Source organism: Chrysemys picta, chromosome 8 (assembly GCF_011386835.1).
Source record: "Chrysemys picta bellii isolate R12L10 chromosome 8, ASM1138683v2, whole genome shotgun sequence".
Taxonomy (NCBI): Eukaryota; Metazoa; Chordata; order Testudines; family Emydidae; genus Chrysemys; species Chrysemys picta.
In genome coordinates, this window is record NC_088798.1 from 40862659 (window position 1) to 41006837 (window position 144179).

A 144179-nucleotide genomic window follows, 5' to 3' on the forward strand; every position below is an offset into this window, starting at 1 on the left:
GCGTATGTTTAGTTTGGTAAAGAGGAGATTAAGGGTGGATATGATAGCAGTCTTCAGATACTTGAAAAGCTGTCATTAAAAATATGGAGAAAAGTTGTTTTCTTTTGCCACAGAGGGCAGGACAAGAGGCAATGGGTTCAAACTACAGCACAGCAGCTTTAGATAAAATCCCAGGAAAAACTTCCTAACTGTAAGAACAGTAGGACAATGGAACAGACGCCTCGGGAGGTTGTGGTAGCTTCTTCACTGGAGGCTTTCAAAAGGAGGCTGGATGGCCATCTGTCTTGGATGGTTTAGACACAAGAAATCCTGCATCTTGGCAGGGGGTTAGATGATCCTTACGGTCTCTCCTTACCCTACAGTTGTATGAGTTTTGTGTCTTGGTAATCCCTGCCAGAATTTATTTGTGCAAGAAAATCTATTTTTTAGTTCTCTGGAAAAGCATTAAAAAGCCTCCAACCCACACCTATACACAGAGACTTTGCTTTGTGGTTGGGATCATGTCAGGTGAGGAGACTGCAAATGTACACCCTCATACCTGTTTCTCCTGGACACACTACAGCAGATCCATCTATGAACAAAAATGGGCTAGATCTAATTTGCAAAAGGTGCCTGTCTCCCTCTCTAAGGCTGAATTTCTCCACATTAACTCAAGATTAATCCCCAAGAAGTGATATTTTCACTGATCAGTAATGGCTAGATTTTCAAAATGCTGCTTTTGCACACAAAATGTGACAGGAATGACATTTTAAAATATGTGCAGATAAGCTAATTTGTTCATCACTCCCCACAAAGAGGTGGAGGGTGGATGGGGTTATGCATGTAACCCACCCAAAATAATTTTCATTGATAAAATTGCAGGTGCAATTTTCACCACAAGCAAGCAATTTTAAAGAAGTAAAACCTCAACTAGGAAACATTAGAAGTATATGAATTGCAGAAGAAGGCTTCTATTCATTACTTTCATTAAGGTACAAGCCATTTGGGATTAGAAAAATGATCCATAAAATAAATAAGATTCAATATCCCATAGATCAAATAAAGAGATAGGAATACAGTACTTTACTCTGTTCTGAACACCACCGAGGAAACAGTAATAGATGAACATAAGACCAAACCATCATTTTGGATCACTGATGTAACATTCAAGAAAGTTAGATACAGATGTCCTATACATCTGCCATATATTCAGTCCCAATAAGGCTGCTTTGCCACTCTCCTTTGGCACAGAGAAGGCTTAAAAATAGTTGAAATGGCCAGCTGGAGACATCCTAGCATAAGGAAAACACGTTATGGCATAGAGCGGAATTCACAGACCCCAGTGTAGAGGGCACAATGGAGGGGTGTCAGGGAGGAGAGAAGATGAGGCCAGAACTTGCTGCACTGTGGAAATCTCACACATTCTTGGGTGCCTTTGAAGGTGTTCATAAATGAAGCAGCACCAAGGCTCTCTATAATTATACCAGCGGCCAAACTGACCCCCAGGGATTGAGGCATCATAGATGGGTCTTGCGCTGAGCACAGCTTGGCCAGCCCTGAGCCTCAGTGTCTTTATCTGTGATGGTTTAATGGCATCATTTGTAACCTTTTTAGCAACAGATTTATTGAATACCACATTAATAAATGTTACTCTTAGAGACAATCTTTGAAATTGCTTTACTTTAAACATACAGCTGTAATAGAAAGCCATGTCTAATACCAATACCATCTGGAAATATGGTATTGAGGTCTACAGAACTAACGGGCTAAGCCTCAAAATGATAACTCATGTCAAGAGATGAAAAGCATTCCATTGCTTAAAAATGAAAAGAAGGTATAATTTAGAATGCCATGCTTTGGCTGTCTAAGCAGGACTTCTATAGTCAGTCATTCCAAAATAAGCTGGAACCTATTTGAAAGCAGACAAACTGAAAACATGTTCTTCCATAATACAAAAAGGGGTTTACAATATCTCATATCTACATTATTTTAATTTGTATTTATTTTTTACATATCCAGAACATACTGAGCTACCCTTCAGTGAATTCACAATATATGGCTGCTTGCAGTCATAAATGAATAAAATATCATGGATTAAATGGGTTTGGGATCTATTAAAGTAAGTGTGTGTGTGTGTGTGTGTGTGTGTGTGTGTGTGTGTGTGTGTGTGTGGCCTGGTCTACACTAGGCGTTTATGTCGAAGTTAGCGCCGTTAAATCGAATTAACCCTGCACCCGTCCACACTGCGATGCTATTTAGTTCGACATAGAGGTCTCTTTAATTCGACTTCTGTACTCCTCCCCGACGAGGGGAGTAGCGCTAAATTCGACATGGCCATGTCGAATTAGGCTAGGTGTGGATGGAAATCGACGCTAATAGCTCCGGGAGCTATCCCACAGTGCACCACTCTGTTGACGCTCTGGACAGCAGTGCGAGCTCGGATGCTCTGACCAGCCACACAGGAAAAGCCCCGGGAAAATTTGAATTTGAATTCCTTTTCCTGTCTGGCCAGTTTGAATCTCATTTCCTGTCTGGACATCGTGGCGAGCACAGCAGCACTGGCAACGATGCAGAGCTCTCCAGCAGTGATGGCCATGCAGTCTGTGAATAGAAAGAGAGCCCCAGCATGGACTGATCGTGAAGTCTTGGATCTCATCGCTGTGTGGGGCGATGAGTCCGTGCTTTCCGAGCTGCGATCCAAAAGAAGGAATGCAAAGATCTACGAGAAGATCTCTAAAGACATGGCAGAGAGAGGATACAGCCGGGATGCAACGCAGTGCCGCGTGAAAATCAAGGAGCTGAGACAAGGCTACCAGAAGACCAAAGAGGCAAACGGACGCTCCGGATCCCATCCCCAGACATCCCGTTTCTACGAGGCACTGCATTCCATCCTCGGTGCTGCCGCCACCACTACCCCACCAGTGACCGTGGACTCTGAGGATGGGATACTGTCCACGGCCGGTTCCTCAGACATGTTAGGGGACGGGGAAGATGAGGAAGGAGATGAGGAGGGCGAGGCAGTTGGCAGCTCTCACAACGCTGATTTCCCCGACAGCCAGGATCTCTTCATCACCCTTACAGAGATCCCCTACGAAGCGTCCCCAGCCATTACCCCGGACACAGAATCTGGTGAAGGATCAGCCAGTAAGTGTTGTAAACATCTAAACATTTATTTTTAACAAAACAGGAATATTAACAATTAAAAGAATGGGTTGTTCATGATTAGTGTGCCCTAGGCGCTTAACGGTTTAGTAAGGGGCAGTGCAAGTTTTGAAAAGAAATCTAGCAATGTCCGGTTTTCAGTGATTGTCCTGCACAAGCCGCTCTACTGTGTATTCCCTGCTACTGCAGCTACAGTAAAATGCGGTCTATATGTGCGGGGATAGAGCAGTAATCCTCCTGGGACATCTCGATGAAGCTCTCCTGGAGGTAACTTGAAAGCCGTTGCATGAGGTTCTTGGGGAGAGCGGCCTTATTGGGTCCTCCGAAGTACGACACGTTGCCGCGCCACGAGATTATCAGGTACTCGGGGATCATTGCTCTGCACAGCAGGGCGGCATACGGCCCTGGTCTTTGGAGGCTTTCCCGGAGCATTCTCTCTTTGTCGCTCTCGGAGATCCTCATCAGGGTGATGTCGGCCATGGTGACCTGCTTTTAATTAGGTAGGGGAATGTTAGTGTTGGGACTGCTTTCCCGTTCCTTTACAGAACTGTCACCGCTGGTTTGCAGCCACGCGGTGGAGGCGGGAGAGGGGCAGCCGAAAGGGATCGTTCCCGGGGACAGCCGCGAGGGGGTGGGACAGGGGCAGAGTTCCCGCTTGCCGGATTGCTGGCAGCAGGGACTGACATTGATTTAAATGTGAAATGAGGCCAGTGGTAATATAAAAGTTTTAAACTGCCACAAGTGTACGGCTTACCATGTCTGCCTGCAACAGAAATTCCGTTGTGCTGCCTCGCTTCTCAAATGTGCTGTTCAAGACCCCAGGCACAGAATGCGAAGGCCGAGAATTCGACCTTGTGCTGAGTGCGCATGTGAAAGGTGCTGTGCATGGTCTTGTTCACAGAGAAAGACTATGTTCTTTGTTCACAACTACATTTATCTTTCAGAGGAATTCACTCCCTTTTTCCCATTTCCACAGCCCCGTCTGCGACTGTCTCACAACCTAGCCTGGAATCACACTCCCAGAGGCTAGCGCGGATTAGGCGTAGGAAGAAGAGGACACGGGAGGACATGTTCTCTGAGCTTATGGCCTCTTCCCAAGCCCAGGCAGCACAGCAGACCCAGTGGCGGGAGAACTTGACCCGAATGCACCAAGCCAACATGGATCGGGAGGAGAGGTGGCGGCAGGAAGACCAGCAGGCGACTCTAACGCTGCTTGGACTACTGAGGGAGCAAACGGACACACTCCGGCGCCTTGTGGATGTTCTGCAGGAACGGAGGCAGGAGGACAGAGCCCCGCTGCAGTCCATCTCTAACCGCCCTCCCCCGCCACCAAGTCCCATACCCACCTCACCCAAAGTGCAAAGAAGGAGAGGCGGCAGAGTCCCTGCTAACTCTCACTCCACCCCTGCAGAGAGCTCTAGTAGCAGAAGGCTCTCATTTCCCAAAATTTGAAAAGTTCTTTCCTTCCCGCCTGACACAAGCCCACGTCCAAGTTTCACCTCCCAATGCCATGTGTAGTTGATAATAAAAAATTCGTTTCTGTTAACTACTGTTTCAATCATGTTCTTTTGGAGGAGGAGGGGAAAGGGGGTTGGAAATTGGACAGGACAGTCTCCTTTGGCAGGGTACATAGTCGGGGGCAGGCACAGCAGCAGGGCACATACACAGTGCAGTGATGCAGTGACTAGTTGCCCCGGTTAGTCTGGGAGGTTGTTTTGATGTAATGTTGGGGGGGGTGGGTTGCTCTGTGACTTTGTGGCGGGGGAGGGCAGTTACAGATCTTAAGCGCCGGTCCTTAGACAGGATCACAGAGCCACACAGCATGGGATCTGTAACCGTCCTCCCCCTGCCACAAAGTCAAATAGACCTCCCATACACACAGTCCCGATCAGGAGGGGTGACAGGCTCCGTTGAAACAAGCATCCCACCGCAGCGGAGCCTGTCAATCCTTGAGTTTAGAAGCTGCATTCGCATCACAACACTAGACCCGCCCCGCACCACAGTCTGCGTCCCAGTTTTAAAAAATTCCCGCTAAAACAGTATTAAAGAAAACGGTGTGCTTTAACAAAGTAGAACTATTTTTATTTCGACACGTGTGTTGGAGGGGGGGTGAAGGGGGTATGTAACTGGATAGGATAGTCAACATTACCTGGGTAAAGAAACGGGGGCAGGTTTAGCTTCTCAGTACACAAACTATAAAATCACAGGTTACCCTGCTCACTCAGGAACTTTGCTTTCAAAGCCTCCCGGATGCACAGCGCTTCCCGCTGGTCTCTTCTAATCGCCCGGCTGTCTGGCTGTGAGTAATCACCAGCCAGGCTATTTTCCTCAACCTCCCACCCCGCCATAAAGGTCTCCCCCTTGCTCTCACAGAGATTGTGGAGCACACAGCAAGCTGCTATAACAATGGGGATATTGGTTTCGCTGAGATCACAGCGAGTCAGTAAGCTTCTCCATCTCCCCTTGAGACGGCCAAAAGCACACTCCACCACCATTCTGCACTTGCTCAGCCGGTAGTTGAAGAGTTCTTTTTCAGTGTCCAGGGCGCCAGTATAGGGCTTCATGAGCCAGGGCATTAGCGGGTAGGCTGGGTCCCCGAGGATGACTATAGGCATCTCCACATCCCCAACAGTTATTTTGTGGTCCGGGAAGTAAATACCTTGTTGCAGCCGTCTAAACAGACCAGAGTTCCTGAAAACACGAGCGTCATGAACCTTGCCCGGCCATCCCACGTAGATGTTGGTAAAACGTCCCCTGTGGTCCACCAGTGCTTGCAGCACCATGGAAAAGTATCCCTTTCGGTTAATGTACTGGGTGGCCTGGTGGTCCGGTGCCAGGATAGGGATGTGAGTTCCATCTATGGCCCCACCGCAGTTTGGGAATCCCATCGCTGCGAAGCCATCTATGATCGCCTCCACGTTTCCCAGGGTCACTACCTTTGGCAGCAGTACATCAACGATTGCCTTCGCTACTTGCATCACAACAACCCCCACGGTAGATTTGCCCACCCCAAACTGGTTCGCGACTGACCGGTAGCTGTCTGGCGTTGCAAGCTTCCACAGGGCTATGGCCACTCGCTTCTGTACACTCAGTGCAGCTCGCAACCGGGTGTCACTGCGCTTCAGGGCAGGGGACAGCAACTCACAAAGTTCCAGGAAAGTTCCCTTCCGCATGCGAAAGTTTCGCAGCCACTGGGATTCATCCCAGACCTGCAGTACTATGCGGTCCCACCACTCAGTGCTTGTTTCCCGTGCCCAGAATCGCCGTTCCACGGCATCAACATGACCCATTGCCACTGTGATGTCCTCGGCGCTGGGTCGCCTGCTTTCTGACAGGTCTGTGCTACTCTCAGACTTCAGGACATCACCGCGGTGCCGTAGCCTCCTTGCCTGACTTTTCTGCATCTGCCTCAGGGAAACCTTTATGATAAGCTGCGAGACGTTGAGAGCGGCCACAACTGCAGCGATGGTCGCAGCGGGCTCCATGCTCGGAGTACAGTGGCGTCCGCGCTGTCAATGACTGGAAAAGCGCGCGAACTGTTTTCCCGCCGGCGCTTTCAGGGAGGGAGGGCGGGAGTGATGGACGGATGACGACAGTTTCCCAAAAGCACCCTCGACTCATTTTGTTACCCAGAAGGCATTGCCGGCTACACCCAGAATTCCAATGGGCAGAGGGGACTGCGGGAACTGTGGGATAGCTGACCACAGTGCACCGCTTCGAATGTCGACGCTATCACCGTTAGTGTGGACGCACAAAGTCGAATTACTGTCCTTAGTGTGGACACACACGTTCGACTTTGCAATATCGATTACAAAAATTCGATGCAAGTAAAATCGAACTACTCTCGTAGTGTAGACAAGGCCTGTGTGTGTGTGTGTGTGTGTAAAAATATAATATCCAAATAATTGGCTAGGCACTTTTATAAATATAAATAAATATAAATATGCACTGGTATAAACCCAGATTGATAAAACTTTTTACAACTATCACAATACTAGCCATTTTTGAATGTGTATTTGTTTACAAGCATTGTTCCACCCAAAATATTTCACTCGTGATGTCTTGAAAAGCTAGGCCTGTTTGTATAATGTGTTTGCATTATAGAAATCTGCCAATGAGAAAGCGAAAGCTCAATGAGGGAGCCACTGAAGGCTCAACTTGAAGATTATTCTGACTATAATTCAGTTCTTCCCTGACTCTAATACAAAGCCCCATAAGACAGAGAAAGCAAAACTAGATTTTGGATATACACATTTTATAACCCTGACCCATCTGACGAGGGGCCAGGAGCAAAGCACTTCTGTAATCACACCTTTATCACAATGTATACATTTCCATATGAGGTGTAGTTACTCCTATGCCAAATGTATGGTTATCACTTAGATGATGAGAGTGATCCTTCCTTGCCTTATAATCGATGGAAAAGTTTTAGAGTTGCCATATGTCAATCATTAATTGTTACTACTATCCTTACAGTATTTCAAATACTTTTGTAATATTTAGTACAAAGATAATTAACATTTACAAACAAGTCTCATTTCTACCTCCTCTCCCCTCCAGCCACTCTCCCATCCTAGGCCTCTCATTCAATCCCCACCCAGCCCCCAGCCAGTCTAAGGCTACATCTACACTACCCGCCTGAATCGGCGGGTAGAAATCGATCTCTCGGGGATCGAATTATCGCGTCTCGTCGGGACGCAACATTCGATCCCCTGAAACAATGTTAATTATCACTTCTTTGTTTTCAGTTACAAAATGACTATTTTTCAGTACACCTCTACCCTGATATAACGCGACCCAATATAACACAAATTCTGATATAACGCGGTAAAGCAATGCTCTGGGGGGGCGGGGCTGCGCACTCCGGTGGATCAAAGCAAGTTCGATATAACGCGGTTTCACCTATAACGCGGTAAGATTTTTTGGCTCCTGAGGACATTGTTATATCGAGGTAGAGGTGTATATTGTGAATACATTTTAGTATATATAATTTCCAGTATAAAATAATGCATATAAAAAGACGGTACCCATGAATTGTATCTCCAGGGCTCCTTATATAGACCAATCCTCCATATCGAATATAACTATGAACTGGAAGTTAGTATCCATTCCTTTACTTCCTCAGAGTCAAAATTTAGCAGTTTTAGTTACCAGTTTCCAAATAGCTACATTTCTTGCAAGGCTACTTTGCAGTTCTTTATATTACCGTAAGCAGCTTTGTATTCATTGGATAATTCTAGCAAACGAAAATATATATTCATGTTACTCCAATTGATACAGCAACATATTTTCTATTATGATAAAATAAAGCTAATGTCTCACTACTTCAGCTATAGTAAATACTCTTAAAATTGGTTGTCTTGATTACAGCAAAACAAATTTCCTTCAACCAGATGCATCACTACATATTGAAAAAGAATCACATTTGGCTTGTATTTCAGATGCATGCTTGCTGTATACATCCTCATTCATTATACAGTCTTGCCTTCTATTTAATTATGCATTTTATTTTTCAAATTCTCAAAATTATGGAGAACACTATGATGCTTTATTGTATTTTCAACAGACATAGACTGTATTTACATAAGGACTACAGCCAACTTCGGATTTTTTTCCTAACAACAATAGAGGGATAAAGGTCAATGATGCTTCATTCTTTTACTCTGTTATTTCGAAAATCTTTTTTTTTAATCCACAGGTTTTTCTGAATAATAGTTTAAAAAGACTCTTTAAATATTAAACATACCAAAATATCAGTGGATTAACTGAGACCCAGTTTGATAATCATAATGCACAAAGTTTTCTCTGAGTGTGCTTAGCACCAGCTTTCGGGAGGATCCCATGCATTTTAAAATAGACTTAGTTTCATTATCACAGATTTTTTTTCCCCCTCTTGGAATCATTTAGTCACCAAAATATATATGTTAATTTCCCAGATAGTCAACCCCCTGGTGGGATAATCTTCTACCAATCCATATGTGGAAGGCAATTTTTTAGATCAACAAATCCTACCGTTATTTGATTTGATCTAAGAACAACAATTGAAACAACAGAAAACCACAAATATAATTCTTAAATACATTCTAGTTAAGGTTAATGAAAAATAGCTAAAAAATGAAAATAATTTTATGACCAATAGGTGAATCCATTCTCAAATTAAATAAATCCATAATTTTATTCCTCATATAGTGTACTATACTTGCTCACAGATATTGGTTAGTTTTATATATGAAAGGGAGTGAATTTTTATAACAACGTATGTTGTTCACTATCTGATTGCTACAGTACAAAACTGAAGCCAGTACAAATATCCAAAGATATACTAATGGAAAGGCTCTGAATCTCACTATGTAAATAAAGGAATGTTAATATTGAAACTATAATGATTCATCTGCCATGAAAACTGTCTTATGAAAATACAGCTGCTAATGCATTTGATCAAACTACCTTTACAATTAAAGCAAACACTATCCCTTAGTTTTTAGCATTTAGCTAGCATTTAAGGGAATTAAGCTAGAGATATTAATAATCCATTGTAACATATTAAAACTACAAGGAAAAGGGCTACATTCAAATATAGCCTGGTTCCTAGTGGACTCTAAGGTCCACATGACTGCATCTCTTACTGAATTTACTGCATGTATTCCTTCTTCGGAACAAAATGAAGGAGAATAAGAAGTTTTCTCCCTTTTAGCTATATGTTTATCCATAAACAGAATACCCATGAAAGTGATCTTTGCATGTAATGTCAGTATGATTGCATACACACAAACACATATGAAAAGATTTCAATATTGGGCATTGTCAGGGCAATACTGCAGAATCATCATCTAGACCTAGAACATCCTCTCCCATGGAAATACCTGCAAAGGGATGCAATTTGAGGGAGGAAAATTAATGAGGATTTCTTGGTGGAGTTCTGCTAAATCATCCCAAGTGGGGGAGGAGGTGTTCTACTCCCGTCCCCTCCGCAAGACTAGAAATGAATTGTACTCTCATCCTCAGAAACTATGGACCTCAGAAGATCTCTAGAGGAGACCAGGGCTAGCTGCATGGAGTTCCTGTCCCCTATCTCTCCACACCCAGCTCCCTGTAAAGTAAAGCTGTCCTCTGACTGTAGCTGCCCTCTGTATTCTCTTTAAAAGGGGTCCGCCAGTGTGCAGAGGGTCTGAGGATATGATATTTTATTATGATACGACAGCTAGGATGTGTATTTTATGATGAAATTAGACAGAGTTCTTGGGGATGATGCCCTATCCTGCTCCCACTACAAGTCTGCAAATTTTCCAGCTTCAGCAGAGACCCAACAGCAGAGTCCTGGAGGTCGAAAGGAAGGAAGGGGATTGCAGCAATCATGAAAGGGAAAAGATCTGCGCATACTGCAGCCTCCCTCTGTACGGATCTTGGGGGCAAAATCTGACACAAGGTTTTGTCCTTTATGGACAGTAAAGAGAGAGCTGTGCAGATATTGCAAATGAAAAGGAATCTGTTAAAATTCATCTATATTTTAAAATTAATGTACAGCAATCCATTTGTAGTGACTTTCTGCAAACATTCATGGAGTCATGAATATTACTAGCATGGATGTTCACAGAAAGGGAATTTCAAAGTTGCATGCAGATAAATTAATGGAAATATGAATATAAATGTGTACATACAAGGATTAACCAACCACTGGTATCCAACATGGCACAGACAGTAAACATCACAAAACTGTGGGGAATCAAGCTACCGAGTTAAAAATGTTCTCTCTCTCTCTGTCTCTCTGTCTCTCTCTCACATACACACACAGTATCTATACACTGATACTTTCAGTTTGCAAACAAAATAAATCTACTAACTGTGTTCTTGGATATCACAGGAGCAGACAAAATGGCTAAAATAATCGGATAAATTATCTGCTGAAATCATACACTTAGCTCTAAGTAACAACATTCATGTCAATAGCTATGTATTTCAGAGTAATGTGGGTAACAGGTGTTTGCTGCCTCAGAGAAAGCAATGAAACTTTTTAATATTAGACCACGATTCCACAAGTTCACTTTACACACATGTAAGTGCAGAATGAGATCTATGTTTATCTTTTAACTGAGGTTTAGAAAATTTTAACCTAAGTGTTTTCTATATAATAGATATCAGGGCCGGCTCTAGGTTTTTTGCCGCCCCACCCACCCACCCACACCCCCTGCCGCCCCAGCTCTGGGCTGCCTCATTCCCCCCCACACACACACACCTCCTGCCGCCCCAGCCCTGGGCTCTCTCCCCTCCTCCCCCACCTGCACCCTCCTTCTGCCACAGCCCTGGGTCACTGGTAACTCGCTTCCATGGCAGGTCATTCAGCATGAATTTTAGATGTACACAGAACACAGACAGGATTGGTTCCCATATGGTTACAGAACTGCAGTAAAGTGGAACAATTTTCAGCTTCTGTGATTGGAGGATATCTGGATGCATATTATAAGACTGTCCTACATAAATGAGGAAAAGCTGAGTGCCTTTATTATTCTTTTCTTCCACTCTTTCTTTCCATGGGGAATTTGCCAATGCAATATCACTGTCTTCCTTTTAAACAAACAAACAAACAAACAAAAAGGCAATGGCTGTTGAAAATAGCAATTCCAGTCCTAAAAACCACTGGGAAGCATTTCTTGCTCAATTTTATCCTACTTTTTCTACAGCAAGTTACAGTGGATCAGTATATTTGATTTGGGAGAAATGAAGTAACAGCTGCCCAAACTGAGCTTGAGCACTCCTGAATTTTGAGGTGTTCAAATCTGGAAGGCAGGTGCTGGGGGGGAGGGGATGGGGGCTGTGGCTCTGCGGGGGAACACGGCAGCATGTATGCAGCAGTGTGTCTGGCGCTGAGCGGAGCCAGACATGCTGGTCTGAGTGGCACAGTAAGGGGGCTTGGGGGTTGGATGGGGTGGAGGTTGGGGGGGCAGTCTGGGGCAGGGAGAAGGGGGGTTAGATGGGTCAGGGGTTGCGGGGGCAGTCAGGGGAGAGGCAGCAGTTGGATAGGCAAGGGAGTCCTGGGGATTTGTCAGGGGACAGGTAGGGGGTGCGGTCCTAGGGGGGGGGGGAATTGGGGCAGTCTCAGGAGGGGGCAGTTGGGGACAAGGACCAGTGGGGCTTAGATAGGGGGTGGGGTCCTGGGAGGCAGTTAGGGGCAGGGGTCCCGGGATGGGGTGATCAGGGGACAGGGTGCAGGGGGGGTTGGATGGGTTGGGGTTTCTGTGGGGGGCAGTCGGAGGGGGTGGATGGTGGCAGGGTGGGACTACCCTCCCTCCCTGTGGAGTGTCCTGTTTATTGAACTTTAAAATATGGTAACCCTACCCTTCCCAATGCAGCTCTCCATTCATAGCAAGCTGCAGCATGAGGTCTCAGCTTCCTCGCTCCCTCCCCCTCTTTCCTGTTGGTAGTGGCCAAGGGAATGCTGGGAAATGTAGTTCTTTCCCTGCTCCAGGGCTGGCTCTATAGGCAGGGAGCTAACCAAGGAACTACAGCTCCCAGGGCCCCCTGTTGGTTCTCAGCTCCCATGCTGGATCCCTGCCGCCCCTGCAAATGGGCTGCCCCAAGCACGTACTTGCTTTGCTGGTGCCTAGAGCCGCCCCTAGGGTGACCATATGTCCCGATTTTATAGGGACAGTCCCGATTTTTGGGTCTTTTTCTTATATAGGCACCTATTACCCCCCACCCCTGTCCCGATTTTTCACACTTGCTGTCTGGTCACCCTAGCCGCCCCTGACAGATTTATTGGTACATGGTCATCTTTATTCCCTGAGAAAAACACCTGGCTAATGAAAGTAATTTGCTTTTAGTTCATTGCCTCTCTCATCTCCTAGGTTATACCATAAGCTTGGTATAAGAAAAGTGGTGTATATCCTAATGATAGCCAAATGTAGGTATGTGGACCCACACTCAGCTACTGTAAATTAACTACTGCAGTTTAAACCAGCTGAAATTCTGGTCCATGAAGTTTGCAGATGGGATTTCTAAAATGCTTTGCATTGGCTCCTATGAAAGCAGAATTAGGCCAATGGCATGTTCTTTGAAAACTCTAGTCCTAAATGTTTAGAAAAAATAATGTTGTGTTACCACCAAGCAACTGACATATCTGAGTTGCTTACAAATCTAAGCTATTGTATTTTATGTTTAATACAAAAAAAGACCCTACAAAGGAAATTAATTTAAGCACTAAACCTGTAAGTGGCTTGCAGGGTGGAATATTAGGCCATATCGCATGCAGTATGATAGGCACTATCACAAGCAACATGACTGTAGGTGTGTGAACTTAGGTAATCTTCTGGGAGGTGACAGACAAAGACATACCTCTTTGCAAGAAACCGTTTTGGTTTCTTGTTTATTTGCTGCCTGATTAATACCATTTTCATCACCTTTGTGAAAGGTAAGAGTGACTTCTATTGGTCAGCCAAGTTCTATGAGGAGTACATGTTGTTGATATTTTAACATTTCAATTGAAGATTGATGGGAGTGCATATTTCCAGGCCCTGTTGGTAGAAATATGTTCTATGGGAGGGAGGGAAAAGCAAAGAAAAACCTGAGCTACTCTATGACATTTTGATTAGTGTGGTATTCCTATCTTGCACACTCAGGGGTTTGGGCTAATGTCTCAAACTAAATTTAACTTCTAACAAAAAGATCTAAGAATGTATTTTTACAGCAAAATTCAATTCTGTACTTCTAATCAGGTGTCAGATAACTACAAATTGCCTTGGCAATTTATTGAAAGCAGAATGGTGCAAATGCAGAATATTTCACTTCAGAATTTGGCTCTGGCAAACCTCTGTTCCAAGTTTATTTCATGCCATCCCACCAGTCTGTACTGTTTCCTCATTACCTAGCCTTTACAGTTTACCAAGATAATAAATAAATAAATATTTTCTCAGAAGCATCAGGCCTCCTAAAGGAACAACATATGAGACCATTTATTTCACAATCAACTATCCATGTTGTGGAAGGTATATTTCAATATTTTATATCAGTTAAACACAAACAAATGTGTAGCTGAAGAAATATACTTTCCTCACCTACAACAGTTTTTTTTATTAACATGCACATTTGTCATGAAAATAGATTGCTTGCTTTTAAAATTTCATCTGCTCTTTATCTGAAATCATAATCCTCTGACTGTGACATCACAATCGGTTACCGTGGAGATGATTATGGTGCTGAAAATAGAGGATTATTACTCCAGGTGAGGAATAAATTGCAGGAGTGGATGAACTACAGTAAGAAACAAAGATCCTGTTATTTGTGAAAAGCCTTTAGCAATAACAAATGAGTAGAAAATAGGACTGTAGTTGATACACAAGCAGAATTGTTTAAGTAGAATGTTTCCCACAAGGCATCTGCTGTTCTTTCAAACACAAAAGTATATTTAAATTGAACTAAAATTGGGGGGAGGGGGGAGGAAATCAGCAGGAAGAGAACATTCAAAGTTAGGACAAACTCTCACTCCCTAATTCATTTTGTTGGTTGTTCCAATATATTACAACATATGTGTCATGTGATTATTCTCTAAAACACTGATTCAGGAAAGCACCAAAGTACGGTCCTTAACTCTAAATTAAAGTTAAGCATGTACTTAAGTGCATTCCTGAATTAGGGACTGAATTGTGACTTCTACAAAAGTAAGATACAGCGAGATGGGGTTTCTGTTAAATTATCCAGCTATTTAAAATATCACTTCTCTCTCTGTATTCAGAAGACCATATATTTAAAATTATGCTGCTTTAATGGAAATCCTAAAATGAATAATTTTGTATATTGCTCTGGAAAAGCTAGGTTCTCTGAATCCCCATGCAATCACACAGTATAGACAATACAACAGTCTCTACTGTTATCGGGGAGTGGAGGAGTAGATCAGCTCTTCTCCCATACTGACTCACTATGATGTGATCCATTCGAACGATGCACCAACCTGAGGAGGTTCTAAAGGCCACTGCCTTGCCCTTTCAGCTCCGAGTGGATGGTTACCCATATGCTCAGAGGTACCTGAATTTCCCTAAGGGCAGTTCAACAGATCAACACATAAAACAACTGCATTCATATAATGTACCTTTCTTCCCTGGGGAGATGGAGTGATTGATTGATTGACTGATTAATTACATTTATTGAACCAGAATACCCACACTCGGCAATGTCACATCTCATTTCTAATCTGGTTGTTGTCACAGCAGGGTTATGTACTAGACATGTTGTTTAAGATCCATATTTTTGTTGCAGATATAAACATGTACAAACTAGAGGAAGATAAAGAATAGTAGCAGAACACAAAGCTACAACAAGGAGGGATATATGTCAGCTGACCAGGATGAGGGCAGGGTAGCCGCTCTCATATTTTTTCCCTAAAATACTTGTGGGCTGAAGTATGAAGCCCTGTGTTCAGACCCTGAAGCCCCATGGACAGGGGACGGGGCTTGGGGATGGAGCCCAAAGCCGTGCGACTGGCGCCTGGGCCCTACTGCCACACAGCTGGAGCCCAGGGCTGGAGCCTGAAGCCCTATGGCTAGAGCCTGCCGCCCCGCCGCCCCAGGGCTGAAGCCCAAAGCCTGAGCCCCACGACCCCTGGGAAGGTGGGGAACTCAGTGGCGGCCTGCTCCTCCAGCGTTGTGCCCCAGATGTCTCCAAAGGGGGGTAGGGTCCAACCCCTACTGGCAGCCCCCGCAGCCAACACCAAGGCAGTGCATTCAGGAGCAACAGGGAGGGGCCACTACTTTTCCACGCCTTCTTCTCCTCCCCCCCATCACAGCCCAGGAGGCTGTGGCTGCAAGAAAAGCCTCTAGTGGCTGCATTTCAGAAACGCTGGACTAGGGTCAGAGCCAATAGTTGAAAGCTAGAGCCAAGGGTCAAGCCAGAGGTTAGGAGCTCGATGTCAGAGCCAAGGGTTAAGCCAGAGTCCACTGTCAGATACCAGAAGGGCAGGTCAAACTGGAGGTCAGGAACTGAAGGAAGCAGGGTTCAAGGCCAGGGCAGCAGGGACAAGGTAACACAGGATCAGGCACAGTGGTGGGTATGGACATTGAGCAGCCAGTGAGCTGCTGCTGCTAGTGGCTTAAGATCCAGCCTGCTGGCCCCTCCAGTCAACCAGGTGGCATGGCCAATCAGGCAGCATGGCCAATCAGACGGCCTGCTGAAGGCCAGCTGTTCTGATGAGGCTTCCTGGAGACTAGCTCTGCTGCAGGTCTGACTCCTGACACTGTAGGTTAGTCAGCAGCAGCAATTCTATTTTATCGTCACATTATAAGATTGATCATTCTTATTGAAGTGAGTTGTGCCACAGAAGGGAATCACTTACTGGAAGTGTTATAGCACAAAGGCAGATTGAAACATAGGTTTCCCCAAGTTTTGCAGAGTAATGGTGGATGTGTGCTTTGCACAACATTAGAACTAAATAAAAGGTTAATTAAAGGCTACTTATTGTGGCTGACTTGCCTTAGGTGCCTAACTCCAGGAGAGGGTTTGCAGCTAAGGATCCCAAGTAGGGGAGGTGCTTATCTCTGGTGCATTAGCCAGGTGTACCAGCTCAGCCACAGCACTTAACCTCCTCTCTCTCTCCACTCCTCTCCTCAGCATTTCCTATTGGCTAGCTTAGGCAGCTCTCTGCTCAGCTTGGCTAGCTTCTGAGGACCCATTCCTGAGGCATCTGACTCTCCTCAAGTACTGTATGGGGAGCCTGTGTGCCTAGTTTGGGGCTGAGGATTCCACTAGGCAGCAGGCTACCTAGTGGTTTGGCTTTTCAATGCTGAGCAGAAAAATGCCTAACTACCTTTGAGGGCTTAAATCTTAAGGCTTCATTTGCTATATATGTCTCAATCCTACAAGTTAAAATGATGGAGGGCACTTTAGCCTTCAGTGCTGACTTGATACAAACACTGAGTGTTATTTTTGTGCTTTCACTAAGTTTTCTTGTTTAACACACACTCTTCTCTTTTTCTAGTCTCCTCTACTTCCCTTTGGACTTCTTCCAATGCATGGTCTTGTCCAGCCTGGTGAACAGTGCAAATTTTCTCACTAGCCTAATAAGAAGAAAATTAGATAGAAATAATACACTTGGCAATCCATAAACCACCACAGACTTCCTGCAAGAGGAAGTGTAAAGAAAAGAAAAATGAAAGAAGAGATACAAAGAAATTGGGAGAGGGGAGATCTATGCATTGCTTGTGTTAGCCAGAATGGAACCCTCTGCTGAAGACCTGGCAAAGTTTCACAGGTTAGGTTTGGTTTGTAAATACTGGCATTTTGCAATCTCTTGCTCTCTCGCAGCACATTCAATTAACATACCATAATAGTGTACTTTAAAAACACCATATTTCACCTACTGTGCTGCCTGAGCAGCTGAATGAATAACCACTAGAGATGTAATGACCTTGTTCTATCTGCACTGAAATGACTTAAATATTTGTGGCTGATATTGTGTGTGTCCAAAATTTTAGGGCAAACTGTTGCAGTCCCAGTGCATAGGACTTATTCACCCAGCATGCATTTATTTTTCTTCAATTACACTTTTTTTTTCAGGGGCAAACTCTGAAATGTCTGATTCATTTATGTACCAGCAAATATCCCCACTTCACAAGCTTTCAAATTACTGAACAATTTTGACACAATTGACGTTTTGTAGTACACACACAAAATTGGTAAATTATAAATGACGTTACCCTTACCTGGGCCTACTGAGTTTTCCATTTGGGATTCATTCCGTTTTCCTGTCTTTGGTAAACTGAAAAAACTATGCATAATCGAAGCACCAGAGGCTCTTTATTATGCTTATTATCAGTATTATTACTAGTAGTAGTACCGTAATGCCTAGAAGTCCTAGTTATGGACCAGGACTCCATTGTGCTAGGTACTGTATAAACACAGAACAAAAAAAATGGTCCCTACCCCAAAGATCTTACAATCAAGCATAAGACAAGAGACAATGGATGACTACAGACAGATGGGGGAGTACAAGGGAACCATGAGACAATATTGGTCAGCATGGCGGACAGAGGTCTTGGTACCCTAGTGGCCTACCCACTTCTATCTTATTAACCAGGAAGGTGTTAATTCCTTCCAAGATCCCTGGGTAGGGCAATTCTGAAGCTGCACAGTGGAGGATCCTGTGAATAAAAATCATACACATTCAAGTTTCTGAGATTGGCAAAGTACAGTAATGGGATTTTTAAAATTTCATTTTCATCTTCAAAGTTTCTCATCCTTCTCTCCATAACTTGAGCAGAACACTTGAATATCGTCTAATAGAGCAGTACTCATTTTTATTATTTAGATTTAAATGAAGAGCCTACAAATAGCTTATATTATTATTATCATTATCATTATTATACTTATACTGCAGTAGCAGCTCAAAGCCTCAATCAATAATTGAGGACCCATTGTGCTAGGTGCTATACACACACACAATTAAAGGATGGTCTTTGCCCCAAAGAGCTTAAAAATCTAAGTATGAGATGAAAGGCCACAGGTATACAGAACAACCAAAAGGGGAAGCAAGAGGAAACAGTGAGATGATTGTGATAGGTGGTTGAACATTAAAATATGCAACTTTAAAACTAAAATCTATATTCATATTTACTCCACATATTTACTCACACATTGTCTGTTGTGATCAGACTAATCATAACCACCTAAATCCCTCAAGTTCAACTCCACCACCAAAGTTTGAGAAAATAAAGAAATTAACAGTATCTGGCAACTTAATCTAGGTTCTGAAGGACCAAAGAGAAAAGAGTTCTTCAACCAAGGATTCCTCACAGAAAATGCCCTGCTGGTAGCTCCCCATCTGTCTGTGCCAGAGGACTGAACTCTAGTGTTCTGTGCCTTTGTCGATCACAACTGAAGAGATTTCACATATGGAGATAGGCCGGCACTCATGTAACCATGTTCCAAACCTTAAGTCTTGTCTGCATGGAATAGCAAAGCACAGTACAAGGGTGTGATTTCTAAAGTACAGTAGCTGGTCCATGTAGACAGGGGAGGCACCAACTAAAAGTTTGCTAGTGCACTTTAACACAGTACTGTTTTCAACAGAAGGGTAAGTACTATGTTAAAGCACTCCAGGGAACTTTTAGTTTGCATCAGCAAGGCCTACTTGGACTAGTTAGTGCTCAACATGTTAGTGCACCTTAAAATCACATTTCCATAGTGCACTTTGCTGCGCCACATAGGCAAGCCCTTAAACTCCACCTGGAAACAGGCAACTACTGAAGTAAACAGGACCACTATTAAGTTCTCTCCACATGAAAGTTTGCTTAATAAATGTACTGAAGAGGAAAAGTGCTAAGACGCACAGCCAAGCATCTGGAAGCAGCCAAATGTCTAACAAAATCCCTAAACTGTGAAATTATTACAAATGGAGGTATCATTCACTCAGTCAAGGAAAACCAAATACCCTTCACTAGCTCTCCAGTTACTTCCTCATGTATACCAACAATGTCTCAGTCTGGGTTGAGACTCAACTAATTGTCATACAGGCCCCAATCTCATGCACACAACAGGTGTTATTTGTTTCACATCATCACTTGCAGGATCAGATATGGATTTATGAGTCTTTTCTGAAAGAGATCCAAATGCTCCTGCACCTCAGGGACCCAAACCTGAATGCTCTCATGTTTTGAGGTGGTCTGGTTTGGTGTTTGGATTCAGCTAATTTCAGAGACAGAGAGAGCTCTAATCCACCTTCATAATTACTCCATGTAGTATTTGTCTGTTGCGATCAGACTAATCATAACCACCTTCAATCCCTCAAGTTCAGCTCCTCCACCAAATTTAATCTAGGCTCTGGAGGATGAAAGAAAAGAGTTCTACAACTAAATCTGGGGGGTTGGTTCTGGCCAGCCTTGAATAAAATATGGTGAGCATAATAATTAGCAGATGTATCATTCAATATTACAAATGTTATGATTATCAAATGTTCCTGGGGATTGTCAGACAGCCAAGTCTCCAGTACATAGCAAATTAATCAGACTATCAAGGAAGAAAACCAACCTACAATTGCTTCACCAGCAGAGTGTAGAACTCTGCAAGCAGCAAGAACATACCGGATCTGAGCGCTTTCCTCTCTCTCTCTCTCTCTCTCTCTCTCTCTCTCTCACTCACTCTCTTTTAAAACAGAACAAAACAAAATAAAATCCACTTTATTTAACATGGACTCCAAGTACTACTAAGAGCAAAGAGTCCCCCTACAGAATGGATGTTTTTACTAATTGTATTTAACACTTTATAAATAAGCCAAGGGGCAATTGAATCATCCTGTGAAATTACAGTGGTTAGGATGTATTCCCAACTGGAGTTTGGGAAAGTGCTTTTCTTGTATTGCCTCGGGCTCCAGTAGGAGCATCCCATCCTTGGTATAAAACAGAATTTGTCAACGCCATGCAATGCACTTGATGCCCCTCAAGAAACAAAATCACCTACATCTGCAGAGAAACCTCCCCAGTGTAGAATATACTTGCTTCTTTGTTTTCACTGAAGTATTTAAATGAGAGTAAGACTTCGTTAAAGATGAACTGATCCATGTGAAAGTACATAACACATCCTAAAACAAAGTCAGAAGCGAGGGTGTCAAATAGGCTAGCAAATTATATATAGGTAGATGAGTACAGATCTAACAGTTCACCTCTATAATCACAAACATACGATATATCAAACATTTGATCATACAGGAGCCTCCCCAAAGAAGAGAATATTAATAGAAATAAACTGAAAAAAATCATATAAACAAGAAAGCCAAGTATTTTCTCCATCAGACAGCCAACGCCACTAAGACAAAACCTCCCCACAGGCAGTAAGCTACAGCAATAATGAATGTGCTTCTATGCTTCATGTGTTGCAGGGGAGAGAAAGTAGGTAATAAAGTGAAAGATGAGATACAAGATATCAGGCTACCGAAGAAGACAGTAACTGGCAGGGAATTGGTGATTTCAAACCAAAATGTCAAGGAGAGGTTTCCTGATTTTCTTCAATTTATTTGAGGGCCACCAAAAACACTGATTGGAAGGCAAAGTGATTCAGTGGATAGGACACTGGACTGTAAGTCAAAAGACTACTGTGGTCCATTCCTGACCTATTGTGTGACCTGGGGTATGTCACTTCACCTCTCTTTGCTTCTGTTGTCTGTCCCACCCTTTGTCTTGTTTATTTAGATTGCAAATTTTGACTGGCAGGGACTATTTACTACAATGCATTTGTACAATTCCTAGCAAAACAGGGCTCTGATCTCAGTTGAGGACTCTAGGCATCACCGTAATCCAAAATGTAAACAACGAGAGTAGTGGCATATGGTGAAACTAGACATCAGACCAAGAGTTCCAGATCACTCAAATAATTATAGTTCACAGCATTATTAGGTCACAACTTTTCATCTCACCCATATATTATAACTTAAGAATGTGGAGTTAACATTTTAAGGGGTGCAAGAGATATTTTCAGGTTTCAGGTTTCAAATGCTAAAGACTTGCTTGCAACCACCATGAAAAAAAGGGAGCAAAGTAGGGATTTAGAATGGAATTTTTCAGACAGTGATAGGTTTATGCTTATCCGACCTATGTGGTGGCCTTTTACAGCTCTACACTTCAAGAATCCTCACTCCAGTCACACCCACACACAGGACCCCATAGTCATGGGGTTCCAGTGATCAGCCATGGCAGAAATTAAGTTTACCAAATGAATTTCTCTACTTGGGAAGAGTCTCGTTGGGTTTGAACTGAAGTCCATGTTGGTGAAGGCCATCAGAAGCCAAAGAGGTGAAAGGGGAGTTTCCACTGTATGGGGAGAGTAGGTGGAAATAGGCCGGAGGTGAGGCTTTCATGAATCCGTAGGGATAGAAGGACCTAGTAATGGGAGTGAAGGGATTTGGATGGGATCCCACACTTTACTATGCATAGGGGCTGTGCAAAGCCTAGGATTAGACCTGCTTTCCAAACTTTGTTCGTGGCAGTTAGGTTGCTACTCACTCTTACAAGAAACCAAGACATCATCAGCTTTTTTTTTATTAGCAATTGCCTCAAATGCTGTTGAAATACAGTGGGTGAAATTTTGGCACCAATGAAGTCAGTGCGAGTTTTGCCATTGACTTCAAAAAGGCCAGGATTTCACCCAATGTTAGATATAATTTTAACTCATGGCAGTACAGCTATGCAATTTCCTCCTGGGATAGCATTTTATGAGAAAGTTTGGGGATTTAAAACAAACCTTTTTGTAATATAATTTAGCATGTTGAGCCCTGTGAAATGTTACTTATGCAAAACCTTTTTCATGATTTTATGAAACTATAGAAAGCGGTGAGAGAGAAACCACTTTGCTAACTCAATTCCACTCCCTTGCTTGAAGGAGTAGCAATTAGAACTGGATGAAATTTTTCAGTCAAAACTTTTTTCAGGAAAAAATGCAACATACATTTGGGAACACAACTCAACAAATTTGTGTTGGTTTTGCCAAATTGTTAATTAAAAAAAACCCACAAAAAATCAAAGCATTTCATTTTGACATGTTTTAAACAAAACTTTTTGATTTTTTGGTTTGAAATGATATTTTTCTTTCAAAAATTCCTTTAATTTTATTTTTTTAATTGAAAATGTTTAAAAATGGTAAAAACAAAATATTTTGTTAGACTGAAAATAATTGTTGTTATATTTTACTTTTTGATTCATTGAACATTTTGAAAAATTTTTATTTCCATCTGACCTGAACCCACTTTTTTTTTTGGACTTTTCGGAATTGCCAATGAATGAAAAATCTGTTATTCACCCACCTCTAGTGACAGTGCATGTATACAGGATGGTTGCTCACAAATGTCAGCATACAGCTCTGCTTTCAGAACTAGATTGACTAAAGTGAACTCCAGAAGTCGAAGAAGACTATATCAGGCTGCAGAGACAGAATACCCTTTTTGCCCTAGGCGGACATATCAGGGGCTTTCCAGTGTCTAACTTTTAAAGCTAATCAATACTCTTTATGGTGTCAAGTATCAGAGGGGTAGCCGTGTTAGTCTGAATCTGTAAAAAGCAACAGAGGGTCCTGTGGCACCTTTAAGACTAACAGAAGTATTGGGAGCATAAGCTTTCGTGGGTAAGAACATCACTTCTTCAGATGCAAGTAATGGAAATCTCCAGAGGCAGGTATAAATCAGTATGGCAGGTATAAATCTTTATGGTGTACACCTTCACACCTGTCATGTTGAGTGGATTCATTATGTGATACACAGACTCAGTACTAAATTCACAGTGATGTGGAAAACCACCTCATCTATATTAGATAATAGCCTCTCCATGCTTCATGTACTGGTTGGGAATTACACCGGGGATAGAGGTGGAATTAAATTAATTATATTGCTTATGAATCTTTCCCTCTTGCCAATATGCTACTGATCATTTGTTTGATTGTAGGAAATTATATTCTATAATAGTCATAAAAGCCCTGTCTACATTGTGTAGAAAAATGGAGAGCTTTCATAAACATGGATCTTTCATTTTTCACCTTCAAAATTTGGGGTTGGGTAGGATACTGCAATAGAATGCTGCAAAATAGACAATAACTATAACTTTAGAGGAATGTTGAGATGTTACTTTCACTTTTGTGCTTCACTGTAGCAGAGCCCTTCTTGAAATGACCCAGAAAGATGTTTTTTCTCCTTCCCCCACCCGATACAGACAGATGGATATACCAGGGAACATTGAGATTTTAAAAACAAATTATGCACCTCACCTAACTTGCTCCATTTTGATTTTGTGGAGAAATCCAAGGTGCGCACAAATGCCCATGAACCAACCCTCAGGCCAGCCTGGTGTGAAGCATGCAGTCACATTTCCCTGACACAAGCTAACAATGATATAAGGAAAACATTGTATAATGGAAAGAGAAAATGTTGCTTTTATTTAGGGGATGAGGACAGTGGAAGTCTGTTCTTCAGAGCCTTGTTTCAGAAATAGGTCTTTTCTCAATCCGTGATATTTTAGATCCCAAACAAATGATACCTGGTAATACCTGAGGGCCCAACTGTGTAATACACTTCTATTCTGGTCACACAGTCTCTGTAAATTAATTAGAATTTGATTTCAAAGCTTACAATGTTTTGATTCTTACTGAAAAGACTTCCTAGTATTTTCGGGTTTCACATCTACTATCTGTAGTTTAAAATAGAGATTTCTTGAATGCCTCAAGATTGAAATGAGCGAGCGGGAGAGAGAGAGATGTATGGTTTGTGGGAGGGTGTTGGTTTGTACTGTAGGGGAATATGGTGTGGTGGCATGTGGGATGAGAATGCAAATATGTATTGTTACATGTTGTGAAGTTAGCCAATGTGTGGATGGGTTGGTTTGTAATGTTTCTTTGCTAGATTTTTAGTGTTTACACAGATGAGAAATGCACTTGTGAAGTCTTAATAGCTGATACATGTAAACATTTACAAGTGGAGGAGAACAGGGGGCTTGGCGGGGTGCATGAGGTGTGGATAGTAACGTCTGGGAATCTGCCTGAGGAGCAAAGGTGCTAGTCTGGACAGTGAGAATGGGAAGCCAAGGAGTCAAGTAACTCTCTTAACCAAGATACCCAGTTAGCCCCTCATGGCCATTCCCCTGTTTTGCCTCCAGCCCACTGGCTCTCTCAGTTTCCAGTTACCTGTTAAGTATCACCAAAGGAAATGCTGACTTGCAAGATTAATCATTCTGGGATTGCTGTCTGGTTGACAATAGGATGTATACTAGCCACTGAAAGTACCTCTCCTATTTTCATCAACCATCTTCAGAGACTAGCTCTACTGGGGGAGCACCTTCCATGGGTGGCAGACGTTCTATGAGCTGCTAGAGTGCATCCCCAGTCCAAGGAACCTTACCTGGGGTCTCTGGACTGGAGATCCCCCTGGTGAACCTTAATGCTGGAAAGGAGATATAAGTAGATAGGGGAGAGAGTGCGGTAGAGTGAGAAGCTGGCTGATTTATCCATGGAGCGTAAGCAGTATGGCTGAGGTGCCAGTTAAGGCAGTGAAGTGCTCATGCATCAGCACTTCATCCCCTGTGCTATAAGGTAGTTGTTTTATTTTCCATCTGTTTCCCCCAGTGTGAACGAAAGCACTTATGATGAAGAATGCTCAATGTTATTATTTTAATGTAAAATATATATGATAGAGCTGGTCAAAAATAGGAAAAAGCAGTGAATATTTGCTGAAATTGGAAATACATGAAAATGTATTGAAAAGTCTAGACTGGAAAATTTTTTGACCTGCTCTAATATAGACAGTGAGGCTGGGATTTTCAATAGTACTGCATTGGCCAAACCCTCAGTGGTAAAGCTCTCGCTGATTTCACTGTGAGCAGAGTTAAGCCAATGCTGGGCTAGCACTCCAGTATTTTCACATCCAGGAAGTTCTGCTGCTGAGCTAGTTCCTGACAATGGAAGCAGGAACGGTGATTTTGGTGTGGTGGCTGCTTCTCACTAGGGGAAAGAAGCTACTGTATTTACATTTTAGAGTCGTCATTTTGGCCCTTAGAGCCACTGTGAGGAGAGAAATGAAATTCTGGAATCCATAAGCAGCTTTTATGCCCTCTTCAGGCTCTTGTTGTTTGTTTTTGATTAGTGGTGGGAGGGGAGGTAGGTCCTTTTCTGTCTCTGTGGTTGTAAAGTGGGGAAGAAGATTTTTCAATTGCTTTAGCTTGCTATTTATGCCTGGGTACAATTCAAGGTCTTCATTTTGGTTTGCAAAGCTATCTATAGGTCTCATCCCGGCTATCTGAGTTGGTTTTGCATCCTCTGTGCAGCACCAACAGATGAAGTCATAGCTGGGCAGTCCCCAGATTTAAATGATATGGGACTGTAGCTTAGAAACCCTCAATGGAGGGCCTTTGATTCTGGCATACACTTCTCCTATTAGTTTGATGCAGACAAAGTTTGTAAGTCTTCAGGACCCAGTGCAAGACCTATCACTTTTTCAAAAGCATTGGTAGAGGGGAGGGAGCTAGAAAATTCTATTGGAGAGGAATATATTTTTATTATTTAACATAATTAGAAATATATATTTTTATTACAGTAGCTCCTAAAAGGTCCTTATCAGAAACCAAGGCACTGCACACTCATACAATTAAAAGAAAATCCTCTGCCAGAAAGACCTTATAGTCTATATACGGGATCGGCAACCTTTGGCATGCGGCTCGCCAGGGTAAACAACGTGGTGAGCTGGGCCAGTTTGTTTACCTGCTGCGTCTACAGGTTCAGCCAATCGCGGCTCCCACTGGCCGCGCTTCGCCATCCCAGGCCAATGGGGACTGTGGGAAGCGGCAGCCAGCACATCCCTCGGCCCACGCCGCTTCCCGCAGCCCCCTTTGGCCTGGAGCAGCGAACCGCAGCCAGTGGGAGCTGTGATCGGCCGAACCTGCGGACGCGGCAGGTAAATAAACCAGCCCGGCCCGCCAAGGTGCTTACCCTGGCAGGCCGCACGACAAAGGTTGCCGATCCCTGGTCTATATAATCTTGGTTTTTAAGTTTAAAAAGCATTTTTGCTATATTGAGATTTTTTTTTAAATGCACCAAGACCCTTTGGTATAGACATATTGTATAGATCCCCAAAACAAATTGCTCTGCCTCAATATAAGGAACTAAACAATATGCTATTTTATGAGGCACTGACAAAAATCAGAATATTGTATGTCATTTGAATACTACAGCCATGCTCCTTGGCTTCTAAAACTTAAAAAAAATACAACTGATGTTCAAATAGAACACTACTAACCTTCTGAAGTTGTCATTGTGAGACACAGACATATTTTCACATTACAACATAGCCCTCCCATTACCGAATCTAAACGCCTTTCCAATTAGACATTCAAACATTTATTTTCAATTAAATCAAATACAGTTTAGGATGATTTTTGTTTTCCAGACAGACTGAAAATAACCCCATTATATTGTTTTTGGAGGTTAGAGTGGAACTAGATACTCTCTGCCAACTGCTCACAAGAGAGCAGCAATTACTACCTATAGGGCTTTTTGTTCTCACCAACCGAAAATATCCGCTTCTGATGCAGCAGAGATAAACTACTGCTGGGAGTCTATTTAAGTCTGATTTAAAAAAGATAGAGGAAAAAAACTGGGAAAGCATGGCAGATTGCACTTTTATGGTACTTATAAGATGATCTTATCCTCACTGCAATATAGCCATTATATGGATTATGTTTGAAGTGGGGCAGCAAGGTCTGTTTCAGAACTGCATTATCTAAAGTACCATAAAGCATTTTTTTCTTTTAACATTGGTGGCAGAAACTGTTGAAACTATTTCTTATCTATGGACTCACCTACCTAATATGCCTGGCATTTATCTATATCTACTAAAAATGCTAAAGAGATTGTTACTGAGTTTATTATATAATACTTTATTATATAGTCAGCATTTTTAATTATAAGCCTGCAGTTTAACATAGATCCATGAGACAGACATGGCAGCATTCAAGCAGATGTTTAATTACCTAGCCATGCAAAAAGCCTTTGTGTCTGGGGTAGGGGACATGGATTAAGATGCAAACAAGTATATGCTATATATTAAAGGAATCATTAAAATACAAATCAGAACCACAATCCATGGGGGCCTATTGTATTAGCAGAAATATAAATAGATTTAATACATGTTTGGAATGAAAAGAAAAAAATATTTTAAATAATGGCTGGTACATTAGCATTACATTGATTTTTCACGTGCTGATATTTTAAAACCAAATTCTTAATGGCATCTAATAATATTGTAGTTCCCAAAGCCTGAAACATGTTAACTTCCTATGGCTTTATATTTACAAAATGTAAGACAATGCACCAAAATGCTTCAATTTTTTGCAGTCACAATACAAGGTTAGGTTAACAGGTTGACCTGGTGATACTGACTACAACTACAGGCTGCAATGCTGGAAATACAGGGACAGGAATGGTAGTGAAGCCCAGATAGTCACAGGGCTACAACCATATCTCCAAAACTGAAGGAACAATTTTCAGAATGCAAGTTTCTGAGCCCACACTTCCTGTATCCAAGTTTTGGCATGCAGCCTACAGGGCTACTTCTGGGAAAGTGGGCCTGGATCCAGTGCTTTCTGGGCCAGCAGCATTCTGGCTCTTTGTTGAATTGACCTTTTTACTCTGCTGGTGGGTTACAGAGAATATAATAGCCAGTCAGCACTACATGATGGAGATGAGGAAAACAGGAAGTGTTACAATTGCATTTCCACGGAATGAGAGAGGAGCTATTTCGATTGAAGCAGACATGGGAACAAAGGCATAAAGAGCCCTGTTTAGCTGGCAGTTGAGAAGGGTACACTAGCCCCACACAGAAGAAATAAATATGACCAAAGTGACACAATGTAAAATTCTCAAGTGATTTTTATGAGGGAGGAAAAACAAACAAATAAAAACAAAAACAGCTAAAACAGACAGGACTAAAGAACTCTGGGAATTAATGTTTCTCCCTTGTAATACTGCTTGAAATTGGGCAGTGGCCAAAACTCATTACTATCAGATGACAGTAGAGAGGCCTACGTGAAATGTGATGGCATAGTAGACATGGCATAGAGATAAGAAAACACCATGGCAATAGATATCCTTGTAGGAAGTCTCAGGAGACAAAGCAAAAACAAAAGGACAGAGAAGGAATTGCCTTTTCGCTCTAAGATTGGAGTTGCTGCACCAAGGGGATAGTTTGGAAGAACTACCTGCATTCAATGTCTATGCCATACCCATTCTGTGAATAAATAAAGGACGTCACTTTCCAGAACAGTCAATCTGATACCCTTCAAGAGCTCTGAAACATTTGTCAATAATTGCTGAAGCAGGTATTTTACGGTAACGTGAAGATGAAAAGGGGAGGAGATGAGCAATCAGAAAAGTTGATTAGATGGGATCAGGCTGAGGTTATAAAGCAATAAGATGAATCTTAAATGTTACTTTCATAATCTACTGCACTTAGTCCATATGGTTGTAATATTTTCACCTAATGAACCCAGGCATTTTTGCACTCCTGTAGTCTGTTTATAGTGTTTATTTTCTTGCTGGTCGTAAAGGAAAATATACATCCCTTTCAACCTTTTATAATTGTTTCAGGCTAATTAAGCCCTGAAAACCCAGATACAAGACTAGAATGTGGAATGTTTAATTTGCATATCCAAATTTCCAATTATGTGTATAGCAATATGCAAATTAGATTGTTTCTCATTGTCAGGGAACTGGATGGCAACAGAACTGCCTCCTTCTCCTTGTAAAATAACTTCCCCTATAAATAAAGATTTTGATTAGATTCAGTACTTGTCTTTTGTCAATCAGATGCCTGGAATCTCAGAATCCATGATACATCTGAAAAAAGTAAATAAACTTGAGACTCAAACATTGATGTTTTCTGGGCTCCAGGAGAATAAGAGCTAAAACAGAGACTCTTCCATTATTTGGATAAGTATAGAAATCTTCTCCAGGCATTATCACTCAAAGCAATAGAATTTGAAAAAAGGAGAAAACAACTTTACCCCAGATGAATAAGTACTCAATCTCCATGTTAGAAGTATAAAGGATTACCTAAAAGGAGCAAGTCTGAAGCCCCTATATAATGCCTCTCTCTAATTAGCACATCTGGTGGGCTAATTTCTTTGCAGCCTGTACATCCTAGCAGGCTTTGGGATACACGTCAATTATGCTAGACCTACCCCTATAACTCCAGCTATAATTGCTGGAGCCATAGCTAAAACACATGGCTTAAGAGAAATGTGAAGTGTGGGTAGGCATTCCAGTGGACCAAGAAAGATGCTCAAGAGAAGAGTTGGGAGAGAAGTCATCAGTGAGGAGGGAGTTGTGGTGGTAGAGATGCCGTGTACAATGGTTTTACTCTGGGACAGTTTCAGTGGGACTCAAGGTATAAAACAGCCTACATTAAAATCCCTGTTCTCAGAGACACATATTAAAGCTGGCCCTGCAGCAGAAACTCTCTTGTGATCTACAATGTTTTTCTTGCAGACACACTTGCCAATATTTTAGTTTTGAAACCAGGGACAACTGTATTCAGTGCTAAACTTCATGCATCAGAGAGAAGCTTACAGAGGGTACATGAGAAACTGGAGAATGTGTTAATTTGCCTTCAGATTTAAACAAAATGTTGTTTCCTAAGAATAAACTAAGGAAAGAGGGAAATACCACTTGACAAACAAATTTACTGCACATTAGATATAGTTGCTGGCATTCTTTATACAGTACTTTGTTCCTAAAAGAATATAGGATTGAATTCAGGGCCCAGAAATGCCTGCATATGAACATTACAGGAGATTTATTTATGGCACACCTGAACTCCACAGCTATTGCAGGCTAATCACATCCTAAAAAGGAAAAACATCCTATGAAATAGCTACATAGCGTAGGTCTACACCAGACGTAGGCAAACTACGGCCCGCGGGCCACATCGGGCCCACGGGACCGTCCTGCCCGGCCCTTGAGCTCCCGGCTGGGGAGGCTAGTCCCCCGCTGTCCCCTCTCCCCCGCAGCCATGCTGCTGCCCGGGCCGTGCTCTGGGCCACCGCTCCCGCTGGGCAGCGCAGCTGGCTCTGGCCGGGTGTCACGGCTGCGAGCTCCTGCTGCTGGCAAGGGGGTGGAGAGCGGGAGGGGGTTGGGAGTGGGAGTCCCGGGGGGCCTGTCAGGGGGCAGGGATGTGGATAGGGGTCGGGAGGGCAGTCAGGGGACAAGGAGCAGGGAGAGTTGAATAAGGGGGTAGGATCCTGGGGGGCAGTTAGGGGCGGGGGGTCCCCGGAGGGGGTGGTCAGGGGACAAGAAGCAGAGGACAGTTGGATAGGGGGTGGGAGTCCCAGGGGGGCTGTCAGGGGGCACGGGTGTGGATAGGGGGGGCAGTCAGGGGAGAGGGAGCAGGGGGGGTTGGATGGGTTGGAGGTTCTGAGGGGGGCAGTGAGGGGGTGGATAGGGAGCAGGAGGCAGGCTGTTTGGGGAGGCACAGCCTTCCCTACCTGGCCCTCCATACAGTTGCGCAACCCTGATGTGGCTCTCGGGCCAAAAAGTTTGTCCACCTCTGGTCTACACTGTAGCTGGAAGACAGTCTCCCAGCCTGGGTCAAGAGACTCATGATAGCGCAGTTTGAGCACTAAAAATAGGAGTGTGGACATGGCATCTCAAGCTAAGGGTTCAGCTTTAGCCAAATCACCCACGCTTCTATTTTAAGTTAGTTAACTCGAGGCCTGCTAGGGTATGCCAACCTGGGCTGGGGGTCTTGCTTCCAGCTATATTACAGATATACCCAGAGAGCTTATGAGACACCCATCTTCCCTTCCTCATGGACTGGGTATGGTACCAGTTCCTTGAGGATGATAGCAATGGAGGCAGTGAGCCTATGGCATTCCTTCCTCACTGACCCAGCAGAGAGAGGGAGTGCTGTATTAGTTTCTTCTCCCTCTATCTGCCTCTTTTCCAATCCCTTTAGGCAGATCTTGATACCGGATGAAATCCTGACCCTGTTGAAGTCAATGGGAATTTTGCTATTGACTTCAGTGGGGCAAATTTCAGCCACTATTTAAACACAGACATATATAAGATGGGTTCACAACTAGTTGAAAGACTATACACCGAAGTGCTTGCAACCCCTTCCAGCTTGGTATCATCCACAAACGTTATGAGCATACTCTCCACTCCACTATCTAAGTCATTAATGAAAATATTGAATAGTGCAGGACTCAGAACTGGGTGACCACCCACCTTCCAAATTACTTAATTTGTGAGAAACATTTAGCCTTGAGCTCCTTCCTGTATTTCACAGCAATGCTTCCTTACACAAGAAAGTATGTAAAATCAGTTACTTTGCTTGCAGGATTGAATTCAAAAGGTGAAACTAGAAGATTTGGGCTGCACAATATGAATAAGGAAGTAAAATATGTGCCTTTGTCTCCACTGAGGCTTTGACAGTTTACTCATTGCTAGGGTTACCATACGTCCGGTTTTTCCCAGACATGTCCGGCTTTTTGGTAATCAAACCCCCGTCCGGCCAAAAAGCCAAACATGTCCGGGAAAATACCGGCCGGGCACTTCCCCTCCCGCGGCTGCTCTGCTCCTCCCCTGACTCTTCGGCTCTGTTTAAGAGCCAAACTGCCCGAGCGCTACCGGCTTCGGGCAGCCCCCTTGCATCCGGACCCCAGCCGCCGGCCGGGCACTTCCCCTCCCGGGCTCCAGCTGCTCTGCTCCGGTGGCGCAGGGTCCGGAGGCGAGGGGGCTGCCCGAAGCCGGAGCGCTCGGGCAGCTCGGCTCTTAAACAGAGCCGAAGAGTCAGGGGAGGAGCACAGCAGCCGGAGCCTGGGAGGGGAAGTGCCCAGCCGGGGGCGCAGTGTCCGGAGGCACGGGGGCTGCCTGAAGCCCGAGTGCTACCGGCTTCACGGTTTGCCGGGTAGCCTCCAGACCCTGCGCCCCCGGCTGGGCGCTTCCCCTCCCGGACTCCAGCTGCGCTGGGGAAGCGCCGGCCAGGGGCGCAGGGTCTGGGGGCTGCCCGGCAAACCGTGAAGCCGGTAGCGCTTGGGCAGCCCTTTTCGCGTGGCTGGGAGGGAGGAGGGGGAGTTAGGGCGGGGACTTTGGGGAAGGGGTGGAGTTGGGGTGGGAAAGGGGCGGGGCCAGGGCCCCGTGGAGTGTCCTCTTTTTTATTTTTTAAATATGGTAACCCTACTCATTGCAAAAAAGCAGCCATTCTTTACAACCCAGTATAAAGGAGGCTTTTCCAGCCCTGCTTCTTAAATCTCTCTCAGGAACAAAGACAGGCCTGAAATTAATTTCTTTTCTGCCAGGCTACAAACGCAATCACCAGATAAACAGAGACCATCTCAAATTGGGGTTCTACGTATCCATTTACATCTCTTGCGACCAGTTGAGTCTCCTCCCTGTTCAAATCCACAGAAGTCTCTTCCTCACTGGTATATAAAAATCCCAACTTGGCTGCCTGATGAACTCTGGCTACCTCCCCTCCCAGACTCTTAACTCACTCCTGACTGATCCCTGAATCCTGATGATAAGCACAGGAGAGAGAGCCATTTAGACGTGATGCCTCTGCAATGGCCTCAGACCCACTGTTAACCTTTCAAAACTTAAATGTGTAGTATTTCCCATCACAGTGCTCCTACAAGCATTCACAATCAACTATACACGCACAAAAACACACTCTCCACCAGGGTGACAGACAGGTTGCAATGTTGTGCAGGCTGTGGCAGAGGTAACCAACATATCCATAACAAACGGTGTTTCCTAAACAGTATTAAAGCAAAGTTATATTTGAAAATTGAAACAAAAACGTTGGAAAAACTCAACAAGCTACAAGTCAAGCCCAATGTTAGCTAAACACATTGTAACCCACATAAACAACAAGAAAGGGCCACGTCCTGGTATCTGGCTAAAGCACATGCACCATAGTTCAGGAAGAGTGTGGGGAGAAGGGGTGCAGAAAAGATAGCATAAAGCTCACCATTGTACTGCCCCCATCCTGGTGCTCTTGTGCATGAAGCCAGTCCCCCAGTGTAAATTAGAGCAGCCCAAGGGACCAAAGCTGCAGCTGGAGATTAGTAGAGTTAAGGACTTTCATAGTCTCTGACAGCAGGGAGGGAGCAAGGGTCCAGATGTGAATTCTGTTAATTCAATCTTTCACAGAACTAAAGATCAATGGGGATGATGCTACAACTTAAAAAAAAAAAATTCCAATGCATGCAGTTTTTCTTCTGCAAACTTTTCTTGCTCAATTCGCATGCTGAATATTGTAGTCCTGAGGACCTGAAAGTGAAACTGATTGCAACCAACAGTGAAACTGACTCTTGATTTTCCTTACCCAAGCTAAAACATGAAAAAGGTAGCCAGCATAAACAGTGAACAGCGAGCTGGATTTTTTTAAATTCTGTCACTTTTAAAAATCAAAGATGACAAGGTATAGAAAAGATTATTCTTTCAGGGACAAAATGTAATTTTTAAAGTTAACATTGTCCTTTTATTGCTGAACAAATAATTATCTTCATTATTTTCCTACTGTATTTTGGACAAAAGCTAATTTTTATCGGTGAATTATAAAACCCTGGGGAAAGGGTTTACAATGGGAGCACTGACATCTCCTTAAAGGCAGAGGTGCCAGCTGAGGCAACTGTAATAGAGAAGATATTTCAAAGATAAGAATCAAAGTGTTTTATCAAGGTTGTTCATCCTATTATAAGCTCTACTTCTACAAATCTTTTAATGTAGAAAGTCACCTGCTGGACAAGAGGCTGTTAGTATTAATCTGTAATAAAGCATTTTTCAGTTACAGTTTGTGCCTGAACTATCAATGGGATGTCCTGTGTGGATTTTTCTTTTAATGAATTTTAGCTTAAAATGTTCTAAGTTCTAAAATATTCTAGAACTTGTGAAAAGTTCAAACCTTTCATTCCGACACACAAAATTACACTTCCTGTTAGCAGTAAAGATCAGAGTCTGTTTTCAGTTGCACTGGTACAAATTCAAGATAACACCATTGAAATACTGTAGCTAACCTTGGATTTACATTGTTGTAACTGAGCTCAGAATGTGGCCCAAAGTCATCACATGTTGTGCTGGGATGATACCAGACCTTGGAGGTATTAAGCTTGGGTTAAATGCTCCAGCCACCTGAGAAGTAGCAGTAACTCAGTACAAAACACACTTTTGAACGTGTTATTGCAATTCTGAACTCTCCCTTTGCAAATATTTTCAAATGGGGAAGAAAAATATATTACATGTTTTTTCAATGCATTGCCAAACTCATAAAATAAATCAAAGAGGTAAGTCAAATGAGTTAAATACATTAAAAATAAAACTGCCTTCCAACCCCAACTCCCTTTGTAGTTCAGGGGATACCTACTATATTTTCATTAAAGTTAACCACTAACGTTAAAATGTCACTGGATTTCTTTTAACAAAGAGCTTGGGTAGACTGGCTAAAACACAGACTAAAATACCGCAGGTCTCTTGTTTCGTTGAGTCCTAGAATGGTGACTGCAATATTATTATGTATTACTATATTATGTATTTTTAAAATAAAAGTAAAGTACCCTAACACATATTGTTATTACACATTATATGAACAGCATCCTTCTGACTATGTTTGGCTGAGCTCCCTTATCTTCACACTATTGGACAGTGATACTAAAGAAATATTTCTGTGTGTGTGTGTGTGTTATAAAATAATGCTTTCACCCACTTACTATGACTGATGCATAGTTTGATTTAGTTGGGCATGCCTTCCATTATGATGAGATAAGTATTCAAAATATGTTAGCTATAAGATTTAAGATATAGATGAGACTGAAAAGGTCTAGAGAAGGGCTTCGGTGGCAATTCAGCGGTAGGTCCCTCGGTCCCTCTCGGAGCGAAGGACCCGCCACCGAATTGCTGCCGAAGAATGAAGCAGCGCGGTAGAACTGCCGCCGATCGCGGCTTTATCTTTCCCCCCCCCACTTCGCTGCTTGGGGTGGCAAAAAAGCTGGAGCCGGCCCTGTAGAGGTGAGAGCCTGAGCTGCAGTAAGTAGCCTGTGAGGGATTCAGATGGGCAGAATGTTTGATTGAGCACAAATGGGATTTCCAGAGAAGAAACTTAGTCCTTTTAGCTTTTTGGGAGCTGTGTACAGCTGGTTGGGAATTTTCTGTTGATTTGGTTTTCCATCAAAAATATTTTAAAGTTTCTGCATAATTAAAATTTTCCAGGAACATTTTGATTTTGCTGAATTTTCAGTTTTCCATTGGGAAAATGAAATATTTCATTTCAGGTTGTTTAAACCTGGGTCTAACCATTTCAATTTGTTGAACTGAACTGAAACATTTTGCTTAGAGTCAGTTTAACATTAAGCTGCTTATTCTCATGGGAGCTGTAATTTAGATACTTCAAGTACCCAATCTCCCCTATGAGTTGGGTTCCTGGCTAGACTACATCAGCCAGGAAACACTCCAATATCCCCTCTGACAGAGCCATGTGATACATCATATTGTCATATATATTTCCTGGGACAATATGGTCTCTTCCTATATGTCCCAGTGGTCACCCCATATAGATCTTGTATAGCTTCCTGCTAAGAACTTAAAGCCCAGAGCAGATTAGCTCTGTGGCTTTTGGCAACTAGTGGGCAGAACAGTGACAGGACACTATAGGCTCAATTGACAGCTGGATTTTGGAGCCAGAGCACCCAACAGATTTCACACCCAAAGCTGGAGTCAAATTTTCAAAACTCTAGCACTGCCCACCCTCACCTATCCTTGTTAACACCCCAGTTTCCAGAGCACTTAAATTCCTGCCCAAAGCACCCCTTCCAAATTCCCCAATTCCCCTGATTCTATATATTCTATGTAGCATCTGATCCCTTCCAAGGACACAGTAACATATAATAAAGTAAGTTTTAATTAAGATCTCTCTTTGGCACAGAACTAGCCAGGGAACAGCTGCTCTATTCAGTGCTCTACAGGCCCATTGCGATAAAAGGGACATGCCAGCCATGCTAAATTTGTGTCAAGCTGGAAAGAACAACTTTTAGGAAAGGACTAATTACCTAATTGTTATTGAGGTTAGTGAGGTTAACACAGGGCCGGCTCTAACTTTTTTGCTGCCCCAAACAGCAAAAAAAAGTGCCGCCCCGCCGAGGCCCCCCCCCCGCCGAGTGCCGCGCCGCACCGCGCTGCTGGAACCCACCCCCTTGAGCGCCGCGCACCACGCCGCCCCCACGCCGAGCGCCGCGCCGCCAGAACCCCCCCCCCCTGAGCACCGCGCCCCGCGCCGCCCCCCTCCCCCGCCGAGCGCCGCGCCGCCGGAGCACGCCCCCCCTGCCCGCGGAATGCCGTGCCGCGCTGGCCCCCCGCCACCCCAAGATTGGCCGCCCCTTACCAGGTGCCGCCCCAAGCATGTGGTTGCCTGGTGCCTGGAGCCGGCCCTGGGCTAACATTTTATAACCCCAAAAAACTATTACATCTAACTTCTTGTGAAACTGCAAGGTACCATTCATCACCACACTGAATCAAAATACGTGTGAGATATGTCTGACTATGCAAACTATTGGACATTTTGAAAAATACACATTGCTTCAGTGCTCCACAGGACTTACTTTTTATCTTTCTCTTCTCTTGCTGCTTCATTTCTTGACTTTCCCCTATCTTTCCTCCCCTTTGCCCCATTTTCTGGGTCTGTTTTCTATTTTTCATCTTGACAAGGAAAATAGGCTTCTGGGCCAAGAGGCTTTCTATTACTCCACCGTAGCAATGGATTTAACACAGTGAGCTGGGTGTCTGTGTGGAATTTAAGGTGAAAGGGTGGTGCATAAACTAATACCATACCACTGTTTGTGAATTAAAAAACTTTACAATTATTGATAGCTGACTGGCATTGCTGATAAAGGGCAAAGGGCATCCATGGACCACAAGAGCTAAATGGGCATGTAATTTCTAGATATGATTGAAAAACAAAAGCACCTCCCCCAGATTTTCAAAATTGCTCAACACCCAGGATCTCCCATATGTACCCCTCCCCTGCCAATGCCCCAAAAATGCATTCTCTACAAAAGCACAAATATGGAATGGAGGGGGATTGAGTTATAAAATATTAAACATAATTAATTCTGGTGACCCCCTCACCTTTATATCACTGGGGGGAAGGGAGGAAGCAAAGGAAATGTAAGGTTCAATCTCTATTGTTTTATGATACACTCAGTAGTGCATGTTTCAGAGTAGCAGCCGTGTTAGTCTGTATCCGCAAAAAGAAGAACAGGAGTACTTGTGGCACCTTAGAGACTAACAAATTTATTAGAGCATAAGCTTTCGTGGACTACAGCCCGAAGAAGTGGGCTGTAGTCCACGAAAGCTTATGCTCTAATAAATTTGTTAGTCTCTAAGGTGCCACAAGTACTCCTGTTCTTCTTTTTACAGTAGTGCATAGCAGTTGAAATTAACAAACAGCCAGAGTTAAGCACAGGCATTTATTCCACCTCAAAAGCAATTAGGAGGATGTATGCTAAGAAGTTAAGTGAGATTGTTTCTTTTTCAACAAACTATAACATGGGGGGGGAAATATGTGGCCTTCTATCTAGGACTGAAAGACAGTCAGATAACAGTGAGGTGAAAGGGGTACAAGAGCCTAAACAGCTGAAAAGAAAGTGCATCCTTCCAGGGTGTTTTTGAACATCTAGCTACCTTCCCATTGAAAGTCAGGGGTTATTTGTTAAAGATGATGCTTGTATACTTTTATAAGGCGTGACTATATTCCAAGAGTCAAATTATCAAAAAACGGCCTCTAAATTTGAATCTGTAGTTTTGTCCATACAATCATTTGTGTCTGCAACAAAGATCATCTGCTTGAACAAACTGACTATGTGCACAAAAATTATGCTTTTTGTGGGCACATATATTTATCGATAAATCTGCACCTGCAAAGTAGGCTCTCATTGTGTGCTTCACATAAAGCACATGAGTACTCCAGCTGACCTAAAGAGTGCTTGCAAGTGCTTGCAGAATCAGAGTCTGAGAGGCCACACTACAGACCCTTCCCTTTGAAAATCTGGGTCCAGTTATCAAATGCCTATTTGTATTTGTGAGAATATAGTGTTGGACAGAAGTATTTATCTTGCTTTTATTAGAAATTTGTTCCATATAGGATTGTAAATGTTAGAGCTCGTGAAATAATGGAAAATCTTTTCCATAATAGTTAACCCAAGTAAGAAAACCAAATCTGACTTGGCCTGTTCATGAACTCTTATTATTTGTTCTGTGTGAATATTGGCATGACCAAAATTTAGCTCATACAAAACTTTGCAAATATTGAATGTTGGGAAAGTAGCAAAGATTTCTTCAATCAAGAAACAAAATTCATTCAGGCAAAAAGGGGAAAAAGTTCTAGAAGTTAGATCATCTAGTCAGGGAACAGTAGCAATAACATGTGGCTTATGTGACCAATCACAGAGTTCAAATAGCAAATTCTGACTATCAATAAACATACTATGCACAGTTTGCAAAAATTCCATCACACTATGTGCTTGTAAAAACTATAAAAACAGTTTCAAGTTAACCAGAAAGTATGTAAATATCCTGAAAACAGAAAGGCAGGAGGAGGTTGAATAAATTGTTTGACCAACCTTAGTCAAGACAAGACGATTGTTTTTACTCATTTATTGGCAAATGAGGCTAAAGTTGCTAGATAATTTATTAAAAATATAGTAGCTTGTATTATGAAAAGAAGAGAAAGGGGAGAAAACACAAGGTGGTAGTTGCCAGAGGATCTTTCCACACAGTCAAAACTTTGGGGCCAAATTTTGGGGCAGATTATATTTCATGTGACCCCATTCAAGCTGGCTCTGGATTGAGTAGAGGTCTGTTGTTATAGAGAAAGATTAAAGCTAATCTACTATGCTCACATTCAGCAACAACTGTAGGTAACTGTACCTTACATTATTCTTTGGGGAGGATGGGGGTGTATCTGCTACTGCTTCAGGTAACCTCCAATATACAGTAAAATACTTGGGACAACGAGTCATATCATGTATATACGCATATATGGTGTGTATCGCACATGTACAGATGCTCCTTTTGCAGAAAAACATCCCACTGCATCTGATTCTAAGCCTGTGTCAATCTAGGAATCTTTGGGTTCTAGTAAGGGAATCCAGCTGGAAGAAAATTCACTGTATTATTAATAATAATGAATTCTCTTCTCCTTCTCCTCATTATACTGCTTCTTCTCTAGTTTTGTCGGTTTGTTCTCCATGCCCTAGTTTTTTTCCCCTTTCTTATAATTTTACATTAATTTAAAATAAGCTTTCCTGAGACTTGTGAGCTTTCTGAGATTGGGAAGGTTTTATTTAAATATGTGCGCTTGTCTGGCATTTCTCTCCAAGCTCCTACAGCTCTACTTAAGAGTTAAAAACTGTAATAAAATTGAAATATGTTAATATAAAAATGAAGAATGGGATTTGTCTTACCATATTAAGAAGATTAAGCAATGGCTAGATAGTCCTGGACCATCTAGGATTTAACTTCTACTTGTCAAAGCTGCTTCCTCATCTCTATAAAGACACTAGATTATAGCCCTTTTCCAAGGTCAGGGTACTCTGTCACTGCAAGTGAAAAGCATGAAAGAGATTTATTAGGCAGCAATACACATCTATGCATTTTATGTTTCTTCAGTATAAACACCTAGGAGAAGCTTGAAGCAGTGTTCAGAGGAATTCAAATGAATTATAAATGATGATAAAGTCTAACTTGATTCAAAAGCGATGGGGTTGCTTCATTTAACATTTTCAGTAATGTGGGCTGCCATTTTTTACATAGCCTATTTTATGTTTGAGTATGTACCATACACCATCTATTAGCTGGATTTGTCAAAAAAAACAGTATGCTCCAAAAGTCGCTCTAGAGTTGGGAAAAAATCATGAGCATATTTTATTTTATAATGTGCTTTAAAATTGTAATCACTTTGTGGAAAGGGGATCAAATTGGAGGAAAAGCACAGCAATGAGTCTTATAACCAGCATGCATATAAATATACACCTCCAAATAGATAAAGCCAAATGAAAGAAGAAATAGCAAAGCATTGGAATCCTTTGTAAGCAGTACTTGATGGCTAGACACCATGTTGATGGATATATTAAGATTGCATAGATAGATAATACTGTACGTTAGTTAAAGTACAGGAAAGATACTCCCTAACCAGGGAAATGTTGAGATAAAGATTACTTCAGACTAGCACAACAGCAAAAATCAACATCAGTATTATCATTCATACTATTTGTCCTTGGACCTCTCAAAGGCAAAAACAACATAATCAGTATCCATTGCCTGTGCTGTGCAATATTTCACCTTTGGAAAGAAAAATTATTGAAACTTTCTTTTAATTTCTTTCAGCTTTTAAACATGCAGATGAAACAGAAATGATGTTTGAAATGTCAATATTGATTAGTCTATTTTAGTCCACTGACTACAGGGAAAGCAGAAAACATTTTTTAATTTAAAACTAACCATACAGATTCCAATCAATATAATAGATAAAGAAATTAATTGGTAAGCATATGCTAGCAAAGCACTACCAACTGTTAGCATAAATTAAATATTTGATAATCTTATGTGTTGGATTTATTTACTGCTGATTCACAAAAGAGTGCAGGTTGGTATCAATCAGGTTATGTTCACTTTCACTACTAATGTTAAAAGAGAGCTTAGAACAGGGGTCAGCAACCTTTCAGAAGCAGTGTGCTGAATCTTCATTTATTCACCCTAATTTAAGGTTTCGCGTGCCAATAATACATTTTAACATTTGTAGAAGGTCTCTTTCTATAAGTCTATAGTATATAACTAAACTATTGTTGTATATAAAGTAAATAAGGTTTCTAACATGTTTAAGAAGCTTCATTTAAAATTAAATTAAAATGCTTCCCCCTGGACTGGTTATTGCACCATGGAGAGATGAGAAGTTAATGTGGTGTTTAGGACCCTCAGAAGGGGCCCACACTCCCAGGTACAAATTCCTGTCCTGTCCTGTCATTGGGTTTTGGAACATATGTCCCTTGCCTAGCGAGTGCTACTTAGTTGAGTGCGAGTCCCTCCGTCATAAAATGCCAAGTATAGTTCTACTGTCCTTGATTCACATAACCAGGATAACACCACTTTATTACTCCTGCCCCAATAACAAAGACACTGGGGATCCCACAGCAACCAAAGGGACCATTTGGGCAAGCCGTCCCATCGTGCAAGGCAGGGTGGGTGTGCCCATGCAAACGAGATCAGCTCCTGAAGTCCTTTTCCACAGCTCACCACCAGATGTCAGGGTAGAGCCCATTCTGACGCTGCTTACAATAAGACCATAGGATTATTTTCAAATGATACCCAATAGCCACAATTTCATTATGAAAATAGTGATTTTATACAACTACGGATTAAATTGTAGCTTTACAAAGTTGTGTAAAGGGCAGTGTCTTTTTGTATTATGCCAGGATCAGCCCAGGAAGCAGAGGGTGACTCAGGGTATGTCTGCACTACAGCTGTTACAGCATCACAGCTACAGTGCTGTAGCTGTGGTGCAGTAGTGTAGACACTTCTTACAGCTACAGACAGGGTTTTTCCATCAGTGCAGTTAAATACTCTGTCTGAGAGGTGGTAGGTAGGTCAATGGAAGAATGATTCCATTAACCTAGCCACGTCTATACTTGGGGTTAGCTAACTATAGCTTTCATGGCACAAAATCTTTCATAGTCCTGAGTGATGTAAGCAGATTGCTCTAATTTTTAAGTATAAATCAGAGTCACGATCTGCCTTCAGGTTTTCCTCTGTTCAGAGATGGTGGGGACTGTATCATACTCTAGCCTGTACCTGATGCATCTGATCTCCTCTGGCATGCTGGCATTGTGATAGCAGGGCATAGAGCATTCTCCTCTCTTTCTTGCCCACGCACAGTGGGGTGGGGAAGAACATACTGTTCTCTCCTCCATGCTGCTACCTGCAAACACTTATCTCAGTGTAAGTATGTGATTAGCTTCATTGACATCAACAGAGCTACTCCAGTGTGTAAAGAGAAGCACATACACAACAGTGATAGGATCAGGGTCAAAGGTTTATAGGCTGCCTGCTCTTCACTGTGCAAGTTTTCTGTACTTTCTGTGTGTTTGCTATTTCTCTCTCCTGCTGTTGTGTGTTTTCTGTACTGTGTTTGCTTTTACCCATCATCCTTCACTCAAGATCAGTCTTTGACCCCAACTCAGAACATCACCACGGTATATGTCAGTTTGGATGATGTGTTTAACATACCATAAAGATCCTTGGAATTGGACTCCCGCAAAAAATGTCATCCACACCCTTGTGTTTAGGCTGACACAGGTTATTTAAATGGTAATAGCTTCAAATGCCCGCGTATGGTATTTATACTATAAGTACTGTCTTCCTAGCAGATTCAAAAACCAACAGCAGTGGCTATCTCAGGGAAAGACAAGGGATGGGAATCTTAAATATGTTCAAGCTAGGTTAACAAAACACCTTAAAGTTTGATGCTTGGCTGCACATTATCAGAACTGCAGAAAAGGCTGGCAAGCTTATAAGAGCAAACTCTTGTGTACTTCTTGCTTCATACAAAGAATGTATGGGAACTTTAACAGATAGTGGTGGCCAGGAGCAGCTCCAGGCACCAGCGCAGGCACCAGGTCGCTGTGAGGTACGCCGAAGCCACGGGACCGGCAGATCGCCGGCAGAAACGCCGCCGAATCCGCATGACTGCGGACCGCCCACAGGCATGCCGCCGAAGGCTGCCTGACTGCCGTGCGTGGGGCGGCAAAAAACAGAGCCGCCCCTGGTGGTGGCCTGGACTTCCAGTTTACTTCTCATCTGAATGATGATCTCATCTGAATAATATAGTGACCCCGTTAGACCGCGCTTAGATTGTACGGCCAGAATGTGGCCATGCCATCCGTCATGCTAAAGCACGGCTTCATCAGCAGTGACTCAGAGGAAAATCTTCCCTTGCTGAATGACCAACATCACTGCTTAGTTTATGGGACCTTATGGGATCACAGCACAAGGAGGTATCGCTACAGGCCATCTATGTACAGCATCACTAAATCAGACGGAGGCACATAGCAAGCACATAAACTAAAATAAACTACATAATATGCTCAAACTCTAAAAACCAAAGTGTTTTAAAAAAATTACCTGCCTCATCAGTCATCCAGATTTATCACTCTGGAATAACATCTTATTCTTAAATGATCAGCCTGTGGCTGTGTGAAAGCTGTATATGTCAAAGCAGAATGGCCACCTCCCACTGTTTATTACTGGCATTTCATTGTACTTTTTCCTGTTTCATGGTTGATGCCTCTTTTTGCTTGGCACCCTGTTTATTGGCTGATGTTGATGCAGCTGACTCCCTTCCTAGTGAGTGAATTTATTATGAAAGATGTCTCCAGCCTGTAACATCCTTGGATATGGATAGCTTGAGACTATCCCACATATTAGCAGTGATGTCCTGTAGCACTACTATGTTACTAAGTATGCCACTCCTGCTTTAAAAACCTTTTAGATTAGGTTAAAAAGAGAGGTTACAAATCAAATAAACTTTTACAGACTTTGGGCCAGCTCCTTCACTGGTATAAATCAGCATAGCTCTATTTCAAGATGAGGATCTTGTCCTTAATGTTTTGCCTTATGCTCAGGATATGATTATACCGCTCAGTAACAGTAATAAAGGCTAGATAGAAGACTGATATGTAATCATAGTAAATGAATCCCCAGATATCATCCTCTACCCATGGACCAGTAGATCTGAAAATCTAAGGAAAAGTTTCTAATCCATAGACCTTATTGGGTGGGATTTTCAAAAGCACCTCAATAATGAGGAAACAGCGATGTGGGGGTGGGGACACCTGGAGTCCTCCCCTTTTCCAGCAGTAGAAAGTGGGAAGGGTTTTGTTTTATTTTGAGTCTCTCTTTTGTTTATTAATAGATCTGCCCTTGAGGAAAGGGATGTGCAATTGAACTCAAGCATTTGGGGGTTATTTAGACAGCCTCTGCTGGTGAATACTGTGGACCTAAATGGGCATCTAAAGAAAATATTGCTGCAGAGTGTCAGATACTCAATAGGGATATTAATGAAATCAGAGGCTTTTCTTAAACCCTATAGACACAATGTGCAGTCTTTCAAAAATGTCAAGATCAGAGTACAGTACTGCTTATATCTACAGTGTGTGTGTGTGTGTGTGTGTGTGTGTGTGTGTGTGTGTGTGTTAGTTAAAGAAAGCCCAAAATAACACAACAGTCAAATGTAGAGGTAACTTGAAGAATAATAGTGATAATAATCATAATGATAGTGGCAAATCACAACATAAAATACTGTAGGTCACCAGAGGATTTTATTTCCAGTACAAAAAGTGTTTATTGTATATGTTCTTTTTGTTTAGGTGTATACATTTAATTTTTGAAGATAATCCTTGGATTATCCATAATGATTCAAGTAAAGAGTGCCAGCATAGCTACAAAGTTTACCAAATTTGCAGTAAAGTATGTGTCAAAGTCCTTGTTATATGTAGCGGAGACTTAACCTTGCAAAAATGGTACCAGGTGTCATTCTGTTTAAAGGAATAAATTGTGTCATTACTGTTAATAAGTGCATTTTTTCAGAGTCCCATACTGATGCAAGAAGAATAGGCCAATACTTCTAATCTCATTCATGTCATAGAAGAATATATAGACGGAGCATGAAAAGCATGCTGAATCTATCGTTACTTGCTCAATTGAGCCACCCTATGAACCTATGCAATGTGCTAAAATAGGATTTTGCTGAAAGTTTTCTCCAAGCATAGACAGTGCTGATTATATAAAGCTAAGAGGTTTTTCATTATTCAAATGTGATTAATAAGACAAACGAGGAGAGCTGTAGGATATTAAACCTGGCATGAAATCCAGAAGTGAGCTGGCCCTCTGGCCCTATATTTATTGCTTCATGCAAGACATTCAGGTTTGATTCCCTGGCTTGGTGTCTAGATCTGCAGGAAAGCTGCAAAGCAAATGTTGCACAGGTAGCACGCTCAGCCTCTGAGAAAGGGAGACGTGTGCATTGAGCTGCAGTGACTACTGGGACTGAACTAGGAGTGTTAGAAGCAACACATCCAAAGGAAATCCCATTAGGTTTCCTGGGCTCCCCAACTAGATAATGACGGTGATGGAGGATGGGGCACAGAGGATTTACCACTAGGACTCAACTACACAACTGTGGAAGAAGTCAGACAATGGAAGATAAAATCATCATCATAATCCACAGAAGCCACAAGTTGTTTATCACTTTCAGGCACTGGTGAAGAAACACACCCACACTCACACTGCTTACTCCTGTTGTCTTTTTAGGTTCACACTGGCAGGAGTCAGTATGAAGGACTGGGAAAACAGCCATGGAGGCAAGGACAGGTTTTTATTTTGAGGGGTGAGAAGAGGCAGATTGTAGATGAGATCTGGCCTGAAAGCAGGGACCAGGAGCAGAGCAGTGGAGGCTGGCAACGCATGTACAAGTAGGCAATTTTTTGAAACAAACATATGTTCACAGCCACTTTATAGTGGCAGGTATAGATTATGCTGTTTCTGTTTCAAAACTGACTAGGCACTACTTGTCCTGAGGAGCTTGCAAGTTGGGAGCACCTCCCACCTAGAGTGGGAGAATTATGGAGAACAGGGAATATTTTAATGTTAAAATCCGTTTGCTAGATTAATAAGAAGAATGGAATTCTGCTGCTTATTAAGAGTATGTGTTCATCAAGACCTGGGGTGAGATTCTGCTGCCAGAAGAGGAGAGGGTAACAGATTAGTTGGTTTATTTTAAAATCAGTACAGAGGTGAAGATCTGCTTTTAAGGCTGAATAGTCCCAGTACTGCCAATCCTAAGAGTTCACAAATCCCAACTCAGGCTTTTTAACAGTCTCATGATTTTTAAACCACAGATTTTGATTTCTTGATCTTCAGGTTTCTGAGCCTCCGGGGTCATGTTTTCAAGCTTCACTCCACAACCAGGAGAGTTAGAAACTTATTTTTATTTAAAAAAACACTGAAAGCTGAGATTCTCTCCTAATCATTCCCTGCCCCCCCAAAGTTAAAGACTTAGTTTAAACACCACATATTGAGAGACTCATGCTCAATTAGCAAGAGTTGGCAACACTGTAGACAAGGAATAGGCATGGGAGAGAATAGGGAGGGCAGACAAGGAGCATTATTCTTGTCCCTATGCAAGAGCCAAGGTTAGGTCATGCAAGGGCTGTTTCTTCTCTGTATTCCAGAGGGCGCACATAGCCCCAAAAATAGTGTGGAGGAGGCAGGGCTATAGACTACTCCCAGCTCACCCACCCACAGATTAGTCCAGGAACACTCTGAGGGAGGGGGGAGTACACAGCAGGAAGCCTGGGGCAGGACTGCAGCTCCACACCCTCTGCTACACAAGGCTGTGTCTATCTGGCACAAATTAGCCCTTTGTAAGTAAAGGGCAAAGGAAGCATACACAGAAGATGTACCACTTTAAACATATCTTCTATTTTTGAGCCTGAGAAGAACTATACTTGGCTGGGTGAATTTTGACAAGTTCTTCCAATCCTAATACAATTGTAGACGATTTTTAATATACAATTACCATATTTGCAAATAACAAACAAGAAAACAGACACAGAACACAAACCAGGAAAGCATACTAAGTGGGAATGGATGATGAAATTTACATTTACACAGTACTTTCAATGTAAGTTTAATTTTTTTCCCCCACTTAGCACCATAAATATAAGTGTTTTGGAACCTCATTGCAGAAAGCATTATGTGCTCATTTAAGGAGTTTCATTTGCATTTAATTTGCCTTCAGTCACTGTATAGGATATTAAGTTTGGAGGCCTGTAAGCATTTCTTGTGAAATAATACTAAGAACCAAACATGAGAAATCTCCATATTTATTGCAACAGTTTTCACTCAACAGTATCTATTTTTTATTACAGGCTCCAGAGTGGAAGCCCTTACTTAGCACAAAATAATTTAATCTGTTTAAAGATATACGATCTGTTGTTCGTAATTTCGTTTGAAACCAGTTTTAATGAAGAAGATACTAGTAACCTTGTTTATTCTGGGAGATGTATAAATTATATCAATATTGCATGCACAGCAAGTTAGAGCTTTCTTTAGTGTCCGGGGCCTTTCAAATTCCCTGATTGTGTGAAAGCCGTGAAGTGCTCCCCGGGCTTGATCCAATGCATATTGAAATCATACGCCCATCTTTTGGAGCAGGCCCTAACTGTAAGTGGCACTTTACATACATCTATGAGGCAGGGAGCTCTATTCATCCCTTGTGTGACTCCACTGATTTCAGTGAAGTCACATCAGGGATTGACTTGATCAATTGTCCCTGCCCGGAGGAGTTTACTGTTTTAACAGACAAGTATGCTATATATGCTACCAGATTATACACAAAATGCCAAGATGAAATCATCAGCACAGAGATCAGTACCAGAAAGATTTGCAAAGAAGCAGGAGAGGGAGGACAACTGATAAAAAAGAAGTAGGAGACTATTCCAAGCACAAATGCAGAGATGGACCTGGCCATTAGGGAAGGCTAAGAACCCAACCCTATGCCAGAATGGCACTCGGCACAGATGCAGGATTCTGCGTGAGTAGATCTGTATACAGGGTCAGTGCCTAAAGGGGAAGTTGAGAAAGAGCACTGGGAAGAGCATAGAGGGCAATGACAATTACTACAAATCTCACTGTTCTCAAAAAAAAGGTGAGATTGACTTATTTGAGTTAACTTTCTTAAAAATACTAGAAATGGCAAAACAAATGCAAACCAAACCAAAAAAAAAAATAAAGGGGGGAGGGGAAGGGAGATGTAAGGCTTGTCTACGCTTCAAATGCTATAGTGGCACAGGTGGACAGACTGTGCTGCTGAAGTGCTTCAGTGTAGACACTACCTATGCCAATGTGAGGGGTTCTCTCACTGGTGTAGGTAATTCACTTCCCTGAGAGTCAGTAGCTAGATCAATGGAAGAATTCTTTCATTAACATAGTGCTGTCTACACTAGGGGTTCGGTTGGCTTAACCACATTGCTCAGGGGCTGAATTTTTCATACCTCTGAGCAACATAGCTGGGTCGATCTAATTTTCTAGTGTAGACCAGCCTTTAGTCTATTTGTTGTTTTTTTTTATTAAGTTAAAACCTTGTAAATTGCTCAGCTACCATGGTGATGAGCAAGTTATAAATAAAAACCTTGCTAGATTAGAATAGCTAGAGCAGGAGTAGGAGGAAAGGAGAATAAAAATGTAAGCAGAGGCAGAGCTGTGGGGAGCCTGGCCCTTGAACATGAGGATGTGAAACCCAAATGCAAAGCATCATAAAACAGGAATCCAGAGACAGGATCTGAGGAAGAAAGAGAAGAGGAATGTGTTCAGAATGGCAGCAAAAGAAGATAATAATAGCAGGATCATTTTGGATAGACTAAAGTGAGCAGACTAAAAGTGAGCAGATAAAGAGGAAAGGGCCAATTTTAGCATAGAACTTCTGATTGGGTATTTTTCCCCCAATGATCATTGTGACAGTTTGTTTGACCAATCCTGCTGTCTCTGATTCCTAGTCTCATTGCTGCATTATTTTGTGTGTCTTTGTGAAAAGTTCTATTTCACATAATCACAATACAATGAGCAAGCTCTCGCATCCAGTTTAGATGGGGGCAAGCACTTTTCTCTAGAATTGGGCAGGAAATGATTTTCCCATCATGTGAAAAATGTTGAATTTCAAAAAATTATCCTGTCCTGAATTGGAACAAAGAGTCGAAATCTCGAAAATTTTTGCAAATCAAAAATCTGAATTTTTGTTTTGGTTCAAGTCAACTGAAATGTGTTTTGATTTAGATCCTTTTATAGTAAAATGGTGGGTTTTCTTACTCCAATTAGCTTAATATTCATTTAAGATTTTCTTTTGGGAGATTATTGTAGCTAATTTTATTTTATGAAATTCTGAATGTTCCTAGGGAATCAAACAACTCTGTGGCTGCTTCGCCATGTTTTCAGTTGCAAGAACTCTGTCAGGGAAAGGAACAGAGCCAGTATCCATATTGGCTTATTTCTGGAACATTGGCTACGGGAGTCATGTTCAGTTAAGTGTTCTGTGGGCTGAGACACTTAGCCAATTAACAAGAAAGAATTAGTTTATTGCATTTAGGCTTCCAAGGAGGATGGCTAACAGTTGGCTGATTCCAATGGCTCACTTAATTCAGTTTTTAGGGTCAAAACCAGATACAAGTTCAGTGTACTCAGGAACTGCTGGGAGGTAGCAGAAGATAGTTTTGTTCACAAATCCTTTGGCATGTGCGAGCTGGCTGAGGATGCATTACAAGGAGATGCTAAATGACTAGCCATCTGGTATAGGTGAATAGGAGGATGTACAGCAGCAATTTATGATGGGCCTAATGGACAATTTATAGGCATACAGTATTCCAAGACTTAAACCTCTTTACACAAAAGGCGGGTGACTCCAAATACTAATAATTTTTTAACAGGGGAAAATTCATTATTTCTGAAATATTGGTGTGGGCTGGAAACACAGCTTACCATGAGATCAGTTTTTAATGGGATGACTTTTCTTAGAGGCAGAGTGGGACTGGACAGATTGCATTTACAAATTAAGGTCCTGATCCTACAATTGACTTCAGTGGAGCTCCTTACAGATGCAGAGATTCACTCTTGCAGAGTCAGCTTAGCATCCAAGCCTTACATTATTTTCAGGAACTGATTCAAGATGGGATTTAGGCAAAGCAACTAAGAGAACTGACCTGATGCTCTCACCAGTGGTCATGTATGCCAGTCATGGGCATGTTTATTATGAATTCCTCAGAACATTTTTTTCTTTTTCCATTAAAATCAGATTCCTGTGAGGGAAAAAAAAGGGTTATTTAGCTGAGAGGAGCAGACAAAATTAAAAGAGAAACTAAAACTCACAGGTTGTGGGAGATTCTTTTTCTTCCAGTAATGATAAATTGAGCACACTTTTAGGAATCATTCATTCTTCATGAAAAGAGTGCAGAATAGTGCAGCAGAGATAGTGGGAAGTTGCTCACTAGAAAGCGGTTTCATTTTTCTATTGGAGTTGGCAGTTGTACAATTGGTCTGTATAACCGATTAGGATAGCGGAGTAGAGGCTGGACAGGAGTCTATGGCAGGGGTAGCTGGACCTTTTGATCACTACATGAGATGGCTGCTCATGCTTGCACCAGAGAGGGGAGGGCACTGCTGGGATCTGGTATTCCTTTGTGTTTAGTGGAGAGAGAAAGGGGAGGGCAGGCAGGCCCTATTCACCCTTGTCTCCTCCTTCTCCTCCTCCACAGGAAAGATAATGGGGGCTGTAAGTGCTCTGTGTGACAGATATTGCAATCACATGCAGTATCTTTGGAGATCATATTTTAATAAGTCACCATGGGCCAAAGATTGTATGCAACTGGGGAGGGGTGAGGGTTACGATTACCATAGCTCCATCACAAACTGAAAACTGTGGGGGGTGATTAAGGCAAATCCCTCAGGCTGTAAACACCTTCAGAGTGGTACCACCCCTGGGGACATTTGCCTATACTGGTTCAAACTGGGTTTTCCAGGGACCAACAGAGAAAGAATAGGCTTTTTATATAAAAAGGCTGTGTCTAAAGTAACTCAAAGCCTTCTTTTGATTGAGCAAAAGGGCCTCCAACCTTTATGGAAAGGTTGGAAAGACTTTGGCTTACTTGGGCCCCATAGGATTGACGGGTGACTTCTGGTAAGCTTTTATCATGTGTTTTGGAATGTTTATGTTTTTTTATAAGTTTTCTCTGTAATGCTTTTACACTAAGAATAAATGTACTTTGCTTTGTGAAGGCTGGTTGATAACTGACATACATTGTTGCAGGCCCTGGATAAAGGTTAACCACAGATGCTGGATCTCAGTCAGACCTGCTGGGGAAATCACAGTGAGGTGCAGACGGACTGCAAGCCTAAACCACTGGTCTGGACAGAGAGACACACAGGTCTCTGTCCAGAGAGGTGACAGCTAGGAAGTCTGAAATCTTAAAGTGTGTTCCCATGATGAAGAGCAGAAGGGTGGGGCAGTCAAAGGTTCAGTTAACCTCTGAAACTGCCTGAAAAATCAGACCCTCAATGTCTCAAGGTTGGCACCAAAAATTAAGGCACATGAAATTAATAGAGTCTGAAATTTTGGCTCTATGCCTCTTGACTGCACTAGACAGTTGACCACCTTCCATAATATGATCATAATGGATTAAACCAGAATTTGCTTCACCTACATAAGTTTCTAGTAAATGCAGGTTCCTCCACTGGCCTGAATACATGGTTGTCCTCCAAACCAGCCATTCAGGGTTGTGCAGAAAGCCTCTCTGAAGTGCACAGAAAAAAACACCACCTACTCCCCACTGGCTCTCCCTGTGCACTTCCTAGGGGGAAACTGTGCTGCTATACTGTGAACAACAGCAAACAATTGCTGCAAGCTCTGATATGAGGGAGCTCTGGTCGGAGTAATCAGGCCTCATGATCATTGTATTGCTGTTGCAAGGTAATCACAGAATTAATAAAAGCACAATCTGTGCAAACTACAAAACTGGAACTAAAAATAACACCGCAATTTTTGACCCAGACCCAACACATGGCTTTCCATGGAAAAGCTGAAAGTGATACCAAGATTCCTAACTTGACTCACTACCTCTGGCTGAATCCCTTCTGGGCAGGCTCATAAAAAAAGGGGAAGTGGCCTCAAAGCGTCACCTTCTACACATCAATCTCACTTGCACTTTCTTGGGGGCTAAGAACAAGCTAACTAATACATCCAGTTGGCAATATCAAATATTCCTACAGAGAAGGAGGACTTTTTGTATACTCTAGTGAGTAAGAGATATAGATCTGTGCTTACTATATAGTACATTACAATAGGGGATGATACTCTGTCCTAGCCAGATACTGATGTATTATATAGTACACAACGTATTATATATTCATTCTAGCTTCTGAGGGTTGGATTTCTAGAGTAAGATATACTGCAATAGCAAATGCTGACCACAGTGTGTGTTCCCGTGTATTGATGGATCAGTTATATTGAGAGCACTGATACACAAACTCCTATTTGCTGTCCCATTTGCTTGAATTCAATGGCTTTTCCTGGTTCCTTTGCATCCTAAAATTTCCAGTGTTGTATCTCTTATGCCAAAAAGAAAGTTTGATTAAAATATTATAGTATAAAGATTTGATTTCCACGGCCTCACTTTCCACTCCGTTACTCCAGTTTTACAACAACGTAACTCCACAGAAATCAAAGGTGTTACACTGGCATAACAAAGAGAACTCTGTTGATTTCAGTGGAATTACACTGGCATAAAAGAGTGAAGAATGAAACCCCAGAAATAAATTCTGTTGAAATCAACTGAATTAAACATGGTGTGATGTAACACAGAATCAGGCTCCCAATTTCTATGAATTCTTGAGAAAGCAAAGTGGTGATGAAAAATATGAATGTATTATACTGATTTCCGCATTACATCCCCTGTTTTATCAGACTATCCTAAAATATATTTAGGATTATTGGTACTATTTTTTTCCTGTTAAAGACCACATGCTACTAGGCAACCATTTTTTGCTGGTGTCTTGTCTGATTGCTTAAGACAGGCTTCTTTGTGTATATAACATATGATTAATAATTTTGTTTTGCAGTTCTTTCCTAATTTAACTAGTTTTTTAAAATTTCATTGTTCTCCTCTTTATGCATCAGGATCTGCTACTAAAACACACAGTGTGCATCCTCCTTTCTGCCATCCATTATAATACATCCTTTGGTAGGAATGTTTCAGGGTGAGCCTCAGGATCTAAGTCCTGGCTACTCTTGTGCTCTAAAGAAAATCAACTGTGTGATGCAGCTCACTGAACCATGCATTGCTTGAAGACACTGGTCAGGGCCCATCAAATCCTAGTTTATCATTATAGCCATTCTTCCAAATGCCACTAGAGTTTCTGAACACTCCTTAGCATAGTATATTAATTTATCAATAAAATAGCCATCATTTTCACATTGGGGGGAGGGATAGCTCAGTGATTTGAGCATTTGGACTGCTAAACCCATGGTTGTGAATTCAATCCTTGAGGGAGCCGTTTGGGGCAAATCTGTTTGGGGATTGGTCCTGCTTTGAGCAGGGGGCTGGACTAGATGACCTCCTGAGGTCCCTTCTAACCCTGATATTCTATGATCCTGCATATTCTTGGAACAGACACACATCCTTTCATTCTCTGTGAATGAAATCCACATTATGGAAACTCCTTTACTGTTGCTTTGCACTTGAGGTTTATTTATAACAATGGCACTGCGCTATCTTTTGAAAAGTAAATTAGCCCCTGCAGATGTTGATATTAAACAGCAGCTACTCAGGATAATAAATCAAATGTTCAGTAACACTTTTGATTGCTAGGTAGGCGAAATGTATTTGTAGCAGTAAATTACACTAATTGATCTTTATACCAAAGGCATCATTTGGGCAGCTTTATTCCAGTCTGATCTAATAAAGAGCACTGACAATAGCACTCAGCTGAAAACTGGCCTGTGAATCTCTCTGAATAAATATGAGATTTAACTTTCTGAATTGGAATGTAATGTCTGGATAATAAAAAGAAACTGTATTAATGCTAATACAAGATATCTAAGTCCCAAAGAGTTAATACCTACAAAGCTGAGGCTTTGTCTCTGCTGGGGATTTGCCCTGATTTCAACTATTGGAAGCGAGCACTGGGGTAGCTGTACCACTGCAAAATCCAAGTATGTGCAGACAGAACCACTCTGATTTCCTCTGGGGTAACTTACACCTGTCTCAAGCAGGAGTACATTATAGCAGTGTAAAATCACAGCCTAATGTGCTTTTGTCTTTCAAAAGTAAGGACTCGCACTGTGCCTCTACACCTGATGGCTGAAATCCCAAATGCAGACAATTTAGGCTGTGGTATAAACAATGAAAAATGGAAATGTGGGGAAGAGATTTTCAAGCGTTTATTACCCACAGCTGGGAGGCAGATTTTCCAGTGAGCTCTGTGTCCAGCGTACTGAACTCTTTTAAAAATTTGGTCACTCATTTTAGTACATGAATGGGAGACAATCCCTTTTGAAACACTGACCTTGGTTTTGAATCGGGCAAATAAAGTCAATTGAAAAGAGATGTATTACAGCACCTAAGGGGCTTCCCATCTATTTAACTGGGAAAGCCTTAGGTTCCATCACCACTGGTATAAGAGAAATTTACTTTTCCTGGATAGTAATGGCTCTTTTAAAATCATGAAGAGTAAATATATTTGGCAATCTAAAAACACTTTGGTACTGCATGCACAGTCAATGGTTTTATATGAAAAATAGCTACTGCACTTACATAGTTGATAACCGCCAAAGTTAAATATTTTAGAGGTTCTGTATCTCAGATGACAGGCTAGCATGCAGAATACTGACATAACTTTAATAATAACCATCCGAGTGGATACAGTTGTAAATATGATTTAAATATGAATCCTATAAATATTACAATCCTGATCTTGTGAGGTGTCTTCAGTGCATTTTACTATATACATTGAAAAAAAGGCATAACAAAGGGAATGGAAATAGCAAAATTGTCTCATGGTGTCTGTCGTTCCTTTATATATCTTGAGATGAACACAATAGGTCAGATCCTGAAGTTCAGCCAAGCTACACTGAACACAGGACTCAAGGAGTAGAGGAAAGATGGGTTAAATCCACCTTCGTGCTCCCCTGCTGTTGATGGTAGCTAGGGCTTGGGTTGAGAGTGGTGCAAAGGGTCCAGAGAAGGGACCAAGGGCTTGGCCTATTATTTCCAGCAAGGATTGGTACCCATATAACTGCTTTGTTTAAGGACAAAAAGCACTCCCCAGAGAGATATGGTCTTTGAGCCTTAAAATCCCAGCTGTCCTGCAGGAACTTACTGCTGTTCACCAGAGCTCATCCTTGTGGCAGGAAATCTCTTGCAATGATATTAAGGCTCCAGGACTTAGAAATACTGAGGAGGAACTATGCTGGATTAGCCTTCAAAGAACAAGCTGACCGAAAAGCTAAATGAAGATTTATGGGCCAGATTCTCAGCTGGTATAAATTGACATAGCTCCTAATTCTGGCCCTCTCTTTCCATCACATGGCATTTCAAGAAAATACAGTATTTGATTTGAATATCTGCAAGAGTAGCATTAGCTTATGAATCTGTCATAACCTCAGAAGTACAAGTTCATATTGGTCTGAAGGGCCTCACATTGCCCTGGGGTGATGTTCTGTCCAGGCCTTAGGGCAGAAAGATGTTTCAGTCATGAAAGCTTCTTTGGGTTACTACAACCATTTCATGACAAAAAGCCAAGTTTCTGGTTTAATACTGAATAAGAAATTTTTACACAACGGTACTCATTGACCTTGTTACATCTGAAAGGTCCTTTCTGTATATTAAGCTAAAATTGCTTAAGACCATACAAGACCATCACCCACTCACATCCCAGAATGTTGTCATCAAGCATGGCGTACCAGGAAACTATATTTAAAGAAATTTCAACATATTTTGCATGCAGCAGCAGAAACAGTATGCATTTCAATCCTAGGGTTCAAAATGTTATCAGTTCCCCATCATTTGTGTATGACACAGTTTAGGGAGAAGTTTGCACTTACCAATTTTTTCCCCAAAACAGTTAATTACACAGGAGACTATTTACCATATCAAAGCCATTCTGATTGTTATGGCAATCAACTATATTTAATTAAATTAGCATAGATGTATATATTTTTATAAAAAAGCTACAAATAACATTCCAGCATTTCTCAAATCCACATCCTACCCAGAGCCTCACTTCCCAAATACTCATTTCACATACCCTGGTGTCTAGCTATTTTTTTTTAATTCAGCCCAAGATGTAGGATCTTCAGGACCCAGGATCTGTGCATATTCACACAGAATACTACTATGGAAAGGTATGAGACTGCCAGGCCAAAAGCCAAAATTGTGTTTAAATTGGTAGTATTTACAGTTATTCATCAAGAGTGAAATTTGCCTGGGATGCCCAAGGTGGTTCACATCAATGAAGTGATGCATGAGTGTGCTTTAGTTGCAGTTGATGCTGCCCATGTGTCCCTACGTATTGTAGAATGGGTCTGTGTAGGGCTGTGTGGAAGGTCACCAGGGCCAGAGAAGGAGCCAAGCAACCCACATTTAGCCTCAATCCTGCAAAAACATAAGCTGCTTAATTTTATGCACCATGAGCAGTCCTATTGAAGGACCCACAGATAAGCATATGCGTAAGTCATTACAGAATTGGGGCCTGTGGCAGAGCTAGTGCTCCCAACAGCCAATAAAAGCCCCCAAAACCATCATCACTCACAGCCTTTCATAGAGGATGATTATGGCCATTGTTTCAGTATAGAGACTGGGAAAATTGCTTTAGGACAGATGTAGGATGACATGTTTTTTACCTGAAATAATTTTGCATCCAAGTGGTTACACGGCCTTAACTTAGACCATCTAAAATGGACCGCTGCAATAGCAGTTAGAATCTAGTTTACATATTAATTTAATCTCATGAATGGTCATGGTATGGAAACTTGAAACAAAAAAGTGGGGTGTTGATACACATTGGTGATATAATAATGTCTTTTGGGAGCTGGCAGTTGTATAAAATTAAAAACATCAAATCTGTTTTATTGGTGCCTATTTAGGAAACTCTAATTTATTCTGTTGGACTCAGGTCTGAAAGGATTGATCCACAAATCCTCTGAATTTAATTATTAGAGTATAACAGAGCAAAAAATGAAATTACCACCCTTAAAAAGCCATCAGTTAATTCCTGTGCACCTATCGACCTATTGTACTTAGCAACATGGGCCAATAAGGACTCATCTTACTGATGTGCTGCTATTTATGATTCTTAACACTGTGTCATGTTTAGGGCTTAGTTTCTGATTGTCTATGGACTCATTCCAGACCATCTAGAATATTGTCTCACCATCAACATCCATGAGTACTGTCTACAACTACATTCTTCTGGAGCAATGGAATTGCCAAACAAAAGATTGACACTAGTGAGAGTTCAAAACAGAGTGTTCCACTAATAAATCTACTTAAATGCAGTGTCTTGGATTTTAAAATAGTATTTTAATTGGGATATTTTTGGTCATACTGTGGCTCTCATGAAAAAAAAAATCAGTTATAAGTTAATGTGCTAATTTATGAATTTAGAAAACCTGGAGCATTGTAGGAGGTATTTTAATCAATTTCCTGTCAAACGGCTTTGTAACAAATATCACAAGATAGGTAGTAAAGTTATAGTGATATTTGCCTGAGATGTGCTGGGAAGCATCCAGCATGCAAATAATATGTACAGGACAATGGCAGTCTGGCACATTAGGTTAAATACACTATTTATATGGCTATTTTAATGCTCTAACTAATGATTTCCAAACTGGATAAGATCCTATACCTGTATGGTTTACAATCCGCAAGAGCCACTCAGCTTGCTTCCTCAAACACAATTGTTTCCCTTTGCTGTAAGAAATTAATTTTTTGTGGGATCAATCCAAATGGTACTATGGTGGAAGATGTTTTTTTTTGTCTCCTAATTTTATCTTGTATTCCTGTTAACATAAACATTAACATAAAAAAATGAATGCATGTGGACATTTGTGTAGTATATAACACAATCACTTTACCCATCATGGAACTGCAAACCTCTCTAAGATAGAATAAAGCATTCATTTACTTTGCCCACAGTTCCTCACAACTATTTACATCCGGAAACAAAAAATAGCTTATCCGGCTGAAGAGATTTACGTAGCTAAAGTAAAGGAAATTAACTGAGCAGGAACTGGGCTAAAATACTAGAGCTTTGATTGTGTGACATTGCAAGAGGAATTTTAATGTCAGGTGGTTATGTGTGGACCTTGGTTTAATGGTTGAGGTTTGAGCACAGGCTAAGTCTGTAGAACACAGAAGTGATACTGATTGGCAAAAGGAAGAGCTTTGAAGACATGATAAGGACAATGCCTGCTGCTTCGTTGAGGGTATCTTCTCATCTATAGTCAAAGTGGTTCAATCTCAGCTTCTTTTTGAAGTCTTACTGTGCCTGTGCATCCAAAGAGCAGCCATTGCTAGGAATGTCTCTTTGAATCTGCAGTTGGAGAGAAGACAGAAGCAAGAGCAGAGAAAATGCTGCAAAACTTTTTCCAGCAGCATTTGCTTAAATGTTTATAGAAGTTTATTTCAATTGTGTTTGCCCAGTTGAGTATTCACTGTTCTCAAATATTCTTTCATAGAAGTTTCTAGACAGGACAGTTCACTGGAACACTGTGTTGAGGAAATACTAGACAATTATCATGGCTGTTTTCATTCTGCCCATGGTAATATTGTTAAATCTGGAGAAGGACCTCATGACACGTCATTTTAGTTTTGCTGCAAACAACATTTTCCTTATTAGTCAGATCTGAACATTGGCAGGTACGTGGGGACTATTGATGGAATGTCACCAGCCGAGTACTGACAGGGACACCTTAGAGGTGTGAGAAGTTAAATATACTGAAGACGTTAAGTATCCATTTCTTTTGGATGAATAGTCAGTACAACCTCTGTAAAGTCCCCTGTGTCAGATTCAGAGTAGTTAATAAAAGAAATGTGAATACTGTTTGGCACAGCCCATTAGTTCAACAAAGCAGCTGCTCTAGATTTCCATGATGTATCACATCAGCCACCTACTCCCACAAATACCAAAATCAATCCAATCATGTCCAAAATTTAAAGGATTTTGTGCAGCATTCCAAACCCCTTATAGCTAAAGCTGGCTGAAATCCAAATATATCCTTTTATAGCAAAATAAATCTTAATTAGCTTAAAAGCAGATCACATTCTTGGTGTTACGGGGCCAAGATTTTCCTCAGTGAATAGTCATTTTGAGTGCTTCAGTGTTCAATTTCCCATACTTTGAAGTGCCCTGATATCCAGACTGCATATATTCAGGACTTTCTGAAAATCAGTCCCCTTCAACGGTACCTCAGACTAAGAACCCAAAAACTGAGGCATCCAAAGTTACTAGTAACTTTCAAATCTCTGGTCCATAGGTTCTATTCTTCTATCCTATCATCAGAAAATATTGTGGTGTAGAGCGGGTCAGCTTATGCATGTTAACTAGGCCGGGTATTTAATCAAAAATTGATTTATTTTCTTGTAAATGACCATTTGGAATCGCCTTACATTAAAGAAAATAGTATCACTAATGGTATTTCATGCATTGTCATGTTAGTTGTATCAACTCATTTAACCCATATTAAGAAGAAAATGCTGCTACTTCCAACAGATAGAAACAGCTTGTCCCTGATTGTAGTTGTTGGGCTGGTTCATCTGCTTCTGATGCCAATTTAACAAGTGATTCTCAGATCAGGTTTTGCCAATAAAAATAATTTTGAACATAAAAGATAAAAGCTTATTTCCCTGGTTGTCAAGCCAATATCTTCTTTTCCCACCCTCCCCATGTACAACTGAACTTTAAACATCATCTTAAAAAAAATCACTTAATTAAATAATGTATAGGTGTTTTAGGTGTTCTGCTCTTCTTGAATTTGATGAAAAAGCGTGTACCAGTTGACAAGCTCTTGAACTTAAAAGGGAATACATCTTTGATGTCAAGTGTGTCTAAAGGAGTCTTGAGTAAGAGTTATATGAAAATGGCCTCACCACCACTCAATCTATTCCCAACAGTTACCTGCCAGTCTAAGTGCCTCTGTACCATTATAAAAATCTGTCAAGCATTCAAAATCAATTACACACAGGATGTCAAGTGCTGTCATGCCAGCTGTCCCTTCAGTCCACAGGGGCTCTTACTACCCATTTCCAGTTAAAAATACATTCAACTACATTGTTGTTTTTCTCAACAATGGTTCACTGTATTATGCTAATCTTCCTCATTTCCATGTACTTTAATATATTAGTGTATGAAAATAACTGTATGGTTGTGCCTGAGAATTAAATGATATATATCAAAAATTACAAGAGATTAACACAGAACTATTCCAATATTTGCATACTTATAAGGATAAGAGTGAAGTACTATTTCAGAACATATTGTACCGGATGGTCCAAACATACTCCTAAAGTTACTTTTGAAGGGATTACATAGAAAAGGTCAACTACTTAAAACACTTCCATTTTGTTGTACTTTTTTAGGATTGTTCTAGATTTCTTTAGAAAATAGGTCTGTAAATCAGACTAAATAATCAATGTTACATAAAAACGATGGAAAGTACTCCAAATAGTCCTTCCTGACTGCTCTTTACACACTGGCACAGGGACAGTACACTTCCATTCATTTGCCCTGACATGCAGGAGGACTGCTTAAGACTCAGTTTACCACAAAAAGAATGGCTATATTTGCCTAAGGTAGATTTCTGGCCACACCATTCAATTATGCTGAGTCATATACTGTTTCTCATGCAACATTACCATTTCTGTACCCAGCAATTTAGAGGGACAAATTGCTGAGATAGGTTTTGGTTGCAGTACATGTAATTAAATTTAATCAATTATTTGAGAAAAATAATCTAAACAATGAAATATTATACCACTACACATCACTTCCATATTATTTTTTGAGTTAGGTTTCTTTTTATTACCATAGGAATTAAGACAAGGACTTCAATGGGAAAAAGATCTGATCCTATAATGGGGATAACTCCTTAATAAACAGCAAGCTGTCGCCCCAGAGAAGTTCCCATAGGTAGCTTTGATCTCACGTGCAGCGCAATCTTAATACCTTGCCAATGTCATTATTCAACTACAGTAGTTCTTAATTTATGGCCTGATCCTGAGATGGATCCTACATAAATATCTCCAACTGATGTTAAAGATGATGTGCAAAGAGGAAAATTGATTTCTAATGCATAAAGAAAATCTAAAAGCATAAAAGTTTGAAAAAAAAAATAGTCTCCGGGGTATTTTTTTTCCTACTTGTTCTATACTATCTTAGAAATATCAAGAATATAAAATGTTGTTATTAAAACTGGTCAGAACATTTGACAAAATTTCATTTTTACAGAAACATATCAGTTTTGATGGCATTTTTGTGGGGAAGGTTTTTGAGGTCCAGGGTTCTCTGGTCACTTCTGACAAGAGACAGAGACACAGAGACACACAGAGAGAGAAATCAAATACTATTCAACATACATTGATTATGTATGAAATAGTATAAGAGTTAACCATAACACTAAATAACACAATGACACAGTGGAACCCCAGAGTTACGAACTGACTGGTCAACTACACACCTCCTTTGGAACCAGAAGTATGCAACCAATCTGCAGCAGAGACAATAAAGAAAGAAAGCAAATACAGTACTGTACTGTATTAAACATAAAGTACTAAAAATAAAGGGAAAGTTAAAAAAAGATTTGACAAGGTAAGGAAACTGTTTCTGTCCTTGTTTCATTTAAAATAAGATGGTATAGTAAAGTTTCAAAACTGTATTAATTCAATGTTCAGTTGTAAACTTTTGAAAGAACAACCATAACATTTTGTTCAAAGTTACAAACATTTCTGAGTTACGAACAACCACCATTCCCAAGGTGTTCATAACTCTGAGGTTCTACTGTAAATGGATGATAAAATGAACTAATTGGGCTACACTAAGGTTTTTGATCTGGAAACAGTAATTTCTACACAGGTCTGTTTTGCCAAAATGTTCAAAAACATTTGATTTCACTCCAATGTGGAACAAAACCCAATTTTGAATCATTGAAAGATGTTTTGAAATAGAATTGTCATTCTCTAGATAGGTTTTCCATGATTTTAAAAGAGGATTTATTGGCGGTCTCAGAGATACATAGACGGTTAGTGGTACTAAATATTCGTCTTTCTAAATTGATATCTTTGTCTACTCAATCCTGCTCTCAATGAAGATAATGGCAAACATCCTTTTGATTTCAGTCAAAGCCGAATTGACTCCCCCAACACAGAACATAGCAATGCAAATCTTTGCATAGTATGGAATATGTCCTGTGTCAATCATATATTTTCTTTTAGTGTTCCATCAAATTCAGGATTGCTATGAAGAAAAATATTGAAATATCTATTGCATGTTCTAAAAGACCCTAATCTTACCACATGGCTGTTTTTATTGTTTCTGGTATAGTTCACTCTCTCACCGGCAGTCTTTTGTAGCTAAGCTAATCTTGTATCTTGCCTAATGTAATGAGAAAGCAAATGTTAGGTTTTTAGAACTGTCTGGATCTGCAGTAGATAACAAGCACTATGATTACATCCTGTCTCTGATATGCATAGCATTACAACAAAATAAAGCATATTTAGATCTTTTACTCCCATTTGAAAATGGTAGGCTTATTAGAAATAGTGATAACTGTGTTTAACTTGTGTTTGGATTTGTGTGTGCATGTGTGTGCACATAAAAACACACACTAGGCTATTTCTCCCTTACTGCACATGCAGAACTAATATCGACATAAGAAGGAAATCCACAAACAGGTTCATGACTTTGTGTGGAAATACATTTTAAATAAAGGAATTGAATAAAAAATAAGGTTGACAATTCAGTCATTAAATCATATAATAAGGTCAACATTATACAATGTTAATACATTTGTTGTTAAACAAGAGAATGGTAATGCATTGGTATTTCATCACTATATCCATTTGCTTGTTTGTTACATTCTTTTTCTCAGTCCAGTTTAGGTCTTCTAGGCCCTGATCCTTCAACGAGCTCCACATATGCCATTCCCCTCACCAATACAGAGCCCCACTGAAATCAGTGTATTGCCCCAGGGATTCATGGGTCTGCCCAAATCAAACTCATTGCAAGTTTGGGGCCTGTGAGCGTAAACCTATCAGAGAAGGGATAGTTTCTCCATACAGCACCCTATATTACAGGGCCTCATTCCTGCCTGGGTCTTTGGGTGCCACCATAATATCAATTTTTATTAATAATAGAGCTATATGGCAGTGAGGGAATATTTGAATTATCCAAAGTTTTCACCATGTAGCTGGAATCAGTTCCATGCCTCTACAATACAGCTTCTAGATCATACATGATTGTCTAAGACTACAAAATACTCCAAATCTGGGTTTGACTGGTTTCCATAGCCACATAAAAATTGGTACAAAACAATTGTGGAAACATTATTGTAGACAGTAGTGTCTTGACCAGTTTGTGTATAATATGGAAGAATTTCTAAAGGACAAAGAGGAAGGATACGGTCCTCAGATTATAATCAACAGACTGCGGACTTAAACTGCGTAATGGAGATCTGTATTTGTCTCCATCCATTAAAAATATGAAACTTGAAAGGCATGACGTTAGTCTATTTGAAAGGAGTGGGTATTTTGATAGCTTTAGAAAGTTTTGCATGCTTAGGAAGCCACTCCCAATCCTGCCCATCCAAAGAGTATCGTCATTGCACTGCAGGTTCAACAGCAGCAGCATATACACATACACACAAAAATGTTACTCAAAGAGGCTGTCCCTTCAATGACCCTAACTGGAAATTTAGAAAATGTCACCATCTATCAGAATCAGAATCACAATATAAACCAGAGTCTCTGAAAAAGAAGGTCAACAAACAGAATATAGTGCACAAAAATCCCCACAAAATGCAAAGGATGCAGTAGAAATACATATATCTTATTGTATCTTTTATCTGCATGTATGTATATAAGCACCAGAATAAAGGGATACAATAATGTCCGTTTTCAAGGTCAGGATAAAGAAAACACAATTCCTTAATTAAATAACACTGTCCTTTACCTAGCAGCCAGTGGGCTTATTCTAAAGCCAGCTACTGGTCATGGAAAATAAAACAAAAGACCAGATCCTCAGCTGTGGTAAATTAGTGTTGCTCCATGGGCTTCAAGGGATCTCTGCTGATTTATACCAGCTAAGAATTTGGCCCCATATCCTTCCAAAGAATCTAAGAGAAACTTGTGTATATATATGTGACAGGACTCTACTTGATACAATGGCAGATTAGAACAAGTGTCTGGATCAAAAGTTTCTGTTTAAGTGTAAGGCCTCTGTTTCTGGAGCAGATTCCACATGTTGAATGTGTAGTCAATAATTGATGTAGATGGTCAGGGCTGTTACACTATTTAATAGTATTATCACATTATATGATCACACCACATATTCAGGGCCACTGTTGGTATTATAATAGGAAAATATAGAGACACGGTTGGGCATACTGCTTTCTCATTAAAGATGAATATGCAACTCTTCACACATTATACATCTGCCTTCTCTAATTTATACCCAGATGATAAAGCTGTAGAGTGAGCACTCAGGACAATTCCTTGAAACAGCTTTGTAACAGTAGACTTCCCTCTCTCTTTCACTGTAACAGCTATGGGTAGTGCTCTCAAAAGATGTCAAGTTGACTTGTCGCTGAAACAAACCAAAGCAAAGGTTTGACAGCTGTTTACAGTTGTTTGCGGTCTTGCTGTTGCCTTTTGGGTCCATGTCCTAACCTGTTCTCTCCCTTGTGCTATAAATATGTCAGAATGAGTACTGGGATCTCTATGTAAGAGCATCTTGCTGCTGTCTGTCTACCACCAACTTTCACATCTGGTGAAACTCTCCCCTCCATCCTGTGCTGATGCAAATCTCAGCCTATAAGCCTTCAGTATGTGTGTTTCTAATTATAATGTAATCATCAACCATATGTTCATACAGCAGATGGAGATGTATGGGGGGAGTCTTACAGCAGGACAGCATAGTGAATGAAGAATAGCTTAACAGATATGGTGTTATATCAGAGAGTGAGGTGAGAAGCCAGGTTTAAGGCAAATTTAAGGCAAGTTTTAAGACAGAAGATCTGAAGTTAATTGAGGCAGAAGAGGAACTGAGCCAAGGAGAACCTAAAGGAGTCTAGAAGTTTCCCCTTCTCCCTCTAGAAAAAATTCTTTGTAAAGTAAAAAGATAATATTTATATGGATTACCACAGACTTCCTCATATCATCAGGATCAAAAAAATGGAGAAAGGAGATGTGCAAAAAAGAAAAATTGAGAGAACTAAAAAAATTTAGTCATGGAAAAATCAAATTACAGTTGGACAATTATTCCCCATTTGTGGATTTGTAATTGTATGAAATAACTGAGGGAAGAAACATAAAAAAACACATGAAATTTCTGAATTTGTTTATGAAAAATGTAGCCAGCTTTGTCACATCTATACAGGCAGATTAAAAGATGACAGCATGTGTAGAGTGGGAACATCTTTCTGTGTTTCTACTCTTGGAATCCAAAAAAATCGAAAAGACTATCAAATTATGTGACCGTTCTGATGGCTGAACTAATGGGGATAGTGTTGTAACTAACCTAGGTAAGAGAAGTGCAACCAGCGGCAGCTGTAATTTTATCTCATTTCGTGTCAGGCATTATAATAATCAGAACAGGGAATTCAGAAAACAGAAATGACATAATAAATGTAATAATGTTTATAGCTATGGAAATAATGCAAGCAAGTATCAGTAACAATAGCATGGATTCCAGCACAAATCTGTACCTGGAAATGAGATGGCTGACAAAGAAGCAAAACCAAGCTCTAAAAAATGAGGAGGTGAATATTAAGATACCCTTAAGTAGAAAAGAATTTAAAAGTGTGGTAATGAAGGAGCTTGTGAATAGCAAGGTATAGCAAGAACTATGGAATAAGGAAACAAAAGGACAGAGATTTTATGATGTATGTTCAAAAATCAAAGATAATACTATACTCTCCAGTCATGATAGAAAAAAAGTGAAGTACCGGTAGTCATTTTCAGAGTGTTAACAGATCATTGTGCCTTAAATGATAAGTTAAACTTATTAAAAAGACAAAGATGGGCTGTGTAATGTGTGCAAAACCAAAGAAACTGTTCATCCTGTTCTATGGCATTGTGGGCAACATTCAATGGAAAGAAAGTCTCTTTAAGAAACATTGAATCAGTTTGGAATCAAAGGATTTTCCCTAAAGGGATTAGTAAGAATGTCACGAAAATGGAATAGTGCAAAAACAGCCTTGCTGCATTTCCTTACGGATTCTAGACTGAGGGTAAGTCTACACTTAAAATAATAGTGACACAGCTGTGCCGCAGCAGCGCTTCAGTGTAGACACTACCTATACCAACCGAAGGGTTTCTCCCCTCAGCATAAGTAATCCCCCTCCCTGAGAGATGGTAGCTAGGTCAATGGAAGAATTCTTCCATCAATCTCGCAATGTCTACACAGGGGACTTAGGTCAGCTTAACTATACTGCTCACGGATATGGATTTTCCACACCCCTGGCTTATGTAGTTAAACTGACCTAATTTTCCAGTGTAGACCAGACCTGAAAGGATATATAAACTTGGCTAAAGATGAATGAAGAAAGTGGCTGTCATAGCCTCGTATGATGAGGCTGCTGAGCCAAAAAACAAAGACAAAGAAGGGGGCTGCAGGGTGTCTGAAGTCACTCTCTGGGAAGAGAGAGGTAGTGAGGAGGAAGCCCTAGGATCTTAGCCATATTAGGAGAGGCTGGGAAGAAAAGCTGTGCTGCAGGGGAAGGGAACACTGCTAGGGAGCAGGCCCAGAGAGAAGCACAGAACTGGGTGAGGACTTTGAAAGAGGAGTTAAGCCTTAAAAGAGGGTAAGGGTGTGAAAGCTGGATTTTGGAAGAAGGCCTAGATTAAAGGAGAAAGGAACAATAGGTCTTGCAGGAAGAATCTTTTACCCTGAGACTGTCCCTGAAGGGAGAAGGCAGCTGTGGAGGAGATTCCTAAAACAGGTCTAAGAAAAGAGAGGCTCTAGGGAAGAAGCCTTGATGGTCAGTGGGTCAGGGGAATCTCGAGCTCCAGGGAGAAGGCCCAGGGAGGAAGTCTTCTGTGATAGTGAGGAGGAATCCTGAAGAGCCTGGGAGTAGAGGGAAGCATGTGCAGATTCTGGGAAAAACAGAAGAATTTTTGTTCCTTTGAGTTGAGACATTATTACCCCAGAAAGAGTGGACTAAATTATGACCTGGCTGAGGGCTGAGTCACAGGAAGAAAAACCACCCTGGCACCAGAGTGAGCAGGGGGTACCAGATGGCGGGAGAGAGAACCACTATGCCATGTCCCTCCACAAAGAGGCACTCCTGCAGTGAGTGAACTCCTTCACAGCCACATTTGAAAATTTGGTTTTCCTGAAGAAAGCTCTCAACTATAAAAGCTGAACTAAATGTTCATAGCTTGATAGACTGTACCTGCTAAAGGAACATTTTATTCTTCAAACTTCAGAATTTATTATGGAGTCTGTAGACTCCATAATATTTAATCTTTTAACATACAATGATGATTCAGACTTGATAAAATTGAAATGTTTGTTTTTGGAAAGAAAGTGACTGCAAGCTATTAAGCTAGAGCATCTAGACTGCTAATTCCCTACTACCAGCTGTAGTTGTAGGCTTGTGACAGAATTGTGACTGATCCATCTCTTCTGAGACCATTCACCAGTTTTGTCAGTGTTCAGTAACATGTAACATTATTCCCCAGATAATATGGATTTGTTGCTTAGCAACAGATTCTACTTGTGGATCTCATAGTCCTTAGCTAATTTAGATATAAGTCCAAAAAAACAAAAGTGAAGTTATTGGTATTACTTGACACTGAAACAATATTGAGAAAGGAAAAGAGGAACAATTTCTAAATTCAAATTAAACCCTGGTTGGTACATGAGAAATGAAATTGAAATATGGAAGTTTGAAGTACAACATGCTAGATAAAACTTCTGACAGTACATCATTTCAGAAGAGGGACAACACAAACAACAGATGCCACCAGTGAGAGAGTGGCAACAAGACAATGTTAGAAAAACTGAAATGCAATTTTCTTGAAGGGTATAATGTCCAAATTCATTCCCCAAAAAGCAGTGCAATACATTCAGCTTCGATTAGAGACAGGCACAAACTGCAAAATTCAGATTTACGTTCTACTAGGGATGGAAGATCTTGTAATTAACTCAATAGCTTGGGGCTCACAAAATCTAGGTTCAGTTCCCAGCTCTACCACAACCTTCCATTTTTGGTAAGTCACTTTACCTCAGTTCCCCACCTATAAAACTAGAATACTTCTTTTTTATTCCCACTCTTTCTCAGTTCAGCATATAAGCTCTTGAATGCCAGGTTTGTCTCTTACATGTTGGTTGACTACCACAATGGGTCCATCTGGAGCTACTGTAATATAGATAATAAACCTGGCATAGATTGAAGCTAGGGTTATGATTTAGGATCCTCTTAAAGTAAGATTTTAATAAGACCCAGTTATGGTATGTTGCATAAATATTAGGGCTCTATGAAGCTTTCATAATTAAAAGACCAACTGCTGCCGGTACTCCAGTTCTGTAACAAGAAGAATGTAAACATTAACTCCTTTCTTTCTGACTGTTAGCTCATTCTCGGGCTGAGTGATACTTCAGACTGCTCCACGTGGAGTCCCTGGGGATTCTGTGCCATCTACTATGTTTCTCCAAGTGAACGAATGAGGTCAGAACCATATGGAGCATGGCCGACAGCTGCTGCACAGCAATTCCTTTCCTGGTCAGTAGGCAGGTCACCCATACCCAGGAGAATTTCTTACCGCTTATTAGGAACACAGTGGGCATTCTGGTCTTTCCGTGCCAGTCAAAAAGTGAATCACTGGGCTACCTCTCATGGACGTTTGAGGGGAAGGAAAGGGCACCAGTGACTTCCCCCTCAAGACATTGCTGGGTAAAGGGGCAGGTGTGATCTTTGATTCGGGGTGCCAGGGAAGCTGGCCTGTGTTCTTCTGGTTTTGTTGTAGTTTTGCTTTGAAGTTTCACTTTTGAATGCACCTGAAAGTCAAAGCAAAATTCAGGAGTAGGGTTATTCCTACACACTGTCCCAGTTAAGCAGTGATGTGAATCTGTATTTTGGTTGAGATTTAACACTAATAATGTCAAGTATTAGAAGGGGTTTTTTTATTCAACAATCATGCTACTCATACTGAAAACATGTGTACTATAGAGTAGCCTTTTTACATGGAGACATATTGGGCTGTGTCTGTTACTATTTTTTATTGAAAACAATACATGGACACAGTCCTGTGTGAAGGGAAGAACATAAGATTCCTACTCTATGAGGCTTGTCATATTATCGGCGCCAGATAATACAATTCAGATATAAAATATACATGTTGATCCACTATATTAACAGTCTAATTTTCAAGAAAATACTAAGGTCTATCTGGTCAGTTGTTGCTTTTAGGAGGGAGCTGAATATAGGACTTGGTCCTACTTTCATAAAAGTTAATGGCAAAGTTCCCACTGATTTTAATAGTGCAGGATCAGGACCACAAGGAGGTTGACTGGCAGGGTACAAGAAGACGCCAGAGAGGAAGAGGTTACATTTATCAAAGTGACTGATGACTAAGGAATTGTTAAGTATTTCAGCTGCCAGCAAATACACCGTATGTACTACAAGCTAATTGAATATCAATTTAATTATTATGAATATATATTGTTATGGCTATATTTTCTAACTGATTAAAACATTTATTCATGTACACATATGATCACTGGGACTGATCCAAAGTTTGCTGAAATCATTGGGAGTCTTACCACTGATTTCAGTGGACCGTGGATCAGTCCCACAACATCTTGTTGAAGATTCAGGGCTAGATCCTGAGCTGTGCCAAAGAGCACTCAGGACAGCTTAAGGTGGAAGGATGTGAAGCTGACTTTAAGCCACTGTTGAATGACCTGGAACCATCCAGGTGTTGATCCACTACCTGGCATAGTTTGAAGGTTGCTCAGACTTTAGCTGATTGCCAATGACTCCAAGGGAGCCTCAGCCACACCCATTTCCTCCAGCCATCTTTGCATGCCAGTGGCCAATGCAAAGGTGTGATGTAGGAGTGATTATGTTGTTTCTATGTCACCAGAAGATTCCCTGCACAGGCAGAATCCTGAATTGGCCAGGTACACTGGCTTCAGCACTCCAGGGTGCTCCATCTTATGGGAGACTTAGAGCCATTGAATTGGAAGTATTTACCTGGTTTCTCTAAAAGTACTTTCATGGGTACTGCCAACAAGTAAACAATAAATAAATAAATTGTATGGTAAAAAGCCCAATACTTTGATAAGCCCTTCAAAGTCAAAACAAGGTAATATTTGGATCTTCTGCAATGGTCACAATTAAGCAGTCAACATTAGCTAAACAGTTCCACCATGAGTCCTGAGAGAAACAGTTATTTCCTGTTCTAAATATAATGAAATGTTGTAGTACTATTTATTATTTGTATTATGGTAGCACCTAAAGGGCCCTACCAAGACCAGTGCCCCATTGTTCTATGCACTACATGGACACACGCTGTGACAGTTCTCTGGGCATCCAGGAGTGTGAGTCTTCTTGTTACCCCCTGCCTCCAGTGAGGAGGAGTCTTTCCTGTGGAAGATGGGTGTCCATTCCCTACCACCACCAGCCTTTCAGCCACTCAAGCACTCTCTTCTGGGTTCTGACAGCCTGAACTTTCCCAAGTCCCTCTGAATCTTTTCCCTGTAATATCCAGTCCCTGATACTGGCTATGCACAGAATTTCCAGATTCTCTGTACCCAAAGGTGCACTGTACCCCAATTTACCAGTTTTTCCTTAAGCCCCCACTCCTGTAAACCACTCAGCACTTGTGAGCAGTTATTATAAAACAAAAGTAGGTTTATTGAAGAAAGAATGAAGATATAACTAGAAATGAGAGAAAGTGATGGAAACAAGGGGTTACAACACAAATCGTAAAACATGAACCTGGGCCAATAGTTACCTTGCCTATATAATAAAGTAAGTCCTCCCACCCCTGCCCAAAGTTCAGTCTGTTGCAGACACAGGCACCGACTCTTTCTGAGGGCTGCAGCACCACGGAGAAAAAGCTCCCCTCCTTTCCCCCCCACACTACCACCCACCAGTGGCCCCCGCCGATCAACTCCTCCCCCTCCCTCCCAGTGCCTCCTGAATGCTTCAGAACAGCTGTTTCGCAGCATGCAGGAGGCACTGGAGGGGAAAAGGGGAGGAGTAGGGCTGGGGCGCACTAGGAGGAAAGTGGTGGCAAGAGGCAGGGAAGAGGCAGGGTGGAGGTGGAGAAAGGGCCATGGAAAATTAGAAGCCAGCACCCGTGGTTGCAGAGCTGGCTGGTTTCACAGGAACCAGGATCCACAGGTCCATGAAAGCCTCCGCTCCTTGGGGTTTCCTCACTGAATGGAATCCAGAGTGCCTTTCCCTACACTCTGTCATACTGAAACAATCTTTTGTCTTTATTCATAGCCAGGACATCTCCTGCCTGCTAATGTTCCTTTTCACCTGCAAGTGATTTAGATCAGTGCTTCTCAAAGTCGGGCCGCCGCTTATTCAGGGAAAGCCCCTGGTGGTCCGGGCCGGTTTGTTTACCTGCCATGTCCACAGGTTCGGCCAATCGCGGCTCCCACTATCCGCGGTTCGCCACTCCAGGCCGATGCCGGCTGCGGGAACCGGCCCGAGCCAGTGGGAGCCGCGATCAGCCAAACCTGTGGATGTGGCAGGTAAACAAACCGGCCCGGACCTCTAGGGGCTGTCCCTAAACAAGCAGCAGACCGGCTTTGAGAAACACTAATTTAGATTGTTTGCAATTTTCTTTGATGGTTTTCCATTGACTGTTTTGGGGATATGGCAAGGGTAGATAATAGAACCATTCAGTACCTTGCCAGCTGACTAGGGTGGGGTTACTATTCCCTCTTCCTTGAATAGCCATCACCTAGACACATTATCCCTGGTGACTAATTTTTACTCCATGTCCAAAAGCACGCTTTCAATTTAAATACATTATTCCCTAAATATTGCCCGTACATACATCTCACAATGATTGTGATTCTTTCTGTAGATTACTAGCTTTCTGTATATGCTTATATTTATTTTTTATAGATAAATATCCTGTAAAACATGTTTGGTGTAGTGAGTTTGCCAAGTGTGAGGTGGGAGTTGTTTGCAAATAGCGAACCTGTTGGCAAGGAGTCGCTGTGTCACACATAAAAAAACAATCCATTCTTTAAGTGCTTACAATCTAAACAGACATAAGGTGGAAGTGGAAACCAGGACCCAGAGTGACTTGCCCTAGGCCAGAGGGATCAGTGGCATAGCAAAGAATAGAGCTCATGTCCCAGTCCAGTACCATGTCCAATGGACTCTGTCAGATATCATAGTGTACTAACTGGATTTTTTTAATGGTATTTCTATTTGGAAGACGCTTAGGGATTGGAAATTATGTCCAGTGTATTTAATGGACATTCTTAAGGAAGAAATACATGGCAAACAATACATGTAGCACTGGTCTACATTACAAGTTTAGATCGAATTTAGCAGCATTAGATCGATTTAACTCTGCACCCGTCCACACGACGAAGCCATTTTTGTCGAATTAAAGGGGTCTTAAAATTGATTTCTGTACTCCTCCCCAACGAGGGGATTAACGCTGAAATTGGCATCGCCTGGTCGAATTTGGGGGTAGTGTGGATGCAATTTGACGGTATTGACCTCTGGGAGCTATCCCAGGGTGCTCCATTGTGACCGCTCTGGACAGCACTCTCAACTCAGATGCATTGGCCACGTAGACAGGAAAATCCCGTGAACTTTTGAATTTTATTTCCTGTTTAGCCAGCGTGGCAAGCTGATCAACACAGGTGACCATGCAGCGCTCATCAGCAGAGGTGACCATGGAGTCCCAGAATTGCAAAAGAGCTCCAGCCTGGACCAAATGGGAGGTACTGGATTTCATCGCTATATGGGGAGACGAATCCGTGCTATCAGAACTCCGATCCAAAAGACGAAATGCCAAAATATTTGAAAAAATCTCCAAGGGCATGAAGAGCAGAGGCTATAACAGGGACCTGTAGCAGTGCCGCATGAAACTTAAGGAGCTCAGGCAAGCCTACCAAAAAATCAAAGAGGCAAACGGCCGCTCCTGGTCAGAGCCCCAGACATGCCGCTTCTATCATGAGCTGCATGCAATTCTAGGGGATGCCCCTACAACTACCCCACCCCTGTATGTGGACTCCTGCAAGGGAGTCTCACACAACAGGGATGAGGATTTTGGGGACGAGGAAGATGATGAGGAGGAGGAGGTGAAGATAGCACACAGCACGCAAGCAGAGAAACCATTCTCCCCGACAGCCAGGAACTGTTTATCACCCCGGAGACATTACACTCCCAACCCGGGCTCCCGGACCTCGAAGGTGGAGAAGGCCCCTCTGGTGAGTGTACCTTTGTAAATATAATACATGGTTTAAAAGCAAGACTTGGGATGTTTTCAAGGCCAGTAAAGCTACTGGAATGCAGTCAAGCAACATCCGTTCTTTATCTCTCTGTGTTATCCTCAGAAGAGTGATATAATTCATGGTCACCTGATTGGAATAAGGGAATTTTATTAAGGGGACATTCAGAGGTGGCCATTCCTGCTGGGCTATGTGCCTGTGGCTGAAAAATAATCATCCCCACTGTTAGCCACACGGTGGGGGAAGCGATCATCCCAGAGAATTGGGTGGAGGGGGAGTTAGTTGGGTTTGTGCTGCACGTTAACCTGAAAACCTTAGCCCCTCCTTTTAAATGGCCAACCCAATTCTCCCTTTTTTCCTCCCGCAGCTACAAATATTTCAACGCTACCACTATCATCTCCGTCCCAGAGGCTGGCGCAGATAAGAAGGCGAAAAAATGCACCCGCGATGAAATGTTCTCTGAGCTCATGCAGTCCTCCTGCACTGAAAGAGCCCAGCAGAATGTGTGGAGGCAAACAATGTCAGAGTCCAGGAAAGAGATGAGAGATGGTGGGATCAAGAGGAGAGGTGGCGGGAGCAAGAGGAGCGGTGGTGGCAGCGTGATGAGAAGAGGCAGGAGGCAATGCTGAGGTTACTGGAGGATCAAACTGATATGCTCCGGCGTATGGTTGAAGTGCAGGAAAGGCAGGAGGATCACGGACTGCCGCTGCAGCCCCTGTGTAACCAACTGCCCTCCTACCCAAGTTCCATAGCCTCCTCACCCAGATGCCCAAGAACGCGGGGAGGGGCGGTGGTTCCGGGCATCCAACCACTCCACCCCAGAGGACTGCCCAAGCAAGGAGAAGGCTGGCATTCAATACGTTTTAAAGTGCAATGTAGCCTTGTCCTTCCCTCCTCCCCTCCTCCACCACCGCACCCGGTACTTCCTTCCTTCACCACCCTTCCCGGCTACCTTGGCAGTTATCCCCCTATTTCTGTGACTAATAAAGAATGCATGAATTTGAAAAAACAATGACTTTATTTCCTTTGCAAGCGGTGATCGAAGGGGGGAGGAGAGGTCGGTTGGCTTACAGGGAAGTAGAGGGAACCAAGGGGGTGGGTTTTCATCAAGAAGAAACAAACAGAACTTTCACACCGTAGCCTGGCCAGTCATGAAACTGGTTTTCAAAGCTTCTCTGATGCGCAGCACGCCCTGCTGTGCTCTTCTAACCGCCCTGGTGTCGGGCTGCATGTATTCAGCGGCCAGCCGATTTGCCTCAACCTCCCACCCCGCCATAAACGTCTCCCCCTTACTCTCAGAGATATTGTGGAGCATACAGCAAGCAGTAATAATGATGGGAATATTGGTTTAACTGAGGTCTAACCGAGTCAGTAAACTGCGCCAGCGCGCTTTTAAATGTCCAAATGCACATTCTACCACCATTCTGCACTTGCTCAGCCTATAGTTGAACAGCTCCTGACTACTGTCTGGGGTGCCTGTGTATGGCTTCATGAGACATGTCATTAAGGGATAGGCTGGGTCCCCAAGGATAATTATAGGCATTTCAACATCCCCAACGGTTATTTTCTGGTCTGGAAAGTAAGTCCCTTGCTGCAACCATTTGGACAGACCAGAGTTCCTGAAGATGTGAGCGTTATGTACCTTTCCCAGCCATCCCACGTTGAAAAGTACCCCTTTCGGTTTATGTTCTGGCTGCCTTGGTGCTCCAGTCTCAAGATAGGGATATGCATTCCGTCTATTGGCCACCACAGTTAGGGAACCCCATTGGAGCAAAGCCATCCACTATGACCTGCACATTTTCCAGAGTCACTACCCTTGATAGCAGCAGCTTAGTGATTGTGTTGGCTACTTGGATCACAGCTACTCCCACAGTAGATTTGCCCACTCCAAATTGATTCCCGACTGACCGGTAGCTGTCTGGCATTGCAAGCTTCCAGAGGGCTATCACCACTCACTTGTGAACTGTGAGGGCTGCTCTCATCTTGGTATTCTTGCGCTTCAGGGCAGGGGAAAGCAAGTCACAAAATTCCATGAAAGTTTCGCAGCCACTGGGAATCATCCCAGACCTGCAACGGTATGCGGTCCCACCAGTCTGTGCTTGTTTCCCGGGCCCAGAATTGGCGTTCCATGGCATGAAACTGCCCCATTACCACCATGATGTCCAAATTGCCAGGGCCCATGCTTTGAGAGAAGTCTGTGTCCATCTCCTCATCACTCTCGTCACCGCGCTGCCGTCACCTCCTCGCCTGCTTTTTTCAGGTTCTGGTGCTGCATATACTGCAGGATAATACGTGAGGTGTTTACAGTGCTCATAACTGCCGTGGTGATCTGAACGGGCTCCATACTTGCTGTGGTATGGCATCTGCAGGAGAGCAGGAAAGCAGAGTGGCAGCGGAAGCGTGACGATGGTTTGCAGCCCTACTTCACCATCTGCTGCCAGAGCAGGAGAGTAGCGTGGCAGCAGAAGGGTCATTCGGTCATTCGATGGCGATGGTTTGCAGCCCTATTGTACCTTCAGCTGCCAGAGCAGGAGAGCAGAGTGGCAGCGGAAGCGTGATGATGGTTTTAAGCCCTATTGTACTGTCTGCTGCCAGCAACACCCAGGACACAACAGCGGCGGCTGAGCTGAGCAGGCTGCACGCTTGCCGTGGTGTGGCGTCTGCGCAGAAAAAAGGTGCGAAACGATTGTCTGCCGTTGCTTTCACAGAGGGAGGGGCGACTGACGACATGTACCCAAAACCACTCACGACAATGTTTTTGCCCCATCAGGCAGTGGGAGCTCAATCCAGAATTCCAATGGGTGGCGGCGACTGTAGGATCTGTGGGATAGCTACCCACAGTGCAATGCTCCAAAAGTCGACGCTAGCCTCAGTACTGTGGACGCACTCCGCAGACTTAATGCGACTTAATACGCTTAGTGGGGACACACACAATCGACTATAAAATCGCTTCCTAAAAAATCGACTTCTATAAATTCGACCTAATTTCGTAGTGTAGACATAGCCTTAGAAGATGAGAGATGCAGAATTCAAAGTTTTTAACATGATAGAGGAAAACAGAAGATATTTAAAACATGAGCCAGAAAAATCTCTCATTTTGAGTTATGACACTTTGAGAATCTCTGACAGCAAAATGATAGTGATAATTTTAAAAATACACAACTATTCTAATATGTAACTAAAAAAGATATTGTCAACAATACAAGTCAAATCTGCAAAAAGTTAGGGAAATCTGAAGTTAGCTTGTTTCATTTTTAGAGTAAAAAGAAATGACTTTCAGGAACCTGACTTTGTTTGATTTGTGCTTCCGAAGCACTTTGCATATATGAAGCAAAACTGACTGAAATCTCAAAGAAAGGGTCACTCTCCCCCCGATAATAAGTATTTCATAAAAAACCCCAGAAAGTTTTCATCACTGAAACTATTCACTGTCATGACCACTGAATGGAAAGTACCAGAAGCAAATAGAAAAGGATATGTATTATCCACTCTAGTTTTAATGTGCTATCCATAAGTATCTGGTGAATAGCATAGTATTTGAAAATCTTTTCTAGTCAATGTCTGCACTTCTCTCTGTAAAACTAGACAAAGAGAAGAGGCTTAGAAAGGGTGTAGATAAAGCCACTCAAGTTTATTGATTTTTTTCAATGCATTCAATGCAGTTGGGATTGCATAGCACAGATTAATAAAATGGAGCATGCAAGAGAGTGGGAAAAAGACGTAGCTAAATCATACTTTCAGATGCCAGGATTTGGCTTTTAATATACTAAAGATAAAGAAGGGAAGCAGGTAAGGAAAAGAAAACATCAGCTGAGTTCAACATAGCAAAAAGAAAACATTAATTAAAAGCTCTCAGATTAATCCATGATACAACTATATTTTTTAAAAATATTTCTTTGGTTGACAGCAGAATTGCTAATCTCACATGCCTTTGTTCTACCAACCCAGTGGATCAAAAGACAGCCAAAAAAAGAGGATAATAGTTTTAGTTTGTGGAAAGGAAGACTGTATTACTCTTGACTGGAGACAATTGAAACAAACAGTTCTTAAACTGCTAGTATCTTTCATGGAAATCAAGGAGTACTTCAAATGCAAAAATCAACAAAATAGGTGGACAATTGGGAACATTGTGGCAGTACTATCCACATTTGGAAGGAAATTACTTTAAAAATGTTCATTCATTTGGCAGTGGCTTTAGTTTCAGTGGGCCTCTCAGCCCTGTTTTCAGAATGTCCTCATCCCAGGACTTGTCTACATTTAAAACGCTGCAGCTGAACCACTGCTTCTGCTCCACTGTAACGCTTTGGTGAAGACGCTACATATGCCAATGGGAGGGTTCTCCCATCAGCATAGGTAAACCACCTCCCCTTGAGGCAGTAGCTATGTCAACAGGAGAATTTTCTTATCGGCCTACTATCGCCTACAATGGGGGGTTAGGTCAGTTTAACAGTGTTGTTCAGAGATCTGGATTTTTCACATCCCTGAATGGCATAGTTATGCTGAGCTAAGTTTCTAATGTAGACCAGGACCTGGTCTCCACATTTGCAACCAGTTTCTCAACATGCACATTTAAATTTGAGGGAAGGGAGAACAAAGAATGGTGGATGCAAATTTAGAGGCTGATCTTGGAAATTTGGCCTTTTGTGTTGATGGAAATGCAGTTATGTAATTGAGATATTATTAAAGTAGGTTTTACTATATTTTCTAGAATGTAAGCCTATTTGAAAAGCCTATTTCATCAGCAAAGATAACCATCCCATTGTAATAAATGCATGAATATCTTCTGTCTACAGCCTAAATGAATGAAAGAGTAGCAGTAAAATATGTAAAGTCCCATCCTACACAATCCATTGACTTTGTACATCAACATATAGAGATAATTAATATTATATTATATGGAATGTTTTTACTATATTAGTTTCTATTGATAATTGCTAAAGACTCCAGAATGCAGATACACAGAAGTGGGTAGTGGAGGCAACACAGACCAATCCCAATCCTTTTTTGGATACTGCGTTATAATAGAAAACATTCCTGCCTGTTCAGCAGGAGATGTCAGTGATAAGTAGCAATCTGAATCAGGTTTTATGTGAGCAATTAATAAGGCACTAAAATTAAACCATTCCAAAACAATTAACAAAACCAGTGCATAGTGTGAAATACCTACCAAAATCGAGTGAGATGGTAGTGTTTGCATACTTTTGGCCACATGTAAATGCACCATATGCATATTACATATACACACACTATATTGATACATAAATTCTTTATATAAAATGTTCCTGTGGCCCTAAGTTGTGCCTCTGACAAGGGAAATCATTTGTGGTGCATTGCAGCACACTAATGGCCCCCTACATACCTCACAAGAGGCATGCAGGGGTATGATTGGATGACAAAATTGGTCCCTGATAGTACAAATGAATACACATTTACATAGCGCTTTTCATCCACAGATCTCAAAACATTTTACATAATTGACTGAGTATTGTTAGCCATATATTGCGGATGGTGAATCTGAGGCACAGAAAAGTTGTGAGATTTGTCTCAGGTTAGATGACAATTCATGGCAGAGTTGGGAACAGAACCCAGAGCTCCTGACTCCTAGTTTGGCCCTGTGATGGGGTGTACAGATCCCACACCAGAAAGAGCTACTCTGTGATCAGTTGGCCCAACCCTGCAACACTCGCAAAATATGCATGGACTGGAGGAAGAGCATAAAAAGGATGCAGAGTAGCTCAGTAGAAGACCCACAGCGGAAGTGAAGGGGCCTACGTTTCAAGCTCCTGGGAAGGAGCACTGCAGGAGCTCCAGCTGCCCAAGGTCTGACTACAATGACTTGGTCAAATGCACGAAGGGGGGACTTGTGATTCTGCACTTTACCTCTGAGTTCAGTTATTTAATATGTTTACTTTATCCATTGGTAAGAAAGGGGATTGGTAAGAAGTGATGCAGGAAGGCAGCAGTATTGCACTTTGGGAAGCAGGACTGCTGCTTACCACTGGGCTCTGGATCATAACCTGGTGGAGAGTGTGGGCCTGGGTTTCCCTACTCACCCCTAGGAGTGCCAAAGATAGAAGTCTACCCCTGTTGCAGGTTAGGTTAGACTGTTACCAAAGATCACATTTTTACTATCCCAAAGCAGAAATGCTTTGCACATAATTACTGCATAGTAATTCTGTTAAAATATGGGAATATTTCTTATTCGGAACAGCTGCATTTTTTCTGTAAGAGAAGAGGAGAAAAGAAGCTTAGAATAGCTATAGATAAAGCCACTTCAGGATGTTTTTGTTATTTTTTTAAGAGAAAGTCACTCAGCAAACTGGGTTTGCACAGCGCAAATTAATAAAATGGAACAAACAGACCTTTATAAATCAAGATTATAGATTAAAGGATTTGCCACTGAAAATTCTCTAAAAATAAAAGTGGGTAAAGCTTTTGGCAACACCTAAATTGGAGCAGCATAAAGAAAAACATTCCACTGATTAAAAGTTCTTGGATTAATCTATGTGATGTTGCTGTCATATTTTCACTGTTCTGGCTAAAAGAGGATTTGGTTATTACATTTGCCTTTGTTCTTCCAATAGTAGATTAAAAGCAGACATAAAACAGGATAGGATTCTTTTGTTTTCCTCTTTATCACTTCACGACTATTTACTCAAGATTCCTTGCAAATTAATGAAGGCTCAAGTGATGTACAATTTAATGTTGAAAAGGCTGGGTTATTTCAATTACGTTCAAGGGGTTTTGAAAACACTGGGTGAATATATACAATCAAAGGTGAAATGGGAGTTTTAGGCATGCTGGTATTCCAGAAGTAGTCAATTACAGTATATCCATATGAGTGGATATACACAAGGTTAATTTTCAGTGTAATATGTAAAGACTATAACAGTGTATGCAGAAGTTGGATGAATAACTAATTTACCTTATTTTTAGTTAATAGTAAATTAAGAAAAAATGTATACATGTCTGAAGATTTTCTTTTAGAAATTTCAAAGATTTGTTGTATTTTAAGGTCTCACTAATTTCAAATAGCAATTCATGAAGACAAAATGTGGTACGAGAGATTAGCACTCTAGACTTCTGCCTGTGGACACCTGGGTTAGTATCCTGGCATTTCATTACAAATTAAAGGGATTTTCTCCCCCCCTTTTGCTGATATCATAAATCATCACACAATTTGGTACAGTTGACAGAGACAGCTCAACACACACACAGGACTACAAATGCAAGGATATGAATCAACAGATCTATTGAAATAAACCCCTGAGATGAGATTTTCTCAGAAGTTTGGAATAGAAGGATCATTGCCGGAACCAGTGTAAATTCATGACTTAGACCAAGATCATCTTTCTGTGATGTTCTGAGACAGACCACTCTCCCTGGGTGGCTCTTTCCTTGCCTGCATGAACAGGATTTGGTTTCTTCCACACCACCATTCCCTCATCCCTGAAAAAGGAAGATCCATAGTTCTAAGGACCATGCTTGAAGAAATGGCAGGGTGGGGGGATCATGCATCAAACCCTTTGACCTTCCTTGTGCAGCCCCCTATATGCCCTGGAATGTCCCTTGAGCAGGAGGGCTTCAGCTTCATTGCAGTGTATTGGGCTAGATACTCATCTGGTGTAAATTAGAGTAGCTCCATCAAAGTCAATGGAGCACTACTCATTTACACCAACTGAGGATCTGGCTTGTATTTTCTCAAAAGGTCCAAACCTGACTCTCATTGGTCAGTCTACCAATGAGCAAGGCTTGCAGAACTAGACCTAATATGAGTGTATCCATTTTAAAAATACACAGCCACTAACAAAACAAAAGAATCAAATGTGAAGGGCTGCAGGTCACACCAATGATGTTTGCCCATTCTGCACACAAGTTACCCATTTTGAGATAGTTTCTTTTGTATGTTGCAATCTGATGGGCAACAATGTTGTCTCCCTTCACCTGTGTTTCTTTTCCGCTCCGGTGTCCCAACAGAAATATATACTTGACTTTGAAACTCACTATTTCAAAAAGTCTTCATATGTGGCTTCTCTTGATTGTTACTGGACCAGGGGTCATTTTAAAGAGACACAGAATGCATTAATTATAATTACTGAAATACCAGTTATGTCTTAGGAAAACAAACAAACAAAAATCTTGGCAGCCTCTCTCAACAACAGCCCATTGTTTAATAACAAAACACCAACACAGTTCCTTTTTGTTGATGTCCAGAACACATTAGACTATTATAAGTATCACCCAGGAATAGAAGAAAAAAATATATATATTTTTGACACTGATGAATTGGAATTAAAATATAAATGAATTTGATACATTATAGATAGTTGCTTTCATAACTGCAGTTACTAGGTGTCAGAATTTCAGTGCAAATCTCATGTTGAATATTATTTTCCAACTTCCCTTGACAAACAGATGGTCTTCTCCAATGAGAGAAAGCAAGCTAGAGAGAGAGAGAGAGAGAGAGAGACGGGGAAAGAACGAAGCCATGCTTTATTCTGACAGTATAAATTAAACATCTCTTCAGTCTCAGTTTAAATGGAACATTTTGGGCCCAAATCAGTAATAGACAACATTTGGCTTCCATACTATAGAATCCCACACAATGCCACAGAGGCCTTCAACAGCCCGGCATGACCATCTGCAACGTAGGAGCCTGAACATATTTTTTTTTCTTTAAAGTGAATTGTGCCCTTTGATGGTAGCTACTCAGGTACTAAAATTATCCAGCAGTGCAAATGTTTTCTTTAAAAAAGATGGGAGACGTGTGTGTCTGTGGGAGTGGGGGGAGGCAATAATTATATAATTGCTTTGTAGAGGACTAGATTGTGCCATTTAGGTATAGGCTATAGTGAAAGTGCCTCACAAAGCTCTCTGGTATACAGAGGCAGCAGGTCCAACACTACATTCCTTTGTGGGATGTTACTTGCGCCTCACCAATTAGAGCTGGATGAAATTTGTTGACCGCAACTTTTTCAGTGAAAAACAGAGATTCAATGACACAAACATTTAATGAATTTGTGCAAATTTTGCTGAATTATTTCAGTTGAGGGGAAAAAAACTAAAAAAATTAATTCCCCCATTAGAAATGTTTCATTTCCACATTTTCAAACATTTGAAACAACTGTTTGTTTCAAATTTCCTTTAATATGTTTTAAAATTAAAAATTTTAAACTGCTCAAAATCTAAAAGCATTTCATTTCATCTCCCCTTATCACCACCCTTGCCCACACACCATTTTTTATTTTTATTATTTACTCTTTCATTTGCCAAAAAAAAATAATATGTAGGTTGACTTGAAACAATTTTTTAAAACTTTTCAGAACTGCCAGTGAACTGAAAAATCTGTTATTTGTACAACTTCCTGCACTCAGTTGGGAAGGGGGCAGAGTCATAGACCAGGCCCTTGTCCATGCATCCTTGTCCTCTTTGTAGTGTTGGGTACTCCTCAGAGAGTAGGGAAGAAACAGACTTTGGCTTCTCATAACCATGGGGTATGCAGTTCTATCTGGCTTAGCTACAGGATGTGCAAGTTAGGATCTAGGGGGGTTCCTTACACCTTCCCCTGCATTGGGCACCCATGTAAGTCCTGGCATCAGACTGATTATTACCTTTTAGAGAAGTGATCCTAGCCCACTCCCCACCTGCTCAGATATCTAATAGTAGTAACAATACTCAGCTTTTGTGCCTGTACTGTCCATTACATACTGCAGAAGTAAAGTATTAGAAAAGCATTTGGTGAAGAAAGGGAAACAATAATAATTTAAAAAGACAGTTTGTCTGATCCCTGTGTTCCCACTGACTTCCAGACCTCTCAGGGTATGTCTACATGGCAAACAACAAACAAACAACAACCAGTGTGGTAGCAAGACTTGGGCTCTCATAATGGCGCTACTACACTGTGGCACACAGCATAAGCCTACTGCTGGGCAGGTGCTGGACACCTTTGTGTTCTATGGCCATCATTTAATAAGAAGATACTTTGTAGATTAGTTGAATTAAATATACATGTCAGTCATTAACTAATCAATAAACTTACTGCAATGAAAACTAGCTAGCCTACCCATATGGGGTCCAATCCTGCAGTCTCAATTCTATCAGCAGCATCTCTGCACTTTACAGGACAGGGCCCTTTTAGGTAGTCCGTCATTTTTTGTGAGAAGAATTTTAATACTCAATAACATTCTTGTTTGCTTTGCCTTTTTAAAATAATATGAAATGAATCTTTCTAGGCAATAATAATTGAATTGCTGTAAATAGAACACTCTGTTATAAGAGATACCAGCACAATATGATGGTATGTCACTATGTGTGTCTGTACAGAAATTCAATCCTCATTAGAACTTTTATTAAAACTCAGTGTTCTGCTGAAGATCACCAACTCATTTGAGCAGGCTTATGGATATCCAAAATATACACATGCCATTTATTCGTTAAAAAACATCTACAAACAAAAATCATCTATTTGTTTATACCTTTCATGAATCTGACCTTACAACACCAGCAGAGAAGTTACATTCCCCTCATTCATCTTAATGGGCTGTTAACTACTATGCTTCATTATGATGACCATCATAAATACTACCACTGTTAGAAAAAGAAAGCAGCCAAAAACAAATATACAGCTAGAGTCATTAAAACTAAATTACTGCATTATGGGTTGCTGGGTCTAGTATCTCTCTTGAGCACTGTTTAGGATCAAACCAAAAAATGCACACATCAAACTGTGTCCTTGTTAGGTGTGTGAATGCCTGTGAAGTGGGAGAGGCGGCATGTCTAGCCAGGAGGACAAGGAACTACATATCAGCTCTAATCCACAGTACCTAACACAATGGGGCTCTGTCCCTGAATGGGCGGTTTCACACTACAGATAAATACCCATTAGAGCTGATGAAAACACAGGATCAACTAATCACAAAAAAAGCTAAACTTTTGCCCCCTCCCTCCACTTTTTGTTGTTGTTCTGGTTTCCTATTTTTGAACTAGGTCTAAGAATATTTGCCGGCCAGGGGAGTTATTGTGTATACTGCAAATATGCCAAGTGCATGGACTGAACCCACTAGTCTCCATTTCATGTCATGATGTCATCAGTCACCTAACACACGCTTCCGCTTCAACTGCTTAAATATCCCTCTTATAATGCCTTCGTCTTCCTCACTTCTGCTTATCATTTAGGGACAGACTTCAGACTTCTTGCTTCTATCAGTGAGCAGATAGAGGAGTCCCACTTATGTGAGGAGTCCCATTGAAATCTAAGACCCTTATTTTGTTAGCAAAAACACTTTACTAATATTATTGTTGCCACCCTTCTCCCTGCCTCTTCTCACTCCCAAACATACAAAGCCTGTATTGTATATCGCAAGGTACTTTCCCAAGCATGAATAATTGTATTCAACCTTTGCAGAAAAGTGAATGAAATGGGCTACAAATAATGACCAAAAGGAAAAGCAATTCAGAATTTGAAAAAAAAAAGTTTGCAAGTAAATATTCACCCAGTTGTACTCTTACCTTAATAAACCTATTCTTTGTACTATCATTTTTAATATGTAGAAATAGCCAACAGTTTTTCTTGAAAGTCAAGCTGAGGTCGACCAGCGAAAAATATTAAAAACCTTTGTTCGAAATGTCTGAAAATAAAGCAAGTCAATGAGATTTAGTAGGTTTCAGAGTAGCAGCCGTGTTAGTCTGTATCCACAAAAAGAAGAACAGGAGTACTTGTGGCACCTTAGAGACTAACAAATTTATTAGAGCATAAGCTTTCGTGGACTACAGCCCACTTCTTCAGATGCATCCGAAGAAGTGGGCTGTAGTCCACTTATGCTCTAATAAATTTGTTAGTCTCTAAGGTGCCACAAGTACTCCTGTTCTTCTTTTTGAGATTTAGTAGTAATCAGAAACAGCCATTCTAAAAATAGCATACAGTTCTAAAGAAGAAAAAAGTTAGGAAAATAGTGTATTGTGATCCTTTAATTAATATTGGGTTAAATCTGGGATATAAGAAATGGCAAGCCTGGGTTTTAGGTCACAAATTGGTACAGTCCAGCAAAAAGACTTCAAAGGAAAAAATTAAATGTCTGGGGCAAATTTCCATTAAAAAAAAATCAATGTTAGCTCTGAGAGATCTACTGCCCTTCAGGACTGGAGAGCATATTCTTTGAGGCATGATTTTAAATTTTTGCATCACAGTGTAAAGTACTCAACATATGTTATGTATATTCATATACTGTATAGTCCTTTATTATAGGTAAAGTTGGAAGAACCATTTATAGTTGAGGTTGCCTGACATGTTCTATAAGATCCTGTTTTCAGTTGCTTGTGATTTATGAAACTTTAATTGTCTGGAAAGAAATTTGCTTGTGCCTAGGGAGCAAAGAGAAGAAAGCACCCTGACACAAATGAAGAGAGGACAAAAGCCATATCTCCAGGAGGCAGAGGGGGTAGACTAAGACAAAAGATCCAGAGGCTGGTGGCTGACTGTGGGGCAGTAACTGGAGGGGCACTGGGAGCCAGTGGAAGGAGTGGGACTGAGATTGGACAAGGAACCAGAGTGAGGTTGGGAGGAGAAGACTGGGACTGGCTAGGCAAGGAGGCTAGAACTGGGTGCCCAGTGGGGATGCAGGAGGTTGGAATGGGGAGTGATTGGCTGGTCAACTGAATGTGGAAAATATGATGTGTGACCATGGATTTAAAGGCTATATAATAATGCATACGGAGAAGCAGGCCAAGTTAAGGTTCCATAAGGAACCTTAATTTTGGCATTCCATAACTTCTGAGAACTGAACTTTACACAACCGTGATGTTCTTTCAACATACTTTTGTGTGTAATTCTATACAGCTACACAGACACATTATTTCCCCTCTGATCTCTTTCTAAGATGATTTCTAAAGGTCAGATTTTCAAGTGCGTGGCACACACATTTGGGAGCAGATTTTCCAGAGAGCTCACCTCTCATTTAGGCATCTAAATGAAGTGGCCAGATTTTCAGAAGGGCTCAGCACCCAGAAGCTCCCATTGTTTTCATGAAGAATTGGTTGTCCTAAATGGACACTTCTATGCTGGTGTCAAGCAGCTTCTGAATCTGCTCACTAATCTACCAACCCCCCTTCTAATGGATTTTACTGGGCATTTGTACTTGCGCTTCATGATCTGCTCAGGTAGAGCAACACACATGATCCCAACACACTTCCTTCTTCCTAGTCCTGCTTTGCTTTTCACTAGTCTTGGAAAATAAAATGCAACTAAAAACAAGTGGGTTACCAATATTCTTGTAAAATAGTTATCTGTACAAGTATTCATAGCACACTTGCTTTCCACAACTATTCTTGTGAATAAAAACAATCATCCATATATTTTGCAACTATGGTGGGGAAAATGAGATCTGTGAATACCAGTGAAATAAATTAATGCATTTTATTCACAAGAATATCCACAATATTTCCCCCCTAGCTATATCAGATTCCACGATTCTTTAATGCTGATAGTTGTTGGATGGATAAAGTTGTATGGTGTCTCAAAAGACCCTAAAGTTTCCCATCACACTTCTTCATACAGGTTTCAGCCACTTCCTTTAGTTTCTAGGGATATTTCTAAACTCTACTACAACCTTGAAAATGAAGCAGAAACTGCCCTCATTAAAAGAGCTTTTTACTGTGGGTTTTGATAATATTTCTGTTAGTGTAAAGAAAATTACATTAAATGATGAACTGATATCCAATTTGAATCCAAAATTGCACATCTCTCCTCATTTGTTTTGGTACATAAACTAAACAAACACTGACAGTTTCTAGTAGGAGAGAAAATTCAAACATGTACTATTTGTTTATGCATGGAAAAAGCAACATGTAATGTCTTTACCCTGTTTGTGCCCTTGTCGTCAAGGTATCACTATCTCACAATTAAGCATGTCATATATACAGCATATCAAACATGATCATCACCCTTCAGCTTAAGCCACTTTGCTATTTCTGCTTATGTATCCTTTCACTGACTGCATTAAGAATGGAATTCATTCTCTGGGCTGATAACACTGCTCTACAGCCAAAATGCTTCTGAAATAAATGTAGTCAAACTTTACTAATTCTGGGTCACTGAGAACGAAAATGATGCTTAAAATTGTTGATTGGCTCTAGTTTTCAAGATATGCTATTGGGTCAGTATATACGACCCTTGGCTTGGGAATGGCGGAGAATAAGTGAGTTATAAAGGGAAGAGATCTCAATTTAAACCAGAAATGAATAAAATACATTTTTGACTGGATCTAGGAATAAATCTATGACTGGGTTTGGACAGTACTTGCTTTTTAGGCAAAACAATGAATGATGCAATCTGAAGCTGGTATTGCGTCATACATGATATGAATTGCATCATGTTATTCCTAGAAGTCATGGATGATGCAATCATAACGAAGCTTACATCACTGCTGAACAAATTGCCCTAGATCAGTTCTAGAAATCATATAGTGTCGTGCTCTCTTATTTGTCAGTGTTTGATTTTGCAAAGGGACACTTTTCTGTTTAGCCAAAGTGAGCAGAGATGCCTCGTACTTGTGTCAACAGTACAGATAACTTCTGCTATGTTTGTGGTGAAGTGACTTTTGCATCACAAAAGCACAGTATAACCACTATGGTTAAGAAAGCCTCACACCTTTATTTTGGCTGCAAAATTGGAGATCAGGACAAGAGGTGGGCCCCACACATATGCTGCAACACTTGTGCAACAAATCTTTGCCAGTGGTTGAACAGGAAAAGGAAATCTATGCCTTTTGCAGTGCCAATGATTTGGAGGGAGCCAACAGATCATACCAGCAATTGTTACTTCTGCATGGTGCCTCCAGTTGGGAAAGGTGTGTCAAAGAAGAAAAAGTGGACTGTGCATTATCCAAACATTCCATCAGCTATACGCCCAGTACCCCACGGAGAAGCACTGCCGGTTCCTGATGCACCAGAATCATTCTCACTTGAGTCAGACGAGGAAGAGGAAGAGGATGAAACTTCTGGTCCTGAACCATCAATGTCACAGGACCCACATTTTCTCCCATCCTCCTCCTCTGAATCACACCTCATAACACAAGGTGAACTGAATGACCTTGTCAGGGATTTGGAACTACCCAAGAGTAAGGCAGAGCTGTTGGGCTCCAGACTACAGCAGTGGAATCTCCTGGCACGTGATGTTAGGGTTTCCATGTTCTGTGACCGTCAAAAGGATCTTGTCCCATTCTTCTTCATGGAAGGTGATCTTGTAACCTGCAACAACATCGATGGTGTGATGTCAGCCCTCAACATCGTTCATGATCCAGATGAGTGGAGACTGTTCATTGATTCATCCAAGACGAGTCTTAAAGCTGTTTTACTGCATAATGGTAATGTTTTGCCATCAATTCCAGTTGGTCATGCAGTCCATATGAAGGAAACCTATGACAACATGAAACAACTTTTGAGGTGCATAAACTATGACCAAAAAAAGAAGAACAGGAGTACTTGTGGCACCTTAGAGACTAACAAATTTATTAGAGCATAAGCTTTTGTGGACTACAGCCCACTTCTTCGGATCTTTTTGCGGATACAGACTAACACGGCTGCTACTCTGAAACCTAAACTATGACCAACATCAGTGGCAGCTTTGTGGTGATTTGAAGGTTGTTGCTCTCTTGCTTGGTCTGCAGACTGGATACACAACGTACTGCTGTTTTCTCTGCGAATGGGATAGTCGTGCAAGAGATTCCCACTACATCAAGAAAGATTGGCCACTCTGACAGTCATTGGAGCCTGGAAGGAAAAGTGTTCAGCATCCACCACTTGTTGAATCAAGGAAGATTTTGTTACCACTCTACACATCAAGCTGGGTCTGATGAAGAACTTTGTCAAGACCATTGACAAAACACAAGCAGCTTTCTAGTACCTCCGTGAAAAATTTCCAAGGTTAAGTGAAGCTAAGATAAAGGAAGGTGTCTTTGTTGGTCCTCAGATTCGTGAACTTCTTCAAGATGATGCATTTGACCATGCACTGCGTGGCAAGGAAAAGACGGCATGGAAAGCCTTCCAGTTAGTGGCAATAAATTTTCTCGGAAACAACAAGGCAGACAACTACAGGTTGTTGGTGGAAAAACTCCTGAAGGCATACAAAAGCCTTGGTTGCAACATGTCACTAAAGAGACATTTTTTGCACTCTCATCTAGATTTTTTTCCACCGAACTGCGGAGCAGTGAGCGATGAGCACGGCGAGCGATTTCACCAGGACATTGCAACAATGGAGAAATGCTATCAAGGTAAATGGAGCCCATCAATGCTTGCAGACTATTGCTGGACAGTGACAAGAGATGCTCCATTTAATGAATACAAGAGACAAGCCAAGAAGCGCCGAGTAGACACTGAATAGGAGTAAACTATGTACATAATAGTTTTTTGCCTTTGGTTTCATAATAAATGTTATTTATATAACCGTTTTGCTGATTTTTAAAGTGTTACATGAAGAGGACAGGTGAAATATTATCATGTAAAGCAACCATAAACACACGAAAAGACCTAGGTTTACAATTTATGATTAAAACTCTACTATCTACACAATATACATAGACAGAAAATGTAAAAACTTAAATATCTTAGAAACAGTAGCCAATCAGTTGTTTTAATTGTCATGTTTGAATTCAGCACATCAAAATACATAATAAATAGCACATTTTATCTCTGAAGCAGACGACTTCTCAAAAATTGTAGACCAGTGCAATCAGCCCTAGATCCTTCAAAATTCTACTTGTCCTGTTAGATGAGAACAAACATTCAAGGTTTTTGATGGAATTTACCCTGCAGGGCAAGCAGCTCAGGGGCCCAGTTCATCAAGGTACTTAAGCATTTGTCTAACAATGAAGCCAATGGGAGCACTCTCGTGTTTAAATATCTGGCTGAATTTGGGTCCTGAAGCATTGCCACTTAAAAGCCCCGGAACGCGATTCAGAGCTACCATTTGTATTTGCTCTGGGCAAACGCTTGTTTTCAAAAGATTAGTTTCCCACTTTAAAAGGTCTCTGTGAGCATTGTCCCTATCAGACAGACTTTAAAATGGTAGAACATTTTCAGTGTTTCAAAAACAGCTGCGGACTTGAAGATATACAGTCCCTCAGACAAGCCCATTTCAGCTTCACAGAGAAGCAAACCATTTGTTTTAAAATGGGGTGATAAAGAGGAAAAAAAGACGCTTCTGCTGATCCACAGCAATCACACATGGCTCCTGATCCTGTAACTAATTGTTCCTGCGCAGAACCCCACTATTGTGAGCCTGCCCATGCCCAGTGAATTGCAGAACTGAGGCCTTAGACTGGAAGCTTGTTCTGGCAGGGACCCTCTTTTCATTAAGTGTGTGCATCACGGCTTGCATAAAGGGTTCTGAACCCTGACGTTGAGCCAATTTTTGGAAAATACATTTTGTCCTATGTGCTAAAGTGACACTAACTATGAATGGATTTGTTATTTTGAATATATTTTGAAACCTAAGAACTCAAGTGCCAGATTGTGCTCTATTATCAGCTTAAACCAAAACAAAACCTGTTAAAAATAATTCAGAGGATTTTGTGCTACAAGGACTTTCAATAAAACAACCATTCAAATAACTATCCTGGAAGGAAATGGCAAAAAGAAAAAAAAAATCAAGGAATAAATAATACACTTACATAAAAGAAGGCACAGAGTCAGATCCTTTAAGCCTAAACGTTTAATTGAATTACATGCTGGTCACAATAAAGATCAGAGCTCTCTCAGAGTGAAGTTCTAGCTGTCATGCACTTTAAATAAAGGCAGTGGGAAATGCCTGTGTCTCAGTTTATCCAGAGCTAGATGGCTTTCACAGAGCTTTGGAAAACTTTTCAACAGTGATTTTTATAATTGTTTTTCCATTAAAACCCAGTCTCTCATCACAGTTACTGTATCGTTCCCTTCAGGTGTTTCTCTAGACACAATATGTGAGAGATGACTGCAGATCACAGGGAGTAGCTTTCTTAGCAAAAGTCATGCTCATTTCAAGAGACACGAATGATGCTTTGGGGTATTGAATTTTCTAAGCAAATTTATTTTTTAAATTGTCCAATAATATATTTCTGCTAATAACATGCCCCCCTATAAGTCTTTGACTGGCATCAAAAGAAAAAAATATGGGTTTTGCAGCATTTGTTCCTCTGCAAATTGAGGATCGTATACATTTTTGATATTTAATCAAAGTACAAGATTTAGTTTTCCCTCACTGTAGCAAAGTAAAATAATCTGCTGGAATTAAACATCGATCCTTTATCATTCTGCACATGTGGTACACTGTCAAGTATCACGTTTATATACTAGGGTGAAGAACACCAAATGATTTTGAAATCAGTTTAAAAAAAGAAGTATTCTGCAAACAAAATATATTTATTTAGTGAAAAAAGGAAGAAAAAAGAAAGAAATGGATTTCCACAATGAGGCAAATTAAACAAGCAGCACTTAGAAAAAATACAGAAATCCTACTAACAACTAAAGGTTGTGTGCTTACTTCTGGACCCTACATTTCTCTTTGAAAGGGTACCCCAGTGAGTTGCAATAGCTGAAAGGCAGCAGTAACCTTTGCAGGAAGCTTTATGTGCCTATTTATTCTGCTATTCAATAAAAAAAAATACCCATTAGTTACTAGCATTTGCCACTTCACATGGTGTGTGCGCTAGTGATGATGAGACACAGAAGAGCCTGTAAAAGGAGCCTGTGCGGCTATGCTACATACAGAATGTTTGATCTTACTGATATTAAACATTGTTTTTGTGTGCTATTTTGCTATGGGCAAATTAATTACTCCATAACTTATCCAACCCAAGTCAAAGGTGAGGGTGCATTACAGCAAGTTAGGACATACTGTGCTAATCTCTACCCCCCCATGAGCAGCCCTTTCTCTCATGTCTAATCTCACTGAAGTCACTGGGAGTAGCCAAGTGAGTAAGGATTACTCCTGTGAATAGCAGCTTTCCTAATGCAGATCCTTTGCTTTCTCCAGTTAAAGGGGCAACAAAGGTAATGTTTTTGAAGATCAGCATTAGGGTCCTTATCTTGCAACCACTGAAGACAATGGCAAAACTTCCAGGGTGAAATCCTGGACCTATTGAAGTCAAAGGAAGTTTTCCATTGAACTTCAATAGAGCCAGGATTTCACCCTCAGTGTTTTTAATGTGAAGGAGACAAGACCCCTGTCTTTTACTGTATGGCAGCCTTTTCAATTTCACAACTGCTATCCCTCAACACAGACATGTTTCACTCTGGGAAATAGCTAATGCAGGAAGATTTAATACAATCCAAATTAGGGCCGTATCCAGCCAATCTTCATCCTGAGAAATATTTAATTCTAGAAGTTTTAACATCTCTAACATATTCTATCCAGAAAAAAAAAATGCAGGCAGACTATGTAGTCTGTTGAACAAATGGACCTATTCCTGGAAAGGAATAAAAAGAAGCCAGCTTGGATAATAATAGCCTGTGTTGTGGGAGCAGGAAATTCTGGGCTCTACATCTGCTGTCATCATGAAGGCAGTGGCTATGTTGTTCAACATAATGACACCCATGAAGTTCTGCATGGTTATGGATTCATTACAATATAATAAAAGACAAGAGAAGGACAAGAAGAAGTTTTATCAATGCAAAGTTGCTCTTTACAATATATTCCGTCCAATATGTGTGTTGGTAAGACTCAATTTATTTGTGTGTGGGGGGAGGGTGTGGTTAAACACATTAAAAAGTATTTAAGGTACATACTGTATCCATTACTGAACATGTAGTAGAGGAGATATTTACAAAGGGCTATGAGATGGAGCAACTAATTTGGTCAGGTGCACTCCATAGGACTAGAAGTGTTCTTACAACATTCTACATTGAGAAACATACAATGATTTCCAGTTACAGTAGTTTCGAATCCAGACAGGGTCTCACTTTCCCAGTACGATTTCATTCAGAATTGTGGCCATTAAGCTAAAAATCAGTCTGAGTGCTGAGCTGTTGACATGCTAGATGTTAGCTGGGGATCTCTCTGCCCATAGTAACCCAAAGCAGTTTGAATTCTCTGGAAAGGCCAAATACAGTAAAGGAAGTGTGATCTATACCAGAAATTCATACTAAGTGATTCACACTCCAGCCAATAAACCCTCTAAACTTGCTTTAAGTTGCTCACACACTATTGGAATATCATATGCTGAGTTCAAAATGAAGAGCAATTCAAAATTCCATTTCTGAACATCAGAATATTTACACTGCAGCAAAAGGAGCTGTAGAAACCCTAAGGGAATGACAGGAATTAGATAACGGCACCATAATCTCATTCTGAGCAGCTTCCCAAAGCCTGTGCAGTTTAGCTGAGTTGTACTTCTGATGAGGAGAGGGTCCATATGTAGATAATATAACTTTTGAAAATGTAGCTTTCAAGAAACCTCTCTCTGAAATGTCATTTCTGGAATATATGTTATAACCTGAAGACTGTGTGTTTCAGGTTTGTGAGCACAAAAGAGCTGTTCTGTGTGCTTTAAGAATAGCTCAGTTTAGAATAGATAGGCAGAAAGTCAAGTAAAAAATAACTTTGACAAATGCTAAAGAAAACACACAGTTTATTGGAAGAGAGTGAGAAAAGAGGAGGACAAATCCTGGAATGCCAGGTGATATTTTTAATCTCAGTTTTGACAAAGAAATTTAGTTCTTTGCTTTAAATGTGGTACAACATATGTGTATTACTCACTAGCATAAGTGAAGGTTACATATGTAACTATTTGCCCACTGGGGGAATTATGTATTATAGTAATGCAAGAAAACTTTATTTTGTGTAGCATTTTCCATACAAGCATATTTCCTTTCCACTTTCTCTATTTAAGGGTCCAATGATGCTGCTGTTGAAATCCAGTGGACTTTTTCCAATGACTTTAATGAGATCAGGCCCTTAGATACTAAATAAAAACAGAGGGTGAAAGAAATAAAGAAGTATAAACTATGGATAAGACCTGTATAAAATTTTCAAAGGGATGGCTAGTTGATGAGGCAGAAAAATAAAGGAGAATACAGGAAGAAAACGTTCTTCCAAAGGCGGGATACTGTGCAGACACACAGAAGACGACACTACAGAGAGGAAGACCCCAATTAGAAAGAAAACCATATCTGCTTAATTTACAGAGAAATCACACACGGAGAGCTTGATTCACCAAAGATAGGTAGACAGACAGATCAATCTGCCCAACTTTCATGCTATAAATGAACCCTGACCCTCACAAATACATTTACATGGGGTTAGAAGAATCTGCATAGCAAGGGTTGCCTTTTTAATTACACAAAGCCAAACACCTTGCCCCGCCCCCTGCCCCGCTCTTTCCCCGAGGCCCCACCCCCATTCACTCCACCCCCCCTCTCTTCATCGCTTGCTTTCCCCCACCCTCACTCATTTTCACTGGGCTGGGGAAGGGGGTTGAGGTGCAGGAGGAGGTGAGGGCTCTGGCAGGGGGTGTAGGCTCTGGGGTGGGGCCAGAAATGAGGGGTTCAGGGTGAGGGAGGGGGCTCTGGACTGGGGCATGGGGTTGGAATGTGGGAGGGTGTGATGGCTCCAGCTGGGGGTATGGGCTCTGGGTTGGGGCTGGGGCTGAGGAATTTGGAGTGCAGGAGTCTGCTCTGGGCTGGGGCTGAGGAGTTTGAAGTGCAGGAGGGGGTTCTGACCTGCGGCAGGGGGGTTGGGGTCTAGAAGGAGTTAGGATGCAGGAGGGGGTTCCGACCTGGGGCACAGGGTTCAGAGTGCAGGCTCTGGCCAGGTGGCGCTTATCTCAGGGGGCTCCCAGTCGGCGGCACAGCAAGGCTAGGGCAGGCTCCCTGCCTGTCCTGCCTCTGCGCTGCTCCCAGAAGCGGCCACCATGTCTGGGCCCTAGGTGGAGGCGTGGCCAGGCGTCTCTGCGCAGTGCATGCACCTGCAGGCACCACCCCTACAGCTCCCATTGGCCACAGTTTCTGACCAATGGGAGCTGCGGAGATTATGCTGGGGGGCGGGGGCAGCGCACGGAGCCCCTCTGATCAACCCTGTGCCTAGGGGCTAGACATGCCGGCTGTTTCCTGGGAGCCACACAGAGCCAGGGCAAGCAGGGAGCCTGCCTTAGCCCTGCTGCACCGCCGACCAGACTTTTAATGACCGATGCTGACCAGAGTCGCCAGGGTCCCTTTCAAAAACTGGATGCCTGGCAACCCTATACATAGCTTGGAAGTGAGAAGGAATCTGGTATTACTGAACATAGTACCAAATGCTTAATATTTTTAGGTGACAATTTGTTTCCTATCCAGAGAGAAAAAGGAAATTTTATTAGCCTAAAACAAATAATGACAGAACAGCTTCAACTAAGTGCATATTGGTTCTTAATGATTTCAGTTATTTAAATTTTTATTTTCAAGACAGAGTCATTGTAAGCCTCGGACAATAAATAGAACACATCTAAGTATAATTTTTTCTACATACCGTAACGGTAATTTGAGTTTTAGTACCGAGTATTTGATTATGTTCTATTACCCTCATTATTTCTCACTTTAACATTTCTTTATTGAATTTTCTTCTGTTTGCTAAAGGCTCCAAAGCCTGAAGAATTTTTCTTTCAGAGAAGAAAAAGAAAGAAAATCTTACTAACTGGGTGGGTTTCCCCCCCAGCTCTTGCTTTCATGAACTTTTAATCCTCATAAAAGTGTGTGTGTGTGTTCCTTTAACATGGTAGCAGATTCAGTGCTTTACTTTATATTGTTTTAGGAAGATGCCACTTCCTTCTCAATTATATAGTCCCAGTACGAAACATTTGCTTTAATGATCCCCCAGAGCAAGATTTCTCATTTGGCTAATTTTTATCTCTGGAATCACTTTCTTTTATTATCTGAGGCTTTTCTTTTTATATCTTGTAGTATATATCTGCATTTAGAGTTGAAAGGAATAGATGAGTCTCTTTACTTTTCATCTATCCCATTCCCTCAAAAAGAAAAGCTTGCTGGTTCTTTCCTTCCCTCCCCCCCCACCCCCCACTCCTTTACCATTTCTCATTTCTTGTTCTTTGAAATACATTTGTTTACGACTTTTAAGAGTCCACTAACAGTATGAAAATCAGGCTAAATGTTAAGTAAGCATAATAAGACCACGCTGAGGTTTCTGATAAAAAAGAAAAGACAAAATAAACTTATTTCTTAATAGTTGTATCAGAAAAACTTACCAGTTACTTTAATACAGTACTAAAATGGATTGATTCAAAAATAGATTATTCAGTTTTTTAATTGCTATGAAAATTTGGAAATAAGGAAATTTTAAAAATGTTTAGATGAAATTATACTGTGTGAAATAATAGAATAACCCCCTTGCCAAATCAAAGGACTTTTGAAATGAGTTTAAAGCACCTATCTGCATCTTTAGGCATTTAAACCCTTTTAAAAATTGGCCACTGGCATCTAAGTCATTCTTGAAAATGGGACTTTTGAAAATGTACCATTCAAGATCCATGAGTTCTACACATAACTATCACAACATGTGATATATCTCATCCATTGCAATAAACGCCCTCAATAACAACTGTATGAGTGAGAAACAAGACATTTGCTATACTCTCAAATGAAGTCACATAGAAAAATGATAAAAGACAAAAACACCATATGATCCATGGGTGAATACGTCTCACAAAACAATCACTCTGTATCTGACTTCTTAGTCCTCATCCTCAAGGGAAACTTGCACATCACCTTCAAAAGACAAGCTTGGGAGTTTAAATTCATAACCTTGTGAGACACAAAAAAAATCATGGACTTAATAAAGTCAATGGATTTACGGGTCATTAAAACAATCTATAACCCACTAGCCCTCCTTTGTCCTATGACTGCCAAGATATTAACTGTCCACTTTGCCTTGAATGGTCTCTTACAACACGTTAACGCCTTATGCTAAACAATCTGTTCCACTTTGTATTTAGCTGTGACACTCCTGAGTACCTTTCCCAGCCATGAAGAAGAGCTCTCTGTAAACTCGAAAGCTTGTCTTTTTCAGCAACATAGCTGGTCCAATAAAAGATATTACCTCACCCACCTTGTTTCCCTTATATTGTCTATAATGCACTGAGAGTAAGATATTCCATTTGAAGAGGGAATACCAAGGTTATTTCTCCTGTAGTGTCAGAGACTGAAACAGAGGATTAAAGCCACAGATTACCTCATCATTTTAACATCATTTACCTTAGCTAAAGTAATTTAGAAGGTGGATTTTTGAAGGCATTTGCTAAATATTTCATGTGTTTATTTTGATTTATATAAAAATAAAAAAACCTATCCCAAACATTAGGCTCCATGTTAATTAAAAGAAAATCAGTCAATTCATGTCACAAAAGTAACTCCAGAAGATAACACAGTTCCCACAAAATGCTCCTTGAATAAATCTATACTAGGGAAAAATATTCCAACATACGCTCCCAAAACCTACCACCCCCAAAAAAAGTTGTCCACCAACTTTCCCCAAAGAGCCTGAACAAATGGGTAGGATTTGCAATGTACCCTGAAGAACAACAATTACAGGCATGCCACATGGTAGCAAGATCAACCTTGGAGAGGTGGATGAGCCCCACCCCCTGAACATTGAAGTCAATGGAGCTGCCCATGCAGACGACCTTGCTGGATTGGTTTGCTATACTGCAAAGCAGAGTAACAAATCGTGGACAAACACCTTCAGATGAGTTGATCCAGTTCCTCTGATTACTTTCTCAAAACTACCATCGTAATCTTAGACTTACCTGGATTGAGCCAAAGTCAGCTCACTTTCATCCCCATTCGTGAGATGACATAGAGAAGCTTGCTTTGCTGTCACTTACGCTGTACCTGTTCTTTACACAACTAGACATATCAATATGTCTTGCCAGTCACCTTTTTTGAACCTTCCATTCCTTGAACTATAGTTTCAGCAAGGTCCACAAGACCAGAGATCCTTTCAAAAAAATTTTGATGTGGCAATTTTTTTTACTCAATTCTCCCAGACTTGCCTTTTAGCTATCTCATAGCTCGGAACGTTAAGTTTTGTAAGAAAGCACAAAGTCCCAGGTTAGTTAATTACTCTTGAAAAGATTTTTTGTATGCATCGTCATATTTACACATCAAAAATACAATCTAATTTGCTAAAAGAACTCATAAATTGCATTTTGCAACATTGCAGCCAGTAGAATTAATGAACTCATTTTAAATTCCTCCGAGCCTTTTCTTTCACACCTTTTTGAAAAAAGTTATGCTTTTTAGTTTCTTGTCTTCCACAGGGATGAGGATAATGCCTCAGCATCTAAGAATAATTTTATTAAGTATAAATTAACAATAGGTGTTGAACAATTAATTGAATATTTATGATGATGTAGAAAGAGCATTTTAGGGCATTTACATTGCAAATATTTGAAAAAAGAAGTTAAAATATAAATGATGCCATCTAATTAGACAGGTTGTGTTAATTCAGCCAAGCAGTCTGGGAATCCTCTTTCAAGGTACCTTGATCAGGTTAATTGGGCACTGAAGAACTTGCCAGAACTTGTTGGTAAAAACAGTTATTTTTAACTTTAAAAAAAGGCTTATCACTGTTACAGAAGTTAAACAGCAATTATTACAATTTAAAAGATGCTGCTGGGGAACTGAAAATTTTGAAAGCACTTTGCTTCACCAAACCACTAGTTTCTCTCATAAATATGAATGTGGTTTTGAGGTTGTCAGTTAGGATATCCATTCACTAATTAACTATCTATTTTGTGTTTACGACAAGCATTTGAAACTCATATTCCAAGCAACAGATATGCTGTTAACAATCTGGTTTTTGTTGTTATGTAATATTAAGGTGCGCCAAAATGGGATATCTCAAGGCTTGTCTACATTAGAAATAATAGTATCAATTTAACTAAATCAATCTAGCTAAACTGATGCAAACTCTTAGTGTAGATGTACCTACAGTGGTTTAAATCGTTGCTTAGATTATTTGAGCCTCCACTGGTATGTTACAGTATTAAGTGACATCCACATTTAAGAAAAAATAACAGGAGTACTTGTGGCACCTTAGAGACTAACAAATTTATTTGAGCATAAGCTTTCGTGGGCTACAGCATCCGATGAAGTGGCTGTAGCCCACGAAAACTTATGCTCAAATAAATTTGTTAGTCTCTAAGGTGCCACAAGTACTCCTGTTCTTTTTGTGGATACAGACTAACATGGCTGCTACTCTAAAACCATCCATTCAAGAGAAGGTTAAATGCGTTTAAATGAATCTACAGTGAGGGTTTGTACCAATTTAACAAGATTGATTTAATTAAATGGTGTAACTTTTTATTGTAGACCAGGCATCAGCGAAGTAAAAGGCAGGAATGCACTACAATAAACGAAGCATAACCAGGCACGGTACTTAGTTCCCTAAACGTAATTGGTTCCAAATGTCTGAACTGCATAATCACAAACAATTATTTCTCAACTTGGACCTTGATCCTGAAATGTGCACCTCTCCACATTTTTCTAGCTTTTTACAGTCTGTAAATTCCTATATTATGACTGGTTGGTATTGCTGGTCATAGTACTGGAATTTGCATAATCACTGTAATCATATATTCACAGTCTTTGTTTAATCCTGAGCTGATGGTGTCAAATTTGTAGTTCATTTGCAAATTTGACACCATCAGATCAGGATTAAACAAAGACTGTGAATGGCTAGCCAACTACAAAAGCAGTTTCTCCTCCCTTGGTGTTCACACCTCAACTGCTAGCAGAGGACCTCACCTTCCCTGATTGAACTAACCTCGTTATCTCCAGACTGATTCTGGCCTACATATTTATACCTGCCCCTGGAAATTTCCATTACATGCGTCTGATGAAGTGGGTATTCACCCATGAAAGCTTATGCTCCAATACATCTGTTAGTCTTAAAGGTGCCACAGGACTCTCTGTTGCTTTTTACAGATCCAGACTAACACGGCTACCCCTCTGATACTTAGTACAATGTGGGCATTGCTGAAAGAGAAATAATATAATTAATCATGATAAAATGGGGCTGTGCGACTGGCAATGGAGAACTATAAAAATAACGTTTAATAGCCCTCATGACTAATTTTCCTTTTTTTCAGGCCCAATCCTTCTTTCATTTCAATCAATGAGACATTTGCCAAAACTTCACTGGGAGTCATTCCTTCACATTCCCACAGGCTAGCAGAATATTGTCCCCCACAGCAACTGACATATATTTGTGTATGTATTGGGAGGATCCTGGCCTCTCCCTCTGGCTAGCTGCTCCTGTATTATAGATGGAGCTGGTAGCACTGCCTACTGCTAAGGTGCCTGACAATTCTTATTAAAAGAAGTTTTCAATTGCATAAAACTTTGCCAAACTAATGGTCTGGGTGAAATTTTCCATGCTGGGTATCTGCCTCAAACTGAGGGATATTTTGGAAAATGTCAGGCAAAGTGGTTCAGACATTTTTGAGAACAAGGCTAGGGAAAATATAGATTTCTTTAACGTTAAAAAAATGCTGGTGACCTATCTTTGGAAATCACCCCAATGCTCTGGAACAGCAACTTTAAATTTGGCAAGGGGGTAGCCTTTCTGTCTGGGATGTGCTTTCTGACATCCTTGTGAAAATCCACCCAAATTAGGTCAAATTATAAGGCTTTGAAAAATTGCAGTTCACACATGCTCAGTAGAGACTTGCTAGAGGTTAACAGCTAAAATCTCCAAAAATTCTACCCTCACTGAGCTTGCCCCATGACCTCACAGCTCCTGCCTGTGATCTGACTGCAAATGCACCATCCCTACAGAGCAACCGAGGATGCTCCAAGCCTTCATATCTCTTACTTGAGACTGAATAGCACATGTGCCATCCTCAGAGAATGATTAAGCACGTTCTCTCCAGTCCTGGGCTGCAGGGGCAAAGTCAGATTTTCAGTGTAATGACTGCTCCCATGTACTCCAGGCTCAGCTGGTGGTGGGCACAGGTATTGGGCACACGTGCTCTCAATAACCCACCTGCTGGCACCCAGGCAGGGTAGAGAAGGAAGACATCTGATTCAAATGCAGAGGGGACAGGAGCTGGACCAAAAGCATTGTGGAGGAGGGCTATCAGGGCCGGATTTCCAATTAGGCACAGGAGGCACATGCCTACGGGCGTCTTACCTCTCTAAAACTGTATACAACACAAAGGTCAGCTGGGGGGGGGGGGAGGGCACTGAAGATGCTGTGCCTAAGGGCATGTAAGGTGTAAATCTGCCTGAGGGCTGGAGTAGAAGATTGGGAGAGGGATCCGGGGGTGAGGGGTAGAAAATGGGACTGGACGCTGGCAGAGAAGTAGAGACTGAGGCTTGCTGGTGAGACTGAGTCAGTTACCTGAGGAGAGAAATGGGTGGGAGGGAACTGAGCTTGGATGAGGATCATGCAGGGTGACTGGGACTGGCACAGCAAAGAGACTTGGTCTGGGAAGCAGTGGGGTTGGGGGGGGGGGGGAAGGTGGGAGAGATAGAAGGAGCTGGGGGGCAGGAGAAGAACTGAGCCTGGCTGGATAAAGAGATTGGGACACAGAGCCAGGGAGGTGAGGACATTAAGACTTGATGAGAAGCCCAGGGAATGAAGGGACTGGGAACCAGTGGGGACAAGGAAATGTGTGTGGGAGGGAGAACAAATGGGGGCTGGGTGGGAGAGGGAGAGATGCACACAAACACACAAAATTTAGGAAATGCTGGAATTAAAGTTGCCTGTGCAATCTCAATTTGGCCCCTTTGTGCATATGTATTATGAAACAGTCTTTAATTACTATTTTGTCCATAGGACTTCTGTTTCAGTCAGTGCACAGGATGGACAGTGCTTACTGAATGAGCAACTAACCAGCAGTTTTTTTATCCTTGATTGATGTGTGGACCTGTGCTTTATTTATTGCATGCTATTCAAACCATGCTTTGGAGAAAGAATTATTAAATTTCCTCACATAGTGCTCATCACTAGAGTATCTGAATGCTTCACAAACATTAGTGCATTAATATCTTCATGACACACTTGTGAGATAAGTGTGTATTATCATGCCCATTTTACAGATGGAGAACTGAGGTCGAGAAAGATTAAGGTCAGAAGTGTCCACTAATTTTGAGTGCCCAATTTGAGATATGTAGGACCTGATTTTTCAGAGTACTTACCATTTCATAAGTTCAAAGCTCTGCTCTGAACTTATGAAATGGTAAGTACTCCTACTGAGTTCATTTCCAGCTGTTGAGTGCTCTGCACTTGAAATCAGACCCTGGTCTCCAGTTATGCATCCAGAAAGTGAGGAACACACAATTAGTAACCACTTGCAAAACATCTGGTTTAAGTGACTTGACGGGCATCACGCAGGCGACTGGGATAGAATTCAATTCTGAGAAGCACCTGCCTTAACCACAAAACTATCTTTTCTCTTCCTGCAATCCCCCTGCCTCGTTCACTACATACCATCCAACTTCTTCAACAAATAAGGCAGGGGTCCCAGACAGACAGCTGACTTTTTCATTGCACAACCCTGATTCATCCCCAGAGGAAGTCCAGCCTGGGCACTGAAAGAGGTAGGGGTCCCGTAGAAAAAAAGTCTATGATCATGTAACTAAAGACTGTATGATAATGCATACACACAAGGAAGCAAAATTAAGATTGAACAGGAAATCTTAGTTCTGGGATTTCCTAACTTCTGAGTGCTTGACTTTGCAACCTTTATAATGTAGTTTTAATATAGATGTGTGTGTGTGTAAAAGGACAGATTTAGTATTGTTGAACCTGGAGTTTGCTTTTTATATTTCATTTTTTCAACTTTATGCTGGAAGAAGTTGAATAATTGCATGCAAGGGAAAATGAGTTTATTTTAGCTGAATAGTGCCACAAACTGTCTATATTCTTTCTTTTGTCATTGGAAAGGAAAAACATAACATTTGTCAAAACCTAAAGACAGTCACCTAAATCCATCTCTGAAACTATGCTCTTCTGCACAGAAAGTCAGACACACGCTTATAAACTTTTTAAAGTAATTCAAATGTTTTATTCTTTTCACAGTGTTAGCCACAGTTAAATACTGCATTAAATAATTACATGGTTTGGGCAAAAAGGCATTTGACATAATCACCAATGAATATATTAATATTCTAATTTTACAGTTTTGTTTAGGGTATATGTGGTATTACATTTGTAAATTAATTATGCAATGGTTCATCTGTTGAGCGTTAACTACCTTCACAAGCAATCAGCAAAGAAAACAGAAAAAAAATTCACATTATCCGAAAAATTCATTTCACCACACTATTCTTTGATCCATTTAATGTGTGTTACACATTCATTAACTCTTCATTATATTTTCATGATTATATTCTGTGTGTAGCTGAAAACAAATCTAACTTCCTTCAGGCAAACATTTGCAATCTAAGAAAGTCAATTTCTATAAACACAATCAATCTTATGCATGAAATTTTAATAGCAAAAAAAAATTCTAGAGCAACATAAATTTTAGGCTGCTTCATTGCCAATAGCCGCACCATGCTAATTCAGAACACAACATAATTAAAGGTTACTGATGGACAGCACGATACCTGAAATTTCATTTTATATCATGTCACACCATGGATTATGGATAGTTTGGGCTAAATTCTTCTCCAGTGCAACATCAGGGATGAATGATGTTTCATTCTCTTTCATAGTCTCTTTCAGTCTATGAAGATGTCAGAGCAGATTCTCTATGGGTGTAATTCAAGTGAATCCAACAGTTATGCCAGCAGAAAATGTTGGAATAATAATTTGTAGTTTGTGGAATTTTCCCATATGATGTTGGAGTAAAATAATTGGACATGCTTGGTTTAAGTATCTTTATATTTCCAGAGATAGTCAATAGTCAGAAATCACTTTAGAAAGATTTTTTTTCAATGCATCTATGGATTTTTTTTTTTTAAAGAGGTGAAGCCAACTTGCTCTGGACTACTGAGTGATTGTTTATACAGTAACATTTTTTGCAGGTTGTTTCTTCTGTTGAAAGCAGTATACTCACATATTACAAAAATCCTCCTCTTCCTCTGAAATTTGTATCATAATATTGGCATGTGAACCCATCTGCAAATTAAGTTAAGAATATTTTTAATCTAGAGTGAGAAACCAGGATAAAGATTTCGTGTAGAGAAAGCACAGTAGCTCCAACACAAGTACAAAGCCTGTTCTTGGAGGCCAGCATTATGGAGGTATGGAAGTTGTTCCAGAGATTTGTAGCTAGCTTTCCATGATAAACTTGTCTGTGGCCACTCTCTAACTCCCTCATAAAAGGAAATTTCCATCTGAAGCTTTTCATACATATTCTCAAGCCCCAAGGAGAAATTTGTGGAAGGATGTGTGCAAAGCTGGAGGTTTTTCAGAAAAGGGGATAAACTGGAATTTGAAACTGGAGATATTTTTGTCTTTGGAAGTCATAACATCTTTTGGGGGAACATATGAGTAAAGTTTTTATTTCAAAAAGAAGAACAGGAGTATTTGTGGCACCTTAGAGACTAACAAATTTATTAGAGCATAAGCTTTCGTGGACTACAGCCCACTTCTTCGGATGCATATAGCATATAGCTATATGCATATAGCATCCGAAGAAGTGGGCTGTAGTCCACGAAAGCTTATGCTCTAATAAATTTGTTAGTCTCTAAGGTGCCACAAATACTCCTGTTCTTCTTTTTGCGGATACAGACTAACACGGCTGCTACTCTGAAACCTGTTTTTATTTCAATGAGACAACTCACGGAGTAAGTTTACAGAGACTTTTTTGGGACGTGGGGTTGGGCAAAGACAGTCTTGAAAATGAAAATCTGTTGGTGGGACAGAAGAGGGCACAGATATTTCACAGATTAGCTTTTCTTTGAAAAATGGGTGGGATAAATTCTCATGCTATAAGGTAAAAACCAACCATTAAATGATAAGGGCAAACAATTTCTACCATGGGGTTTCTAGTACCTGCATCTGAAGCATCTGATACTAGCTATTGTCAGAGACATAAAACTGAAGTAACGGACCTCTGGTCTGATCTAACATACCAAGTCTTATGTTCCCTTTCCCTTCTCAGGGAATGTGTCTATTATCCAGAAGGAGATTGCTAACAGCACCATATTCAGTAACCAATACTTGCTATTCAATGACCCTATTTAGGTCAACCTGAAATTGGCAAGGAACTCCTCATCTGTTCTCACATTTGCCAGCTCCGTGGCTCATACTCTGGTGTCGCTTACTAGAAATGAAAATAAAAGGAAAATGTTGTTGCATGGACTATAAATGCCCCCACAATATAACAACTGTTAACAGAAGCAGTGTGTAAATTGCCTCAGACAGCACTGATTATACAACCGTACTGTATTTCAATAAGTTAAAATATCATTTTCTTAAAGTATTGAGTCAAAATTATGTTTTGCAGGTGATTGACAATTAATAGCCATTATCTACCCTGAACATTGTTTTATCTAAATATAAGGATTTTGAAAATAATTGGACAAAATGCAGATTCCGTAATCCATACTATTCATCTCATTAGTGTTTAATCCTTTCCCAATCCTCTGATTTAATTGCAAATGTTTGGTTCAGTGAAGCTAATATCTTTTTCATCATTATTGTTCAGTTAAAATCAACATGATGCTTCAAAAGATATAGATTACCAATAAAGGTTTATCCTTTTATAATTACTCTAAAGCTCAGAGCAGGCAAACAAAAGTCATTATTATGCAGACTAAATAAGATAACAAAGGATTTTGTAAAGCAGAACTACATGATAAATCAATTCCGATGACTTATCTTCATAAACACATTACTGTAGTTCCCAATTTTAAAGTATCTTTGGAGCAACATTTAGATCTTCCTGAAGTTAATAATATTGCAATGGTGTAAATTTAACTGATTTTGAAAACCTTATAGTACAGTACTTTTTTTTCTACCTGCTCCAAAGCCATTGTTTTCACAGAGTCTAAGCCAAAATTAAAATGTTAACTTCTGAACCCATGACACATTTTGATTGCTGTTTATGACCTTAATAAAATCTGTAATAGTCTTAGACATACAATATTTAATACTTTCACTTTTTAATCTGATTTGTGCTAGTCTGAACAAGTAAAATCACAGAATTAACTCAACTGGTCAACTAATCCATTAGAAAAGCTACTATGATTAGGTGAACTACACTGGGAATAAGAGATTGCTCTAGTAGTAAAATTAATCACCTACAGATAATAATCTTTTCAAAATGTTATAACTATTTAACTAGATAACTCCATTCTAATAAGATTTTAAATGAATACAAAGTAAAGAAGATTTTATTCAATGTTATGTCATGCCGTTGTATCTATCCCATGCACTTCAGGCATGAAAATGAAGACACATTAATACATGGAATAGAATATTATTAATTTCCACCTGATGCTTATAGGTGTTACAATATCACCTTATGGCCCTCAATTTCATCTGAAACTAGAGATGTCTTGCTACATTCAGCACCCTCTGTGATGTAGGTGATCAAAAACAAAATGTAACTTCTGACCAGAATTACTAAAAATTGAAAAATGGTCCCAAAACCACAGTGCTTTATCATTAAAACCTGCAGGTTCCAAAACTCTACAGGCAGGTGGTAATATGACCTTTGCTGATTTTTACCAATTTTTTGAAGGAAAAGTTCTTGATTTGTGTGTTTTGCAAGTTTGTTTCTGTCATTGCTTTCCTACTGCTTTTCCAAATATTGAGACAGCAGCCAACATTAAAGCAACAACAGTTTGTCCCACTAACTTAGTTTTAAATAAACTTGTCAAGTGCATATGGCCCACTAACACTTCTTTCATACTAGTATTTCTGTGGCTGTGTTTACTTTACTCTGTGTTCAAGACCTGCCGCAGTGTTTTGGGGAAATTAAACTTCAGTATCATGCATCACAATGGAGAATCTTAAATTCATTTTTTACAGGGGTAAATAACTACACAAGTTGAAGGCAATAGAGAACCAGCCCCAATTTTCTTTCCCAAATGGATGAAAGTGAGAGTGCTGTAGAATAAAGACATTGCTATGGTGGGAGTATGGACTATAAATGCCCCCACAATATAAGGTTTCAGGAAATGAAAATGTAAAAAAAAAAAACTATCTAGAGAAAATACACGGTGCTAGTAGGGTGACCAAATGTCCCGATTTTATAGGGACAGTCCCAATATTCGAGGCTTTTTCTTATATGGCACCTATTACCCCCCTTCCCCTGTATTGATTTTTCACACTCGCTATCTGGTCAACCTAGGTGCTGGTATGTGAAAACATAGGGGTATCCAAAGACAATTGCCTAGAACAATCAAATTAGACAAACTCCCCACACTTAGAAGTCAGCAACACAGACAGACACACAGACACACAATTTAATCAGATGGTGATGGATTTGTTGACTAGTTGAAGATTATTTAAATTGTTTCTGGACATGGATGTGATGTGAGTATCCAAGAGCAGAGCAGAGTCTAGTTTTATTTTGGTTGGGCACTATCCTAATGTTTTTATTCAGATGTGACTCCTGCACTAATGTCAAAGCACATTTGACTGAGTAAGGAAAAGCTAAACCTAACATACCTACACTGTGTTTGGGTTTACTGGATACCAAGTTTTAGTCTGCTACTGTGCTAAGTGTCATATCAGAGAAGATCTTTGCTGAGAGAAGTAACAAGTCCATAGTGGCTTACTTGGTCTGATATTGCAGTTCCAATGGAGCAAGATGCACAGTAGTAATATGATGCAAGTGACTGCGTCTTTATTCTCATGTGCAGCTCAACGTCCAGAATACTCTTTCAACCTCTTGCCAACCCAAAGCACAATAAAAGTCTGAGCTCTGAGAACTAACTGGAAATCTGGGTGTGTTCCCTGATTTATTGTAATCTTGCCTGAACATCCTTAACTAAATTAAGGAATTTCCACTTAATCACTGGTGAAGTTAGTAAGTTCTACTAATGTTTTCATAGCACAGAGGGAATTGAAAAGTAACATCCAAAATGAAACACATTTTATCTAGAGATGAAGAAAATAATAATTCTATTTTTAGCATCAACAATATTATTGTACATTTTAACACTTAGAGAAAATGACATGACAGGAAAAATGAAAAGAAACCACAGTGCTATCTTCAGAATTGTGTGTCAAGATATATATTCTTTACAAAGATAGCTACCATATTTTGGAACATATTAAGTTATGATCCAGCACAGTGGAAACATAGACCTTAATTCTCTTGACGTGCTTGGACAGAATGGCAATATGTGGGTGTAGGGAGCCAGTTACAGCACCCATATTCAAGGTTACCCAGCCTCAGTGCAAGCTAGGACTACAGAGGAGGAACACTAATTTAGGCCACTGGCATCAATCTCCTCAGAACCAAAGCCAGATGCAGATTGGTGCAACAGAGCTCCAGTCTGTTATGCAACTTTCCTCTCCCCATCCCACCCACATCCCCAGATGGGTGCTCTCCTTCCCTTTACCCTGAAGTTTGTGGGATCAGCTGGCACAGGAGGCAGTGGAACTGCTTCTCCCAGCTTCCACACAAGGCCAATTCCCTACCAGCAATCTCTGGCCACTTTTGTATAGCTTACTTAGCGAAAATTGGCCTTAGCATACTGGAGAATCTGGCCCATTGTTTTCTGAGTCATGCAAGGTCTTCTAGAAGACTGTGCATGCTGGCTTCTTGGTAGGTATCCTCTCCCTGGAAAAGAATGGCCTGCTGCAGAAGTCCCAACAGTAAGAAATTCCAAAACTATTCTTGATTCCAATAATATCAATGAAATTCCTGTGACCTGTGGAGCATCTAGGGGAAAAGATTGCATGAAAGTTTACGCTATACTGCCAGTTACCGAACCTTTGGGGCTTCAGACTTTGCTTTAACTTGGCTTGTAAACTATATTTTTGGGAGTGAAAATGGTGAGATATAACAGCTACTAATCACTACTTCCCAAGGATCCACTCTCTTCAAATTTACCAGGTCCCTGGTGCATGGTACAGGAGTAAGCTCATGGGTGGACACAGAGCCAACAGATTGCCTTTTGTGGGCTGGGAATCAGAAAAAAGGTTATCAATCAATTTAGAATAACATAGCAGCTAAATAGTCACTTCAGACCTTACAAGGTGAGAGAGGGGGGAAGTGGTATATTCCAGCAATCGTCCTTATAACAATCAGGTGCGACTCATATCATGGCAGAAAGTGGTTTGGGAAGGAGGACAGGTAGCACAGAGCTTTTTGCCCTTCTTTGGAACAGAGATGGTGGTAATAAGCAGGAGAGAGTTGCCTCAGGCAAATATTTTGCTGACAACACTGAAAAACTAGCTGCTTAGTTGGTAAAGCTAATTTTGGGGTTTGACTGTATTTTCATCATGATTGTAATGATAAAAGTAACATTTTTAGGTTTAATAAATACATTCATAGGCACTTTAAAAACAAACTACAAACATATGTCCAGAACCAAAAATATTATGAATGCACCTGTTCTCCTGTATGTTGTACTGGGAGCTTTTCCCCCCTCCCAAACTTCAAGCTGGTCAGGAATTTTTCAAAACATTTTTTTCCCTCGAAAATGCCTGTTCATCCAAATAAAAATTTTTGCAGGAATGTATCAGTTTCAAAGAACTTATCCTCAAGAAATTTTCTCAGATCCAGAATGGATGGAGTGCAAGTTATGCGATTGTCCAAAAGAATCTGCTGGTTAGGACACTCATCTGGGGATATGGGAGACCCAAGTTCAAGTCCCTGATCTGCCTAATTCAGAGCAGTGACTTGAAGCCAACTCTCCTGCTCTGTATCCTAACCACCACGCTACTAGTTATTCTGAGGTGGCCTTGCTCAGTCTGTCCAACTGGAGCTTGTTCCACTTTGTATAAATGCATAACCACGTCGCCGGGTGAGTGCCATAATCACTAGCCTACAAAGTCAGTCGCTCTTATGCCCAATGAGTATTTAATTATTTATAAAGCATGAAACAACTGCAAAGGGAGAGACTGAAAAAAAGCAACCAGCTGACTTTATAGCCAAGTATTTAGGGCAAGGATCTGTGATGTGAGGCACATGGGTTCAAGTCAGGCAGAGGAAGGCCGTTTAAATCTAGGTCTCCCATATACCAGATGAGTGCGCTAACCACTAGACCATTGGTTATTCCAGGGTATTCTTCAAAAGTATTTGAGAAGTCTGTTTTGTCCCAAGGCAGAACAGAAATTTATTTTGAAATCTCAAAAATGTGTGTGATGGGAAATCCATTTTCTGTCCAGCTGTTTCCAAAATCCAAATGAAAAAAGTACTCCCCTCTCATTTGATGATTGATGTGTTCAGGGTGGTTTCCCGCTCCCTGCACACACTTTGTTCATGAAAGGAAAGGATTCCTTTGCTTCATCCAGTCCTGTATATTTAAGCTACAGTGAACTAGATTTCCAAAAGAGCTCAGGCAGGGCTGGCTCTAGGCACCAGCAAAACAAGCTGGTGCTTGGGGCGGCACATTTTTAGGGGTGGCATGGCCGGCGCCAGAATGCCGCCCCTAAAAATGTGCCCCGGCCGCCCTAGCTCACCTCCACTGCTGCTGCCACGGCGCGCGAAACAGCTCATTCGCGCCCCGCTACTCGCCCTTCCTCCCAGGCTCTCAAACCTGGGAGGGAGGGGGAGCAGGGGGCGCGTGAATCAGCTGTTTTGCGCACCGCGGGGGCTCAGGGTCTCCCCCTCCCTCCCAGGCTCTCAAACCTGGGAGGGAGCAGGAGAGTCCGAGTGGCCGCGGCCTGGCGCCGCTTCTCGCCCTCCCTCCTAGGCTTGAGAGCCTGGGGGAGGAGGCAGGGCTGGGGATTTGGGGAAGGGGTGGAGTTGAGGCGGGACCGGGGGTGGGGTAATTAAATAAGGGGGGGCGGCCAAAATTGTTTTTGCTTTGGGCGGCAAAAATCCTAGAGCCGGCCCTGAGCTCAGGCTAAATGAAGTTGCCAGATTAGTGGAAGTATGCTGCACCCAGCATTTTCCATTGTTCATAGGGAAGTAAAGTAACACATAGAATAAGAGAAACCGTGGAGCAAGAAATGAGAAAAGCATTTGTTTTGATTTTCGTTGTCAGTAGGAGCTGTTGGGTGCTCAGCACCCACCTCGTTTGAGTGCCTAAATGGGAGCTCTTTTGAAATCCATCCTGTGATCTCCTTGCTACTTCTACCTGACCGGGCTCCAGAATAAAACTACGTGCAGCAGAAAGTCTACCACTTTCAGACTTTTCCCTCCAACAAAAAGATATCTATTCAACAGGAGGAGAACCTGACCTATTAAAAAAAAAATCAATCTAGATTCCAGCCCTCAAAGTGTTCCCGCCTCCCTTTCATCTCAGTGATACCATGGTTTTTTTTACACTGAAGTCGGGACTATATTTTATGTAGAAAAGGTTCTATATTGGTTGGAGAAAGTTTCTAATATAGATTAATCCAACCGTTAATGCTTCTCTTGAAACAGACTTTTGATTACTTTTTATGTGACAGCCGATGGCCAAGAATTTGTTTAATTAAAATAGGAAAGAGCCTTGAGTTTATGTTACAATATCTAATTATTGCTGATTAAAGTGACATCTTGATACCTTGCATCTGTTTGTTTGACAAGACAACATGAATTATGAAGTACTGGGCTTTTGGGCATGATGCAGACATCAATATTTGTAACTTTCAAATGAGTCTCAAGAGATTTAATACTCTTCTGCTAAGGTCAAAGTAACTGGCACTGTTTTGTAAGTACAATGTAAATACATGACTGCGTTTTCATTAGAAGTCCTTTAGTAAGTGCTATTTTCTAGAGGTGGTTAGAAAACCTATTTTTCCCAGTGAATAATTTCATAGGAAAAAACCCTATTTTGAAATGTTTGACTGAAAATTTTCAGATTTTTCAAAAAATAAAAAAAAATCATTTCATTTTGTTTTGAAATGAATTTTTAAAATGAAAAAAGTTTTGTTTCAAATTATTGAAATGAATATTTTTATTTCATTTAGCTTTGTGACAAAACAGGATATGTTTATCAAATTATTTCCATTTTTGTACCCCATCTTTCATTTTCTGTACTGATTACACTGGTCTACAATTTTTGAGAAGTCGTCTGCTTCAGAGATAAAATGTGCTATTTATTATGTATTTTGATGTGCTGAATTCAAACATGACAATTAAAACAACTGATTGGCTACTGTTTCTAAGATATTTACGTTTTTACATTTTATGTCTATGTGTATTGTGTAGATAGTAGAGTTTTATTCATAAATTGTAAACCTAGGTCTTTTCATGTGTTTATGGTTGCTTTACATGATAATATTTCACCTGTCCTGTTTATGTAACACTTTAAAAATCAGCAAAACGGTTATATAAATAAAATTTATTATGAAACAAAAGGCAAAAAACTATTATGTAAATAGTTTAGTCCTATTCAGTGTCTACCCGGCGCTTCTTGGCTTGCCTCTTGTATTCATTAAATGGAGCATCTCTTGTCATTGTCCAGCAATAGTCTGCAAGCATTGATGGGCTCCATTTACCTTGATAGTGTTTCTCCATTGTTGCAATGTCCTGGTGAAATCGCTCGCCGTGCTCGTCGCTCACTGCTCCGCAGTTCGGTGGAAAAAAATCTAGATGAGAGTGCAAAAAATGTCTCTTTAGTGACATGTTGCAGCCAAGGCTTTTGTATGCCTTGAGGAGGTTTTCCACCAACAACCTGTAGTTGTCTGCCTTGTTGTTTCCGAGAAAATTTATTGCCACTAACTGGAAGGCTTTCCATGCCGTCTTTTCCTTGCCACGTAGTGCATGGTCAAATGCATCATCTCGAAGAAGTTCACGAATCTGAGGACCAACAAAGACACCTTCCTTTATCTTAGCTTCACTTAACCTTGGAAATTTTTCACGGAGGTACTTGAAAGCTGCTTGTGTTTTGTCAATGGCCTTGACAAAGTTCTTCATCAGACCCAGCTTGATGTGTAAGAGTGGTAACAAAATCTTCCTTGATTCAACAAGTGGTGGATGCTGAACACTTTTCCTCCCAGGCTCCAATGACTGTCAGAGTGGCCAATCTTTCTTGATGTAGTGGGAATCTCTTGCACGACTATCCCATTCGCAGAGAAAACAGCAGTACTTTGTGTATCCAGTCTGCAGACCAAGCAAGAGAGCAACAACCTTCAAATCGCCACAAAGCTGCCACTGATGTTGGTCATAGTTTATGCACTTCAAAAGTTGTTTCATGTTGTCATAGGTTTCCTTCATATGGACTGCATGACCAATTGGAATTGATGGCAAAACATTACCATTATGCAATAAAACAGCGTTAAGACTCGTCTTGGATGAATCAATGAACAGTCTCCACTCATCTGGATCGTGAACGATGTTGAGGGCTGACATCACACCATCGATGTTCTTGCAGGCTACAAGATCACCTTCCATGAAGAAGAATGGGACAAGATCCTTTTGATGGTCACGGAACATGGAAACCCTAACATCACCTCCCAGGAGATTCCACTGCTGTAGTCTGGAGCCCAACAGCTCTGCCTTACTCTTGGGTAGTTCCAAATCCCTGACAAGCTCATTCAGTTCACCTTGTGTTATGAGGTGTGGTTCAGAGGAGGAGGATGGGAGAAAATGTGGGTCCTGTGACATTGATGGCTCAGGACCAGAAGTTTCATCCTCTTCCTCTTCCTCATCTGACTCAAGTGAGAATGATTCTGGTGCATCAGGAACCGACAGTCCTTCTCCGTGGGGTACTGGGCGTATAGCTGATGGAATGTTTGGATAATGCACAGTCCACTTTTTCTTCTTTGACACACCTTTTCCAACTGGATACACCATGCAGAAGTAACAATTGCTGCTATGATCTGTTGGCTCTCTCCAAATGATTGGCACTGCAAAAGGCATAGATTTCCTTTTCCTGTTCAACCACTGGCGAAGATTTGTTGCACAAGTGTTGCAGCATATGTGTGGGGCCCACCTCTTGTCCTGATCTCCAATTTTGCAGCCAAAATAAAGATGATAGGCTTTCTTAACCATAGTGGTTATACTGCACTTTTGTGATGCAAAAGTCACTTTACCACAAACATAGCAGAAGTTATCTGCACTGTTCACACAAGTACGAGGCATCTCTGCTCACTTTGGCTAAACAGAAATGTGTCCCTTTGCAAGATCAAACACTGACAAATAATAGAGCATGACACTGTATGATTTCTAGAACTGATATAGGGCAATTTGTTCAGCAGAGTGTAAGCTTCATTATGATTGCATCATCCATGACTTCTAGGAATAACATGATGCAATTCATATCATGTATGACGCAATACCAGCTTCAGATTGCATCATTCATTGTTTTGCCTAAAAAGCAAGTACTGTCCAAACCCAGTCATAGATTTATTCATAGATCCAGTCAAAGATGTATTTTAGTTATTTCTGGTTTAAATTGAGATCCCTTCCCTTTATAACTCACTTATTCTCCACCATTGCCAAGTCAAGGGTCGTATATACTGACCCAATAGCATTTCTTGAAAACTAGAGCCAATCAACAATTTTAAGCATCATTTTCGTTCTCACTGACCCAGAATTAGTAAAGTTTGACTACATTTATTTCAGAAGCATTTTGGCTGTAGAGCAGTGTTACCTATGTAATCAATTCTGTATTGAAAAATAATGTCAATCTATTATGCTGCATTGCAGACAGGTGCCTGTCCCAGGAAAGTGCTTGACACCTAGCTGAATGACTATGACTGAGAAACCATCATCCGTGATAGTCTCTTGACCAATGGCCCAACCCCATGGATCAATGCACTCTGTTCACAGAAGCCTGGTTGGAGGACAGGGCTGTAATTTTTCCGACTGAAGAGAACACATGGCAAAAGGGGACAGATTGTATTTTAAGAAGAAGAACAGGAGTACTTGTGGCACCTTAGAGACTAACAAATTTATTAGAGCATAAGCTTTCGTGGACTACAGCCCACTTCTTCGGATGCATATATCAGTGGGCTGTAGTCCACGAAAGCTTATGCTCTAATAAATTTGTTAGTCTCTAAGGTGCCACAAGTACTCCTGTTCTTCTTTTTGCGGATACAGACTAACACGGCTGCTACTCTGAAACCTGTATTTTAAGAGGCATGCTTCTTTGTAGAGCCGGGGGCAGGTATCTGCTGCCACATACAAGAAGAACTGGTTGGAGAACTAGCCTGAAATGCTGGCAAGACCTTTAGACACAGAAGAAGCCAAACAGACTAGACGGAGGTGAACTTATGTGACACTTCACATAACTGGACACTCACATAACTTTCATTATTTGCAAAGATCTGTAACTCTCTTTTTAAGAGTAAAATGTCTGTGGTTAAGAAATTCCTGTGCTAAACCTGTATTCCTTGCCTGCTTGTCATGATGTTCCCAGGGAGATTTAAACTAGAAGGCCAGATTCACCACAGCCTAGGTGGAACTCTGAGGGAGGATATATAAGCAACTAGGAGGCTCAGAAGGTTGGAGATACTGATTCCAGGGACTGGGGGCAGTAGGACAGTAGAGTCCCATGCCCCTAAGAAGGGCTGAGACAAGGGGTCTGATCCTGGGAGCATCCATTACAGTGTGCAGCTGGTTTAGAATCGTGTAGGATACAGCAGTTGGGTCCACTCACAATAGACTGGCATCCACCCAGAAGGGGACTGGGCCAAGTTGTGACAGGACTTTTGTTTTGGTTTCTGGAAACAAAACATTTTTGGTTTTCCATCTTTGGCTTCATAATATTTGGGTCCCTCTCCCTCTTTTAATCTCCACTGGAAATAGAAGAGAAAAGTAAAATAATTGTGCATTTTATCAAGAAACTTGTATTTTGTGAAGCACCCAGCACATTTGTGGGCACTATAAAATAATAATACTAATCTCCACACTTATTTAGTATGAAATAAATTCACTACACTTTACCACTACTCATGTTATATTATTCTTAGTCATGTCTAAGCAATGAGATGTAGAACTCTGTAATAGCTAATTATATCTTTCCTATAAGTTTGATGTTGTAGCAAAGCGACGACTCCCTGACGCGGCGCCTCCTGCTGGTCGTCCAGGGAATTAGCTTTTCCAGCCTTGGAGTGCCGTCTGCTTGCCGATGTCCCACTTGCTGCTGGCCCCTGTGTCCCTCCCGGACCCCGTTGCCCCTTTACCTTGGGTGCTGCCCCCTGGGTCTGCCCTCCCCAGGGAACCCCCAACCCTCTATCTCCACCTCGCCTCAGTGGCTACTGCCAGTCACCATCTAGCCCCCATTCACTGGGGCAGACTGCAGTCTGTAAAGGCCACTCAACATTGGCAAGGGGGTTTGGACCTGCTGCCTCTGCATACCCTGGGCTGCGCCTCTACAACCCCAGTACCCTTCTCAGCCTTTAACAAGGCCTGCAGCTGGGGGGTTTCTAGGCTGGAACTCCCCAGCTCTTTTGGCCTTTCCCCAGCCCTGCTCCACTCTTGGTACCCTATTCTAAGCTCCCCAGCAGCCAGGCCCATCTCCCTCCACCGCTAGAGAGAGACTTCCTGAGCTCCTGGCTCGCAGCCTCTTATAGGGGCCAGCTGGGCCTGATTGGGGCGTGGCCCCAGCTGTTACTGCCTTCCCCAATCAGCCTAGGAATTGGTTCCCTGGGGCAGCCTTTTTCCCCCGGGCTGCTTTAAGCCCGTTCAGGACTGAAGTGCGTGACCACCCCGCTACAGGTGTCATGACTGGATCCATGACTAAAGAACCATGCTGCTGAAATGGGATTCAGAATGTCAGAGACTGGAACACCATGTTGAGCACTGATCCTGACAACCTGACTACTTTGAATTCCAAACGGCACGTCGAATAAATGCAAGCACAGTCCAGCATTGCCCAGCTTTTTATCTTAATTTGAAAATTACCAAACATGGTATTTCCCCCCTGACATTCCATGCAATGAATAAAAAAACCTATATTCTGTTCCAAATGCAAATCAAATATGCAAAACAAAGCATGAATCTATTGTTTCTTCCTTGTAGGTTTTGCAGTCCTGAATGCTCCTAAAATCAAATACTCTTCCTTCCTCCTCATCCTATCCTATCCCTTTGGGGAAAAAAACTCCTGGGGGGAATAGTGAATTTTCATACGAACCTTTGCATCATCTGTCAGCCAGAGCTCTCCAGAGCCTCTAGAAGTTCCTTGACAATGATAAACGATGAGGAAAATACCAATAAAAACGTCAAACATAACCCTGTGCAACCTTTTCCCTCCCCAATTAGCTCCTCAACTGCCTCTACCCAGCAAGTAGATGCTCTCCCTACCTTATACAGTGTTCTTGAATGACAGACTCAATAGCCTACTACCCCCATGGGTTCCTACAAGGGTTGGCTGAGAGACCCTCTCTACACCATTCCTTTCTTAGCTGGAGGCCCCTCACTGCTTTGGGATAATCTAGGGGTAGTTGGGAAGACAATTTTTGTACTTTCCAAAGCTGTTTGTTAGCTTTAGAAAGACAGCAGGTTGGGTACACTCACCAACTGTGTTATCACATGATGGTCAGATAGGCAACCTTTCCTCTTCAGTCAACTCTTTTTCCATGGTAGGGCAACAGGACCCAGAAATACCTCAATGGGCCCAGTCACTCCTGGCCCTGTAAAATGTGAAGTGCAAAAACTTTCCAACATAGTGTCAAGAGTACTGGACAACTAATATTCATATTGTTAGTCTCTCAATAGAACTTAGACTCCTAAGTCATTTGGAGGAGTTGGAAAATGTTACCCTGTATCTTATTTTTTACTCCCAATTGAAGCCAAAAAATTATTTTGTATTTACATTGGTGTAGTTGGAAACAGAATTTCCCCCAACTTATTGGTAAAACTATATCACACAGGCCAGCTGGGGGGAAATACTATATCCAAGTATTATTTATTAAGTACTGACAAAGACCATGGATCTGTATAAACAAATAAGAATACAAAATTCCTTGTTCATTGGTAGAGGAAAAGGTCTCTCTGTGATTCCTTACAAATGTCTAATCAGAGATAAACTGGTTCAGACTCATATTGTGCACTGGGTACTCTTACAAGTTAGAGATGGTGCAGAAATCTCAGAGATTATTGCAGAGAGGCTACGCTTTCAGCCCTCATGCTATTTTGACAGGATACAGAAAGGTGAAAGTAATAACTTTCCCCCTACCTCAGCAAGAGTAGCCCAGGCTTAGCAAAGGAGATTCTTACAAATCAATTTCCATTTGTGTAACTGATGGAAAGGGTCCTTGAATGTCAGCTAACTGTATATTTTTACTGCTATCTTGTTGGACAAAAAGGAGACATTGAGCGATGGTTGTGTTAGTGTAAATACAGATATAATAGGAGGGAAGAAGTGAGGGCTGAATATTATATCTAGTCCAAGTTTTTGTACTGTACTCACTGACAAAGTATTTGAGGACCCTTAGCTCCTATGTCTGGAACAGACACAAGAATTCCAACTTCCCTTCAAAGAGTCTAAAGGAAGGAGACTAGCCCCCTTGTCTTCCTTCCCACCAGAAAGTAATGAGCTTACTATCAATATTTTAAACAGATGCAACATTTTTAAATGTTGTATTCAGCATCAGAATGAAAGCAACATTTTAAGTATTTGTGTTTGTAAGTGCTGTAAGTGTTTTTAAGCCAAATTCAAGCTTAAAAATAATAAAAAATAAAAATCCATCTGTGCGCTATCCAATCTTACTCTATTTCAGTGTGTAATGTTACTAACGCTTAAAATATTATTCTTTCTTCATTCTTTGAAGCGTTCAGATTTTGTTCTCTCTCTCTCTCTCTCTCTCTCTCTCTTTTTTTTAAAAGGACTTAGATGTAGTTAATTTTATTGGGGTTTCACTACAGGTAATACAATGCTTCCTACAGCTTTCCCCCCATGGCAGGCCAGTAGAGGATTAGATACAGTAGGTGGGAGGCTTCTAACTGTGACCATACTTAGTATAATTATAAAAACAATATTGGCTTCTAAAAAGAGAGGGGTATGTTGTTTTGGGGAGGGAAAAGATAGCAGTCATAAACATGGATAGTCACTTGATTTTTCCCTTGGTAGCCAGGCAGAAGATAATCATACTAGGGGAAGTAGAAGATGTGAGCAGAAATATTCTTTACAGAAGGAGCTGTTTTTGTAATATTTATCCTACATGATTTGTTCTCAGCAAATTTTGCTGTTAAATAGAGGAAGGCCTCTTTCCCTGCTGCAGAGATAGCTGCCATGTTGTGTTAAGATGCAGCCTGCTATAAAAGGGAAATTGTTGACCTGATTCTTCACTGCCTTGTACCTTGTGCAGTCATTTACATCTGTGCAAAAGTGGGTGCAAAACACTACCAGATCAGGACCCTGATATTAATGGCACAGTGTGAGTGCTCAGTGTGGAGGAGCACCAGCTAGAGAGTCCAGTATAAAGTTAAAACAAGAGGGAGAGCTTTAAAATAGATAATAGTGATACTAAGGCTATAAAAGCCCACTCTGGTCACCCAGACTCATCCACCTGTTTTACAGTCTATTTTGCTGTTTGTTCTTACTGTAAAGAACTTAACAAGACCCAACCTAAAAACTTTTATTTCATTAGCTTCAGACTACAATCTACAGAGACGGTGAATAATTTCTTTCCTTCATATATGTTTTACCTTGAAGGAATTTAGTGATTTTTTTTTTTGGTAAAAGGTATCCTGTTCTCCTCAATCTTCTTGTTGTCTATACAACTGTAGCTCCCTCAGTCTCATTTCATCCATGTTATCCTCTAATTCTGAATGATTTTTGTTAACATTCTTTGTATTTTCACAGGTTTTCCTATATCTTTCCTAGAGCAGGAAAACTAGAATTGCATCCACTTATAGAGGAAAAGTCATAACAAAAATATTTTGCAGACTGGAAGAATTTTCCCCATAACTTTACATATATATAGTATACCCCAAAACATATTTGCTCTTTCTGCAATAAGCATCATACTGGAAGATGAGAGGAGTTCTTCCACTAATAGCAAATTCTTACATTTACCACTTCCCAAGTAGTTGTCTCCCAATTTGTGTCTATGCTGTTCATTTACATTCGTCATGTATGTGACTTTACATTTAGTATGATGCCTTATGTCTGCTCTGGGATGCCATAATTTTCTAAGTCATTTTGTAGTTTGAATCCATTGTTCTGTCTCTTTGCCACCCCCCCAGATTTGTAATTCAGAAATCTTAAAGTAGTTGAATTTATGCTTTGATCTATATTTCCAGTAGAAATATTAAGTACTACAGGACTTCATTCATTGGGTACAGTCATTAAGATCACTATGATACCTCCCTTGAAATTGCTCACTATTAAGTCCTATAATTAATACCATGTTTCCTATTAATCAACTTTTAGTCTCTAATGTAGTTGGTACTTATCCTGCTTCAAGCTAATGGATATTACATTAAAAAATACCTTACTGAAATCAATGTACACCATAACCAGTGTATTCCTTCTTTCTACTAAACCAGTAATTACATTGAAGTAGGATATTAGATTTGTTTGGCCTCACCTATTTTTAATAAAACTTCCTTGACTGTCCATTAATAAATTGGTTCCAACAAGGAGTTTGGTGAGGTAATCCTACCTTAAGCTTCAGAATTCCAAAACATTAAAGCAACTGTCATGAGTTCCACAAGGGATAAGGAGAGTCCAAAATAAACCTTAGTCTAAAATAACTAATAATAAAGTTTATTCATATTGTATGACTGGAAGTTGTAGTCATTCCAAAAGAGGAAAAAAGAGACAGTGAATTTTCACTTTTTAAGGACCAGCACAATAATCACTCCTACTAATGGAGCAAATTAGACATAGCCAGGAAATTTACATGTGCAGCTAGACTCATAGATGAATGACTAAGGATAGTATGAAAAAGTTCTAAGATTACATGTTATCCATCTTCCTGGACTATGTCTTTAAATTATATGGGTAAAATGATAGAAATGAAAGGTTGGTTGCAGCAAATCTTGACTGATGAGTGAAATGATTTTACAGTTCATAAAGAGGACTCAAAGGAAGACTAGATGCTTTTTAATATACTGTACAAATAAATAGCCTAAGAGTAAGAAATACAGTGGATATGGAAACAACAATCATTCAAAAGGCACCTGGGTTTGAAACAAGCCAAACTATATTTTTAGTTTAAATAAATCTATCTTTGATTTTCACAAAACCTTAACAGAAAAATAAGTTACACTTTATATGACAATTATATTCACAAAGAGTGTATAAATTATAATAAATAATAAATACACATAAGTATCTTAAAGGCACAAGTAGCACATACAGGTGGTTAGAATAAAATCAGTAGAAGGTGTATTAGATAATTATTAGCAACCTGTTTGCTTGGTGGAATCTGTAACAGTTGGATAATCATTTACTGAAACATCTATTAATCATTTATAAATGTACAAAATATAAAAGTGTGACCAAAAAAGTTAACATATAGCTTCAACATTGGACTTGGAGATTAGGATCCATAAAAAGTCAAGGCTAAAAGGTATACAAGATCTTGTAGGAGTACAAGATTTTCACCAAGCATTCTCAAAACTACGATACCCGCACGAGGAAATAAGGAAACAAATCAACAGAGCCAGAAGCCTCCTGCTGCAAGAAAAGCCCAGGAAACAAACCAACAGAACTCCACTGGCCATCACCTACAGTCCTCAGCTTAAACCTCTCCAACGCATCATCAGTGATCTACAACCCATCCTGGACAATGATCCCTCGCTTTCACAGACCCTGGGAGACAGGCCAGTCCTCACCCACAGACAACCTGCCAACCTTAAGCATATTCTCACCAGCCACCACAACACGCACCATAACAACTCTAACTCAGGAACCAATCCATGCAACAAACCTTGATGCCAACTCTGCCCACATATCTACACCAGTGACACCATCACAGGACCTAACCAGATCAGCTACAACATCACCGGTTCATTCACCTGCACGTCCACCAATGTTATATACACCATCATGTGCCAGCAATGCCCCTCTGCTATGTACATCAGTCCCTATGTAAAAGGATAAATGGACACAAGTCAGATATCAGGAATGGCAATATACAAAAACCTGTAGGAGAACACTTCAACCTCCCTGGCCACACAATAGGAGATGTAAAGGTAGCCATCTTACAGCAAAAAACTTCAGGACCAGACTCCAAAGAGAAACTGCTGAGCTTCAGTTCATTTGCACATTTGACACCATCAGCTCAGGATTAAACAAAGACTGTGAATGGCTAGCCAACTACAAAAGCAGTTTCTCTTCCCTTGGTGTTCACACCTAAACTGCTAGAAGAGGGCCTCCCCTCCCTGATTGAACAAACCTCATTATCTCCAGACTGATTCTTGCCTGCATATTTATACCTGCCCCTGGAAATGTCCATTACATGCGTCTGACAAAGTGGGTATTCACCCATGAAAGCTTATGCTCCAATACATCTGTTAGTCTATAAGGTGCCACAGGACTCTCTGTTGCTTTTTACAGATCCAGACTAACATGGCTACCCCTCTGATATTTAAAATGTAAATGCATCACTCCAGCAGAATGTTTGTCACAGTTATATTTCTTGAAGAGAAGAACTAAAACCCACAAGTCATACTCTCCTTAAGCATAGCCAACCACTTTTAGAAACCCCTCAATACTTCTCCACCCCCACCAGAACATCTGGCTGAAAAATGGAGGATAACTCTCCACATTGTTATTATCCTCGCTTGCTGAGCAGAAGTTCTACTTTATTCATGAAATGGAACCTTTAGGTTCCACCAACATGATAGTATACAATGTTCAGATATATAGCACTGTAGCAGTAGCACAATGAAATATTCCAGAGCGCCAGGATGAAAATAAAGTGTCACTGAAAAGAGTAACCTCCACACAGCACTGAGGGTGCCATTTGACTGTTTGTTCTAGAAAGACAGTAACATGGTATTGATTTCTGGGCTACTTTAAACATTTATCAGATAAAGGAGAGTGAGTTTTCATTCCTAAAAGAAAGTTGAATACATGTGGTTCTTGTGTTAGGCTGACAAATCAGGAGATCTGACACAAACACATTGGGAGAGTTATGTTGTTTTTCTTAAGTGAAAATAATACCTTTTCCTATTTTCTTTCTATTCTGATTTTTAAAAAACTAGATATATCTTTAAAAGTTAATATGATAGAATCTAATAAAACACAGATCCAAGAAGTGAAGAAACCAAATCTAAGTTCCTGTCATTTGCTGTTCATGTTGAAGACTGTACAAAATTGCTTCCTTAGGATTTCTATTCATGTGACAAACAACTGTACTGTCACTTCTGGTGCCATAGTACATAATACTGAATACATTCCAAAGCAGACAGTAGTTGATCATATATTCTGCAAAAGCATCTGACATGGAAAGAAGACACAATAAGAAGATTCTTATTCTCAAGTCACCAACAGTCTGATAGAGTGTCTACCATATTCTGATTTATTTTCTAAAGCATAAAGTGACTATAATCTAGTTTTAAAAGAATGTGTGAGGCTGGAGGGGCAGTTTCCCCTTTAAATTCAGATGTCCCAAACATCAAATATTAGACGACATTGGAACATTGTGTCAAAATTGTTTCACCAGATGAATGCACCTATCTACTAAGGCTGAAACCAGTGCTAAGTGTGTGGCTGACATGTTGAGTGAGGACAATCAGGGAACAACAGATTGGGGATATAGTGTTTTTCATGCCTGTTCAAGAGAAGCAATTAACAATTTTGCCATGGAACATCATTCATGAAGAGGTGAAAATATGTCAGTGTAAAATGTTAATGGAATAAAAATCACTGAGCTTCTCCCCACCCCAAACATTTTAAAGCACTTCACAAATACTAATTAAGCCTCATAAACCTCTATTAAGAAAATAATCAGTATTTCTCCCTTTTAAAAATAGGGGAACAAGCACAGAGAGCTTAAGTGACTTGCTCAAGCTTACATACTGAGTTTGGTACAGCCAGGAATGGAATCCAGACCTCCTGACTTTCAGTCCCTGGGTTTTATAATCATAGTAGGCAATGGTTCTTTTTAGATGGAACCACCTCTACGATAAGATTCCTTAAGTGTGCTTTTAAAAGGTCAAATAGTTGGCTACCTGTTTAGTGAGATTATGGAATCCAAACACACATTGTCAGCACTTAACAAATACATTATTATTATGGGACAGATTGTGATACCCCTATTCACACTGAGTGGTATTTTAATCTTCAAATCCCCTTAATCTGCACCATATCGCAACATTTAACAAATCAGTCCCCAAGGATTCTAGTCCAACACTATGATCATGCTTGCCAAATGCTAAGAGGCTAGAAATGTGAACCTCTTTCAGTTATAGTGTTGATTGAAAGCTTACAAAAACATTGGTAAAGTAACAGGCACTAAAAGACTGTCCTTCCACAGAAGAACAATAAAGAACAATATGCATCACTGGCCCAAAGCAGCTGCTTTTAGATTGAGATAAAAATGTCTACTCTATATGGGATAAATCCTAGGCTTGTGCAATACTACATCCACAGGGTGGAACAGCTATCTAATTGCTGCTGAATGACTGCCAAGAGTCATTTATTATCTCGGACAATGCTGGGACACCTAGTCTGAACAGTTACCTGTCTAAAGCAGGGAAGCCAAACAATATATTTGGATGGCTGCAATTCAGAGAAACGTTAGAAATTCAGTGGGTGGTGGGAGCGGTGTGGAGGTGTCTGTGGGTGTGCATGCACACAGTTGCCTGGTTATTTTTCAAGCCCTGGCTCCTGGAGACAAGTAATTAGGTCAGAAGGCAAAGAAAAATAACCATTTTTTCTAATCCACTGAAGTTTTAAACACTTTAGACTGGCAGTACTAGAAGCGTACATTTGTACATGGCAATATCTTGGGACACACAAAAAGGAAGACTAGAAAGGATGGTGATTTTAAACTTTCTATGCTGCATCCATTTTAACAGAACTATGGATTTATATTTGTAGAGCCTTAACAATTTGCTCTGAATTATTGCAGTGAACAAGATTGCATGGATAGTGCACCTGCCCTTACAAAGTGATGCAACAAGCAGAGCAGAGTGGTAAGAAACAATTCGTTAACACTGTGTCATCCTGTATTAGTGCTCAGACTCTGCTGGTTATTTCTATGCCTCACCAAGGAGCCATCTCAGGCTTATAGCCCAAGTCTCTAATTGTGCACCCATACATTTCCCTTCTGAAACCCAAACTTGTTTCGCTAGTCCTGCCCATTACACTACACCATCTTTCCTTCCTTCCTGGAGCATGCCCTTGGCAAGAGCAAGCAGAGAGACCGCCAATGGTGAGTTTGGTATTTGATAGGAGTACAGGATTGAGGTATCTGCTAAGAGTAGCCATAATGCAAAAACCATCCCTTAATTTACTGGTACACTGTAAGCCAGTGGGCTAACTCACCAGCTTGTGCAGTTAAGACTCCAGCTATAGGACTCCAGGCTCGTTTTCTTCAGGGCTTCAGTCTTATTCCTTCAAAATAACACATTCAATATATCAGACACATCCTTTCCCCTTGACCCAGGGTCTTTTGCAGGAGCTATCTACTCTCTATAGCAGTGCTTTCAAACTTTTTAGGCTATGTACCACTTTCCAAATAATCCAAATAATGCAATCTACCACATATCCCCCACCTGAGATAGGCAGAGGTGATTCATGGGGTGGGGGGGGAAGGGCGGAAGCACACAGAGTCATGTGGCCTCGCCTCAGATTTCTGCCTTCCTTTAGCAACAGCTTCTAGAGGTTTTCAAACTGTTGGGTGCGCTCCCCCTAGGAGGGCGTGGAGGAACATTCTGGAGGAGTGAATGGTGACTCCAGGTGGCTCGGGCCAGCCCCATACCTTGGGTCTCAGGGAGGGAGTGCCACCTCCACCCCCTGAGTCACCTCAGTGGACCACCCAGCCTATCTGAGTTGGGGGGGGGGGGAGGCGCAACCAAAAATTGAAACTCAAATGAGCCTCAGCTCATTTGAGTTACAATTTTTGTTTCCTCCCCTCTCCTCCCCCAACCCAGACAGGCTGGGTGGCCTGAGCCACCTGGCATCACCACTCACCACCCTCACCCCGAAAAGTTCCTCCATACTAAATAAAACCTCTGTACTAAATAAAATGTGTTGTTCACAATTACAGGATTTTTCCTCACATACCCTTTGGGGTATGTGTACCCCAGTTTGAAAACCTATAGGTATTGCTCTCCGCACACTTCTTTTTGGTAGCCTACTTCCTACCAGATTATACTAAGCAGGCCATCTGCCTGAGTCATATATAAAGCGAGTGTGAGAGGCTATAAGCTGGTGGTTAAGCTACTGGATGCTGGAGATCCTTGGGCTTGCACACCTCATGTGAGTACCTAACCACTGGGCTATACAGTCACACTCTTTCTGGCCCAATGAATATTTAATTATTTGAACAAATAAGTAGAACAGCTCCAACAGCAGAGACTGAGAGAACTCTACCTCTGAATATCCAATAGCCTGGTGCCTAGGGCACTCACCTGGGATATAGAAGATGCAGGTTCAATCCCTATTCTGAATCAGGCAGAGGAGGGACATGAAGCTTCCCGCATCACAGGTGAATGCCCTAACCATCAAGCTATTCTAGGGTGTCTCTTTTTTGTGAAAAAATGCAAAAGCTCTAACATTTGTCCTAGTGTGGAACAGGAGACATTTTGGAATTGAATGTTTGGAGGACAGGAAAACTGTTTCCTTCCTAGCTCCAGTAGAGAGTCCATACAATTTCTTGTAACAAAGAATCATTTAACACCTGTTCTTACTGTAGAGTACATGGCTTCAGTTGCTATGCTTTCTTTCTTTTTCACTGTACCTATGCCCTGGCCAGAATGGAGATAATGTAACAGACTATTTGCCAGCTAGTCTATGTACAAGTCTGTTTTAAAGTACTGTAATTTTGGCAGCATCTTGCTCAGTAGATCCGCTCCCTGGGACAAATTAAAAGGCCCAGTTCCCAGCCCAAGTAACAGGCTGAGCATCTCCCCAGAAGGAGAAGAAAGAGACCTTCTCCAAGAGCCTGTGAGGTGATTGAGCTGAAATAGCTTCTATGAGCTACCATCAAGTAGCACATCACAGCACCAGTGCATCTCCACTGTGGGGAAAAGGACACTGCAGAAGTGTAAAAGGCATTTAAAGCTCCCTCAAGCAGTTAGTTGATGATTCTCACAGTACATGGGAATCCTTTACATGTCTTACAATGGCATTTGCTCTGCACACCCCAGACTAGGGAGGGTGTTGTGCCAGAGGCAGAAGGGAGCAGGAATTCAGCACATAGAGTCTAGCCAATCCTCTGCCAGTGAAGCAGTCCCTATGGAACTGTTCCAGCCAGCACAACTTATGCTACACTAAATTACACTCAGGGTTGTTTCAGGTCACAGTGGCCTAAGAATTGGGGAAATGGAAAGGTGTCTAAAAGCCTTTTCTCCACCTGACCCCTCAGCTGTGCCAAGCATGTTCTCAGCCTTATGTCTTGTATTACATAGCAATATCATTGAACACATCTCTCTCTTCAACACACTTGAGAAATGAACACAATAATGATGTCTTGCAAAAAATTCAGATCCATATCAGGATTTTGAGGAGTCCCAAATTTTTCTTTACTCAGATCCAGTGCTTCAGTTGGGCCCATCTCCATTTATAGGTGGTGTCAGCATCATGACTCAGGGGTCAAAAATCAAGAAGATGCTTGAAAACCTACTGCTCTATCATCCTTACGGCTGACAAAGAAAAAACTATTTTTCACTAAATAGTTTACTAATTCCTGTGAAGATTCACAGTCTGTGGAGTCCATTTTCTTTTTTAAAGTAGCAATGCATCTCCCCAAAACTTAAGAAGACAGAAGAAATATATGTTTTGCCCCACAGCAGGTTTAATTCTATATATTTAAGCATAGTTTGCTGATTCACAATACTAGTTGAGCTAGAACAAATATTGCATTTTAAAACTTTATGGAACTAATTTATAGTGTAGGGCAGGCACAGACGATCTCATGGCAGCAAAATTTTATGTTTCCATTTCAGCAATACTGCCTAACACAATAATATCAGGCCAGCAAATCTTAAATATAAGTTAAGCTAACATGATCCATTGCCTTATAAAGCAAGAGCACCCTGTGGAGTCATACTGAATATGCCAAGTGATTTTTCAAAATTTAATCATCCTAAATGTCAGATAAAGGTGCTTTTGCTGTCATTCTTTAAAGCCAAGGAAAATCCTGAGTGTGCCTGCAAGTTACACAGCAAGACTGTTCCCAGATAGCTATATTAAAATATCAGTCTGCTGTTTGCTAAATATAAAGAAGAAAATATTGAAATGTTTTATTGCAAAACAAACTATTGCATATTTTTTCTATAAAGATCACCAGTGCTCATATCAAGATAAATTTTGCTGTTAACTTTTAAGATCAACTTAACTTCTGATGCAGCTTCTATTATAGATATTGTGCAATGACAGCACTGACATTACAAGTATATTTCTGTGCTTCAAATCAAACTTTTGTTTATTTTAACTGCTGACTTGGTCAAATAAATAGATGGGCAGATCCTGCATGCACCTGCACTCTCAAGTAACCTTACTCATGTGAGTAGTATCTATTCCATTAATAGGACTACTCACATAAGTCAGGCAGCTCAAGTGTGTAAGAGCTTGCAGGATCGAGCACAAGGTGACTGGGTAGGAAAACATGCCTTTAATTAGATTTGGGAAGGTGAAATGAATCATTTGGAAAAGCAAATTATCTGCAGACAATTTAAAATATTTGCCTCTTATAAATACCAGATTTGTTTTACTTATTTTAGACTGAGAGTGAATGTCATTATCCAAAACTGAATTAAATAAATAAGTAAGTAACCACCAGCTCCATAACTACTGAGACTAAAGACGTGGCAAAAATCACAATGGATGAGAACAGGTTTTAAATACATCTGAGAAAATGGAAAGTACCAAGAAAGAAATGCTACTGACAGTAACGGGAATAGATGAAGAGCTTGCTTGGAATGTGTGGCACTATGTATGTGAGCGATTGATAAATGGTTAAAATCTAAATCCTATTTAGGACCATTCTTTCATATATACACAAGTATGTGGTTCTACAGACACAAGTGTAGGAAGATAAATAGCAAATATGTTCCACTAATGTCACATATAAAACACTTTCACATTTCCTCTTCACACCCAACTATTCAACCAAGATTTTTAAATGGGACACATGTTCTAGGAAAAAGAAAGCTATAAGACCAAAGTTAGTTTGCATCATAACAAAAACATTGTGTAGCAAAATTACTATTAAAATTTGCAGTCTGACGTGGAAATATACCAGTTCAAAGAAGAAATGCTCATATTCAGACTATAAAACTATACATAAAAGACCCTTAAGGTTAGAATGGAAAGTAACAGACAGAAAATTCATAGTTAAGATTGATGTATACTGTGTAGCATATGTTATCTGACACTCAGGAACAGTGGGATGCAATAAAAAACACAGTTACGGTGGCCTCCAACTGTGTCTATGGAATGGAGGACCCCTGGAATGCTTAGCAACCAGCACTGTTAAAATGTGATTCTAAGAGGTACTGTGTCACCACAGGAAAGAGGTACTCCTAGAAATTGTTATAACTAGCATATCAGCATTTCCTTGAAGAAATTTCTGCATTCAGGGAATAACAAGAAATAAGGGCCCAATTCTAATCTCACTTACCGGGCAGTAATTCCATTGAAATTGATGGACCTATGCCAGTGTAGAACTGGTATAAATTGAGAATCAGTCCCATTGAGTCTGATCCAAAGCCCACTGAAGTCAGTGGAAAGACTCCCATTGACTTCAATGGACATTGAATCAGGAAAGAAGATATCATTTGCCCTCTAAGGGTACGTCTATACCCAGCCGCTAGTTCGGCGGCTGGCAATCAAACTTCTGGGTTCGACCTATCGCGTCTTGTCTGGACGCGATAAGTCGAACCCGGAAGTGCTCGCCGTCGACTGCGGTACTCCAGCTAGACGAGAGGAGTACCGCGGAGTCGACGGGGGAGCCTGCCTGCCGCGTGTGGACCGAGGTAAGATCGAACTAAGGTACTTTGAACTTCAGCTACGTTATTCACGTAGCTGAAGTTGCGTACCTTAGTTCGATTTGGGGGGTTAGTGTAGACCAAGCCTAAGTCTTGTCACATTTGTTTAATTTTGTTATCCTATCCTTTGTGAACTCTGCAGCTCAGAGTGAAGTTGAATATAGAGCCCACGCAAACAGAAGCAAAATGCATTAATAACTCTGAGTACTGCCTCATTCTTCAGTGTCTCCATACAATACACTTTCCCTCCAACACACACTATTTTCTATAAGCACAGTGCAGTCCAACGTTCTGGGAATAAGGTTTTGTTGTTTTTATAGCAAATGGCTGGCTAGTTAAATCTTTTATTAATTATTATTATTTTCCTCAAATAACATAAATGGTGCTCATGACAAGGTCTAAAGCAGGGTTATAAATGTAAGAAGAATAACATCTTCTGTCAATGAAACTCAACCACAAGACAAGAGGCCTCCAGTGAGCAACTAATGGAACCACTGCCATAATTCACAATCACTATAGTGATGCCTTCAATAGCTACAAATAAGACATAAAAAGCAGCTTTGGAAACTTTATGTTCTATACTGTAGACAATAATCTTTTACTTGTCATAAAAAGATTCCCAGCTGTCAAATGAACAGCAACAGGTGTGACCATTTATTCATATTTACTATTTCACATCACTTCAGTGAAGTAAGGAGTGGAGTTTTTGAAGCACTCCAGCCAATACATTACCATGTCAACGGTCCTAGGTTTTCACTTAACCAACAGATAAGAGGAACAACTTTCCCCAGAGCAAAAAGAACATAGTCATTGAAATGCACAGTATCTGCTACTGAATATATTTTAGATACTTAATCTGTTTAATCAAATAGCCTGAACAATGTGGTAGGCACATAACAACAAGCATCTACAAATGGCTATCCTCTTTGTTAACTGCTGCGCTGCATGTACTCTAAGATGCTGATTCAACATTTCTTTGGTTGGAAAATTATATGTACCAAGATGGAAAGTGAAACTCTACAGAATTCCTTAGCACCTAAGCATGTTACTTGCCTTTAGGGGATACCCAACAGGCAAGGGAAATTATACTGAGCTCTTGCCAAAAGAACACACTGCCCCTATAGCACTTTCCTTGCCTTCTAAAAGCATTAATGTACCTATGAAGCTAAATCCTGGCTCCTCATTCTTCCTCTTTTACACTATCCTAGCTGGTTCCACTGGAGCTGCAGGGGGGGAGGGGTCCCCAAGTTGTTATGCTGGCACAGTGTCATCCTTCTACATTCCAGTCTTGGCATAGGGCACTTGTTGGCATAAAGAAGAGTGGCCAGAGCACAGCAATGCTCCAGTGATCCCAATTGGTGGAATGGTGCCCTGAAGGCCATTACCAGCCACAGTACCCTAGAGCAGCCCAAGGCTGCTGGATGTTGTGCCAGAGGCCAAACTAGGCCTTGGGAAGCCCCAGGATTTGAGTGGGGGCATATGGTTAATTAGCTTTTGGGCACAAGGAGTGTCTCTACTTATGTCTGCGGGACAGTGTCTAGCACACAACGGCTACTACCAGAATACAAATTAAAAAAATATTGAAAAAGTTTTCTACCTTCATGATCCTGAAGGATTTGATTAAAATGGGAAAGCTCCTGGCAAGAATAACTTGAATGCAGAATTGTTCAAGGTAAATCCAAAATTAGCAGCATCTATCCTGGCCCCTCTATTTACATCAGTCTGGAAAGGGAAAAGGTGCCACATGAGTGGACCAATGGGGTTATAGTGAAGATACCAAAGAAAGGAACTCTCAGTGATTGTAATAACTGGTGTGGTATTACTCTTTTATCTGTGCCAAGCAAGTACTGTGTAAGATCATAGTCCAGCATATATCAGAGGCAGTTGATAGCGTTCTCAGAAAAGAGCAAGCTAGTTTTTGGAAAGGGCATGGAGGCACAGACCAGATAGATCTACACTCTGTGAAACATAATAAAACAGTGCTTAGAATGGCAACGGCAACTCTACATAAATGTCATAGACTTTGAGAAGGCTTTTGATAGCATTCACAGCTCCAGCCTATGGTGCATTCTGCGGGTATATGGATTTCCTTTCTGTAGAATCAACATCATCAAAATCTTCTATTTCAACTTTACCTGCAGTGTTGATCACAGTGAGCTCAGTTTTGAAGTTAAAACAGGAGTATGTCAGCGGTGTGTCATGTCTGCAATCCTCTTCAACATTGCCATCAACTGGGTAATGCGGCGTACAACAGAAGACATGCCAAGAGGCATTAAATGGACACTCTTCTCATCCCTTGAAGATACCCATCACATACCCAACACCTGGACTTTGCAGATAATGTTGCTCTCCTATCACATACCCAAACTCGACTCAACGAATTCAGCAGCAAATTGGACTGAAAATCAACCGCAATGAGATAGATATAGTGACCTTTAATATTGCCTCACCATCACAGTATGGCTAGAAGATTATGTTCTCATCAATGTAGAAACATTCACATATTTGGGCAGCACAATCAGCCGGGATGGTGGAACAAGCCAGGACATCCGGAACAAACTCAATAAAGCCAAGATCACCTTCAGGAGCTTAAATACAGTCTGGAAATCATCATCAACACCAAAACCAAACTCAAGATTTATCAGAGCTGCGTACTTTCAACACTACTTTATAGTATAGAATGCTGGGGAATGAGAAAGTATGACATATCCCAACTGTCTTCAGTCCATACAACTTGCCTCAGAAAAATCTTCCGTATCTTTTGGCCCAGAACAATCTCAAACCAAAATCTATTGACACAGTGCAGCCAAGAGGATCTGAGCACCATCATTGTCAGGATGTGTTGGAGATGGATTGGTCATGTGCTTCGGACAGAAACTGATTCTATCACCAGAGTAGCAATAAGATGGACACCTGAAGGCAAGCGAAAATGAGGCTGCCTGAAAACAACATGGCGAAGAGTTATGGAAGACAAGCTGAAAAACCTGGGGCACAGCTGGGGAACCATTGAAAGACTTGCCAGAAACAGCAGGGCCGGCTCTAACTTTTTTGCTGCCCCAAGCAAAAAAAAAAAAAAAAGAGCGCTGCCCCGCTGTAACACACACCCCGTGAGCGCCGCGCCACTCAAGGCCCCGCCCCCCCTGAACGCTGCGCCACCCAAGCCCCCCTCCAAGCGCCGCCTGGCGGAAACAAAAACAAACAAAAAAATCCCCTCCAGCGCTGCCCCACCGAACCAAAAAAAAAAAAAAAAAAAACCCGAGCGCCGCCCCACCCCAAGGTGCTGCCCCAAGCACGTGCTTGGTCAGCTGATGCCTGGAGCCAGCCCTGAGAAACAGACAGGAGTGGAGGAGCTTTGTCACTGCACTAACCACCAGAGGCGTAATAGGAACATGATGATGATGATGATGATGATCCTGAAGAACAGCTAATTCATGAAAGTAATAAAGAACAACAGTAGCAAAAGGATTTTTTCTTATCAGTTTTCTTGTATAATCACCAGAATGTTTCAAAACATGCATTAAACTCACTTTGGGCAATACCCACCTCTCACACATACACCGCTCCCTGTATACCACAATCTACATATACACTGTCACTACAGCAACATTTGGAAAATTATTTGTTTCTTTGAAATCCTACTAGTAAAAGCTGATGGCTTGCTGATGTTAACAATAGCAAATTAGAAATGGAGCTTGGGACTATTCTTTGCTGTGTTTTGTTAAGCTAATATATAAAAGACTATTCCTGGTTCTAAATTTTGAAGATCAGCAAGGTTTTTCTGGTGATTCAGAGACTGGTTCATCTGAGTGGGCATATAAAAGTCCATAGAACATAGAACAACTTCAAACAATAGACACTCAGAGGCTGTCAGTTGTAAGAATAAGCATTACATTCTGTAAAGGGAAAGAAAATGGTTTATGGTTGACTGACTTTTCTACTAAATCTGCAAATTACTTGTCACGTTATCCTTTTTTAGAATTATATCCTTAATTTTCATTACTGCAATTGCAATTCACATGAGCACTCTTTAGGATTGAATCTAATGTGGATGTAGTTGTCCTAGTCAGTTTTGTTAATATTTCTTCTTGTAGCCATCAATTATATTTTCTTTCCAGCTAAGTTCTTCCCACAATATCTCATGTAGATAGGAGAGACCAGAAACTTAAAATCAATGTAATACATTTGTATTGCTCAATCATGTATGAAAACATCTCAGTTCTTGTGACTTATTTAAATATCAAGCATCACAATTATAATCAGTGGTAAGGAACACTGTCTTTTCTGTGTTGCTAGCCAAACATGGTAACCGTTTTATTTAGATAAGGGCAAAGCCACTGTGATTCATGCATTTGTGACCTCCACGTCTGACTATTGCAACATGCTGTATTTAGGGATGAAAACACTAGTCTTGAAAAAATGCCATGTAGTTCATAATGCAGCAGACTGTCTACTTGTCTCATCCCTGCAGTCCACACGCTACCTCGGCTCCCAACTGAACACAGATACAAATTCAAGTGTTTGCTCCTAATGTGGGCCCCAGAGCAGCTATAACCAATATGAGTTTACATATAAACATAATAATAAAAAAGCAAGAGCAAAGAACAAATGGTGATACAGCAGGATGTCGGTACATTTGGATTGAGGCACTGGAGATGAAAAGAATGCAAGTTATATCAAAACAAATACTTTAGCTATAAGCTCCTCTGGGAAGGGGCTGTCTTTTAGTTTGTACAGTACATAGCATGATCTTATCCTGATCTATGGTTGGATCCCACATTTAAATAAATAAAATAAATAAATAAATATAATTCAAAGAGTCAAAAGTACATGTAAGTGGGAGCAATGTCATGTGACCAGCAAGTGGTAAGGTGGACACTCAATGCACAAAAGGCTGGAATGTACCTGAACAGGTGAAAGAAGAATGTATCTGAGGAACTAGGAGGGTCAGGTGGGCTGGCCATTTTTTTGGACATTACCGCATATCTGGGAAATCGAGGGCACAGTGAGATGCTCATAAACCATGTTTTGTGACTGTGGCACAGAAGGTACTATTGCTGACAGTGACCCTTTTTCTTGCAGCAAGTAGGTTCACTGCTAGCCAACAGGAGAAGATCCATTACCAACACTGATACCTCCTCTGCTTCTTGAGTCCAGAGATCTGCTGTAAAGGAAGTGAATTTACTGCAGTTCTGAGATGGCTTTTTAAAATGATTTAGTTGTGACACATTGTTTCCCACTGCAAATATGGGCAAGGTTTTGTGCAGCCACCAACAGTTAGTTTCAATGCATTTTTGAGCCCATTGTTTCCCTCTATATGCTTTTTTGCACTAAAGGACCTTTCTTGTTATATGACCTATCAATTCTTTAACAGAAATATTCCTACCAAAGGAGGATATAAAAAAACGATGCTTTGATAGGACCCTCTGTTTCTTAGTTTGTTTTGATTTTAAAGCATTTTTACTAAACATTTGCATCTGCACAAATGATTATTTTTAATTATTATATTTGTAACCCAAATAGGAGACTGCATCAGAGGAGAAGAGTCTACAACATGCAACTTACACATTTTCATTAAAAACTTTTCCTTTTAAAAATGTTTTAAATACAGCACACCGGTTAGACTAATACTAGCAGCACCAGTATTAGTTTAGAAATGGTTTCTTTTTACTTTCATTATATTGAAATAGTTGCTTATCTGTTCAGTACAGAGACATGCTTACCAAGGCAATTTCCTTTCATCATATGTTATGTAACAAAATTCATCCATCCCTGATTGGAATAATAAATTATTCAAAAGGGCTGAGCACCCACAGCTCTCCTTAACTTCATTAGTTGTTTTGGATGTTCATTACCTCTGTAAACAAGATCACTTACTTAGGTACCTATCTATAGATTTAGGTGCCTAAACTTTAAGTAGCCAGGTTTTAAGAAGACTGGCTATTACAACATCCAACATTTCAGAACACAGAAACACAAACATTCACTGGGTTCTTGCACATAATTCATTTATGTGTACAAACACCAATACAAATCACTTTTTCATAAATATATAAAAAAAGATTTGACATGATTGATGTCTTGTAGAAAATAACTGGTTCATTAGCCTGAATTATTGCAGCCTGGTTACATTGTAAAGAACAAATAAAAGAACAGATATAAACTTTGGGCACACATTGTTTTAAACAGATATTAAGCAGAATACTGCAATTATTAAGCAGAAGGCAATTATTCCTTTGGCAGAACTGACATACGCTGAATAGCACAATAAGGCCATTAAAACAGAAATTATAATGAAAAACATACAATCTGATGGAGAGACATAGAACGCAGGAGCAGGTCAGAGGAATCTGAGAAATGAGCACCTAAAAATGATTAAATGAAAGAGAAAAATAATAGAAACAGTATTACTAGTGTAATGGATGCACAATAAAGACCAGCTCTGATAGACCATAGGTTGATGTTTTATCACTTATCATAGGACCATCCTGAACAGATGGCTTTGCAGTTAAATTTGGACTGAAGACCACAGGCAATAAGAGATGAGATACCCTTTCCATAATTAAGGTTGCAACAGAGTTTCAACTATAAGCCCAATTTTGGATCTTCCTCTAAAAATCCACAAAGAAATATTTAGAATTGATGAAATAGGGCCAGAGTGGAGGTAGAATGTAGAAAAGATAACCAACTTAAACATGTCTGAGCTACCACTTATGAAATGGAAGAATGCCAGCAGGCATGATTTTATATGTAACAAAACAAAAGTAGGAAGCAACTAATGTAATATCAACCCATGAAATATTTTCCTTACAGTGGTTGACTGCAATAAAAAAATACATGAGTCAGGCAAATGACTGGCTCATGTTACTAGATCAGATCATTCACAGAACAAGGTGGGGTAATTGTTAGCAAAGATGTTTTCATTAAAAAAATATGCAGAAATGTTGTTTTTCTCCCTTCAGTATTTCAATGTGAATGTAGCCAATTTTGTTCACTTTTGTCATAAAGCTCAGTGTGGGTTGTTTGAAATCATGCACGACAGAGCATTTCAGTAAGAAGCTCCATGAAACAAAAATTCTGAAATTCACCCATCTCTGCAGTCCCTCACCTCAAAAAATATAGCTGATCCTAGCAAAACAGAAATCATGCAGTCACACGTAGCACCTCCTGGACAAGCTGAAAAGCAGTACGAAACTTTCTGGGAAAAGAGCTCCCATCCACCTCCAAAAGATATGGCTACTTTTTGTAATGCACCTCCCCTAGCAGTCAAGCTGTAGTAGCAATGGCTGCCTGTTGCTTTTTTCCCCCCTCCCCAACATGCCTTGGTAGTTGCCTCTTAGCTGTGCAGGGAAAGGAAGTTGGTACTGAGCAGGTGCCTGGCTGGCTTCATGAATCTTCTGGTCAGTTGTGCCCCAAACTGTAGCAGGAAGGCACAGACAACCCAAAGAAGGGAAAGAAAGGACTTGAAGAGGAGGAAAGAAAGGAGACGGGGGGGAGGGGAAGGAGTAGAGAGATCTGCAATGGGAGTTGAAGAAGGAAGACATATGCACTGACATTTATATCTTCTGATCCCCTCTGTGAGAATGGAAGACTCAAAATGCAGTTGCAATACTATCTTTACTTTTTGGACTTACAGGAAGCACTGAGTGTGCTTAACACACACATCTGCTACAATGCCAAGGTCTGTTCTGGCTCCTTATGCAGAAACACAGATAATAGGTAGTGGGCAGCCAGAGGAGTGGCAGGTGTATGCTCTGTGGGTTTGTACACAAAGAAGTAGTGGCTGCATGAAGTGGATCCAGGCCAGCCATAGCAGTTTAGGGCTAGAAATTCTGTTTCTTATGCCTGTGTGCATTTATTTGAGCACAAGGCCCATTTTCTCAGGCTCTGACCTCTGCTCAATGAATTGGCCCTAAGATTCCAAATGTAAGCAGTTCTCCCCTGACAGTTAGCTGGGAGTGGGGGAGACTTCAGGGAAATGTTGTTAACAATATTGTTGTCTTTACTGTATGAATAAAGGCGAGAAGAACTGTGCTTAACTTGTCCCAAATGAGGGGGACCCTCAGCTGAAAGGACCTCATTAAGCCAGGGGCTTGAATGCCAGACCCCTGTGAAAGTAAGAGGGGTGGGGACAGGTATCCCAGCCAGAAGGAATGGACTCTCCCTAAGTGTCCCCAGTCTGGTTTAACCTTTTCCTTCCCACTGTTCAAACATAGAGTTAAATAGGCTCCATTAGGAGCCTTTTGTTATTTTAAGTGCTCAAAACAAGTGACAATCACTTGTGGTGGGACAGCATTTCTGCCCAATCTAAGAGCTGAAAATCACTGAGAGCAGAGTGAAACCTCAAAAGACTGACCTGCAGAGATCACAGCAGAGAAGATGACCGATGAGTGGAATGAGCGGTTGGCAGGGTGGCCAGTAGAGAGGAACCATGGATGGTGGGGTGGCCAGCGGAGAGGAATCACAGGTAGCTGGGCAGCCAGGTAGGGTAAGTGCTCAGATGGTGGAGCAAGCAAGGTGCCTTCTTCCCCAGGTGGGAGGTGAACTCACAGAGATTCACTTCTGAACCCTGGGTCCTCACTGACCAGGGACAACCACTGTGAATGGGGTATGGTGAGGGAGCAGAGGGGGCACAGAAAAGGAACATTTGGTTGTAGAACTCAAGGCCATGAGGCACAAAGCACTGCCCCATGCACTCTGGGATGGCCGTCCTTCTCACAGTTTTATGATTATGAATCCTGCTTGTGGCATTTTCTCTAATTAATGTCTGGTGACTTCCCTCCTTTCATTAAAAGCTTCTTTTCTGCACTCAGACTCTGTGCTTGCGAGTGGGAAAGTATTGCCTCTCAGAGGCACCTAGGGTGGTGTGTAATTTTCCCAGGTTACTGGATGGGGGCTTGAGCAGGGTCTGTGTTGTACTGTTGAAAAGGAACTCTTAGATATTGAACCCGGCCCCGGTTGCTGCTGGCTCCATGTAGCAGAAGGATTACACAAAAAAACAAAAGCAGACAGCATTCAAATAATGGCAAAAGCAGCAGCAGCAGCAGCAAGCGACATGGAAACAACAATGGCTGCAAATGCAAAACAGCTACAGTAGGTATTGCATCTTATCTGTTTCTCCCTATAACATGTGAAGAGAGAACATTTGACCCTTAAGGCTTCTGAACAGAAATTTTCCAGCTGAGGCATCATCTCTTTCACCTATTAGTTTGTGACTTATGCAGCTGCATTGCAAGAATCACACAAATCACTCACATAAAGGTTAATGATATAGTTGCTACATATTTAGAGAGAGTGTATCAATGATCAGCTTTGCTGATTCTGAGTCAGCTTCAATCTCTCTGCCACTGCAGGTTCAACAAAGTTAAGCCAAACATGAGCAGTGATGCACCAGATGCTGCTGTTGCTGCTTCGAAAGAAAGGGGTTTTTAAATAGAGAAATTTAAGGTGGCTTAACCAACATTGCTGAATTTAAGTCCTATTTTTATTTATTTATTTATATACACACGTACGTACATACATACAAACATACTGTTTATGTATGTTATATATATATATATATATATGGTTTAAGCTAACGTTACTGATTTTAGGCTTATTATTGATATACATCAGTGATAATAAAATAAATAAAAAAGTGACAAGAAATGTCCACAACAGAACCTGGGAACTGTGCACACAGCTTAGCTGGTTTGGGGTTCTATTATAAACTCAGAGCTCAGCCCAGATTGTTGAAAGTTCTCTAAGCCTTTCAGAGAAGCAGGGGGCCAACTCATGTCCAAACCATAAGGAATGATAGTTTAGAGCAATTTCAACCTTGAAAGAAATTTGGTTTCAACTCAAATGAAATTCAACAGAGTTTCATTTTGAGATTTTTGGTTTGCTCAAATCAAAATCCCAAAGCAAAAACTTAGGGGCTCGAGATCCATACAAATCAGAACTGAATATTGTATTTGCAAAGACCCCTTCGGAACAAAATCCATGGAATTTCGCACAGCTCTGCTCAACAGGTAAGCCACAGTTATTGCTCTGTAACAATACATCAATAATGAAACAAGGTTTCACCATACAGTGACATTGAGACAAAACCACAGACTTTCATCTACTTAAAAAACTACGCAGATGGCTCTGAGCCAGAGTAACAAGTCATAAGGGTAAGTTGAATCCTGCTGTACTAAAGCCTTTTAGTCCTTATTCTTCATGTTAAAGTAGTGGTTTAACTCTGATAAAGCAGCCACTGATTTGGATATGACCATCAGTTTATTTTATGACATTTTCATAGTCAAAGGTTTAAAATAGAAGGTTTGTAATCAAGTCCAAAACCCAGCCCAGGGACTGCCAGGAGAGGGTTAATACTGTCTCTCTCTCCATAACAAAGACCACAGCTGCATTCATTACCTAAAAGACTGTCTAGGAGGTGGTAGGGCTGGAGAAGATGGGCTACTAGGGTTGACATTGATTGTCTGTAGAGGTGCGGACTCACCCCTGCGGCGCTTCCTGCTGGTGACTTCTGGGAATTAGCTCTTCCAGCGTCCTGGATCGCCCTCTGTAGGCCAGTGGCCCACCTGTCCTCTGGCCCCCGTGTCCCTCTCAGACCCCGGTGCCTTTGTATCTGGGGTGCTGCCCCCTGGCAGTACACCCCTCAGTACTAGGGTCTCCCCTCCCTGGGGAACCCCCACCCACTATCCCTACCTCACCTCAGAATAAGGCCACTGCCAGTCACCAACTAGCCCCCGCTCCCTGGGGCAGACTGCAGTATAGGCCACTCATCACAGGCAAGGTTGGGTTTGGACCTGCTGCCTTGGCCTACCCATGGGCTGCCCTCTGAAACCCCCAGTACCCCTTGGCCTCCTACTAGGCCACAGTCTGGAGCTATCCAGGCTGGAGCTCCTCAGCCTTTCCCCAGCCCTGCTCCAGTCAGGTACCCTGTGTCTAGCTCTCTGCAGCCAGGCCCTTCTCTCTCTAAGTGCAGAGAGAGATTTCTGAGCAGCCCAGCTACGGCTGCTTCCCCAATCAGCCTTGTAGCTTTTCCTTTGCCCCAGCCCTGCTCCCTGGCTGTTTTAAGCCCTTCAGGGCAGGAGCCGGGTAATCACCCCGCTACATGGCCTAAAGTAAAAATTCCATTCTACATTATAGGAGTTATGGACTCCAGGGAGCCGGAGCCCCAAGCGAGGAGGACAATGCAAATTGGAAAAGCGTTGGGAAATGATAAACTCAATCTTTGACTACACAAAGATGTTATTTTCCAGTTACATTCATTTAGAAGGAAGCTTTTTTTTGACCTCTTAATTTAAAATCCTGAATGGGAAAACCACCCGTTTTCCCATTGTAGAAATAGGAAAAATGGAAACTCCCTCCCAAGCACACCAAATGCGATGGTTAACTAATATGCTGGTATCAATTACCCCACTGCAAAATCAAAATCTAGCATTTGTCGTCCATTCTGGAATTCAGGCCTGGAACTGAGAATGAAGAATATGGGTCAGAATTAGAGGAAGGAAACCTTTTTTCCACACTGAATATATATTTGGCAAAAGATATGGATTCAGCAACACCATAACATTTTGTGAATTTGTGTTGATTTTGCCAAATTGTTTTGTTTTGAAAAAAAAAAATCTGCAAAAAACCAACATTTTGTTTTGATATTTTCAAAATGAAATGTTTGGGTTTTTTTTGTTTTGTTTTGAATCAACTTGTCATTTCAAAATTTCCTTTGATTTTCTTAAAATGATAAAAATGATCAAAATCTAAATGAAAACTTTTTATTTTTGTCAAAAACAATGTTTCAATCAACCGACAACTTTTTTTTCCTTTTTGATTCACTGACTGGCAGTGAAAATCTCAATACTTGTGCACACTTCACACCAATCTGAAAGAAATATGTGATCTACTTTCTATATAAAAATATCTATCAGCATACTCCATCTGGAGAAAATCTTATTGGCTGTTCAATTTCCTGAAAAATGTACTATTACCCTTACATATTGTATACAGCTTTTAATACCAAAATCAAATTATTTCCATGCATTAGCCATAAAAGTATTATTTTTTAGGAATAATAAATAATAAGTGAACAGACTAAATCTGACAAGCTATTTTTAAGGTTGTTAAAGGTCTGTTAAATACCCCTCCAGCTCTCTGGTCTCCAAATGTCTCCCATACCCTTTCTGAAAATTGTCTGGGGTGGTATTGCAGATCTTGAAATTTCTTTTGGTCTCAGACATCAAATCTTTCAAGCTCTGAAGCTTTGCTGCAGATAGAAATGTGTGGGGGATAGATGGGGAGAAGAATATAGGATGCCACACATTTTTCAGCACCCCTAATTTGAGGAAGCTTTGAAATTTGAAACCGAGCAGACAGAAACAGGCCGGAAAACAGGGTCAGATAAATAACCAAATGTTGAGGTTTTGCTGATTGCTAAAATGAGCAGATTTGCTTAAACCAGGGATAAAAACTTAATTGCTAAAAGTCTCATTTTTCCCTAGCTCATCAAAGATCTACATCTATAACAAGTCAATCAGCTTCTTTGATTGATGCAATTCATAGCTTAAACGCAGAGAGAATTAGAGCAAGTAGAATCACTCCATCAGGGCAAGGTGATAACATTTTCAACTACTTCATCAAGAAACTTCACATGTCCAAAGGCACTCCAGCTTACGAACCATTTAGGATTTGTGGCTGCTTTAACCTTCTGCATGTTTTCACTTACAGCTTAATCAGAGCAATGAAGTCCATGATGCCAGGATCTAGATTCACTTGGGAAAATTTCCTACAATATTTTGACAAGTGCTTTATATAACTAACATACTACTGTAGCATAAAGGAAGTTAAGAAGCCTGTACTATGGTAAACTCTGCAAGTGCAAAATAAAAAGTTTCTTAAACTAAGCAAAAAATCTTCCTTTGTTTTTTTTTCCCCTACAGACAGTGAAAGAACCCAGTCAAACAAATATCTTAATATAAAATATATTTTTCCCTAAGAAATAGTACAAAGTTCACTTCATGGAAAATTTACCAAAAAAAATACTATTTTATGTAGAATATATTCTATAAGCACTGGACATCATTTTCTAATATTAGTGTTTATGCTGTATATCTTATAATAAAACAAAAGAAAGTACATTTTTTCTTTATAGTTCATTGTGGATTCTTTCTACTTATT

General features: G+C 40.9%; 1 protein-coding gene across 1 annotated transcript; it reads left to right on the forward strand.

Annotated features, from left to right (window-relative positions):
* The first annotated feature begins 2399 nt into the window (after nt 1–2399).
* Nucleotides 2400–4687, forward strand: LOC135973031 (uncharacterized). The gene is made up of 2 exons (XM_065554293.1): nt 2400–3123; nt 4118–4687. Exons 1-2 carry the CDS (start codon nt 2547–2549, stop codon nt 4591–4593), a joined length of 1053 nt encoding a protein of 350 aa, XP_065410365.1. The 5' UTR covers nt 2400–2546; the 3' UTR covers nt 4594–4687.
* Nucleotides 4688–144179: the final 139492 nt, after the last annotated feature.

What these genes read in the sequence shown, in the direction of transcription:
- LOC135973031 (XM_065554293.1), top strand. Translation starts at nt 2,547, where the DNA reads ATGCAGAGCTCTCCAGCAGTGATGGCCATGCAGTCTGTGAATAGAAAG. An exon ending in ATCTGGTGAAGGATCAGCCA is followed by an intron (nt 3,124 to 4,117) that starts GTAAGTGTTGTA and finishes CCATTTCCACAG; the next exon opens with CCCCGTCTGCGACTGTCTCA.